The 141717-nt window shown below is 42.6% G+C and overlaps 9 protein-coding genes across 17 annotated transcripts in view; 4 read left to right on the top strand and 5 right to left on the bottom strand.

Moving 5' to 3' along the window:
- Positions 1 to 11128, top strand: part of fam222ba (family with sequence similarity 222 member Ba) — a 29652-nt gene extending 18524 nt beyond the window's left edge. For 2 of the 3 annotated variants that reach the window (XM_041951713.1, XM_041951712.1), the window contains exons 2-3: positions 1465 to 1592; positions 7272 to 11128. In XM_041951713.1, the coding sequence (XP_041807647.1) occupies positions 1511 to 1592; positions 7272 to 9055 (1866 nt within the window). In that variant the 5' untranslated portion in view covers positions 1465 to 1510 and the 3' untranslated portion in view covers positions 9056 to 11128. The remainder of the gene's footprint in view (positions 1 to 1464; positions 1593 to 7271) is intronic. The other variant, XM_041951714.1, reaches the window with a different exon arrangement.
- Positions 10798 to 26101, bottom strand: trpv1 (transient receptor potential cation channel, subfamily V, member 1). 2 transcript variants are annotated; one of them, XM_041951710.1, is made up of 17 exons: positions 25951 to 26101; positions 25442 to 25587; positions 23114 to 23344; positions 22777 to 22934; positions 22533 to 22685; positions 22288 to 22425; positions 17457 to 17755; positions 17118 to 17291; positions 16883 to 17038; positions 16693 to 16788; positions 16514 to 16584; positions 14726 to 14891; positions 14573 to 14639; positions 13983 to 14314; positions 13780 to 13901; positions 12249 to 12370; positions 10800 to 12133 (listed from the first exon to the last, which is right to left on the bottom strand). In XM_041951710.1, exons 3-17 carry the CDS (start codon positions 23320 to 23322, stop codon positions 12036 to 12038), a joined length of 2361 nt encoding a protein of 786 aa, XP_041807644.1. In that variant the 5' UTR covers positions 23323 to 23344; positions 25442 to 25587; positions 25951 to 26101; the 3' UTR covers positions 10800 to 12035. The 2 variants fall into 2 exon arrangements, with proteins under 2 accessions (XP_041807645.1, XP_041807644.1); XM_041951711.1 differs by lacking the exon at positions 25442 to 25587 and having other exon boundaries at positions 10798 to 12133.
- Positions 26102 to 26506: 405 nt separating this feature from the next.
- shpk (sedoheptulokinase) lies at positions 26507 to 32648 on the bottom strand. 2 transcript variants are annotated; one of them, XM_041952544.1, is made up of 8 exons: positions 32497 to 32648; positions 32263 to 32404; positions 30721 to 30895; positions 30477 to 30629; positions 30051 to 30226; positions 29527 to 29727; positions 27338 to 29352; positions 26507 to 27301 (listed from the first exon to the last, which is right to left on the bottom strand). In XM_041952544.1, exons 1-7 carry the CDS (start codon positions 32632 to 32634, stop codon positions 28958 to 28960), a joined length of 1380 nt encoding a protein of 459 aa, XP_041808478.1. In that variant the 5' UTR covers positions 32635 to 32648; the 3' UTR covers positions 26507 to 27301; positions 27338 to 28957. The 2 variants fall into 2 exon arrangements, with proteins under 2 accessions (XP_041808478.1, XP_041808479.1); XM_041952545.1 differs by having other exon boundaries at positions 27358 to 29352.
- A 568-nt stretch (positions 32649 to 33216) lies between these two features.
- emc6 (ER membrane protein complex subunit 6) lies at positions 33217 to 35146 on the top strand. 2 transcript variants are annotated; one of them, XM_041951896.1, is made up of 2 exons: positions 33217 to 33392; positions 34359 to 35146. In XM_041951896.1, exon 2 carries the CDS (start codon positions 34390 to 34392, stop codon positions 34720 to 34722), a length of 333 nt encoding a protein of 110 aa, XP_041807830.1. In that variant the 5' UTR covers positions 33217 to 33392; positions 34359 to 34389; the 3' UTR covers positions 34723 to 35146. The 2 variants fall into 2 exon arrangements, with proteins under 2 accessions (XP_041807830.1, XP_041807828.1); XM_041951894.1 differs by having other exon boundaries at positions 34356 to 35146.
- Positions 35147 to 35176: 30 nt separating this feature from the next.
- p2rx5 (purinergic receptor P2X, ligand-gated ion channel, 5) lies at positions 35177 to 42157 on the bottom strand. Its single transcript, XM_041951893.1, has 12 exons — positions 42027 to 42157; positions 40294 to 40438; positions 39945 to 40016; positions 39708 to 39783; positions 39298 to 39382; positions 39030 to 39110; positions 37934 to 38075; positions 37253 to 37386; positions 37030 to 37123; positions 36888 to 36953; positions 36640 to 36728; positions 35177 to 36538 (listed from the first exon to the last, which is right to left on the bottom strand). Exons 1-12 carry the CDS (start codon positions 42155 to 42157, stop codon positions 36268 to 36270), a joined length of 1386 nt encoding a protein of 461 aa, XP_041807827.1. The 3' UTR covers positions 35177 to 36267.
- A 16094-nt stretch (positions 42158 to 58251) lies between these two features.
- Positions 58252 to 65102, bottom strand: ubb (ubiquitin B). Its single transcript, XM_041952708.1, has 4 exons — positions 64957 to 65102; positions 62665 to 64270; positions 59749 to 59837; positions 58252 to 59010 (listed from the first exon to the last, which is right to left on the bottom strand). The coding sequence occupies exons 2-4, from the start codon at positions 64260 to 64262 to the stop codon at positions 58313 to 58315; spliced, it is 2385 nt and encodes a 794-aa protein (XP_041808642.1). The 5' UTR covers positions 64263 to 64270; positions 64957 to 65102; the 3' UTR covers positions 58252 to 58312.
- A 214-nt stretch (positions 65103 to 65316) lies between these two features.
- cenpv (centromere protein V) lies at positions 65317 to 68786 on the top strand. Its single transcript, XM_041952422.1, has 5 exons — positions 65317 to 65379; positions 67584 to 67676; positions 67922 to 67991; positions 68075 to 68189; positions 68496 to 68786. The coding sequence occupies exons 2-5, from the start codon at positions 67585 to 67587 to the stop codon at positions 68642 to 68644; spliced, it is 426 nt and encodes a 141-aa protein (XP_041808356.1). The 5' UTR covers positions 65317 to 65379; position 67584; the 3' UTR covers positions 68645 to 68786.
- pigl (phosphatidylinositol glycan anchor biosynthesis, class L) lies at positions 67466 to 81389 on the bottom strand. Its single transcript, XM_041952420.1, has 7 exons — positions 81122 to 81389; positions 80005 to 80104; positions 73145 to 73235; positions 71973 to 72040; positions 70929 to 70960; positions 69508 to 69641; positions 67466 to 69203 (listed from the first exon to the last, which is right to left on the bottom strand). The coding sequence occupies exons 1-7, from the start codon at positions 81378 to 81380 to the stop codon at positions 69075 to 69077; spliced, it is 813 nt and encodes a 270-aa protein (XP_041808354.1). The 5' UTR covers positions 81381 to 81389; the 3' UTR covers positions 67466 to 69074.
- Positions 81390 to 82002: 613 nt separating this feature from the next.
- On the top strand, positions 82003 to 137549 carry ncor1 (nuclear receptor corepressor 1). 4 transcript variants are annotated; one of them, XM_041951785.1, is made up of 46 exons: positions 82003 to 82123; positions 86641 to 86830; positions 88494 to 88588; positions 88957 to 89164; positions 89584 to 89766; positions 91218 to 91331; positions 92889 to 92945; positions 93096 to 93148; positions 94193 to 94259; positions 96297 to 96469; positions 97896 to 97986; positions 98235 to 98413; positions 98526 to 98580; positions 99081 to 99182; positions 104834 to 104964; positions 106010 to 106305; positions 109211 to 109276; positions 114923 to 115059; positions 115157 to 115253; positions 116721 to 117153; positions 117261 to 117384; positions 117812 to 117989; positions 118680 to 118847; positions 121336 to 121502; positions 122622 to 122736; positions 124201 to 124286; positions 125653 to 125818; positions 125910 to 126035; positions 126125 to 126208; positions 126302 to 126552; positions 126638 to 126947; positions 127253 to 127480; positions 127720 to 127920; positions 128358 to 128507; positions 129250 to 129450; positions 130361 to 130496; positions 130699 to 131183; positions 131326 to 131439; positions 131865 to 132013; positions 132127 to 132344; positions 132438 to 132581; positions 134043 to 134146; positions 134418 to 134471; positions 134556 to 134759; positions 134844 to 135020; positions 135130 to 137549. In XM_041951785.1, the coding sequence occupies exons 2-46, from the start codon at positions 86720 to 86722 to the stop codon at positions 135351 to 135353; spliced, it is 7212 nt and encodes a 2403-aa protein (XP_041807719.1). In that variant the 5' UTR covers positions 82003 to 82123; positions 86641 to 86719; the 3' UTR covers positions 135354 to 137549. The 4 variants fall into 4 exon arrangements, with proteins under 4 accessions (XP_041807719.1, XP_041807718.1, XP_041807721.1 ...); XM_041951784.1 differs by having other exon boundaries at positions 134043 to 134188; XM_041951787.1 differs by lacking the exon at positions 118680 to 118847 and having other exon boundaries at positions 134043 to 134188.
- Positions 137550 to 141717: the final 4168 nt, after the last annotated feature.

Below are 141717 nucleotides of genomic sequence, written 5' to 3'. Positions count from 1 at the left end.
GGAAATCTTGCCTGCTGACATCAAGGCGCTATGTACCTAAAATCCTTCCAAGGCAGAGGGAAAAGAATAACATATCAGGCCAATTAAAGTTAATGCATGGTGACACGCTGAATCGAGGGCAGGGATTGCTGCCATATGGCGGTCCAGGCTGTAAATCAGAAAGCAGGGGAATGGGAGGAGGATGAGAGGAGTGGGAGGCTGGGCAACAGAAAGGGTGACGCAGCACCAACACCCCCAAATCCTCAGATCTGTCTCAAGACTGCGGCTCTGCCACCCACCACTCTCCCCCTCTCCCCTTTTCTCCCCCCCGCCGCCCTGCCCCTGCAGCACCCCAAGGTGCAACGCTCTCAGGTATCTGTGTAGAACTTGGCAGCTTCATTAAGGCTTGTTTTTTCTCCTCTCGCTGGGAGGATTTAAATGAGCTGTCATCCTGACCTTTTTGAGCTCCTGCTTTTTAAAGCGAGTTCAGCCCCCCCACCACCCCAAGCCCGCCACCCGTCTTTCTCTCTTTCCACCTTTCTCTCTCGCTTTGTCACTCTTTCCTCCACTTGTCTCTTCTCCCTGCAGGGGGGAAGACACTTTTAAGCCATCACCCTGCGGCAGACAGGCATGCCAAGGTTGTTTTGTGGGTAATTGCCTCTCTCATAGACGCTGTTTGTCTGTGCACACTTGCCGCCCTCTTCTGATGCCACGCAGCAAAAGGGGAGGGCACGGACTCTGTAGACTTAATTTGCTCCCTGACTGTTCTTCAGTGCTGATTAAGCAAGCATCTGTGGTGTTTTGAATACAGCAGTAAGCCAAGTGGAGCATGGCTAACGTTTTCTCCCTCTCTATTACATCAGGTTATTGCACAAAGTGGCAGGCATTTATTGGAGCTGTAGCCCAGTTTATTCCTTTCTTTTCACCACAGCCTGAGCCAGCGCCATTGTTTAATGTCCCCAAAATAAAGGCCTCTTGGAGGTCCGGGGGACTGCAGTATTGATCAAAGACTCACTAACTTGTCAGCGCGAGGCCTCTTGAGTGTGTTCTTTTCGAGTCTACAGGAGTCATTAATTTCCTCCGCCATGGTCTAGTGGAGGCGGAGACGTAAAGCGCAGGTAGCAGGGTCCAACTAGCTGACTAACATGCAGGGCGAGGAGGAGGAGGGACTGAGTCGATTTAAAGCTGCCAGCCCCTCAGGCCCAGTCTGCCCGTTTTACTTCAGCTGTTTGATGTTTAATTGAAGTTGTTATTGGCATCAAATGTCACCTTACCTGATGCTCCAGGTGTGAATCAGTTTCTAATTGAAAGGTAACTATGTCTCCCTCAGCCCTGTGCCTCCGGGGATCGGCCACAGAGTTCTATTAGTCTGGACCCAGCCTCTGTATCACCACGCACCATGTGCTGCCTTGCAGTTATGTCTGACTGCTGACCTCTCCCCGTCTCACTCTCCAACTCTCTCTCTCTCTCTCTCTTTCTCTGCAGTGTGAGGAGAAGTGTGTGTCCCATGTTGCATTAGTGTCTGTGTGAAATGCTGGCCTGTCTGCCAGGGCCAGGTGACCTCCCCCTCCAGCTTCTCCCCCACACGCAGATGAACACTGGACTTCAGAAATGTAAGTGCTGATCTCGGACGCGCGCGCGCGCACACACACACACACACACACACACACACACACACACACACACACACACACACACACACACTATTAACTACCACCACCATCCCACACAACAAACCAAGCTGTTACAATCCTGCTGCCCGCCCCACGTCAGATGCCCATGCCAACCCTGGCCTCGTTCTTTTCTGCAGCTTTGTGTTAAAACCAGAAAGAATGAGAGAATATCTTCGTGCTCCAGGACCATAGATCTGCCTTCAAGGGAAATTAGGATGAACTGCGCCATTAATTTGCTGATGAGCAGTGAACTGCCCCCCTCCCTCCCTCCCTCCCTCCCTCCCTCCCTCATCGCTCCTGAAGATCTGTCTGCCACAGGAGTGCGGTCCTTTGTGCGTGCTACAGCGCTGTCACCACATTCATGCGTTAGATTTGACCATCTTGGCTACTTTTCACCATCAGGAAGAGTCGGTCACTGTCAGACTGGCAGACAGATTGTGGCTGAGTGGTTGTGCCCTGATGATCTTGTAATGTGAGCGAATTTAAGAAGCAATCTGCTGCCCCGGGTTTAATGGCAGTCTAGTCAGAGCTGGCCCACTTAATTCAATGTGTTTGAATTTCACAACTCAACTGCTGACAAACTTGGACTCTCACAGAGTGAGGGGAAGCAGCACAAATGGAGAGTCGAAGTCAGCAGTCAGCAGCGAGAGCTGAGGCAGGATCTGGATCTGGCCTGTGAGATTGGAGGAGATTAACGTAAGACTAATTGATGAATGGAAATGGAAACAGTAAGTCTTTCTGTTTTAGACACATTCAAATGTGCACATTCACATTTTGTAATGTGTCTTGATGATGCCTGCACACAGTCACACTTGCATATGCTGTACTTACATTCTCTTTGTCTGTGACACAGTGAGCCTTTTAGATATAGCCGAATGATCAATCACTTCCCCAGCATTGATTACAGGCCATCCAGTTGGTCAGCTTTATTTATTTGATCATAAAAAGTCTACGTCTCCTTTTCCCTCCTGCCGGTTTCTCTGAGTGGAAACTCAGCCCCAGCTTGACCCATTTCTGCAGCATTTTTTTTTTGTTGTAAAATGCTCCAGCTCATCAAGACTGTAATTTCAGAATCACAGTAATCAGCCAACCCCCAGGAGATCAGCGAGCGTGAGGGAGTCTGCTAAGTGCCAACGTCTGTTGCCTCACTCAGGCGGGTTTGTGACACGGTGCAGCCATCAGCTACACTGTTTCTCTGCTCTTCCTTTGTGTGACACACTAAGGCACATCAGAGCACGAGGCGCAACTGGAGTTCAGTTTGTTTTTCTGCCCAACGCTGCAATCCGTCTTGGTGATGCAGCGTGCTTCTCACAGCGCGGCCGGTCATAGACGTGTAATTTCAATCTATTTTTTTTCTCCTCGTCATTCTCTCATAATGCTTTTCCTTTTCATCTGCTCTTCAAAGTACCATTAACAGACACAGTGTTACATCAAAAGCTGCGGAGCTGTTTTTCATTCAGACAAAATCATTTTTATCAAAGTGCCATAGGAAAAAGTGAATTAGAACAAAATCTGTCCACTATCCAGCCCCGTAGATCAGCTTCTGCATATCTGCATTCTGTGCAGTTTCGAGTTTTCTGGCACACACAGCCAGAGCCAGCCCTCAGCCCTCAGTAACACTCTGCCGTCTCCCTCCTGGCTGTCCACAGGACTCGTTGTCTCTGCAGAGCCCCGTCGTTCACCCAGCAAGGAAGATCATTTGACAGCTTAACTCCATGAGAGGTGTACTTGACTTCTTTTAAGTGAAATTCATAGACTAGTTGTTGCAAAGGTGAAATCTTTATTTAGTACACCGACAAGTTCCCACAGAAAAAAAGCTCAGATGTAGAGTTAGCATAACTGTAGAGTTAGCATAACTCTACATCTGACATAATTAGCTCCAATTTGTATTCCTATTTGCATCTTTGTGCACTCTCCTTCTAGCTACTCAGTGCACTCTAATGCTGGTCTCTTGTTACAGAACCTTGTCTTTGACACTCTCCCCTCCCTCCATTTTCACAAAGAACTCTAGATCACCAGGCTCGCCGTGCTCTGCGACCTCTCCTGCGGGTGAATCTGTGCATAGGAGAGTCATTTAAAGTTATGAGCTCGCAGGTTGCTGTCAGAGGCAAGGCCAGAGCAGCTGCTCTATTTATCATCAGGGAGTGACTGTTAACAGATGATGGCTGTGAAATGTAAAGGCTGTCAGAGGAATAGATCAGGTACGCAAAGAGACAGTGGGTCACAAAGAAAACTGCTCATACTCCAAGCAGGATGACTCAAGTACCACGAAGTGGCCCTTGGTCTTCAGTTCTTTCAGGCAGAACAAACAGTGAGCACAGCTGGGCCACTTGGCCGATTTTCACATCTCAGTCCCTATTGAGATCAAAAGCAACCATCTTCTCATCCTCTCCTTATAATATTTTTCATTTTTCAAAGGTCATCAGCATGGGATGCTCCGCTCGAATGTCTGTAAAAATATAAGGAGGTGGCATCGTGTGGGAAACCAAATTCACGTCTAATTTGAATCTGAAGCTTCAGACCTAATTTCCTGCTCTTGTGTGAAAATTGCAATTTACAGCAGCATGAGCCCCTGCCCCCTGCTGCTTAAACCTTGTTCAATAAAAACACTAGTTTGAATAAAAGAAACCCTAATTAGTGCCTGCTGACTGTGCACTTGTGTTCCAGCTAGCTAGCTAGCAGCGGGGTAATTAACGCATGGCCCGACTGGCCTCTTTCCCCCGTTCCCTCCCTGGGAACGTGCTTAGCTGGAGATCTGAGAGATGCTATGCTCGCAGCCGCCTACAAACTTCACTCATATCCTCATTAACCCTCCCTTGATGCTTTAAGCTCTTCAGCTAATCCAGGTTTCAGGTTAAGGTTGAAATGCTAATAAGATGCACTTGCTTACTAGGACACATAATCAACATCTGCCAGAATCCTTAAACAGATGTAAACAGCAAGAGGTTGATTTTATCCACTATTAGGGGAACAGTAATTTACCAATTTTATTACACATTTTACAGCAGTTCTGTTAAACTCTCCATTATGATTTGCTTTTTTTTTACCCCAAAATGCCTGCCTAAGCTTTGTTAACAATGTATAATCCCTTTTCCAATTTAATGGATTGGTCAGTTTCCAGACGTTGACATTGCTTTCTTTGCTACTTGCCTGAGTCTTACAACTTAAGTATAAAACTCATTACACAAGTGCCAGTGGCAAGGAAATAACAGTGTACACGGTTACATGCTTGTTGCCGTTTTCCTTGCTATATTTCTTAATCTGAAAGGAAGTGAAAGCTGTATTTCCCTCTGTCTTTAAGATTGCACATGGTTAAGTTTTCCTAAATAACAATCACAACCTGCACACATATTTATATTACTTTATCGTTCCATTCAGGTATTATGTTAAATTTATACATCTCATTATGTAAAATTTCCACAGTTGTGTATTTTCTGTGAAAGAAAGCCTGGTCTATATTAAGACAAATTTTCAGATATTATGTCACCAGTTAATGACAATAGGGCTAAACTAAGCGTGTTTTGATCAATCAGTCTCTCATGCTTGTATTAATGACCCCCCACTTCACCCTTCCTTGTTGGCTCAGTATGTACGCTTCTTTCCCCACACAGCTCCTCTGTGCCTCTCTGAACACAGAGCAAGCCCGGAAAGATGATGTTGAATTTGAAGTAAAGGTGGTCTTTTTTACGCTGTCCACAATCCTGGTTTCATCCAGAAGATCTTATTCCCATGAAATGATGAACGATGTTTTATTCACTGCAACAGCTGATGGTACTCTCTTCCCACCTACTTACAACCCTTTCTACAGCTGCACTGACATGAGGTTGCAGACCAAGGAGGCTCTGCCAGAATCTCACAGCCTCTAAATATATCTTGAATACTTGACAGAAAACAAGTTGCATTTATCAAAGAGTAGTTTATTGTTTGAAATCTTGCATTTTGTGTAGTAAATGTAACCCGCTGATACCTTGAAAACTGGGTCTGTTAACACTTAGCAATCACACTGCTTTTGTATTTATGCAGTCTGGCTCTTTGTCATTATATGAAACATCATTGCCAACAAGGTCATTAATCACTACCTGTGTTTGACAGGTGAAGTCCATCCTTAGCATGTCTGTGAGCTGGTGTGTAAGTGTTCATTTATCTGTGTTTGCTTACCCTGGCATTTATTCAGCGACAGACATTAGGCCTCAGCGATGGCGGGTGTCGAGCTCCAGTTCCTTGGCCCAGACCCCTGCATTAATGAGGCTGCCATCAGCAGGCTGAACACTTAGTCACAGCAGCCCCCTGTGTGCTGCCCCATACCGGCCCTGCACATCGCTACCCATTGTTTCCTGTTCACAAATAAAGCGGGAATTAATTAGCCAGTTGGCACAACTGTTGGTGCCGCCGTGTCAGTGCTTGCAGTTCAGCTCTGTGCCTCATCCCTCAAGCCCAGCCTGTCTGCTGAGGGACTGAGCATAATGGCCACGGCCGCATGAAACCGCAGACCTCTGCCAGCAATTCAGACACTTCACATTACTGCTCACTCAACGACAGAGAGGAGTAGCCTGTGTGCTGCAATGACAGCATCTGTTTTACCTGAACTGAAGTCCCCTCCACAAAAAAAATGAAAGAGTAAATTAAATGTAGCTCAGTCACTAGTCGGACCAGTGATCCGTCCCACGGATCAGCTCCACTCATGTCCATCAGTCCGAAAGCTGCGGTGTAAGTAGGTCAGACTGGCGGGGCTGTGGTGATGGGGACAGTGAAACAGAGGAAAGCAGGGAGAAGAGCCTGTCATTCTCTGAAACGATTATCACTGACTGTTATTGTGTCTGTGAAGAAGAGTGGAAATGAAGCGCAGTGCGTTAAAATGAAACATGCAATCACATCCGCCGGCCTGAAAATGGGCACATTGTGAACAAGACGCTGCATGACACCTGCGTGATCCTGCCGCACATTTTGAACAGGCTCATAAATGAAACACACCCTCACGCTCACACATGCACAAACACATAATCATGTTCACATTGTCACTCCGGCATTGTTAAATTTAGCCACGGTGCTTAGCAGGTGTAACAAATGTCTGCGAGCTGAGGCCTGGGAGGTGTTCCCGCAGATCAGAGACGCCGCTGCTGTGTCTGATTACTTGTCTGCTGTCATGGAGCTCTGCTCTCTGCATCTATCTCCTTCTTCCCTTCCCCGTAAAGCAGCCACAGGGGACCATCACTGCCTTGCTTATTCTTTGTTTAGTTTGTGATTCAGTAGCAAGCAGCCCTGCACCCCCCCACCTCTGATGCATTCTTATTGTTTGCCCGGATGCTACGTCAATTAAGGCCACTAAAAGCTCCTGACCTCAAAGTCGCAGACCCCACCGCAAAATTGGATTTTAGACTGGGAATTTGTCGGCCTCAATAATTCAGCTGAGAATGAGATTGGAAATGTCTTTGTCCTCGGGAGATGGAAGCTGTGAGGGTTTTAGGAGAAAAACAGCAAGGTACGGAATATGAGACCCTTTCCAAGTCAGGCTCCTCTCAGCTCCTCAGATTACAACTGATGTGCTCTTTTGTGCCATACTCACTTCTTCCTGGCTTGAGTTTGTCTGTCTTATTGTGCCTCTCTCCCCGCTCTCTTCAGCCCCCCCAAATTCTGTCTCTTCTTGCTTTTTCTCTGTGTCACCTCTGACCTGTCCTGTCCTGTCCTCCACCCTAGGGGACACCACACAAAGGATGAGATCCGCTCCGTTTCCAACCCCTGCAGAATTGGATGCATATGCTAAGAAAGTTGCCAACAACCCCCTGACCATCAAGATCTTCCCCAACAGCGTCAAGGTCCCCCAGCGAAACCACGTGCGGCGTACAGTCAACGGGCTGGATACGTCAGGCCAGCGCTACAGCCCTTACCCTTCCTCTCAGGCCAGTGCCAAGACAGGCCTCCTCGCCATCGTCAAGGTGCCCACAGTCAAAGGCATCCTGAAAGATTTTGATGGCAGCCGGGCTCGCTTGCACCCTGAAGTCATCATGAACCCTCCCACCAGACCCTACCAAGTGGCTTCGACCAGCACTTTAAACCACCACCCACCTCTGCCGAACCTTCCCCGTCTCCAGCAGAGCTTACCCCTTCAACCACAGGACCCGCCTCAGACAATACAGATGCCCCTCCCTCAGCAGCAGGGTCACACCCAGAGCCTCAGACACCATCCCCCCATGGCCCAGCACCCTCAGGGCCCGCCCAGACTCCAGACTCTGTCTCAGCACCCAGCTCTTGGTCACCCACAGGGGCCCCCTACCGTCATGCTTCAGCAGCAGCACCTTCAGCAGCAGCCGCCACCTGGCCTGCAGGGGAGCAGAAAGCTGCCAGATGGCGACGCTCCGCCTAATGTTACCGTCTCTACCTCAACCATTCCCCTCTCCATGGCTGCCGGGCTGCACCACGGCCGCCAGGCCGACCTGAGCACCATTGTGCATCAGATCAACCAGTTCTGCCAAGCTCGGGCCCAAGGTGCAGGAGCCACCTCCATGTGCGAGGGCCAGATCGCTAACCCCAGCCCCATCAGTCGTAACCTGCTTATCAGCGCCTGCTCCAGGGTGTCCATGCACAGCAACCCTGCCACCCCTGGCTTCCCCCCACCCAACTGCATTATTGGCCCTCAAGAGAAAGCCACCACCCTGGTGGGAGCTCACCCACCATCAAGCGTGGCTGCTATGAACCACTTGCCTTCCAACCACACTGATCTCAAGCAGCAGCACCACCTGCAGCATCTGCATCCACAACAGAATCAGCAGCAACAACAGCTACAACATAACACACAGCATCAGAAGATGCGCTCCTGGAATCAACACCAGTTGGCTCATGTACCCCACATTCAGAACGGTGGGACCCACCTCTGCAAGCAGCCTTCCAGGGACCCCGCCTTCCATTTTAAGGGCATGGGCTACCCTGCAGAGGTGTGTGTGGGTCAGCCTTACACTCTGAAACCTCCTGTGGAGAGGCCCACCCCCTCTCCCCCTGTCAACAACAACGGCATGCCGGGTCCCATGGCCCACTACACTAATGGTCACTACTTCCAGTCCCACTTTTGGAACAGCAGCATCCTACCCACACCCAACAGTGACAGCTCCGGGTCTCAGGACATAGCCATGCCATTCCACGGTGCGGGCCCAGGGGGGTGCACCACGTTAGACTGTGGGCCCCCTGGGGCCCCCCATTATAGGCTAGGAACGAGCTCCTCCACCTCCTCCTCCTCCCAGACTAATCTGATGCAAACGGCAGATTACTTGGGTGGGGACTTCCAGACGCCCTATTTCCGTGATCAGAATCTAGGGTTGATGGGCAAGATGCACAGGCCTCCTCTGAGCAGGGTAGGTCCAGAGGTTGGGGATGGCAGAACCGCTCTCATCCAGCACCCAGGGTACAGATAAGCTATGGCCTTGTCTACACAACAGTTATCAAAACCCATTTGTTTAGTCTTAAGAGAGGAAACACATGAATAAAACTAAATTGAGAGCTTAAACAAATGATCGCTAATGTTAAAGAGGGTAAATTAATATATTTAATGAAGAACAGTAGTTTTTTTTTTGTTCTTTTTTGATAAATCTTGCAAGTGATCAATTGCTGCTTTTATTTTTTGTTAATGAGTGCTTTTACCTGGCACTTTAGGGAACTTTTTCATGTGTGTGTGTATACACATCTGTACTGTGTGTGTCATTCCCACCTTCCTCTATTGTACTATCTGTGTGCCTGGATCTTAACAGATCCTGTGTTATTTCTACTTCAGAACTATTGGTTAAGTTTTCTTATGCATGTAAAAAAGAAGAAAAACAGATCCTCACTGAAAATAGCAACATCTGCTGATGGATGTTTTTTTTTTACAGGGTCATGTCAGGAATTTTTCGGCTACGACTAGTTTCATTAGTTACCTAGTATTCATTTCGGTGTTAACGCTCAAATCTCATAGTAACTTCGAGATTAAACACAATCATTTGAGGACAGAAGAGAGAGTAACGATCTTGTGTCAGTGCACAGCCATCCGACACTGGAGACTACAAAGTACAGCTGGAAAAGCTTGCTGTATGCACATGTACACAGAGCTTTTATTCTTTTTAAATGTAAGTATTTATTTGTATAGTAGGAATATTCAAGATTGATTCCTCTCTGTCAGTTAAGGAAGCATGTAATCAGGTTGTTTGTACATAGTAAAGATCCAGCAGGGAACAAATAATGTTGAAAAGCCGATGCTCTGTCCTGCTGAAAATGCTGCAATGAATTCAGGTGTTAAAAAAAAAAACTTCTTATTAATGCCAGGAAGGTTTGGCAACAAGATTGTGAAATGTTTAGTGCAGAAAAAGTCACGAAAGACGATCTCTGATACCTTGAAATGGCCAAAGTCAGGTTAACAAGGACACACTGTTATGAGGATGTGCCATTTTATGTTTGTTTCCTTTTCAGATCGTTTTTGTAACTATGACAAATGTATTACTTGAATGTTGAGATTATTTGTTTTGCAGGTATTGAGGGGGATAGTTAGTCATGAGGACAAAACTCTGGAGTAGAAGAAATAATAGTGTTACTAATGTCATGTAGAACTGAACTACGAGCCTAACCAGAGTTTTGATCCTGACAGCAGGAACTTAATTGAATTAAGTTATGTGTAGTTGCTACTGATTCTGATGTGAAGTCTGCTTGAAAAGACCAAATTGATCACTTGCAAGATCACTTGGACGTAAACAAAACTGACCTTTAAGTTTAAAGTGAAACAGCAAATGCATTGTTTATTTTATTGTACACTGGCTTACCTACTAGACTACTGTAACTTTGAAGTTTAATGATTGTGTGTGAGTGTTGCCTGCTGATGTGAGTGGACTTAAGGGTGTGCGTGTGCGTGCGTGCGTGCATGTGTGTGTGCGCGCGTGCGTGTGTGTGTGTGTGTTGTGTATAAACACAATGACGCCCATGTTTTGTTCACCTAACTCCCTAACAGCCCTTAAAAAGCCTTAAGTGTTTGGTCCTTGGACTTCCCTTGAAAACGAGCATGGTTTTAATGAAAACCCCAAATAATACAGAGAAAGAAGACGGTGAGGATACAGAAACAGCAATTTTTGGCTTCTTTTTTTTCTGGTCTTTTTATTTTAATGAAGTTTTGTTGAATAGACAGAGCAATTCCTTAGAGGTTCTTTATTATGGAAAGCAAGAAAAGGAGTAATATTTTGTAATTATATATTTTAGCAATGTGTAGTTACTGAGCTGTAACATTTTTTTCCAAGTTTCAAAGCTTCAGTTTGCAGTTGTGACTATTTATAATACTTGATTTGCTTGTTATTTAAATTTTATTTTCTTCTTTGTTTCTTGTACTATTGCTGTGAAATGGAAGACGGTCCATAAGCCTTTCTTTTGTGTCATTCTGTACGACAGATAAGAGGCAAGAGCGTGAGAGTTGTGCTACTCTTTTTGTAATATTGTAATAATAAAATAAAGTTCTAATTTATGCTTTGAAATGAGTCTGAACTGTTGTTTGGATTATGTGCAACATTAATTTCAACTGACTGTGATAACAGGTGTGCAGTTTTCTCCTGCCCTCTTCATTCTGCACGAGCTCGGTCTTGGAGAGATACTCAACTGCTGTCATCCTGTCTGACAGCTCAGGTATGCTACTGATCACAGATTTGCTTCTTACATAATCAGCCTCACAAGTGGCTGACCATCTCAGAGGGCCCATCTAAACTACACGTAATTTGTAACTGCGACAGCTAGTGCTATAGGTGGTCATTGCTGCACCAATTTCTGAGCTTTCATGCCCTTTTTCATGCCTCCCTCTGCTAAATGCAAACAGGAAGTGGAGTAGACAAAGCCAGCTGTGAAATCCGCAGGACTATCTGGCTGCAGAAGATTTATCTTGTCTGGCTGTGATGAAAATGGGACTTGTATAAAGGGCACACAGCAGGGGGGCAGGATCAGCACCTTAGTGATCAGTATTACTCCATGAAGGATTCTGAGCGATGCCAGAGGTGCCAGCGGGTTATGGCCTTTGAGCAGAGAGGATGTGGATCCTGTTCAGGTGGTGGAAACAGAAACAGCATGTGCAGAAGCCTTTGGATTCATGTTTAATGTATTTCAAATGGATGATTTCATTGGCAGTTAAACAGCACAGTTAAATTTGACTTTTTAGATACCATTATGTCAGTCAGACAACCACATATCTACAATATGTAAATATATGAAATATTTCCTCAAAGACTATGTTTAAAATCCAGCTGACACTGGACTATCAGTCAGAGAGGCACTTCACACATTTGGCAGTTGAATTTCTAGGGGAACTGAAATTGAATACTGTCTTTAGGATTGAATGCCTCGTTGCTCAGGTCACTCAGGCTGAGCAGCCACAGTGAAGCTCTCTGTTGTCTTTTAGACTGGCGTGTTGCTCAGAGGATTCATCTCTGTGGACTGATATGTCTGCCACCCGCGCCTTCTGCTCTCTGTGAATAAGCCTCTCCAGCTCCTCCCTGTGGATAAAGAGGGAAAATGTTACTAGACACGGATTACTTCCCTGTCAGAGAGAAATGCCTAAAAAGCATTTTCTAACATAGAAACTTGGAGTGTGCATTCATGCTTCTGCACCTCTGTTCAGTCTGTTCGGCGTGGTTTCTGAGGCAGGCTGTTGGGCACGTTCCCAGCACCCGGGATCCTCATCGATTTTGCCCAGGTTGATGTTCCATTTGTTCCAGTTGACTTCCTCCACTCTGAGACAACAAGAGGACACATGCTCCAATTACTGTCTGCTGTGTGACGCATCAATCAGCTGTCAGAGAAGGCAAATTAGTGAAGAGCACAGTGCACTGCCCATCAATCGATCCCGCTCACACAGCTGCGTCTTTTGGTAAATCTTCAGGCCTAAAACCTTTGTTTCTGCTCTGTTAACATTATTTGCTAAACGTGGTCTATTTTGCTTCTCAGAGGATCGGCCTGTAGAGGTGGAACAGTTCGGGCACAAGGGATTTTTACTCCTCGATGTTAAAAATTGACACGTAAAAGAAAAAGGAAACTCTGTAACATAGCAAACCCTGTCTCACAGCCAAATCCAAGAACTGAAGATAGCAGTCAAAAAAAAAAAAGGTCAGATGATCTTCAGTTCTGTAGCTCTCACAGCATCTTTCCTATCACCAGGAAACCTGATACAAACCCACCAAGACTTACATTATGGACACACATGTATTATGTAGTGTCAGTCACAAAATATGCCTCTGCCGCTTACTAATAACTGCTGGGAACTTATTCAACCACCACAGGCATAGCAAACATGCTCTTTTCTACAGTTCTTATCTTGGGCTGGATTATTCTGTGAGGGCGCCCTGAGCACTGAGCATGTGTTGCATTGCCTTTAAGGACAGATCAGGCACAGTGCACATTCCAGCTTCACTATATTTTGCAAATGTAGCTGATCTGTGAGGCTACTCAAAGTTTTCCTGTAGAGGTTTTGACCTCTATAAGAGCTGCAGAGCTGCGTTACACAGCGCACACTCCTGCCAATGGTTTCACACTGTTCCACTGATCTACGTGTGGCGGTAACATGCCAGCATATCCTGCAGAGTGTCAGTAAAGACAGGGATGAAGACTGCTTCAAATAAACATGCATGCTGGATTTCAAATACATAAAAAAACAGTGTTGCAAATGTTTTGTGAGGAAGGAGGTGGTTATAACATATTTGTTTGACCTCTAGAATACACACAATGCTTTTTAGTGAGTTGGATGTAAACACAACTTTTGTTGTTTACAAGGAAATCCCACAGGACATCTTTAAACACAGTGGTTGTTACTGTAACAACCACTATGTATAAAGATGTCCTGTCCGGAGGGGAACATGAACCAAAATGGACCAAAATTCATGTAAATCCATCCTGTAGCTGAGACATTTCAGTTTGGACCACAGTGGTGGACTAGCAGACTAACACCGCCACCCCTACAGCTGTGGCTGATTGTGGCTAAAAATGCAGTTTATATGTTCTTTAGTGGAGCATATCACAAAAAAAACCCCAATCACAAATAATCACATTGCTCACTGACATACAGTGATGGGCTTTTGGGTCCTTATCTGCAGCTATTGATGGTGCCTTTCACAGCATGTCACACTGATTGAACTGAGAGGCAGACCTGAAACACCAGCGACGGCCATCCTCAGAAGCAGTGCCGAGGTTTTTCTCCACCCCACAGCGAAGCCTCGTCCTCAGACAGCATGGCAGCCTTTTCTCCATGTCCAGGATAGTGATAGCCCTCTGAAAACAGTCACAAGCATTTCGTCAAACCACGACCGGCTAGAACAGACACTCCCTGAACCACGGTGCCCTTCGCTTCACCTGGAGCTTCCAGATGCCGGTGCTCTCCGTGGCTGTCTTCTCCACGGTGCGGTTCATGAGGGCGATGAGCATGTTGAGAAGCAGGATGTAGGTGAGAATGATGTAGCCGATGAGGAGTATGTAGAAAACCTCCTTGTACTGGTAGTGCTCCGTGAATTCCATGTCGCCCATGCCGATGGTGAACTTGAAGAGCTGCAGCGTGGTGTAGGAGATGTTTCTGTACGTGGGTTTTACGCACTCCTCGCCGGGGGCCTGAGGAACAAAGAAGCGCCCCCTCTCCTGACTTGTAGAGGTGTTTCTCACAGGAGGCTCAATGAGCAGGGTGACCACCGCTGTGACAGGAGATAGGAAGCAGATTACAGACAGCACATCCTCCTTTTCATGGTATATTTACAGTATCAGTGTAACGTTTATATCTCAAAATGACCTTTATTTGTTAAGGCAAGTAGTAGATCTTAAATATATGGTCATGGTGCTACTTTTAAGATCAATAAAGGCTAAGCAGAAATCTTCACAATAATACCGTGTCTTTTTGAAGAGATGCAGATGTGTTTTTTGAATGGATCTTTCCATTTACAGAGGAGACATACCTGCTGAAAATCCAAAGAGGAAGACGACGTAGACAAAAAGAAAGCGCAGGATATCACTGAGGATCATCTACAAAGAAGAAAGACAACAGGATTCAGGGCTCAGCTTGTTCACTGTGATGCTGGCTGTGGTGTGGTGTGACCTGTGTGGAATACCTTTTGTATCATGACGCTGTAGATGCCCATGTGTATGTCGCCCCTGGAGAAGTAGAGCAGGTTCACCCAGCTGAGAGCGAGAGACAGCACCATGAAGCCCAGATACTCCTGCCGCCCGCTCAGATACAGCCCGGCAGAGACCAGGAAGAGGACTCCCTGGAATAAACTATCAACAGCAGAGGAACCACTGTGATCCTGCACAGCTTTATGATTGGAAATAGCAATGCAGGTGTGTCAGTAAAGCAGAAGGCTAGAGTGGGGTTTGACTGGTATTTTGCTATGTAGCATGTCTACAAAATCAAAATTACACAAGAAGAATTCATCCCCAGATCATCTGAAGCTGTTTCATGACTCCGGTCACTCCCAGGAGTTAATTAAGAGATCGACCACCAGAGAGTGTGTTTAAAAATCAGTTTTTTAAATTATGAACAGGAAATGGCCTTTTAATGCCAAAATGAAACGAGATCTCACCAAAGAGATCTAAATCAATTACAAGTACAAAGTACTTGCTTGTAGAAGTATTCACCCCTTTGACAGGACACATTTGAATTATCGCAGGTGCTTTTAGAAGTCACGACATGAGTTAAATGGAGATGCCGTGTGTGCAGTCATGGGGTTTCTGGTCACACTTTTGGTGAGTCAGTACTCTGTCAAAAGCTGCAGCAGAAAGACAAAGGAACACTCACAGCAAAACACTGCAAAACAGGACTGAAAAAAAAACAACAAAACAAAAGAGAAATAGTATATATATATCAGTTCAAATGAACAGCCTCTGCAGTATAAATGATCACTATCAATCAACTCAGAGGAGCTGTCAGTTAAAGATGCTTCCAATTTGCTCCCTTTGTAATCAACATACACTGGCACATCTATCAATGCGCTCTTTTTAGTGTCCCACTTTCATTATTTTTGCTGTCAAGTGACCAAAATACTATTAGATATTATAGGGCTTCACATACATGTCTTTCAAGCTGTGGAATGAGGGGTGACTCCCTCATCTGTCAAGATATCAAATAAAGGACATTTTCTCTGGCTCAGCTGCACCTAAAAAAAACTCTTTAATCAATTTAGTTAAATCATAGACTGTGACTGTTCAAGTTTTGATGAATAATAGGAAAAAGAAAAATAGGTGGAACTGGTTGGGCTTGTTTTCCTCTTTTTCAATCCCTGTTTTTTCCTTTTTCCCTCATTTTATTGCATTTCTTCTTATTTGGAGTTTGTATTGTATTAATCTTTATGTTGTTCTGTGACTGGCTGAATACTTTCTATAGACACTGTATGAAAACCTGACTTTTGATGTCACAAAACTTTTACCCAGTTTTTCAGATTAATGCAACTTCCCAGCGAGTGAGGAACATGTAAAGAAAGCTAAACTACCCACTGAACATTTCTGACCACACCCCTGTGAAACAGAGTCAACCCTTTAAATGAGAGGGCGCAGTGAAATGCTGCTTTTAGCTGGGGGTTCAGTTACTCGCTTTGCTAGTTGATGTTAGAACAGACAGCAGTTTAAGTCTAAGTTGCAGTACATATTCCTGCCACTGCTCCACTGATTGACGATAATAGTAATAATGTGCAAAGAATTACTACTAAGATGTTGACAAAGACAGAGAAGAGTGAACGTAGATTTAAACATGCATGACTTAAATAAAAAAAAAAAAATCATCAGCTTTGCAAATGTCACCAGCAAACAATGCATTTGGGTGAAAAACACTGGGTGTAAACATGTTTGTTTACAAGAAATCTCCACAGTGAACCTTTAATTTTGACAGAAGTATTACTACTTACAAAAGAATCTCATAATATCCATCAATCAGCAGCGTCTTCAGCTTCGGCCGTTTCCTCTTCATGTCGAGTATCTAGGCATTTAGATCAGGATTTAGATAAATTGCACTGAAACACAACTTCCACAAGGTGGTGATATGAACCGCTGGATTTTAATCAAAGACACAAGAGCACCTACATACCCCTATGAAAAAGAAATAGCAGTTTGCCAGCACAGTCAGAAGCTGGCCTGAAACATACAGGTAACCCATTGTGGTATGTTGGAGGGCAAACGGTGGCTGTGGGGCAGAGAAGAAGCATAAACAACATCAGCACGGGTCTATCTGGGACGGTTACACGGATCAGGGACACAGTTCGTAGCAGCCAGCTCACCTCTCCATCCTGCTTGTTGTAGGCTACAGCAGTGAACATGATCAGGTACAGGAGGTAGACCAGGAAGTTGAAAAAAAACATTCGACCTGCAAACGTCTTCCACTTGGAGTCCAGCAGCCGGCTCAGAGGCTCCGTGTGGAGCATCTCGTGGCGGTTCTGCGAGGAGAAGGCAGGAGACACATGTTGGAGTGCACAGTGACATAACTCTGAGTGGGCTTACAGTGCTGGGACTCACAGGTATGTCACTGCCGTAGACCAGGATCTCCAGCACCGAGTTGTCCTCGTAGGAGTCCACAGAGGCCAGGTCGTACAGGGAGCAGGTGATGGGTCCGTAAACCCACTCAGTGAATTTACGGGACAGTTTGGTGTGACTCTCTTGGAATTCCCGTTTCAGGATGTGTGAAAAAATCTGCAGACAGATGGAGGCAAAGTCAGAGCAAAATATGTCTGGTATCATCCAGGTAATACAGTGCAGGAACTCACAGGGCCCACCAAAATGCTACTGTGGTCAGGGGAGCTGGGGGCCCCCCTTAGTATCTCTGCAGTAATCTTTACATCAGCTTCTAGCATTCACCCCAATCTTGCCAGTCTTGGCAGCCATCTTGAGAGGCGTCAGCCGCTTGTTGTTCTCGATGTCCTCCAGCTTCAGCTTGGGGTGCAGTCGGGCGGCGGTCTTGAGGATGCGGTCGTACATGTTGGTGACAAACTCTGTGTTATGCGCGGAGTTGTCAGCCACCACCACCAGGGCGTGCAGCACCGTGTTGCCCTGAGAGTCCGTCAGCCTCGCGTCCACTCGTTGGTAGTCGTTCTCCATGAGGAAGTCCACAATGTCGGGCTGGTTGGTGCAGGCTGCCAGAGACAGAGGCAGCTCACCTGAGGACAACACACACACACACACACACAGAATTTACATTTACTTTTTTTTACTGTTTAACTGATTTAAATGCATCTCTGTCTTAATGTTTAACTTGTATCTGCATTCAGTCCATCAAAGTACAAACATGTCCTCTCACAGCAGAGCTTTAAGACTGAGAGCAGCAAATTCATACCTTTAAGGTCTTTGAAGTTTCACACCAGAAGATTGTTTCACTTTCATCTGTTTAAGGCTGACAGTTTCTCTTTTTGAAGTGAACATACAGCCATGCAGTTTAGCAGCTGTGCAAAAATAACTGGGGTGGGGAGGGGGCTGGACCTTAAGTTTCAGCCGCTGCGTGAAAGTTGGATTTATGTTTAGTGTAGGTAGAAGAAATTGGACCCAGATTATTTGAACATGGTCTAATTTGATGTAAGTTGAGATAAAGGTATTAAAATTTGTTCAGCGATTTTCTGGAGAACATTTAAACCTGAAAGTCAAACTTTTTAATTGATTCTTCGTTCTTTGTCGAAGTATTATACTTACACTCTGTGTGGTGTTTCTGCTTTTGCATCAAATACCCATTATATTCCTTTGGTAGAGCTACTCAGCCAGAAATCGGTCACAGCAGCACAACAATTAAGTTGACTATGTCAAAAATGGAAGATGACTTTTCTTATATTAATTGGGTTCAAGATGATTGTACTGAACACTATAATTAGATTAGATTAGATAAAACTTTATTAATCTCACAATGGAGAAATTCACTCTTACAGAAGCTCTTCAGAACACATGCTGTTTGCACCCCCCCCCCCAGCCCCCCCTTGTGGAAATGGAAATGGAGGTGCAAATAAGAACAACAGGAACAATGAGGGTGCAAATAAGAACAAACGGAGCAATAAATTACAACTGTACAACCGTGTATCATGTGTTGCAAAAGCAGGAAGCTCAATGGAAGGCATTTGGATTTGACTCCACTGTGTTACAAATTCCAGACCCATGTGGTTTCAGCAGTTAACGCATTCTGTAAGATCAGTTAGGAAATTGAAGTGTCCATGTGTACTGAGAGTTCCAGCACCGGAAACATGGCCCTCAATTTTAGACGTGGTACCACAACCACTGGCTACCATCCGCCAATATTATGCATTGTCATGGCTGTTGTGTCAGCAAAATTCAGCAAACGATAGGGTCATGGCTTTGTCATCGCATCTGTTTAAACCTAGGTTTGATTGTTCTTGGTTAATGGAGTTGCCGTATTTGAACCTACTCGATCAGCATGCAAATGTGATGACAGCAGTTCCAGATGCAATGGAGGTTAAACCTGTAAGGGCTGAGGATTGTTTTTGTTCAAGTCATACGCAAAATGGCCCGGGAATGTTTATGACATATCAGATTGTGATAGATAAAAAATGCATTTTGGTTAACGTAGTCATAGAGCAATTGATGATTTGTATACAGTAACTTTTCATGCTCCACATCATAAACAGAGCAGAACTTTGACTGTGTGAAATCAGACTTTGCAGGGTAATGTGACAATAGGAAATTTCCAAGATATTTGCTGGATTTGTAATAATAAGGCATACATATATTTACCAAATGGGTGGATAGGATGCTGTTATATGGCACAATTGAAACTCCCATATGCGGTTTTAGCTATTCAAAAGGGACATGGGCCTAAGGGGAATAAATCTAATGGTGCCCCTGGAAGTAGAAAGAAAGGAGAATTGGCTTCATAATCTGGAGGACTACCATTGGAGGATAAGTCTCGGAGAAAAAAGGGGAATTGGAACATTTCCATGTATGTAGTGACATTTTTGGCTGATCATATTGACAAGATTACCTACACACTACAAGGTTTTGTGAATGAGCCCATTAGAGGGTTTGAGCATTTGTCAGATACTCAATGGAGTCACAGACTGACATTGTTGAAGCATGACATGGTTCTTGATTATATTTTAGCCATACAAGGTGGTTTATGTGTGGCTTTAAATCTAACGGGAGATGCTTGTTATACTTTGATTCCCGACAGTTCTGATAACATGACTAGTGTAATAGATGCACTAGGACTCATAAGGGATGCATTCGGTTCGTCAGAAGGAGCTGGATGGTTAGCTATTTCTTTGTTGCAAGACAAATTAGGGCCAATGGGAGCTGTGTTAGTTCAAATTTTGGTGGCAGTTATTCTTTTGTTGTGTGTCATGTTCTGTTTTTGCTAACCTTTGCAAAAGCCATGATATTGAGATGGGTTGGAGTTTCGATGCCAGGAGAACAGGTTCAGATGCCTTTACTAAATAGAATGATTGAGAAGTATCTATTCTGGATGTCTAACTTCACCATGGTTTGATCATCTGTTTTGATGATGTTTTAATATTTTTATTGTCATTTCTTTATTGATTTGAATATTTTGTGTGCACTAGTTTATCTGATTTGGTTATATTGTAGCATATTTACTATGTAACTGTGTAACCACAGAGGGATGAGTGATTTCACACACACAGCAGTGTTGCCTGGAACAGAGGTGTTCAAAGTCTGATTGGGACCATGATGATAAAAGGAATTCTGATTCTGAGTGTCATTTGATAAGTTGTACATATAGTTGATTCTAGAGTTGGACTTTGGACATATCTGATCTATCACAGAATAACAGAAGATGTTTAGATACAGTGAATTGCATTGTATCTGATGTTTGTGCAAGATACTGGTTGGTGTTTTCTAACTGCCCAGGACAACATTATGGAGACCAAGCTGAGAGTGATTGGATGTTCAGGGACCCCTGTCTTCTAAATGGACTCTCACACAGGGATGGTGAAAATGGACGGTGAGGCCTGAACAAAAGGACATTGCAATAGTTGTATATCCTGTTTCAGGATATCATGGACAGTAAATTACACTAGGAGGCAATGCTGCTGAAGATTTTTTGGACATTTTGGATAACATTGTTAGATGCTGTGTTATGGTGGATGCACACAGTGGATTTATTTTGACATTTTCTATGTATTTATAACCTGTGAACATTTATGTTTTGGATATTTTGTAATCTTTTGTTATATGGGAAAGATAACACTCAAGTTTAGTTCTTTATCCCTGCATGAGTAATATGTAAGCGTATGATACTCTAATAGTGGACAGTAGTGAAGTTGAATGACCGATTGGCATAGGGTCATCAAATTAGTAAGTGTTTGGTAATTGTTAATTTTATTGGAGTTTCTTTGTCCTGATTGGCTTGAGGGTGAGGTTTCTGTTTTGGACTTAATAAGGCCTCCTGGTCTTTTTCCCACCTTTTAGGAGGGGTGGGTTTTCTGACTGGGAGGTAACAGGTTTCCTATATCCTTCCTTCCTTACTCCTGCAGAGTCATAAGTTGTTGAGTTCAGTGATTAAATCCATAGGATGACGTGTATTTTTCAGTGTTTTGCTGGAAGAGAGTGTGGCTGCAAGGAGATCTGCAGGTGAGGCTAAGAGTAGCTGAATCAGAACCTAATTAGTATAGGATTAGTTTATCTAGTCTAAAATAGTCTAAAACAACGTGCATTTAGGACTTAAAAGGAAAAGGAACTTAGTTATTAGTTGATCCCACAAATGAAGACTTTAAAATGGGATTTTGAAATAATATATATGATGGGTTAAAGAGGAAGCAAGTGTGTTTAACCAATAACAGAAACCATGTATTTGTCACTGTTTTTGTCGGGACTCTGAGACGTCCCAAAGGGGAGAACTGAGGTATATGATAAGATGAATCAAATATCAAATATATGTTAGAGTAAGCATGATCAGAGGTAAACTGAGGTCTAAAATGTTGACCACTCTTAGTTGTGGTATGTGAGGCCACGCAGGGTCAGATCAGTAAGAGGGAGGCCAGATGTGGTGGTAAAAACATAGGGACCTATCTGGACATCAACCCTCCCTGAGGATGGACATAGGTCAACACATATTATTGGTAACAGCAGAGGAAAACACCTCTCAGTTAGATAATTCTTAAAATATGATCTGGTTTTTGAGTTAGGAAAGGTATGGGTGGAGTAAGACATAGCATCATGCCATATATTGTGTTGTCTGTATGTTAAGGGCAGAGTCTTCTGATCTGACCCTGAAGCTCTCTCAGATGGCCGGCATCTGATCTGATACTGCTTGTTAATAAACGTCTCTTCAGCTCAAGCTTGTATCAGCAGAGTTCTTCCTACATCATCATCACACCACTGCCCGGCAGGACCTGGCTGATAAACATCACTCCCATTTTCTTTGGACCCTCTACTCGACTCTGGAAAAACTGCAAAACAGTCCAGCAAATGGCATAAGATCATGTTACCCTATATGAGTGTGATGTTTAAGAGGGATCATGTGTCAGGTAGTACACACAAATGTTCATTCACAGTAGCTTACTATTGTATGTACTGACTGAGCTTTTGCCACAACAAAACAAGTAAGGTGCTGTGAAAATGGAGGGAAGCCTCTCACTCAGTAATGAAGTGGTAAATGTGACTCATCTCGTGAGTCGGTGATCTGTGCGTGAGGCTCCAGAGGAGGGCGCTCCTCCCTGCAGCAGCGTGGACTCACCAAAGTAGAAATTGGGCCCGTCATGTGGCTGGAAGAATATTCCACAGGCTTTGGCGTGAACATCTGCTTCCTTACTGACCAGCAGCTTCACGTAGGGAAGACTCCTCCTCTCGATGGCTATATGGAGAGCCGTCTGGCCTGCCGGAGTCACACGTCAATATACATCAGACAAGCAGTCGGTCCATCATCTGTGTTTGATGAAAGAGGCTGTTGGAAGAGTTTATTCTGCCTCGTGCACAGTTTACCTTTGTAGTAGCTGTTAGTGTAGGCCGAATTCACAAACTCCTTAACGTCGCCCATCTTCTCCGAAATGTCGATTAATACTTCCACAGTGTCGTTCTTGCCGTCTTTGAGGTGCAGCAGAGCCTTCATCAGGGCGGTTTTACCATAGGACTTATCTGCGGGCGTGAACGCACATTCAGGGAACTAACACACAGGACAACAGCTTACTATTTGGTGCAGCTGTTGCATGTTGGGTGTCACACTCACACAAAGAGTCAGAGAGTTTCTTCATGTTCTGGTGCAGGTAATGATGCAGGCCGCTCAGCTTACTGACGTCCCCGCTGGCCACCGCTTCAAACAGCCTGTCGATGTGAAACGTCTTGCTGTCTCTCTTGCTGCTGTGCTCTGCCTCACCTCGAATCCCTCTGCAAACAGAAAAGATTTTACAGGTGACGGGTTACAAATTATTACGTGGGTCAAAAGGTCAAGCAGCTTCACTCTCCGGATTAATCAACAGTGTGGGGCTTGATGATTCACAGCACCTGTGGTATGATGAGGATTAAGAAAGGTAGAAATCATATTATCTGTGCACGGAGAGGCTCACTTGTCAAAGTTGAGATTGAATCTGATTTTAGGCTTGGCTTCCTCTATTTCCTCCTGGTAATCGGTGTCCATTGGAGCCGCGGGCGACTCCTTGCCCAAACCCAGGGCAGAAACCAGCCCTTCCTTCTTTGCAGCTTTCTGCCGCGATCTCTCCTCCTCCGTCCTGTCGTCTGTCTCCAGAGAGAAGCCAAACATGTCCGACTTCTTCATCCTCACCTCTTGCTCTAATGGTCTGCAGAGAAATACAGCACAAGTGTCTCAAGAGAGTGAGTAAAACATTTAAAGTGCAAAATTGCTGTCGAATACTTTGTAGTATATTTTCAGTAAGTGTGTTAAAACACTACTAGTACAATAGTGCACTTAAAATTAACTTCACTCAAAAGTACATACATTTCATGCTGTCATGAGATACTCAAAAGTGTATTTTTACTCGCCACTCTGTATTCTGTATCTGTTTGCCCTTCAGTGTAGCACATACAGATACACAAAAGCATGTCCATACAATGCCTGTCTCACACATAAACTGATTTCACACTCCTGTCACAACAACAGACAATGTTCCTAAGTGTCACATTTCAAAGCTTGTTTTATCATCATCTGAAGATCAAACATCCAGAATGCTGCATCACGCTGTCAATGACAGGAAAAAAACAGGAAGTGACCAAAATTTTCAAAGGATCAGAGAGTAAGAGGTGCCAGATACTTGAAGGCAGGCACGCATCGACGTGCATTGAATGAATAATATATCTGAGGACAATTATGTACAGCACATCCTGTTCATCCTTAGTTTTAAAGTACATTTAAAGTGTATGTAAAAATACATGAGTATCCCAGTGTAGATGTATTTATATTATTTATTAATGTTAGATTTAGTGTACACTCAAACTACAACTTACATTATAATATAAATGTATTTCAGTTGTACTTTAAATTGAAGAATAGCATGAACAAATATAAAGTCATTAGCATATTTGCAGTATATTAAGTATGCTTAAAATAGTCCCATTTTAGCACACTCAGGTATACTTAATACAACTTTATTTAGTAAGAACGAAATTAGTGTTGCAATGTATTTTTTTCACGAGGGGAACATCAATCAGATAACGACCAGTCAAGCGGTTTTCAGTTTAGGGGTTGGGAGCCATCCAATGGGTGTAAGGATTATTAAACGTGTAAGCAAGAGGAAAAAACACAGATTTCTGTGACACACACACACACACACACACACACACATTCCTTTGTTTTCATGGATCACAAGCCAGAAGTGGTCGAGGGCCACTGCTGGAGGCAATGTGGGACGACGTATTTAGTGCTTTAACATGAGCTACTATGTGTTTGTATGAGCTGGCTGTGAAACACGTCTACTACAGGGGATCACCTCACTGGCCTTTAACGGCACAGACATGTGATGTTTCACCCACAGAGACTAACAAAGGAGTGTATTTAGCAGAAGATTTCCATGACAGCAGTACACACAACACTCGATCTGCTGGCCATTTCTTTGCAGAATAATCAAATCATTTACAGCACGCTTTACACAGAGACAGAATCAGTGAGTAGATGAAAATATTCCTTCAGCTAATGAAAAAGAAGACATGTTAAGCTTAATGGGAAGCTACTCCTTGGTGGCCTGTTGTTCCTGTTTTCTGTCACACAATGGGGAATTAGTGACTCATAACTGTGTGAAACTCCGCGATCATCACAAGAGGAATGTTTAGCACTGCAGGACAGAAACCATGGAAAAACAGAGAAGTATGCATATCTCATTTTTAGAAAGGCACATTTCCCGTACAGTACATCCCAACGAAAAATGTACGCATTCTTCCTTATTTAGACGTATGTGAATGATGAATTAAACTTGATTAAACTCACTGACCACACTGGGAATCCAATATTTTAAAACCTTTTTGTTGTTCGGCCGTGTGTGCCGGGGCACTCTGTTCCCCACCATGTCATTATTTCCTGCTGTATTATTTATGGAAATGTTGACACATGACCTGTTTTTTAGTAGAATATTCAAGGTACAGATTTACAATTATTAATAAAAATTTAGTGACACAGTTGCTGTTAAATGCTGTTGCTGGAAATCTGCTCCCTCTTCCCATAACATTCTTTTCCACATCCTCATTAAATCTAATGAAAGAAGAAATAAATGTACTAAATACACGATAACAAATCACCAGAGGGTGTCATATTCACATTTTTTGTTTTTTTAAATTAACTGCAGAGAGGATTTTGCTCATGTTACTACTAGATGTGTGCAAATGTTCTGCAGGTCATGAAGCAGTCCATTGATTTAAACAACACCACAACGCGTTACATGACTCACCAGAGAGAAGTCTTCTTGTTCCAGATTGGCTTGTTAATTTAAAAAAAATCTGATCTTCAAGTCAGAAACAAAACAGCAGCACACAGCGAGGCGTCCTGCAGAGAATCCTTACTGTGCTGCGTCCTAGGGTGCACGCTCACTGAAGACTGGGGAGATTAGCATGAAGAAGCCAGAGGGAGATAATGTGACATGCTCAAGAGAATATCAGAGCACATTACTGGAGACTTGAGTGCTTAAAAGGATACTGTATTGATCATGTCTACTCAGCAGAAAATACCACAGAGGAATCCAGATGCATGCACTTTCAGTGTATTATCTGACATGGACACAGATAAGTTTAAGGAGAAAGGAGCCACAGAGCTGTTCAACTTGCTTGTCGAGGAACGTGGAAAAGAAAACTTAATTGATGTACGATTTTAAGTAGTCCAATTAAGAAAATACCAGTGCCACCTTCAAAATTCAGATTTCACAGCTCTCTGAAAATAACAGCTCATAAAGGAATAACTTACCCCTCTGAAATTCTTCTTAAAACTCAAGTGTTCCTGTCACTGGTTGGTAATATTCTTAAGCCCATAATGTTGCTGGTGTGCTTCCTGTCTGTCTTAACTGCCTCTTCGCAGTTTTGCTTAGACGCATGTGTGTGTGTGTGTGTTTTCAGTGCAGCTGTGGTCCTGTGACTGGGTGTGTGGGTGCAAAGCTAGAGTATGATCCGTTCATGAGATGTGACGATTTCCTATCTTAATATCACTTCCTCTTTTTTTTTTCTACGGTTAAACAGGGCATGCAGGCCTTCATGTGAGATGGTGTTAATATTAATGTAATAAGTTACCAAAATAGGCTCCAGACCAACTAAAATTTTATCTTTGATATTATACAGCCTGGTGCTTCATTCCCAATGTCTGTCTGGACTTTTCAATGTGTGCCTTTGTATGGACAGATAGTGTCTTCCATTCAAAACTGCCATCAAAGCATAATCCTGGTGACTCTGTTAAGAAGCAGACCAAGATAGTATTAAAACTCACTGACAGTCTTTCAGACACATTCAAGATTTGAGACAAGGTGAGTTGCTTTATTAGTACCATAATAACATTACATCAGGTGTGAACAACTGGTCCTCTGGAGAAAAATAAATGCACAGCTGTGGTCATTTCAATGAAATGTTCATCTATTACAATGAATGGCTGGCAATACTAATAACACTGATGTCACGTGTTTTCACAACTGTATTTACAAGGAGAATTATTACTGTATTTGCTCACCATTACAAAAAATGATGAAGCCATCACTGCTGCTAGAAATGTTCCATGTGAAATGCTGGTTTGCCATGATCGTCCAATCTTATCTGATAAATTTTCTCATAAATGCAACTTTTTTCTTTGTAAACATCAGCATTGACTTGCCCATCCAAAAAGTTCAGTTAAAATATGTGTCTCTTTATTTCATTATTACTTTGAGCTTCATGATTCTTACTAGGCTGGATCATGAAACAAGCATTCAGTAATGACAAACAGCATCAGCAGAGGCAACATAAATTCTTGACTGGCTAATAAAATTAAGATCACCCTCTTAAAAACAAAGCTGAGAAGTGCTTAAAGCAAAATGAACATTAAAAATTGACAACCATCAAGGACATCTAACCACTCCGAGCAGGAGACTTTCAAAGCTGAAGATGAAGACTGAAGCAAAGACAGAGCACTTATCATCCATCTAAATTACAGCTTGATGGAAAAAAAATCACTTGCATCACGACGATTATTGTATTAGCTGTCTTTGGGCTTATCTCCGGTCTTCTGGTGTCATGACGCTGGTTCACTTTAAAACAAGGCAGATCACCATGGTTACCTCGGCTGCACGGTTAACCTGCTCCGGAGCAGGTTAACCGTGCAGCCGGTTAACCTGCTCCGGAGCAGGTTAACCTCAGAAGATCAGATCAAAACAGCCAATCAGCTTCCTGGACAAATGCTGTCTAAATTCCTTCAGGATCCCCATGTGGACAAAAGCTTACAGTAAAGCAGTGATAAAGATTTTTGAGATATCAGTAGAATCACTTTGTTTTCCATATTCATGGTAGACACAGACATTTGTTTTACATTCACCGCAGGAGCCCTGACAGTGTCGACTTTTAAGTATTACATCTTTTTAGACTCAAGTAGATAGTGGAAATTAAGTGTTCTCATTGACTAATTTATCAGAAAACACACTGTTAATTAGCTCAGTGAATTATAAGTGCCTTTTTTTCCAGATACATCTCATCACACATTGATTTTCTTTCTTCAGGCCTTATTTTCTGCACAGACCAGCTATACTTTTAACTTAACCTATAATTCACTTATCATTATTGCTCTCCTTTTACTGTGTGGTTAATATTCCTACTGTGTCTGTAGCTTCTTCTTCTGTTCTACTTGCATGATTGTATTGTACATAATATGGTGGATATATAATAACCATATTCCCACTGGTGTCATTGTTACATTTCATCTCATATTAAATACTCGGGTCATGGCTCTCCTGATGCTGCATGTGATTGGCTTGTAATTAAAAACTCTGCTTGTTCACATGACTGACACATAGCTGAGGAGGAACAGGAGTTAACAGAGCCAGTTATCCAGGATCTCCGATGTTAGATGCAGTGAAGCCAGGTAACCCAAAGACAGCCAGACCACACACACACACACACACACACGATTCAACCCCTTCAGCAGCCACACACTGTAGAAGTGACATGAAGATGAGGGAGTTCAGATGGGAACCTCCCTGCATCCACTCGGATTTTTCTCCAAGTTAGCTTGTACAGCTAATAACCAGCCGTGATTGTTTTCACCTTGTGACTCTGTGTGTGTGTGTGTGTGTGTCATCATGGCAGACTGTGGTCCTGGAGGCAACTACAGTAGCAGGAACTGCCACAGAAGCGGTTTTCAGTTCTTGTTGACGTGAAATGTTGACTGTCGTCCTGTCTGGTCTCGAGTTTTTTTGCTGCACTGTATTGTGCTGGAGTGAGGTTGCTGGACAAACCAGCTCTTCATCATTTCTGATGAATGATGAGCACCTTTGCAAAAAAGGCAGCTGTTGAAAAAAAGCTCTCCACCGACACCAAAACCTACATTTATCTTTGATCACTTCAAACTGCTGAAATATTTCATGCTATAAACTCTACTGCGGCTTCATGTTGTCTGAAAAAATATGCAACTTAATGTTAAGATGGAGTCCAGCATATTCCTTATAGCTGTTCAGTCACAGAGAGGCAAAATGTTTGAAGAGGGATTCATAGTTTGAGTCTCTATGTTAATTATTAGGTAGCTTTGATCTTTTGGTCCAAAAAAATGTCAAAACCTCTCATAGTGAGGCACAGGATGCACAAGGTGTTTGATCCATGTCCTCACAAACACAGCTTTTGCTTTTAGTCCCACTGAGCAAAACAGTTATGTTACAGAATTCCAGTTTGCCTTATGGTTCTGTTTTTTGAACAAAGTGATACCATTCAGTAAATGGACCAGGGTCCCTTTGTGGATCACTCATTCAGTGTAGGTCACAGAGGACCATGGCCACGCCGACGGCAGAGTCTGCGTTTTGTCCATATACCACTGGCTGAGGAAACGCCTTCTCCACTTCCTGCCTTAGCACCTCATTGCGGGCGATAGCACTCCCACTGCCCACAATCCTGCAGACGCCCGCCTGCTGCAGACACTCTGCAGGCATCATGGAGGTGATGTTGTCCAGGACTCCGCGGCACAGCGCCCTGGTCAAATGACCCAGAGAGAGGTTGGTAGGGGAGATGTTGGTCACATGACCCAGGCAGAGAGGGTTGTGTCTCTCTCCCAGGATGGTAGGACTCACCCTGAGGTCGCTCGTTTCCTGATTCAGGGCGCAGTGAATCAGCTTCTCATACAAGCACGAATCACTCAGCTCTGCACCTGTGAGGGATGTGAAGGAGCAAACTGACATTTGGATGAAGCACATTTGATGGCAATAATCTGCGTCATTTTGACATCTGTCTACTGTGATCAATTAGCTGCACTCTTAACTCTCTGTGGTCAGTGCTGTTAAAAACTGACTCAAAGCCTACTAGCGTGTCTAAAAATACATACCAAGCTCTTTCATCCACGCAGTGAGCATCTCCACGAAAGTGGCCAACACATTCCCTCCGTTGAGTGAAGCAGCCACCGCCAAGTATGAGTCCTCAAAATAGGGGAAGTAGGAGATGGAGGAGGCAGGCTGAGGAGAAGCTGGAGGCTTGAAGTCAGCTGGCATGGCGAAGGTCAGCTGGGCCGAGGTGCTTATGTTAAGAACTGTGACATTAGGAGAAAGACACAAACTGACATCTAAAGCTTGTGAACCAACAGCACCAAACATGACATGCAAGAGACACTGATGGCAGGATGACACTTGATGTATAATTGGCTTGTTTTCTGTGTGCATTCAAACACAAATTAACTAAGGGGTATTTACTGCTGTATACTTTTTTTAAAATAGGATATTTTTTATGCAACATGCCATGGTACTGCCATAATGCATTCTTCAGTTTTAAGTGCATTGACTGTCAAAGAACAATGTATTCACTGCATCAAGTGTGATCCTGGTCTCAGAGAGATGACTGCACTTCCTGTTTCACCTGCATCTGTCCGTGCACTCATGCAGGAGTAGACAGAGCACTGGAAGTCTCCCAGGGCAGCTCCTACTGGCGTACCAGCAGGGATGCCATGCCAGTCAGAGCACGTCTGTCCCGCCAAGCCACCAGATGGCACACACTGAGGAAGCAGGTGCAAGGGGAAGCTGGCACCCTTCAGACTGGAGCATGCACACACAGAGTGGCTTGTTAGGAAATGCAGGTTACGCATAACAACTCAGACACCGTAAGTTTGCAGTAAACTGCAAAAAAGTGTTTAGTGATTGTAGTTAAACACCAATCATGCACAAGCCATACAACATTTTCATGCGTTTAGTACTTGAACTGCTGTCACTTATCAAGAAAATGTGCTAACAACTTCAGCACAGATGTGAGGTGTTATTATAACAGGAAGCTCTGTACTGAACATACATGTCTATATTCCACTGGTTGGAGGAAGTGTTGAAGAAGCCCCAGCTGGCTGCATTCTGAGGTGTCATCACACACCCATCCAAACCACACAGCATGGACACCACGTAGTCCTGGATGGTGCCCGCTACTGTGAAGTCCTCAAGGAACTCGGGCCTGCGGTGAAACCACACATCATTAGGATTCACTCAAAAAGCCGAATGATGCAGTGGGCTCTACGTGGGGTTCTTAAAATGTTCGTGCTGACCTGTGTCTCATGTACCAGAATATAGTGGCACAGCCGAATCCTGTGGCCACACTAAGGTGTGAGTCCGGCTTTGGAAGCGACGACAGGAAGTGACTGCTGCAGCGGCCATCCTGCCAGGTGATCAGCTGACTGGTGTCTCCGGCTGTGAAGAAGCCCCTGTTGGACCAATCACAACCTGCAAGAGACACAGAAAAATACAGCAGACCTTAACATCAGCCTTACCAAAACATGACAAAATAAATGGCATGTGATTGAATGGTTTTGGTTTTGCTTGGATACCAGTAGTGTAGATTTTCTGACTACAAACCTACTTTCAGATCAAGTTCTGAATGCAACCAGTAGAGGGCAACATAGTTATGAAAGAGGAACAATGGGCCAATCACGTTTCTGTGTAAAAGAGGAGTTATGAGCAGAAAACCTCTTATGTTCGCATACCTCTAACTGCCAAGCTCCTCCGTCCATTTTTAAAAAGCATCTTAAAGGTCATCATTAGTATTACAGACTGGATAATCAATGTAATTCAGCAGTCTGAACACACTGTGCTCTCTCTTTTTTGAGGGCTTCCTTACAAATCCCATCCCCACGGCCATTACTGGTGAATGTTTTTCTAAAGCCTGTGGTCTGGTTAAACATTATGAAAACTGTCGTCCAAATCAAACAGCAAATTATTTTTAGAGACTAGTTTCTGAAGACAGAAGGGATTGTTAACAGTCATATATGCGCGAGAGATTTTTCTCAACTTTATCCAGAAGAATCACAGTCATTACTAACTGATCTGTGATTATAAAAAGTACACACAGTAGGGAAGTGAGAATAACCTTTTGCTTCCATTAGAAGACAGTTCTTGGTATACACTCTTCCCTGATGCTGCTAATGTAAGTTCATACTGAGTCTCAAAAACACTGCTGTTGTCTGTCTGCGGTCCCCACCCTCTGCTGACAGGAGCAGATTAATTAAAGGAGCTCTTTGGAAATAGCTCAAGTTTCATCTGAGGATCTGCAATTATATTGTAAACAATTTAATCGCTTTATTCTCTAATTCATTCATAGCCATCATTAGTCAGCATAGCACACATGTTTAAATGTCAGTAATTCCCTAAGAATATTACTACTAATAATAATAATGATAGCAAAACCTGATATCTTCAAGTGTGATGAGGGCCTCCAATATTGGGACAATTGTAAGGATCATGAGATTAACCAGCCTGTCGGGTGTGAAAATGTAGGGGCCACACCATTAACAGACACCACAGTAGCTGCGGGGCCCAGACTCTTCTGACCTGGAACCTCTCTTTATTTCACGGTCATATTTCTTTGTTAGTTTGTGTTTGACTTCGCCAGCATAAACACACATTCTGACTGGAATTACTAGAGTTTTGCACGTGCATCCACATTTTGGGGATCCGAAAATAATCTCACCATCTCTTGCTGCTTCAGTTTCAGCTCAGACTACTGACGTATGACCAGCCGTTGTTACACAATTTACCACAAGTTGTGAAATGCCACATTGTGCACGCAGGCAGGCAGGTAGCGGCAGACTTACCACCCTTCCCTTTCCAGAATAAAACCCCGTGCATCTGTCCGGACAGCCCGATGCTGCTGACATGCTGCAGTTTGTCTCCGGGCAGCAGGCCGATGCACCGGTTCAAAGTGTCTATGATCTGGCCGGTGTGCTGCTCTTTCGCCTGCGTGGTGTAGGGACGCAGCCAGGTTACACACAGGACAAACACAGCAGCGTTAGTGTCACTGAAGTTGTGTGGCACGTGAATGCACTCACCTTTATCCCGCTATTGTCGATTATATCTGACGTAGTTGTCAAAGCGTGACTCGCAGCCACCGACCTGGAGCCAGTTTCTAATAAAACGGCTTTTACCGAAGTGGTGCCCACGTCTATACCCAGGATATAGGTAGACATTATTACTCATGACACTGTACTTTGCCACTCAGCTGTACGATATAATCATGACAAAGCGCAGCCAGAGCTGCTGCGTTCATGTTGACGTAGAAAATAGGAAGTTTTACATCAGTTTGAACGTAATCGCTCTCAATGTTAGGGGCCATATGCATTTTTATATTTCAGTATTTTTTTCGCATTCATGATCAATTTTAATGGATTTAAAACATTACAAACAGAAATATATAAAGTCAGCATCTATGTGTTTAGAGAAATTAAAAACTTAAAACAAATGAATTGCAATAATTTAATGATTACATTTGTCTTGATGTTTTTGTTTTAAAGAGGGAAAAATAATTTTCCTATAAATTCTACTAAATTAAGCTTTATTCTGTGGGTTGTTGTGAACCATTTTGTTGTTGCTGAAACTGGGCGTTAGAAGAGAATGAGTTTACCTATATGCTAAAATACAGTGCCTCGAGAAGGTCCTTTTGGTTGACATGTTCATCGAGAAGTTGTAAAGTGAAATTTCCTACTCTAGAGAACGCACCACGACGTCGCCTTCTTTTTTACGCTGTTCCCACAATGCATTGAAAAGAAGCATGGCCGACCCTTGTCTTGGAGTGTCATCCCAACAGGAATGAATGTGCCGTTTCAATGCCATATCAGCTGACATTCCATGAAAACAATCTAATATTCAAGTCTGTGAAGTTACTCTTACAGATTATGTTTTTGTAATCGCGCTGTGAGGAGCCGACGAGTCCCTGCCTTTATTTCCGGTGAGAATAATCCGTTACCGTCAGCAAGCGAGAGCTAGCTATTAATGCTACCCCGTTAGCCCCATTGGTGATAAGAATGTTAAAATAAAACAGGTTATTGTGCAGTCAAACTACCCAGGGTTGTGTAGTCTCGTCCCCTTTTGTGTCCTTTTTGGTGTTTTATGTGGTTGTATTTGTCTCCAAGGCTTTAAAATGTCGGTATTAGCGAACGTTGCTTTGTGATCAGCACAGCAGCTAAGCTAACATCGACCAAAGCTCATTGACAGCTTTTCTTTTTGGCTTTATCGCTCATATTAGGGGGGGATTCATGTATCTAGACCTCTGTCGATTTTTGTCTCTCTCTCTTTTTTTTGGTCAATCGATTGTCCAAATGATTGATTGAATCATGTTAACCGTAGGCCACCTAAAATTCGTACGGTCGGTAACAAATTAGTTTTTCAAATGTATATTAGATATGGACTTGCTAACTAATTGAAAAAAATCAGTCAGTATGAGAAATACTCCAAGTTCCCCTTAAACATATTACTGCAGTATAATACTAAAGTGTTATTTGCAAAATTTGTTTTTTAAAAGAGAAAGTAGTCATTGTGTAGCACAGTGGCCCTTGTCAGTCATGATCTGTCATTATATTTTTATTGTTGCTATTGCTTTTATTATGGACACAGTAGTGTGTAAGTAGCCTTTTTCATGTAGCTGGTCGAGGTGGAATTGATTTTAAGGTAATCAATTTCAATCTTGTTCAATCTGTAGCAGTCCTCTGCATTTTATCATCTCATAGGTTTTGTGCATAAAATCTTTAACTGCAAACTAACTAGTCTCCATACCTGTGAAATGAATGTCATGGTGTAAATACTTCAATGTCTGCCTCCTTACCGTAACATTGTGGTCTGTTTCAAATCTGTACATTTGTACATTATTAAATTAAATGTAGCTATTTTGTACTGTAAATCTCTCCTGAAACAGCAGAACCTTCCTGTGAAAGTTGACCAGAGCCAAGATGGCAGGAGTTGTAGCCAAACGAGAGGGACCACAGTTCATCAGTGAAGTAGCTGTGAGGGGCAACGCCGCCGTGCTGGACTACTGCCGCACCTCTGTATCCGCTCTATCCGGAGCAACAGCTGGCATCCTGGGGCTGACGGGACTCTATGGCTTTATTTTTTATTTCCTCTCCGCTTTTCTCCTGTCCCTGTTGCTCATTCTCAAGGCTGGACGGCGATGGAACAAGTTCTTTAAATCAAGGCGGCTGCTCTTCACCGGAGGTCTTGTTGGAGGCCTTTTCACTTACGTCCTGTTCTGGACTTTCCTCTATGGGATGGTGCATGTGTACTAAAATGATCTGCCACAAATTACCCCTTAATTAATCCTATCTAATGCTACGTAAACCAATAATATTGTCTGTCCTGCTGTTTGTAGATAAGCCATTAGTGAAAGACTTTGGATTTTTTCATTATGAACTGTTGATTAAAAAGAGGATCTGTCAATAATATTATGCAGAATGAAAGTCTTCTTATCCTTCCTGCTCCACACTAAGCAGCGACTATGACCTTATTTCACCTATAACTTCTGCTCTGTGCTTGGTATCATCTGTACCAGGATAAGAGCAGCTATGATAATGTAGGTTTTAGTGTAACATAGATCAAAACAGATAACATCTGCACAAGTTGTAAGCACTTGACATTACATTTCATGTACAATACTGTGGTTCAGTTATGACAAATCTGGTTACTGATTGAAATAAATACCTCTGTACAACATGTTTTGATACATTATTAATCAGTTTGTCTTTCAGGCAGAGTCATATGTTGACATCATGAAATCAACACAAGTACATTTGCTTTCAACAATAAAGACTATTCAATAAATAGAAACAGGAAGAACAAACAGGTGGGAGGAAATATCATGCACTTCAACATCTTGCGCCATTCATTATCAGCCAGTACATCACCAGTGAACTTGTCCATTCACAGTAAACTCATAGCACATCAGGACTGCGGTCCACAGCTTCACAAACACATTATGTTGTGAACAAGATTGTTTTGTAGCCATTGTGGCCAATATCAATGTTACAACCAGCAGAGCCAGCTCACCATACAGCAGTGTTAAACTACACGCAAATGCCCGTCAACACAGGTACATGATGCATCTGACTGAAATACCAACATTTAAGACCATTCATACATTTCTTGCATATTGTGTCCAAGGTTGTTTTTTTTTCTTTTAAACATTTTGTCTTTGTATTTTTACAAATTGAGATATTGAGAAATGATTTCCTTTTCTTTATTGGAATACTATGAAGGCTTGCAGTTTTCATTTTAAATTAATCTATCATGTCTAGAATTTTTGCTTTGATTTTCACAATTTATACCATAAAATGTCAAAAATAAAAACTGGGGCCAATCATATATTACTCGAACTGGAAATGATGCTTAATTAGTCTGATCAACAGCCAAAATGCCTGATAGATGCACAGATTTTATGACAATAATTGCAAACATTTGGTTATTCACTGAAAGTCTTAGATGAATCATTTTGTATCACCCTGCTAATTGCTTCAGCATTATCAGTACTTTAGTGTATCATTATTTATGGACCTGTTGTAATCTGACCACATCCCACCTTTGGATCCTGACCCAGCCACTGAAAACCACCTTTCTGTGTACTTGTACAGCAGTGTCTTGGCCCACTTGCACAGTGCGAAACATTAACATTTCTCTGAACCAACATATCTTGAATCAGGGCAAGAATCATTCAGGCTAGTGGCATGCCAGCAGTCGTGCCAGGAGGTGAGAGGTGAACATAAGTCTGGCTTTTGGTTCCACCTCTTGCAACATAACCTGGACCACTGCAGGTGATTTTTCTTGCTCTGCCCGCAAACTTAATTGTGTGAAGAGAAAGTGATATGATGCCTTGGCTCTGCACCCTGGGGAGAGATAAGGGCAGAGTATCGCTGTCCTGTGTTGCGTGGAATGGTGGGACCCCGACTGTCCACAGGCAGCTGGCTCTCTGCAGTGGCAGAAGATCCTGTGGTGGGTTTAGTTTCCTCTGCAGTTTTAGATGAGTTGGCGGCCCCTTTCTCTGCAGCCGGTTTCCTGGATCTCCTTTCCTTCTGCCCTGCCTTCATGTCCTTGGGTTTGGTCCGGTCCTTCCTGTTACATTAAGTGTGAGAGAGACAATAAATGTGATGGTGCAAAATGGTTGACTTAAAAAGCCCCATCTTAACAATTTGTGTAAATACAGTTAGTCATACTTGAAGTTGATGATTTCAAACTTCTTCTCTCGGTAGAAGGAGCTTGTGTTCATCATGTACAGTAGTATCATATCACATACAAAGGCTCCCTAAAAGACGGAAAATCATATAAGAAGTGAATTTTCACAAGCTGCAGGGAATTTTTTTTTTGTTCCTGGTGATCATCTGTCAGCCTCTAGTGGCATTGTAATATAACATTTTTCAAGGCATCTATTGACATAAACGTAATTTTTTAGTAAGTTACTCACTAAACCCAGCAGAGCAACACCAGAACCAATGGCAATTATTGTGGGAATAATATTGAATTTTCCAGCCTGCAGAACAAGAACACACAATTAATGCAAGTCTACTAGAATAGAATAGAAAAAAAACCTCCTATCACTGCTGTACCTGGCCATTGATCATTATATCGAAGCGAATCCCATACACTTTATACAAGGTGCGATAGGTTTCACCATTTTGATCCTTGTAATACCTGGTGTATCTGAAGGGGAAAAATCAGTTGATAAAAGGTGTAAAGGGCAAAAATAAAACAGGTGAGACACGAAACAGAGTGGAGGCAGTGGGTGGATTGACAGATCTATTTCCTATTCAAATGCCTGAGGGGACATACCTGAAGTTATATCCTGATGTGACCGAGTTGTTCAAGTTCATATCCAAACGGGTAAAGCTGTACTGTGGATTACACTGTGAAGAGTCCTTATCCAGGTCACAGTTCCACTCAATAAGAATACCAACAGACCCGCCCTGATGGACAAGAACAGCTTTTGGTTATATTCACACACATCATTAGATTCCAAACTCCAGTTCGTGTTCTCATCCTTTAAAGGCCTTGCACACCCAGCCAGGTGTTTTCAATTTTATTGGCTGATTGAAATATGTGATGTCACCAAACTATACCAGCTAATAACAACAGGCCCTTTTCACAGTAGTAGGAGAAGCATCCATCCATATTGGACAATGATTTCTCTTTTTAATTTAGCACTCCTGTGCTATAATCCATCTTTATGTTCAGTCCAAAGACTGTGGCTGCTTGTTGACACACAACTGTACTGTATTTTACCCTGACGCACAGGGAGTGTTTGTGCTCTGCATGGGTCAATTTGGATTAATTATAGATTTTCTCCCAAAACCATGGAAACACAGAAACAAATTGGGAGTAGAAGTGCAATCGTTAACAGCTAAAGTGGATTTCCATAATTAGAAGTGATGGTCAATTGTGGTTTATTATCAAATCACTGTGAGGAAGCCAGGAACTGAAATCACTCCCTTGGCACATTTTTACATTTTGTACCTTAACAGCCATGTCCTGGAAGTCATGTCCAGTCCAGCTAACCACCTCCCCGAGGCGGAAGATGGGGCAGTACGGATTGTTCTCTCGGTCGTAGGAGCATCTTTTCAGGTAGCTGTCGTCAGAGGTTTCAAGGACGTTGGACCTAAGAGGTCAATACAGTAGACATGAAACACACGCACCAAATGTCAGATTTTCAGGAACTCTGAACATCATGTATCGTTCGGTTTTTATCCAGGGAAAGGGGCAATTTTCCACTGAAGTTAAAGAGGAAAATCTCCAGCAGAAGTGCAGCAGAGGCAGAAAGACAGAAACTTGGTCCTGCCAACCAGTAGTGACTGAATCCTGCCACCTTCTCATATTGGCTTTGACCTTTCGATCTTTATCTTACTTCATGACTGCTTAACCATAGAAAGCTCTTACACTGTGTTTTACGATCTCTTAATACCATTATTTCTGACTGAACTATAAGCCTATATACGTAGCATGTGTCAAGATACAATGCACTTCATATCTAACTGTGACTGAATTTCAGTATTTGAGTAAAGGGTCTTCACTCTAAAGTTTTCCTCTATGCACAAACCAACAGTACACAGATTTAAAGTGTGTGTCTGTCAGTCAAGGCATTGCACCCTCTGGCTCCACGCACAGTGTAACTGGATGTGTCAGGTTGTAGGACGTGTAGTGTTGCCAGCCATTTCTATGACAACCATTAAGAGGGATTTCAAGAAAATCAAGATTAGTGAGGAAACACAGGAGAGTTGGCTGTGTAGTTAGAATAAGATCCTGATGAATTATTCGTGGCTTGCGGCATCTCTCTGCTTTCCTGCAGGACTTGAACAGACAAGGCAGCAGCTCTCTGGGCTAGCCCCATCTGATCTGACACCTGTCCGGGGCAAGGCCTGCCGTCAAGGACGTCTCAGATGACTGTTTCACTGCCTCACTGAGTGCAGTGCACAGGCTGGTATAAATAGAAAGCTCTCTGCACCCTAAAGTTATTTCAAGCAGCCACTGGAACACGTATATCCCTCATCTCGCTCTGTGATCTATGCCACGATGCCTTGGGACCATAGGCACACCAGCAATCAGCACCACTTACTTGGAGAACTCAAACTTTGGAAACCGGATGAAATTCTTGATGTAGATGGTGAAGTTTTCAGCTTCACTCAGTAAGGGCTCTCTGGAAATGAAAGAGACAGGCGGCTGGGTGAAAAAACAGAACAAAACATGTGGAGCTGACAGGCTGTATTAGTAATAAATAGAACCTGTGAAATATCTCGGCCCCTGTGAGGGATCAGACCGAGTGTCAGAGTAGTAGCACAAAATGGCAAATTTCCAAAGTTCTGCAAGAGAGAAAGAGGTCTCACGCGGGTCTCTTGCTGTATTCGACAGGACACCAGGCGTGAATCTCACAGGTCCCAGTGCTGTTTAAACACAAGCCAGTCTTGATTCCTGATGGAGAGAGCACAGAGTCCTGGCTGCTTTGAGTGTTTATTCCAAACTAAACAAATCGGATCAGGTTTGTTAATGTTTGCACCGTTGTGTGATGAAGCACGTGTAATGTCTATGTTTTAGAGAGCACAGTTGAAACCAGAAAATGATAAATGAGCCATTAAAATGTCATAACTTTGTTACAGCAGTTTAAAATAGAAGCCAAACCATGACACTTGTGAGTCATGTGATAAATATTGTTCACATTTGTCTAAGACAGACTAACAACTGGTCGGATTTTGAGTTGCAAAGTTTCCACAAGCCCAGTACAAAGAGCGATCCTCACCATGGCCAGCGATTACAGGCTCCCCCTCCATGCAGTCATCATCACTCTGACATCGTCCATTTGGCACCTTGAAACTCTGTGAGATCAAATAAATGCTGCTGGATATGAAAATGTAATGGTGTGGACATGGTTATCAGGCACAGTGTAACCCGGCATCACTTCAGATATTAAGATGAAAATAATATATATATAATAAAAAGTGCTAATAATGAGATTGCTCTTCCTCTGTATACTCACCTCAGCACAAAACCCGAGCCTCTGATTGGGGGTCTCTATGTAATTAGTTACTATGAAGAACACCTGCTCACCCTACAAAATAAAATTAGATCCAGTGAGGTAGAGAAGCAAAAGGTTAAACAAATTACACCTCTAAGAAGCTCAATATTCTTAAATCTGTGGAGACAGATGCTGAGGCTAATGATATCCACACTCAACAGCCTCGTAATCTGTCTTGACAGCAGCATAATTAGGGATGCTCTGACAGTAGTACTGGTGCTTTTATAGATAGATAGATAGATAGATAGATAGATAGATAGATAGATAGATAGATAGATAGATAGATAGATAGATAGATAGATGGACTCACGCTTGGGGGTATGACGTAATCCTCAGCGCTCCACAGGTGAAGGCCTGAGCTGTTGGTAAGTGTAACACCTTTAACCTTGGTGATGACTGAGGACTGGATGGCCTCTTCTCTCTCCTGATAACCTTTCTTCATCACAAACACCCACCTGAGACATTCATCCAAACGTCAGAGTGTGTTAAGTTTTCGAGCTTTCCCTCTGACTAGGTGCATCTCAGTATTATTAGTCCTTTTATTCTGGTGGTTCATGGTTGTGGTGCAACAGTGTGGAATTTGCAAGCCCTTGTTGAGTAGCCTGTTTGTGAATGTGTCGACCGGGCTGACAGCACGCATATTACTGTCATTAAATGTGTTCACTAGCATGTGGCAGATGAAAGGAGTAATGTTAATGTGCAAATGTATCCTTGACCAGTGGCCATGGAGCCAGCACTGGGTGGGGTGAGGGGGTGTGGGTGTGCGTGGGTGTGTATGTGTGTGTGTGTGTGTGTGTGTCTGTGTGTGTGGGACACCAGATCTGCCAAGGGATCCTGCCATCCTAAAATATTCAAGAAATCACTAATACATGGGATTATACTTCTATGTTTTACAAGTCTAATGTATGGAAGATATGCTAGTCGCTAACATTCTGACAAGAATTTAATGTAACTTTATGAGACGATAACCAGTAGGTGATTTGAGGGGGGTTGCCATCCCCCTTGTTAGCAGAATGACCAAAATGCATCCCCCTTGTTCCCCTTCCATCCCCCGACTCCATCCCCCAGCAGCAGAGAGTGCAGGGACAGAGTGGTGGTTTAGTTCAATATGTTGGTCTTGATCCTTTATCTGACTGAAGTTTGTGCACGTCAGGATCTAAACATCAGCAGCCTGACAGGTGCTGTCTGTGGTGCTGAAGTAGACGGATTTGTAATTGCGCCGTTTTCTCTTGGTTCCGCCCATCTGTCAGTGTCATCTTGACCTAGAATATTCTCTACTATACTTATTTATTGAATATACAGTACAAATTCTGTATCTATATCTACATTCATATATATATATATATATATATATATATATATATATATAAACACACACACACACACACACACACATATAAACAAATGGGGGGGCAGGGGGTTCCCCCTGCATATATATTAGAATTACGGCCCTGTTTCATCATTGAATATTTCATGCATCCTCACTGCGACTATATTCAACTATTTTGGATCTATGTATCTGGGGGTGACCACTCAGTCTGAGACATGTCATGGCAGTAAGATCAGCACATATGACCATGAGCAGCCCTCCTTAAGCCACCCTGCATGCCACAGAGCCACATCTGATTTTATAACCACACTGCAGCCACTAACTTTGTCATCTTCCAGTTCGAAATAACTTCCACAAACACTTGTAAAGGTCAAAGCAGATGCTATTAACCCTCACCATACTGTCCCTGTCAGCTGCTCAGCTTTCAGCATTTCTCTCCCATACAGCGTGACATCAGGCAGGGCTGGGGCAGGACAGCTTCCTGTCTATACAGCACTTTGACACATTAATGAATTCACCCACACAAACCCTTTCTGAGACCCAACCATGTGAAACAGACAAAACAGACTGTGGCGCTGCCGCTTTAACAACAGCAACAGCAACAAAGTCGACACTTTGACAAGCTCAACTATTTTTAACTTTGTGAATCACTTTCTGAAAGGTTACTCGATTCCACGCTTGGAAAAAGGGGGGGACCACGCACTGCAGCTCACCCGATTATGTATCCCAGCACGGCCAGCTGATAGAGTCGAAATAATATTCCGATCCTCCGGTTTTCGGCGATGACATATTTCTCTGTCTTGTAGTTGAGGAGAGAAAAGAAGAAGCCCCCCCAGCCTGCCATTCCTCCCGCACGGTGAGCCCGAGTGAGACGGCGGCTCGCTGCCTCCCAGCTGATATACAGAGCTGCTACACTTCTCGTGCAGCGGGCAAGCCCATTGAGAGAGGGGCTTCAGAGCTCCGTCCGCTCTCAAGCCCCTCTGCCACACATTGTGCTCGGTTTGAGTTCTCACTCCTTCTCAAAGTGGGAGGCTCACACAGTCTGCGGAGCAGCATGATAATCACTCCTGTGTGTATGTGTAAATTCACATTGAGGATTACTGTAAACACTTTACCAAATTTGCAGTAAAATTAAATAAATAGGATTAAGCTACTGCAATCATCTTTCATTTCATTTCAAACTTTGTATGTTTGTGGGCAACAAGCAGTGGCGGGCAAAGTGCAGTGGGGGGTTGGTGGGTGAGGATGGGCATGCTCTGCACATACAGACACCTATCAAAGTCATTTCATCACTTAAAATAGTCCAACTAAATAACAGGCTATTTCTGCCATTTCTGCAAAATTTACTCTGGTGTTCATGCTGCCTGACAGCTTTTATATAGAAATCATTATTATGTGAAATTGTGTCCTTTTGCACGCTCAGAGCAAAACTAACATGGATTTGTGGAGGTTCAGACATTAAAAACAAATGCATTCACAGGGAGAGGACAGGCAGCTGCTGATTGTGAGGACAGGCAGGAAAGCCATCCACAGTATCTGGAACATGTCGCATCAGTAGTACCATGTTGAATGTTGAATGCATCACACCTTACAAAGTAAGTTTTTTTTAAAAGCTACATGAGGTACCTTGATTGGTACTGTCATCACTGACTTTTATCAGTATCCAGAGGAAAGCTCTGACTTTAGCTCATCTTAGACCGTCAGTTTTTTGTAAAACAGCATTAAAAATGTGTCATTCTTTATCGGAGATACATCAATATCCTCTCACTTGCTCATTTTAGGTGCAAAATCATCATCAACCCAGCTCTGGAAATCTGCAAAGCAACTGCTTTGGACCATGACCAATATCCTATCAGATTGTAAAGAAAAATCTAATCACCTTTATAATCTACAAAACAACTTGTAAAGAGCTCACCTGGACAGGCATGCTCACTTTTAACAGATTTATACAGTGGGAAAGAAACTGTTCAATTAGAAATTGATAGATCCTTAGTTTGGGAGAACTAATGGTCAGCTTGTGACCTCTAGTGGTTTCATGTGAAAATTCACTCTTCACTGAAAGTCTGTGAACATAGTAATATTTGGAGTCCTCTAAGTGACTTGTTTAATTTCATTCTATTGAGCTTTTTCAACTGGGATTCAGAGTCCAGGGGCCTGTTGGACAAAAGTAGGATTCAGACATCCAGGATAACTTGTTGAGCCTGGCTCAACCAATCCAAAACAAAAGAGTTCAGGCTTAATTGGTTGCACAAACACCAAGCCAGGATAAGTAGACACGGATTCATCAAGCCAGGTGAAACCAATCCTGGATAAGTTGCAGCACACAGCTCCTCAAATAGGGCCCGCAATCAATCACAGATTCACTGATTCACCATGGCATCTCGTGCAGCGTACTTCTCCCCGTTGGAGCAGGAGATAATTATGGAGGCATATGAAGAGGTGAAAGACCAAATTAAAAAAAAAAGGAAACACCGCCACTGCCATAAAACAACGAGCAAAAGCGTGGCAAAGTATTGCAGATCGCCTGAAAGCGAAAGTATTGCACAAACACACACTCACTACTCCACTGAAACCATCATAATTACAATCCAAATAGTTTATTAACATCCCCAAAAACGTAGTTGTATTCTGATCATGAAACAGCTGGAACTGCCAGTGAAACTGACTGCAGATTTGAGTGAAATCATGTAAATGCAGCTCCGTATTTGCTCCTCATGCTCCTCTGTTGTTTCATTCATTATGTGAGTGTGTGTCCTTTGTTCATTTTTTAAATATTATGCATGCACATACTTTGTACCCAGAGGGTGCCTGCTCACATATTGTCTGTACTTATAGCAATTAAAAAAAAATCCACAAGCAAGGCATGGGTGGTGGGTCACTACTAGCTGACCTAACCCCTCAGGTGCCCATGAGGGAGATTTTGTGAACAGGAAATCCTTTCACAGCATTAATGTTCAGGTGAACATGACTTTATGACATTAATGAACACTGTACATTGCTTGTGATGTGCATTGATTGGTTTAATAGTCTACATCTTATAATTTCAGATGGTCTGCAATGCTGACTACCTGATGAGCAATGTTGTGGCAAAGCGGCCTGGCTCAGTCCATGATTCCCGAATCTTTCGGTCCTGTGCAGTCTATTGGCGCCTGTCACAAGGTGAGCCACATGACCTCGAGCCACTTTTAACATCAAGGTTGTGTCAAGAATGTCCCTCTATTGATGACATTTTGCATTCACGGGTGAATTCTCTGGTGTGCTGCTGGGGGACAGAGGGTATGCCTGTGAGCCTTTTTGCCACACACCTTACGCAGACCCTCAGGGAGCACAGCAGGCATATAACAATGCCCATGCCAGGACAAGGGCTCGGATCAAGATGACCTTTGGCCTCCTGTAGGCACGCTTCCAATGTCTGCACCATCTGAGGGTCAGTCCAGACAGAGCATGCAATATTACTGGGGCTTGTGCTGTCCTCCATAATGTGGCCTGTCTGAGGAAGGAGAGGGCCCCAGATGTGGACTGGGACAATCCAGCCATCTTCCTGGATGACGACAGTGGTCGGCTGATCAGAGACCAATATGTTTTAAATTATTTAAGTTAAAAGTGCATTCTCTACATTTAAGTTGAATATGGCCTGCAATAGCAGAGGAATTGTGTTTTCTATTCATTTGGCCTATTGTCCTGTGTGCTGTGTGTGTACAGGCCTGACATTTGTCTGTTCATTTGTTAAGTATGGATTTGTCCTGCATTTATTCCAGTGTGCAGACATGCAGGGTGTTTTATATGCAGACCTTTGAGAATTTGTATTTATTCTTGCGACAAATAATATGCTTTGATTCTGTGCTTTCTATCTTGTTGAGCACTGTGTGACGTCACTTTTGAAAGGAACTGATGGATTACTTGCTTTGATTTATCCTATTCAAGAAAGGAAAATCATGTCAACATGTTACTATATGATGTGTATTTTTATATTGATTCCTTTTTTTCCGAACATGTAATGAATAAGACAAAGCAAACAGACAAAAAGTGATAATAAAAATAAAGAAGAAAAAAAGTCATGGCAGCCGCCCTTTGATGTCTCGGTTGCCATGGCTTCTTTGAAAGACACGGCAACAGAGACACGTTGGTTGCAATGTCTCTCTGTTGAGAGGGGTGGCAGTGAGTGTAGAGGGTCTGTGAAGAGAGGACAGAAGACAAGTGGCAAGGAGAGGAGTGGAGTGGTGTGAAGGTCAGCAACTATTGCTCCAATCTTTATTCAAGATGTAGCATCTAGCCATCATTCTTGTTGTGAATGCCACATTGCATTGTGGGATATGTGTGCTGGCATAGTGTCCAGTGTTTGCGTACTGAAATATTCACTGGAAATAGTCTGCACCACACATACTGTTTACTTCTTCTTCTTACTTCTGTCTCTGTTGACATGCCAACCACCCTCTGATGTTACTGTTGCCATGGTAACCACACTTTGATGTGTTTGACGTCTCTGTTGCCATGGCAACCACCCTTTGATTTCCCAGATGAGCAACACACGAACAATTAAAGACACTGCCTTTGATGTCTCTGTTGCCATGGCAAGCACCCTCTGATGTCTCTGTTGCTGTGGCAACCACCGTTTGATGTCTCTGTTGCCTTGGCAACCACCCTTTGATGTCTCTGTTGCCATGGCAACCACCGTTTGATGCTCTATTACTATGTTAGGATGGAATTTTGGACGGGCCCTACATGCAATGTTACATCATAGCTCACGGGATAACTGTCCACCATCTTACCTGGGTATTGTTGACAATTTCCACCTATAGACAGAAATTATGATGGTCGGATGAGCAACACACGAACAACTTAAGACACCAGGGAGGCCGCACATCATTATAGAGTAGATAAGAGATTTCATTTGGCTGTAAAACTACAAACAATTAGTAAGCTGGGTAACCAATTATCACTCCTGTGCCTGAACCTTACCAACCCAACCAACAAAGGTACTAGCCAATCAGTGGCAGACTAGGGCCCTTCTCCATCGTGGGATTTGTTCCGCAATACGCAAGGCATGGACATTCAGTTTATACACTGTGATGTCCATCAGACCCTTTGATGTCTCTGTTGCCATGGCAACCACCCTTTGATGCCTCTTTTGCCTTGGCAACCGCCCTTTGATGTCTCTGTTGCCATGGTAACCACCCTTTGATGTCTCTATTACCATGGCAACCACCCTTTGATGTCTCTGTTGCCATGGCAACCACCCTATGGTGTGTTTGACGTCTCTGTTGCCATGGCAACCACCCTTTGATGTCTCTATTACCATGGCAACCACCCTTTGATGTCTCTGTTGCCATAGCAACCACCCTTTGATGTGTTTGATGTCTCGGTTGCCATGGCGACCACCCTTTGATGTCTTGGATGAGCAACACACAAACAACTAAAGACACCGCCTTTGATGTCTCTGTTGCCATGGCAACCACCCTTTAGTGTCTCTGTTGCCATGGAATCACCGTTTGATGTCTCTGTTGCCTTGACAACCACCCTTTGATGTCTCTGTTGCCATGGCAACCGCCCTTTAATGTCTCTATTGCCATGGTAACCACCCTTTGATGTCTCGGTTTCCATGGCTTCTTTGAAAGACCCGGCAACAGAGAGACGTTGGTTGCAATGTCTCTCTGTTGAGAGGGGTGGCAGTGAGTGTAGAGGGTCTGTGAAGAGAGGACAGAAGACAAGTGGCAAGGAGAGGAGTGGTGTAAAGGTCAGCAACTATTGCTCCAATCTTTTTTCAATTTGTAGCATCTAGCCATCATTCTTGTTGTGAATGCCACATTGCATTGTGGGATATGTGTGCTGGCATAGTGTCCAGTGTTTGCGTACTGAAATATTCACTGGAAATAGTCTGCACCACACATACTGTTTACTTCTTCTTCTGACTTCTGTCTCTGTTGACATGCCAACAACCCTTTGATGTCTCTGTGTCCATGGCAACCACTCTCTGATGTCTCTGTTGCCATGGCAACCACCCTTTGATGTCTCTGTTGACATGACAACCACCCTTTGATGTCTCTGTGTCCATGGCAACCATCGTTTGATGTCTCTGTTGCCTTGGCAACCACCCTTTGATGTCTCTGTGTCCATGGCAACTACCCTTTGATGTCTCTGTGTCCATGGCAACCACCGTTTGATGTCTCTGTTGCCTTGGCAACCACCCTTTGATGTCTCTGTGTCCATGGCAACTACCCTTTGATGTCTCTGTTGCCATGGCAACCACCCTTTGATGTCTCTGTTGCCATGGCAACCACCCTTTGATGTCTCTATTACCATGGCAACCACCCTTTGATGTCTCTGTTGCCATGGCAGCCACCCTTTGATGTGTTTGATGTCTCTGTTGACATGCCAACCACCGTTTGATGTCTCTGTTGCCTTGGCAACCACCCTTTGATGTCTCTGTTGCCATGGCAACCACCCTCTGACGCATCCCTTTGATGTCTCTGTTGCCATGGCAACTACCCGATGATGTGTTTGATGTCCCTGTTGCCATGGCAACCACCGTTTGATGTCTCTGTTGCCATGGTAACCACCCTTTGATGTGTCTGTTGCCATGGCAACCACCCTTTGATGTATCTGTTGCCATGGCAACCACCCTCTGATGTCTTTGTTGCCATGGTAACCACCCTTTGATGTATCGGTTGCCATGGCAACCACCCTCTGATGTGTCTTTAAACGAAGCCATGGCAACCGAGACATCAAAGGATGGTTGCCATGGCTTCTTTGAAAGACACGGCAACGGAGACACGTTGGTTGCCGTGTCTCTCTGTTGAGAGGGGTGGCAGTGAGTGTAGAGGATCTGTGAAGAGAGGAGAGAAGACAAGTGGCAAGGAGAGGAGTGGAGTGGTGTGTAGGTCAGCAACTAATTGCTTCAACCTTTTTTCAATTTGTAGCATCTAGCCCTCATTCTTGTCGTGAATGCCACATTGCACTGTGAGATGTGTGTGCTGGCATAGTGTCCAGTGTTTGCGTACTGAAATATTCACTGGAAATAGTCTGCACCACACATACTGTTTACTTCTTCTTCTTACTTCTGTCTCTTTTGAAATGCCAACCACCCTCTGATGTTACTGTTGCCATGGCAACCACACTTTGATGTGTTTGATGTCTCTGTTGCCATGGCAACCACCCTTTGATTTCCCGGATGAGCAACACACGAACAATTAAAGACACTGCCTTTGATGTCTCTGTTGCCATGGCAAGCACCCTCTGATGTCTCTGTTGCTGTGGCAACCACCGTTTGATGTCTCTGTTGCCTTGGCAACCACCCTTTGATGTCTCTGTTGCCATGGCAACCACCGTTTGATGCTCTATTACTATGTTAGGATGGAATTTTGGACGGGCCCTACATGCAATGTGACATCATAGCTCACGGGATAACTGTCCACCATCTTACCTGGATATTGTTGACAATTTCCACCTATAGACAGAAATTATGATGGTCGGATGAGCAACACATGAACAACTTAAGACACCAGGGAGGCCGCACATCATTATAGAGTAGATAAGAGATTTCATTTGGCTGTAAAACTACAAACAGTTAGTCAGCTGGGTAACCAATTATCACTCCTGTGCCTAAACCTTACCAACCCAACCAACAAAGGTACTAGCCAATCAGTGGCAGACTAGGGCCCTTCTCCATCGTGGGATTTGTAATCTGCAATCTCCAAATGGCAAGTTGCTGTGACACATCACATGTAGTGCTTTACATCTATGGCATAGTTCCGCAATACGCAAGGCATGGACATTCAGTTTATACACTCTGATGTCCATCAGACCCTTTGATGTCTCTGTTGCCATGGCAACCACCCTTTGACGCCTCTTTTGCCTTGGCAACCACCCTTTGATGTCTCTGTTGCCATGGTAGCCACTCTATGATGTGTTTGATGTCTCTGTTGCCATGGCAACCACCCTTTGATACCCTGTTTCCATGGTAACCACCCTTAGATGTCTCTATGTCTCTGTTGCCATGGCAACCACCCTTTGATGTCTCTGTTGCCATGGCAACCACCCTATGATGTCTCTGTTGCTGTCGTAGCCACCCTTTGATGTGTTTGATGTCTCTCCCTCTGATGTCTCGGTTTCCATGGCTTCTTTGAAAGACCCGGCAACAGAGACACGTTGGTTGCAATGTCTCTCTGTTGAGAGGGGTGGCAGTGAGTGTAGAGGGTCTGTGAAGAGAGGACAGAAGACAAGTGGCAAGGAGAGGAGTGTAGTGGTGTAAAGGTCAGCAACTATTGCTCCAATCTTTTTTCAAGATGTAGCATCTAGCCATCGTTCTTGTCGTGAATGCCACATTGCATTGTGGGATATGTGTGCTGGCATAGTGTCCAGTGTTTGCGTACTGAAATATTCACTGGAAATAGTCTGCACCGCACATACTGTTTACTTCTTCTTACTTCTGTCTCTGTTGACATGCCAACCACCCTTTGATGTTACTGTTGCCATGGCAACCACACTTTGATGTGTTTGATGTCTCTGTTGCCATGGCAACCACCCTTTGATTTCTCGGATGAGCAACACACGAACAACTAAAGACACCGCCTTTGATGTCTCTGTTGCCATTGCAACCACCCTTTGATGTGTTTGATGTCTCTGTTGCCATGGCAACCACCCTTTGATGTCTCTGTTGCCATGGCAACCACCCTTTGATGTATCTGTTGCCATGGTAACCACCCTTTGATGTATCTGTTGCCAATGGCAACCACCCTTTGATGTCTCTGTTGCCATGGCAACCACCCTATGATGTGTTTGATGTCTCTGTTGCCATGGCAACCACCCTTTGATTTCCCGGATGAGCAACACACGAACAATTAAAGACACTGCCTTTGATGTCTCTGTTGCCATTGCAACCACCCTTTGATGTGTTTGATGTCTCTGTTGCCATGGCAACCACCCTCTGATGTATCTGTTGCCATGGCAGCCACCCTCTGATTTCTCGGTTGCCATGGCTTCTTTGAAAGACACGGCAACGGAGACACGTTGGTTGCAGTGTCTCTCTGTTGAGAGGGTTGGCAGTGAGTGTAGAGGGTCTGTGAAGAGAGGACAGAAGACAAGTGGCAGAGGAGTGTAGTGGTGTAAAGGTCAGCAACTATTGCTCCAATCTTTTTTCAAGATGTAGCATCTAGCCATCATTCTTGTCGTGAATGCCACATTGCATTGTGGGATATGTGTGCTGGCATAGTGTCCAGTGTTTGCGTACTGAAATATTCACTGGAAATAGTTTGCACCGCACATACTCTTTACTTCTTCTTCTGTCTCTGTTGACATGCCAACCACCCTTTGATGTCTCTGTTGCCATGGCAACCACACTTTGATTTCTCGAATGAGCAACACACGAACAACTAAAGACACCGCCTTTGATGTCTCTTTTGCCATGGCAACCACCCTCTGATGTCTCTGTTGCCATGGCAACCACCCTTTGATGTGCTTGATGTCTCTGTTGACATGCCAACCACCCTTTGATGTCTCTGTTGCCATGGCAACCACCCATTGATGTCTCTGCTGCCATGGCAACCATCGTTTGATGTCTTTGTTGCCTTGGCAACCACCCTTTGATGTCTCTGTTGCCATGGTAACCACCCTTTGATGTCTCTAGTACCATGGCAACCACCCTTTGATGTCTCTGTTGCCATGGCCAACACCATATGATGTGTTTGATGTTACTGTTGCCATGGCAACCACACTTTGATGTGTTTGATGTCTCTGTTGCCATGGCAACCACCCTTTGATGTCTCTGTGTCCATGGCAACCACTCTCTGATGTCTCTGTTGCCATGGCAACCACCATTTGATGTCTCTGCTGCCATGGCAACCACCGTTTGATGTCTCTGTTGCCTTGGCAACCACGTTTTGATGTCTCTGTTGCCATGGTAACCACCCTTTGATGTCTCTAGTACCATGGCAACCACCCTTTGATGTCTCTGTTGCCATGGCCAACACCATATGATGTGTTTGATGTCTCTGTTGCCTTTGTTGTGCCTTCTTCACCAGGCGGGAGGTGTTCATGGGCCAGGAGAGGTCAGATGTGATGTGGAGGCCCAGGAACCTGATGTTTTCCACACGCTCCACCACTTCTCCGTTCATGAGGAGGGGGGCGTGATCCGTCTTCCTGGACCTCCTGAAGTCCACAATGACCTCCTTGGTCTTCCCTGTGTTCAGCACCAGGTTGTTGGCTGAACACCACTGGGTGAGCTGGCGTATCTCCTCTCTGTAGTGGGTCTCGTTGTTATCTGAGATGAGACCCACTACTGTAGTGAAGAGTGAAGAGGGCTGGGCTGATGCCTCTCCACATGTTCTGGGGGTTATTGTTGTTGAAGTGATCTTCAATTTTGTCTTTGTTCCGGAGCTTGGCCTGCTTAATTCCCTTCTTCAGCTCTGCTCGAGCCCTGCTATAAGCCAACCTGTCTCCAGATCTGTAGGCAGTATCCCGGGCTTTCAGCAGGGACCGCACTGTGCTGTCCAGCCATGGTTTCTGGTTGGGAAACACTGTGATGGTCTTGACTGGGAGGACAGCATCAGTGCAGAACTGAACATAGGACAATACTGATGATGTGTACTCCTCAAGGTCTGCCTCTTCTCTGAACACAGTCCAGTCTGTCAGCTCAAAGCAGTCCTGAAGTGCAGAGGAGTCCTCCTCAGTCCATATCTGTACTGTCCTGGTGGACGGCTTTGTTCTGCCTGCCAGAGGCTTGTAGGCAGGAATGAGTTTAACTGAGATGTGGTCTGACATGCCCAGGTGTGGAGCTGCTACAGCCTTGTAAGCAGCAGGGATGTTGCAGTAAACTTGATCCAAAATGTTACTGTCTCTGGTAGGAAACTTAATGTACTTGTGAAATTTGGGAAACACCGCCTTCAGTTCAACGTGATTAAAGTCCCCCGCCACAATCACGGCCGCCTCCGGGTTGTCGTTCATCTGCCCGCTGATTAGGCAGTATAGCTCCTCTAATGCTAACTTAGCATTAGCCCGCGGTGGGATGTAAGCGGCCACAATAACAATGGACGAGAGTTCTCTAACCAGCTTGAACGGTCGGCATTTCACCACCAGGTATTCCAAATCAGGAGAGCAGAACGTGCTGACGGTGCGTGTGGCTGTACACCAGGCATTGTGTACATACAGCGCCAAGCCTCCCCCTCTGCTCTTACCTGAAGCTGCAGTCCTGTCCGCCCGGAACAGAGAGCGCCCCCGCTATCTCCACCGCTGCGTGGTTGTCGTCCAACCAGGTCTCTGTGACAACAGTAACACAGCTGTCCATCCGGCGAGAGACTATCCTTAGACGGACCTCGTCGATTTTGTTGGTGAGAGACCTGGCGTTGGTGAGGAAGAGGCTGGGGAGAGCCGGTCTGTGAGGGTTAGCTTGTAGCCTAGCACGCACGCCGGCTCTCTTGCCACGCTTTTGTTTACAGTGCCTCCTCCGTCTCCTTGGCAGCAGTGGGGGGATGGTGGTGGGCTCTGGGGTCCGTAGCAGCTCCTGTGGAATAAAGTCCAGTTTAGGGCGTGTGTGAAGTCCGAACTGTACTCCAAAGTTCCACAGTTCAGACCTGCTGTACTGTGTCAGAGCGTCCAGAAGAGAAGTAAAAGTGTAAACGAGTAAAAACAAACAGACAAAAACGTAAACACGGGAGCTACGAGCCGCTGCGTCACCCTTTGATGTATCTGTTGCCATGGCAACCACCCTCTGATGTGTCTTTCAAAGAAGCCATGGCAACCAAGACATCAAAGGGTGGTTGCCATGGCTTCTTTGAAAGACACGGCAACGGAGACACGTTGGGTGCCGTGTGTCTCTGTTGAGAGGGGTGGCAGTGAGTGTAGAGGATCTGTGAAGAGAGGACAGAAGACAAGTGGCAAGGAGAGGAGTGGAGTGGTGTGTAGGTCAGCAACTAATTGCTTCAACCTTTTTTCAATTTGTAGCATCTAGCCATCATTCTTGTCGTGAATGCCACATTGCATTGTGAGATATGTGTGCTGGCATAGTGTCCAGTGTTTGCGTACTGAAATATTCACTGGAAATCCACCACCATACTGTTCACTTCTTATTATGCTTTGGGACACACTAAAAAATCTCCTACTACTTCAGCATGCTCTATTACTATGTTAGGATGGAATTGTGGACGGGCCCTACATGCAATGTTACATCATAGCTCAGGGGATAACTGTCCACCATCTTACCTGGGTGTTGTTGACAATTTCCACCTATAGACAGAAGTTATGATGGTCGGATGAGCAACACACGAACACACACAACACACATCATTATCGAGTAGATAAGAGATTTCATTTGGCTGTAAACATGTAACATGTTGTTATGTTCATATGCATAGCTGTTTTTCTATTCTTTATTCTGTATAGCATTTTTATTGACTATCTTTTATTGTTTGCTGTGTGTAACAATTGAATTTCCCCGGTGTGGGATTAATAAAGTGTTATCTTATCTTATTTGTCTTTTATGATGGGGTGTTCTTTCTATTGTTGGTGTTAGCATGTAGCTCAAAGCACTGCTGCGCTCCAGCCTCACAGAGCCACCAGCATGGCTGCATTAGCTGTAACATATATGATGAGGAGTCATTCACTCAAATGGCACCCGCCAATAAAAGAAGCAGTAGAAGAAGAAGGTGAGGGAGGGAGTATCTGCCAAAAAGGCTAAAATTCTGTGCAAGTATCTCACCAAATGGGGGAGGCTTGATGAAGAGCAACGCCTGTCAAAGTCATGCTTTTTGTAAAATATGCCACACAAATCTTAGTGTATCACACAGAGGGAAAAGCCAAACATCTCCTGAGCAGAAGTGCATTCAAAAGACACAGAAACATGCTCCATCAATTACTGTTTTTATATTATCTCTAACATGCATTTTCATAATCACCCTCTTCTACCAATTGTCTCACTTGTCAGTAGCCTCTCTCAAAATAACATCTGAAGCACAGTGTGTCAGTGATGTGTACAAATCCTTCAAATGATATATATTTACACTTTTTTATGACTCTGTGCTCTATGCTTGCATCTGCAGTTCCATAAACCCCATAACCCCCCATTGCTCTCAGAACTCATTGGCCATTACAGCAAAGAAAGAAGAATTACGACAACTTCAACTTGTAAAAATTGTGGAAACTCATTAAAAACCTGTAACAATCTGTTCAGGTAACTTCAGAAAATATGTTGTGAGCATTTCAAACAACGTGCATGCACCCGCAATGTGGCGTCACACGCTTTGCTGAACTGGCAATCTGAGATGACAGCAACGTTTTTTCCTACCTTAGAAAATATATCATTGATCATTATATTGAATAGCAATGGACTACATACACACCTTGTGGAGTACCATTCTCTACCTCATATATGCTGGAGTATATATGAGCACCTACTCCAACAGCCCTCCCACCAATTCCAAATGATCTGCTTGCACTGATCTTTTGGAAAGCATCCCAATTAGCATTTCCCAATTTCCATCCAGGAATTTTATTTTCCGTTTCAAAGCAACTTTTTGTGCCAACTGTAGTCTTCACAGGATAGTGATCGCTCCCCACTGTTGTGTTATTCACCACACTCCATGAGGACACACATCATCTCTTTCAGCTAGGACGAAATCAAGGGCCATTTTATTTTGTGACTTCACTTTTGAAAGGAACTGGTGGATTACTTGGTTTGATTTATCCTATTCAATAAAGGAACGTCATGTCAACATGTTACTATATGATGTGTATTTTTATAATGATTCCTTTTTTTCGAACATGTAATGAAAAAGACAAAGCAAACAGACAAAAAGTGATAATAAAAATAAAGGAGAAAAAAAGTCACCTTCTTCAATTGCATGCTGATCTCAGATTATATGAGCGAAAGGGAGTAGGAAAAAGTGTAAACTTATTAAACCCTACCCCTTAAGTACTATTACATTTTTATCAAAAAACTCATGACTGAAACATCCGGATTCATCCTCAACCTATACATGATCCATATATTCAGCAATTACCGATAAATAACGTGCACAGTGTGCCGACATTGACAGTTACATTATGTATAGAAGAAAGTGTTGTGATTCACAACACACACCCAAATACCTATTAGTCATTACTATATCTCGCAAGAATCAGTTCTTTATACCTTTTTTTAAACTGAATTAACTTAGATATTTGTTTTATCTCTACACATAATTTGTTCCATAGTTTTACTCCTCAGATCGTAACACAAAAACTTTTCAATGTAGTGCGCACTTTAAGAATCTTAAAATTTGACTCACCCCTTAATTTATAACATCCCTCTCTATCACAAACCGTTTCTGAACATTACCAGCCAGTAAGTTATTCTTTGCTTTATACATTATTTGCATAGTATTTTCATATATATATATGATTGCAATTAATGATCACTAATGTTTAAATAATGACAGTGGGTCTCATTGAATGTGATAAGAATGTGTCGTGGGAGGTGGAATAAATACTGGTTTTCATTTGTGCTGACTGAGATAAGGGATGAGATTAAATAGATCCTGGAACTCAGCTTGGTCTGGAGCAGGCTAGCTCCACAGAATAAATCTCCATGGTAACTTATGTCAAAACATATCCCACTTCCCCCTATCCTGCTTTTGTGCAACCAGATCAAGAATAAATTGATCCAGGATAACCAACATATTCCGGCTTAATCCCTTATCCTGGTTTTGTGCAACAGGCCCCTGGACACTGGGGTTATGGGGGTTGAACCTGGTATGTTTGCTAGGACACTGACCCTTGAATAACATGGTTTTCCTTCTCACAGGATACAATTTATGAGAGCATACTGGTCAACAGAAATACACTCTGGCGATGTTCTGAATAACTTTGCTGTGGAAAATCCACTATAAGACTTTTTACTTCAGCCCCTGCTACTGATTTGACAGGACAGGTTTTACTCAGCTAAACTATCCAGGTAACTCAAGAACCTACTTTTCTCAACCAATTTAGAAAGAAAAACAAGCACACCTAATCTTTACCCAATTATCTTCCAAGCATTTAAGGCACATATGATGCAGTCACATCAGCTGACCATTCATGCACAACCAAGCAGCAGCATTTTGTACATTTAAGCAGGGCTGTCAACAGACTTGCTGGGGCCCAGGGACAAGAGACCATCATAGGGCCCCCCCATCGGCTTGTCACGACAACATACGCAGTACTTTTAACACTTTGCAAGCAATGACAGTGTCGATTTTCAAATTATTTAATTGGAGATGGACAATTAACAGACAGTAATGTGATGTGACACAATATAAACAAACCATTTCCATCTATTGTCCCATGTAGGCTACAATACAATACAACTGAGAGTGCTATGCCTGCCTGCTAAGCAACAAAACAATATAACTAAACATCCTATGCCTGCCCCCTCCACATCCCTGGGGTTATGAAGCCCTCAAACAGTGATGCGCCTAGATTTTTTGACAGCAAAGTCATTTATAACATCAGTGAAATCCAGTTTTTGAGCAAGCTCACGCACAATGGAGAGCATGGCTAGGTTGTTAAGCCTGCCCTGTGACATGGTGGAGCGTAGGTAGTTTTTTATTATTTTCATTTTGCTGAAGGCTCGCTCTTCTCCAGCTACAGTCACTGGCAAAGACAAGAAAATGCATAGCATTGTGCAGAGATCAACATAAATACTTTGTAGACCCATACCATAGATGGCATTAAGCAGGTCTAGTGGTCCCAGGCCCTCCTCAAATGTTGCAGCATATATTTTTTTCAGGTGACAAACCTGGTCTTCAAGTGACTCTGAAAAGTCAGGAAAAGTATTTTTCTGACATTTTGTGCATGCTGATTTGATGCTTTCAGTGGTAAAAGATAGGTCTTCATTACTACTAATACAACAACAACATCAACAACCGCATTCATGATGAATGCAGACTCTGACTGACACACGCTCCCTGCTGATCTGTGGCTGCTGCGCTGGTTGGGACCCGGGACACGCCCCCTCCTCAGCTCTGACTGTGGGCTGCCTGACAGCTCCCTGTCTCTCCCTGACAGGCCCCTCTGCTGTTCCACTGCTGCTCGTTTGTGCTGTTTCGGTGATGGATTTGTATTAGCGTTTGCTATAATACACAGTGGGTTGTAAACCCAAGATAAATCCAGCCGCCGGACCCGAGTCTGTTCACCCTCGCGTACCTGCTCCCCACAGACTATCATTACCTCCCTGATCTCCCATCACCTCCTCTCTCCTCCGCTCAACGCGGGCAGCATGTCTTGTCATACCGCAGCTCATTAGGCGACAAGCGGCCGGTGACAGATTCGAATCGGGCTTTGGTCACGGTGATCGCGCAAATTTACGTGAATTTAATGACAGATTTACGTAAATTTCCCGCTTCAGGGCACGTATGAAGCGTAGCCTTAAGTGCGCCAGAGCGGGGTCAAACCATGCTCTGGTAAGACGGGGGGTAGGGGTGTTGTGCAAAAAAAGGAAAATATATATATTTGAAATATTTAATATGTTAAAGTTTTTAATTATATGATGATTAGAAAATAATACTTAATTCATTAGGCAATGATTTAATTAAGAATATGTAAATTTAAAATAAAATAAAATAAGGGTCATTCAGGGCCCCCTATGGTCCTGAGGCTTGGGACAACATACCCGGTTGCCCCCCCCCCTGTCGACGGGCTTGCATTTAAGAATCTTGTGTTGTTCGTCAATTGTGAAGGAAATTATGTGCATTAAAGCAGTCAGTCATGTAAAAGTGCATAACTTTCACCAAACTAATTCTGTAATTTTTTTCATTCTAAAAATGCATGAATCCCATCAAAATCACTTAATTACTTTAACAGGACCTTATCCATAGAAATAATATAATGTATATAATAACCGGAGTCTCAAAGGGCAATATTTGAAAACCCATCAGCCCTCACAGCATTCATTTTCTAGATAAACGTGAGAAAAAGGAAAAACACCATATAATCTAAGCTCTCATCTTTTATTGGGTTAGGTTGTCATGTAAATCAAGTAAAAACATGGAATCATTTATTGACCACCCCTCAGACGCAGGACAAGGTGGAGGGTGGACTCCTTCTGGATGTTGTAGTCAGAGAGGGTGCGGCCATCTTCCAGCTGCTTGCCAGCAAAGATCAGCCTCTGCTGGTCAGGGGGGATGCCCTCCTTGTCCTGGATCTTGGCCTTCACGTTCTCAATGGTGTCACTGGGCTCAACCTCCAGGGTGATGGTCTTGCCGGTGAGGGTCTTGACGAAGATCTGCATGCCGCCCCTCAGACGCAGGACAAGATGGAGGGTCGATTCTTTCTGGATGTTGTAGTCAGAGAGGGTGCGGCCATCTTCCAGCTGCTTTCCGGCAAAGATCAGCCTCTGCTGATCGGGGGGAATGCCTTCCTTGTCCTGGATCTTGGCCTTCACGTTCTCAATGGTGTCACTGGGCTCAACCTCCAGGGTGATGGTCTTGCCGGTGAGGGTCTTGACGAAGATCTGCATGCCACCCCTCAGACGCAGGACAAGATGGAGGGTGGACTCCTTCTGGATGTTGTAGTCAGAGAGGGTGCGGCCATCTTCCAGCTGCTTACCAGCAAAGATCAGCCTCTGCTGATCAGGGGGAATTCCCTCCTTGTCCTGGATCTTGGCCTTCACGTTCTCAATGGTGTCGCTGGGCTCAACCTCAAGGGTGATGGTTTTGCCAGTGAGTGTCTTCACAAAGATCTGCATGTTTGCACCTGTGATAAAACATTCCACGTTACTAATACACTTTACTGTATACTCTACAGTTCACAATGAAAGTGTCAAAATAAATTTGACCAGCCTATCATGAAATGCAGCTTACAACAACATGTTAATATATGGCCATTTAGATAGCTGATTACATCTTCCTGTCCCGAAGTATAACATTACGTCTCACAAGTCACTTTACATAGGCAACCACTGTTGGGGTAATTGTTTATCATTTTATATTTCCATGAGCGACAAAGGTGAGCTAGGCTTTAACTCACCTTTGTCACTGCATCATGTGAGAATACTGGCAGGAAGCCGGTGATTCGAGCACCAGCGCCATTTTAAAAAATAAGCTATTGTTGTTTGCCTTCGTTTTGTTCAGCGACGTCACCCACTCATAGACGACGCAGCTAGAAATGTACCATTGTTAACGGTAGAAAAATGTCATTCACCTAATCATTCATCCTAACAATTGCCAGGTTAAGTAAACGTAACACGTTATTCGTAAAGCAGATTAACTGGTAAAAGTTCCATTACTCATTTAAGAAACGTTATGCTGCGGTTGCTAGCTAGCGTTAGCTTTCATTATTAGCAGTTATTGTTTACGAAACGAAACCTACAAAAAGGGCGAAAAAGGCGACAGCAGTTAAAAACAAGTGAAGCTGGAAAGTGTTGGAGGAGCAAAATCGGATAACCTGAAATATTACGAGTAGCACTGACTATAAACAAAAGACTATACTTACAAATTGTTCCGATGGTTTGACCTGCTTTCCCTGGTTGGCACCTCCCTCTGACTGTCAGCGTAGTCGCGGTGGGGACAAGATAATTTATACTAGACACGTCATCGCCGGATATTCATCCGCAATTGAAAATAGTGCCCGTTTCTAGAGCATACTCGTTTAGACCGTCCGCGGTGTGGACGTTGAGTTTCGTTGATTTGATTTGTGTACATTTAAGTGTCGTATACACGCGAAACCACACGAACAATAAGATACATTTCTTACAAAATTTACGATAACTGTGGAATTAGTTGGCGGAAGAAAACCCCTTGTGTGACAGCTGCTGTTGGTAAAGGCAAACAATGGGAATTCAATGCAACTAAAAATAGTCTAAGGTGATATCTTACCTGGGAGAAGGACTGTGAAAAATATTTTTTTCTCCAGCTGTGGTAAACATTTTAGATCAAAACTAGATAGATTCGCTTCAATGATTTAACCATTCTGCAAGATTATTTTTGAATATAGCCCGAGGGATATAGAATATTTCTGATGCTGCTTCAAATACAATTATTCAGGATAATAAAGTGCACAGAGAAACGATTGTCTTAACTGCATGGCACATGACTGATGTGCAGTCATACCCCTCATGTAGTTAAGACAATCATGACAAAGGTGACATGTGGATGAGACATGCCTAAGACGTGTCTCCTTAAAAAAACAGGGATGTTTGTTTTGTAAAACAAACAAACAAAAAAAAGATTACATTAGAGAGTAACGGCTAAACTCTGGGCCTAACAGTCATCCAAATATTGTAGGCCTACTTAATGTGCTAGATTTTTCTTTGACATTTTGATCTATTTTCTCTTGGAATATAGCTGCTATGTCAAATATAATGTAAACAATGCAGGTTGTTGTCAAAATGTAATAAGGCATGTGTTTCATGAATTCTTTGTCATACATTCTCTTGATCTTGATGCACAAGCTGAAAGCAGTGTCAAGTCAGCAGTGCAATGAGATAAATGCCTTTGGCAGGATAAACAGCTGACACCTGATTATCCACATGCCTTGTGTCGAGCCAGTTTAGTTTTGGATTAGATGGTAAATACCACAGCATGTGCTGTCCATAATCCACACTGCTTTCCTCACTGGAGACTATCGTGTCATCCATAAACTTACTCTTTCTCGTGGGCTCTAATGTAAGTCACACTCTTAACACTGGAGGGCCTAGGTTTTATCAGAGTTGTCACTGTATGCACAGAGGTCATCACACATTCAGCTCATTCACAGGCACCACAGTGGAAAAACAAGCACTCTATGGATGAATTTCCTGCCACTGGCTCTTGCTGATGTCTTGATGTTTTCCTCACCTTCAACATATGTGTTTTTCTGCCTGTGCTAAGTAGCTAGCCTCGGCATGGTGACAGACACTGGGCTCCTTCCTGTCTCTAACACACAGGACATAAAACAATCTACAATCTACAGTATTGTTTGTGATAAAATCTGATATGAACATGCTGTACATTTTATCCCAAAGTAATACAAAAATGCCATCCTTTTTCTGTCTTGGAACACTCAAACAAACACAATCAGCTGTTCCAGGTCACAACAAAAAAACTGCAACCTTAATCACATTTTCCTGTTTCCTTATGCTGGAATCAATTTCAGTCTTAGTAAAGCCGTGTATTTGTTCTGTCCAATTTTCATGTGCCCAAAGAAAATCTTTGCTATTGTTACCAATTAGTGCTGTCTCTCTCCTATCTATTGAAGTCATTATTTTCCCGTTGTGTGCCATCGCTCCTGTACCAGCACCACACCTTTTCTCTTTTCTTGTTTTTTACCACATTGCCTCCTCCAGTGTTGGTCACTGAGCGCCATTTTAGACTTGCAGGCTAAGATCACCTCTCACCATATCTTTTCTGTGTAACATGTCAGCCTCTTGCTTGACAATAGATGGCGCCAGACACTGACTAATAGAAATTCCCTCTACCTTTTCAAGTCTTTTGCAGACTAGAATGACCTCCAACCGTCTACAGACTCTGTATGAATGTTGCAGTTCATGCACTAATAGGAACATTACCCATTATTTATGGCCATATCTATAGAATCAAGGCCTTTATACATGCTACTGCTTTGACCAGTATATCACTATATAGCTGGGTTGTTATCATCTGAAGATACTGTGTTTAACATGAAGACCTCTTGATAAAATGCTCATTATGGATTCAGATATTTAATGTTTATATGCTGGTTTGATTACCTTTCTACACAGTATGCTTCTCACATACAGCATATAACTAAAGGCACGTTTTGAGCAGAATATTCAAGTGGGGTGGGTTGAAGGCTGGCTGTCTTACATCCAGTCTACAAACACTATGGACAGAATTTTAAGTTCTGCTAATTCTAATGGCTCCCATTTTATTTTCTCAAGTTAATTGAGCCATAACATGTTTTTGCCTCATCTATAATGCAATAGTTGCCTTATATAGATATACTTTATTTATACCAAGCTGGGAAATTGCAGTCTGAACCATGTGTATAGTAAATATATACAAATCCAACTACATTAGAATTACTGACCACACTAGTTTGACAGATTACCAGGAAATCACAAGACCAAAAACAGGTTTAGCTGGGCCTCTGCTACATCCAAACTACAAAAATTTGTTAAAGCTTTTATTAGTGCCATTTCTCCTTATTACTATGTGTGGATGTAAGTATTTTACCTGATTTGCTTCTGTACTGTAATTGCACCATGAATGAAAAGCACCATATAGTTCAGTTTAAATCTTTATTAAGTGTTGCGCAACAAACTTTTGGTCATAAGGTAAACACCATAGTAATTTGTAACTACTTTATAATATGGCATGTATAGCATGTCATACATAGCATGTTAACTTGAAGGAAATAAGATTAAGAACATGGAATAATGAACCACTTTACTGCCCACCCCTCAGACGCAGGACAAGATGGAGGGTGGATTCTTTCTGGATGTTGTAGTCAGAGAGGGTGCGGCCATCTTCCAGCTGCTTGCCAGCAAAGATCAGCCTCTGCTGGTCAGGGGGGATGCCTTCCTTGTCCTGGATCTTGGCCTTCACATTCTCAATGGTGTCGCTGGGCTCAACCTCCAGGGTGATGGTTTTGCCGGTGAGGGTCTTGACGAAGATCTGCATGCCGCCCCTCAGACGCAGGACAAGATGGAGGGTGGATTCTTTCTGGATGTTGTAGTCAGAGAGGGTGCGGCCATCTTCCAGCTGCTTGCCAGCAAAGATCAGCCTCTGCTGATCGGGGGGAATGCCTTCCTTGTCCTGGATCTTGGCCTTCACATTCTCAATGGTGTCGCTGGGCTCAACCTCCAGGGTGATGGTTTTGCCGGTGAGGGTCTTGACGAAGATCTGCATGCCGCCCCTCAGACGCAGGACAAGATGGAGGGTGGATTCTTTCTGGATGTTGTAGTCAGAGAGGGTGCGGCCATCTTCCAGCTGCTTGCCAGCAAAGATCAGCCTCTGCTGATCGGGGGGAATGCCTTCCTTGTCCTGGATCTTGGCCTTCACGTTCTCAATGGTGTCACTGGGCTCAACCTCCAGGGTGATGGTTTTGCCGGTGAGGGTCTTGACGAAGATCTGCATGCCGCCCCTCAGACGCAGGACAAGATGGAGGGTGGATTCTTTCTGGATGTTGTAGTCAGAGAGGGTGCGGCCATCTTCCAGCTGCTTGCCAGCAAAGATCAGCCTCTGCTGATCGGGGGGAATTCCCTCCTTGTCCTGGATCTTGGCCTTCACGTTCTCAATGGTGTCACTGGGCTCAACCTCCAGGGTGATGGTTTTGCCGGTGAGGGTCTTGACGAAGATCTGCATGCCGCCCCTCAGACGCAGGACAAGATGGAGGGTGGATTCTTTCTGGATGTTGTAGTCAGAGAGGGTGCGGCCATCTTCCAGCTGCTTGCCAGCAAAGATCAGCCTCTGCTGATCAGGGGGAATTCCCTCCTTGTCCTGGATCTTGGCCTTCACGTTCTCAATGGTGTCACTGGGCTCAACCTCCAGGGTGATGGTTTTGCCGGTGAGGGTCTTGACGAAGATCTGCATGCCGCCCCTCAGACGCAGGACAAGATGGAGGGTGGATTCTTTCTGGATGTTGTAGTCAGAGAGGGTGCGGCCATCTTCCAGCTGCTTGCCAGCAAAGATCAGCCTCTGCTGATCAGGGGGAATTCCCTCCTTGTCCTGGATCTTGGCCTTCACGTTCTCAATGGTGTCACTGGGCTCAACCTCCAGGGTGATGGTTTTGCCGGTGAGGGTCTTGACGAAGATCTGCATGCCGCCCCTCAGACGCAGGACAAGATGGAGGGTGGATTCTTTCTGGATGTTGTAGTCAGAGAGGGTGCGGCCATCTTCCAGCTGCTTGCCAGCAAAGATCAGCCTCTGCTGATCAGGGGGAATGCCTTCCTTGTCCTGGATCTTGGCCTTCACATTCTCAATGGTGTCGCTGGGCTCGACCTCAAGGGTGATGGTTTTGCCAGTGAGGGTCTTCACAAAGATCTGCATGTTTGCACCTGTGTAGAATTAAGACACATCAAATCAGGACTTTATAAATGTAGTTCGACAGCTCGTAGTAAATATCTGGGCACACAGTCATACAGTTAATGTAAATGAGTATGTTGTCAACAACTCTAATTATTCCAAATTATTTTGTTAGTCATGGCACTGTCATTTCGTTGAAATTCTGTTTAGGTGCCCCTGAAATTTACAGCAGTTAAGGTAAAAACTGCTAACATATATAAAATATTTAAAAAAACAGGACATAAACGTAACGCTCTCAACTGTCGGTAGCTCGGCAACCATTCCAGTCCGAGCGCCATTTTGAGATCATATTGACCTTCCTTTTGTTCCGCTAGCGTTACCCGCTAATGGACGATACTGGAAATGTTGAGTCATTGCTATAGCTAACATTAGCTAAGGAAACGGACTCGTCGAAATTGACGACGACATAATTGACGTGGACACCCGCAAGAAACCTGCGGAAAGCTAAAACACATAATATAGCTAAATACTTCACATTCCTTAAGTTTAATGTCAATTTGAGACAGATAGCACTGTTAACGTATGCTACAGTTCTCAGGGTAACGCTGTGCTGTAAAACCCTGACACTGGTCACCAAACAAACTATTCGGGACACCCACTATACAAGTGTATATAATACCATCATAATGTAGCTTGAAACAGGAGGAAAATTACTTACTTTGAAGAGACGCAGTAAAAATTTCGTATATTTCTTGCGTGTAGCTTCTTCCAGTTTTCCTCGGAGAAATAGTACTGCAGTGCAGACAAACACTGTATTATATAGCGGAGTTTGCATACGTCACCCGTCAATATCCGTCCGCATTTGAAAGTAGTTCCCACTGATCCGAAGCGCACTGTTTGTCACCATTCACTATTTGTTTTCACAATTTTATTCGATAATGATACATTTACTCAAAAACTTAAATGGTTAGTTCAACATAAAATGTGTAACAAAGATAATATGACATATCCTGCGCGGCGCAATAATATCTCACCACACTGTCTCTAGAATTTGCTCGAAACAGCACAGCAACAGGGACCGTCCCCGAGTTTCTGATTGGATTGTACGCTTGTTTGACCAGCGATTGGTTGCCTTGTTACAGTAGGTAGTGTTTGATGACTACGTCTATGACAATAGGATAATAACACAGACCTATTCAAGAGTTCGACAAGACCTAATTAGACCAAATCTTGTGTAATTTTAGGCTATGATAGCGTAGCTTCCGTATTATACATTCATAATCTTTTCTCCATTGTCCATCTTTCTACAATATAGAATATCATACCGTTTGTTATATCAGGAACAGATCATGTCTGAATGATTGTGCATTTATGTGACACGCAACGGTGACATGTGCAGACTTGAATTCCTTCGATCTCCACCAAACGTGCCCGTGAACAGATGGAAACGTGCTTGGCAAACATGTGCTGCCGGCTGTTGTGACAGCAGGGTGGAGTATTTCGGTCAAAGAGGAAGCTAATACTGCTAAGTGACCTTATTCACCCACCTTATTTTCATTCACTCGCAATCCATATCCACACCAGGATTCTTATGACACAGAAAGCCTAAATAAAGAATACATCCTTGATTTATAGCCTACCCGGAAAATATGTAATTTGATAAGCAAAATTTGCTGACGCTGCTGACTTGGCAGACACACAATGTAGTCATGCGCACAGGCTGTATGGTCCTGACCCTAATACTGAATCAAGTGATGTTTGAGACCCAGAGAGACGACGAAACGTTATACTTGTATTTTTTGGTTAAGTTTGCTCTCATCTAGGTGTCTTCACTGAAAGTACATTTGTTGAAATGACAGTGCGGTTAATGGACATACTGCGCTGAGAGCAGATTGTCAAGTCACCAGTCCTGTGAGGAACATTTGTATGGCAGGAGTGAAAAAAACAAAACAAAACAAACAACAACAACAACAACAACGACAAAAACGATCACCAGCAGATCATATACAGTGTTAACAGAATTCTTACACACTCCTAAAGCCTCTCAACATTATCAGTTTCCTTACAAGACATTATTGTAGTTTTCATGGCTCATGTTGAGTAACTATTCATAGGATGAAATATAATGTTAGTTTAATTTCTTTTCTATCTTCCTTGTTATTTCCCTGTGAGATTTATCTTGAGCCATAATGGTAAGTTATGATTTAGTGCAAGTCACAAGAAAGGGCTTGATCTTGCTCCATAAGTCTTCTAACTATGCCTGGCATGATGTCAACGCCCAGGTGATATTGTTAAATTCTCTTTCACAAGTTAAACTTGATTAAAAGAGTGATTGTGTGGAGGGTGGAGCTTATCCTCAAAGTCAGTCAGACAAGGATTTTCCTTTGGTATAGTGAGTTTTTGTGATATGCTCCTGGAGGAAGTGACCCAGCTGATTACTGAGCATCAGATCTAGGACAGTGGTCACCAAAGTTGGTTGTGGGAACAAACCCGGGACCCTGGCAAGATGGTAAAGAATATACAGATTTCTGTATGATTTCATTACTGGTACTTAACTTCAAGTACAGGCCAGTCTGTTATTACAGACAACTGTAAACTAAATTAAATCAAACAGTATAAGCTCAGATGAGGGCCTGTAACCTACTGGGCTTCTATTTTTGGGTCATGGATATGATACAGCTAGGATAGTCCTAATTTATGTATTTGGGTCACAGCATGCCCGTTCCCAACCCCTCCAGCAGTAATATGACACTCAACCCGTGATGACGCACCATGCCAGTGCTTTCCAACACAGAGCAGTGTGTCTGGCTGAAGTAGTTCAACCTCTGAGGAATGTGTTTGTGCAGTCTGCTGTACTTTGCCCTGCCCCTTACTTGGAATACTTACTGACTGCCTCACAGAGTTCCAGGAAAAACAATCTAACAAGCAGGATGTAGACTTGGCTGAGCACTGATGAAGCCGACGCCATTATCACATGAAATCAAAGCGTCCGTGGCTTTTCTTACAGGTACTTAATCATTGAATTGATTGACACATTCAATTACTACCTAAATGGCAGTGAATGGGGAGAGGCTTTTAAATTAAGTGAGACTCTTATCAGTGATGGACTTCGCCCAGGGCCATTTTGATGTCCTGCTTATGATGGGACGTTCAGTTCCACGTCAACAGGTTTTGCAACAAACAGGTCACACCAGTTTGATCAGAATGCCTTGAAAGATTTGGTTTACTTCTCCCGTTGTTCCACTTGTAGACCTCAAAGTGACTGAAGTAAGGCTTCACGTCCCAGAATAATCAAATGTGAACATATGTATTCATTATGACTGTTTATTTTCTCTTAACCTACAGAATGGATCTCGTCAAACATACAGGGGGATGCCACTGTGGGGCTGTTAGATTTGAAGTTTGGAGTTCCCCTGACCTTCACGTTTTCCAATGCAAGTACGGATATTAAATTCAATAATATCTCACTTGATTAATCATGGTTGTCCAAGACTTGTTATTTTAGATATAAAATAAATTGGTAGTCTCCTGCCAGATAATGTCATTCTGACACTGAAGCCACATTTTTAAGTTTGGGTAGAAAAAATATTTATCCTGAAACTATCATCCTCATCAAATCATGTTATGCTTGTACACTTTTAGTAAATGAATATGAACTGATGTGTGTCTTTGTGTCTCTCCAGCTGTAGCATCTGCACAAAGAAACAAAACCATCACTTTATTGTTCCACAAAATCTCTTCAAACTCCTACAGGTAATAAGAAAAGACTTGGATTCAATTTAACTTACAAATCAGTAGAGCATTGTTAATGACTAAGGATTATGTTTTCTTCCCAGGGATCAGAAAATCTGACCACATACACGTTTAACACTCACGTTGCTAAACACACCTTCTGTAAAACCTGCGGAGTTCAAAGTTTCTACACTCCTCGCTCCAACCCTGATGGATACGGTATGACCTCTAACTGCTGACACAAGACAGTCACACCACTCTCATGTGGTGTAAACTTATTTCATCATCCTGCTGTGTTTACCCCAAACTAACCAACCTGGTCTGCCCTTTAATGCCCTGGATTTATGGTATTTGTAGAAAACAGAAATGTTCACAAGGAGAGATAAATGGTGTATGTTGGATTACAGTGATGTCAGGAAACCACTCTTGAAAAGTAACTAACCAACAATTTGTCAGTGAAATATGCTGGAGACAGTGAGCTGTATTGGTCAGGGGTTAATCAACGAGCTGTCCTTTTCATCCCAGGTGTCGCTCCACACTGTCTGGACCCAGGCACTGTCCGCAGTGTCACGGTGGAGAAGTTTTGTGGGGAGAAGTGGGAAGACAGCATGCAAGCTCACAAGACCATCAGAGACATGTCTAAACCTGCAGCAGACACAGCTGAGAGAAGCTAAATAACACCACTGTGATACATGAATCAAAGTTCTTTTTAAATCAGCTCTATACCAGAAAAAAAATGGACAGTATCTTTGAAATTGTGCGATGAAAAATAAAGCTCATTTACAGATTCACACAACAGTGTTGTTTTTATACAGTGTAATGACTCAAAACAATCAAACCAAGATGTTTCTGTAGAAAAAAAAGGCATAAAAAGTTTCTGTTACTCTTATTTCACAGTTATTGTCGTTTCATTTATGCCAAGTGCTTATGAAAAAATATTCAGGCTGCTTTAGCCGACAAAGTGTTGAAGAAATCTCTGTTCACTGTGAGCAAAGCAGCTTATCGGATTTGTAAACAGCTACTAAATTCACTCCCATCACAGTATTCAAATAGTAGGCAGCGCAATACCAAGAGTAACAATCAGTGCAACTGGATGAGACTAACTTAATAGATCTTCAGGTTCTTTGGTCCTTGTGGGATGATTCGGAATGTGTTTACGAACATGTACCGAGAGAAGACGATGTAGAGGTAACGAAACCACAGGAGTTGGGTGCGATGGCAAAACATGGCATCCTGAAAAGAAAAGGGACTTGTGTGAGACGTTATATAACCCATACCGTGACAGTATGAGATCTCATTTAACTGCCAGTGGTGCTCAAAGTCCGGTGCTCAGTGTCAATGTAATTTCTTTATATAATATTAGCTTGATGAGGCAAAATTTCAATCCTCAACTCCTCACGTTTCTTTTTCCGAACTTTATCTCCACTTTTACCTCTTCAGCACATATACTGTATATACCCTTGATACATTGTGCTAAAAACAAGTGACAAGTAGACCATGACACGTCTTTGCCAACAAAGTCTATTTGGAGGATTACTTTGGCTCGCCCGTAGCCCCATGGGCCTATAAAGCAGCAGAGACGTGAGGGCAGCAGCCAGCTGAGGGGAAGCTCCAGGAAGGAGATGTACTTCCTGAAGAGGCCAACAGTCATCAGGGAGAGCAAACAGCAGTCTGGGAGAACAGACAGAGACCCAGTTAGCTGTTAATATGTTAAACATTCACTACAGCAGCAGACAGTAAACCAGGCCGTTCACTGTTCTATTTCTAATGTTGTTATTGTGAAGAAACATCATGTCACCGAAATATGAACATGTACGTCTTTAATACACTTAGGCTGTTGTAACAAAGTCAAAGAAAGACTGGCTAACCTGATCAGCCAGGTGAGGAGGCTTACTACAGTCACGTTGGGCCTAATTCTCTGCCACCTCCCCCAGAGGCTACAGTAAGACCAGTCAAACGGGTGAGGTGCAAACGGCTGGCAATATACAACCAAAGAGTATGAATAATGAGGCGCCTGCTGTTTTTGCACACAAAGGAGGGCGAGGCAGACTGAGGTCATTTTGTTCGAGAAATAGTGTGTGTTTGCTGCGGCCTGAGACGATAATGTCTTCCTGCCATTCAATCGCATAGTGCAACCGTTGAGATCTCTTATATGATTAACTACGAGGGCCTGCTCTGGTTGTTTCTTATCATGCTGTACACTCACTACACGACCACATTAATGTGGGTGTGCTGTGTGGGCCTTGTTTACCAAACTAGCACAATAATGAGCTCTCAGCCTGTTGCAACATGTTGCCTCCTCTCTGTCCTACTTTGCCTTTCACATTCTGTTAAGAAATTACCCCCCAATCATATGACCTTTCAGAAGGAACCAAATGTAAAAATGTGGTCTATCTGGGTTGAAATTAAAAGAGAAACTGACATACATTGAGTGTGCCTGGAAAGTATTGATGTAATGACACAGATTTTAAAATCTGCAAACAATGCAGAGTTAGAAACGTCATGTGTAGTTTCAGGGCACACAGTTGAAAAACAGAAAGGCTGATGTTTTTTGATGTCCAGATGGCCTAATGCTGCCACCAGCAGATCGAAATGTATTGAGGAGACGCCCGACTCCTGCTCACCCTTTAGACAGAAGAGGGCGCTGTACAATTACAAAACACCCAGTCTGAGTCAATGCTTACAGGACTTTCCAGGCTTCCCAATGTGCACAATCCAGACTGATGAGTTGGTTCTTCTTATGTTAGGACATCATTTCTGTTTTGTCTGAATGTGAGGGAGCCTGTATCTTTAGTTTAAGGTGCTACTCAGGGCTTAATGATTAATATAACTTTTGTTTGGGCACGTGTACCCAGTGTCATCGTACTTCACATATCTAGTGGAAATAGTCATTTTTCACTTTTTTAAGACTGACTCTAAATCTTAAAATAGATTGAAAGTTTTCTGTGCCAAACCTACCATTTGGTACTTGTCCAGTGGAAGCGAGATGGCTGCAAGTGGAGAGAAGAACAATGTTACCACTAAAAATGTCAAGGATGTTAATATTGTTGTCAAAGAGATGATGCAACTTACTGATGGGGTTTGTGTTGGCTTTACCTTTACATAAAAAGGGCATAGTGTGATGATTCCACTTGCCAATATGTAACCAAGATTATAGTTTTGGTTACACTTGTTACAACACAGCCCACAGAAAAGGCCATGGAGTGCTAAAGCCAAGCTACTGCTACATATCTGCCATTCTGTGTGTTTCAGGTCATGTCTTATTGAGTGTTGGAGGAACTTTTCCTGCGTGGCAAAAACACAGTCAAGTTTTCTTTTCATTTGGCATTTCCATGTGCATGCTAGCAGCTACTCTGCTAGCATGATGACAAAAACAAAACCCCCGACAACAAACCATTGAGCTTTAGATCACTGTGAAACTCGCGCACAGCCCCTCTGGCTTCCAGCCTAATGGGAATCATGAGTGATTTAGAGAGCTCACGTCAACAGATGAGGCCCACAGATTGACAGAGAGCCATATCGCAGGCTCAGTGAGGGAAAAGACCATGACTAACATGGCAGAATATTAAGGCAGCAGTGCAATATGGGGACAGCAACATACACTTCACAGTGCAAAACACATTTTTTTAAACCAATAGTCTGATGCAACTTGCTTGGTTGGCCTCTCCAAACCATAGCTGCCCTCCCACCACACCACTTCAGGGACAGGATTTACTGCTGCTCTCTGGGAGCAAAGCCGAGCGCCTCCGAGGACTCTGTTTGGATGACCTCTCAGCTATGTAACAGACCAATTCTGAAAAACATGGTGTGTGCGCGCGCCTTTGTGGGGAAACATTTGGAAAGATGGATGTTGATGTGAGGCTAAATCATAAAACACTGTCCAGTGTTTAAATCATAAAAGACTGTCCAGTGTTTTGTGGAGTGGGCGGGTTCCTGTGTGCATGTGTAAGCTGCATAATATCCCTTTGGATGGCATCCTCAGACTGAAAGTTCAGTCAGTACCTGACAGCTTTATGGATGGCTATGTGATTGGCATGGCCACTCACTCCTCTTCCATCGAAGGTCAGCACCTGAAACAACAAAATATCTCATTGTGTGGGTGAAAAGCCAGAGTCTGGGTATCTAAAAGTGAACTCAAACAAATGGAGGCGAAAACAGAGGGAGAGATTTTTCTTGGATTAGTGGAAGAGTTTCTGTGTCTGACTGTGGAGCTGCTTGGCAGCTGACAACTGATATTTAAAAACCTTTTTCTGTTTGCATGCTTGCACACCAGAGGAATCAATGAAAAAAAAAAAAATCAGGTCAAAGGGAAAGAAAAAGATCTTGACTAAAGACTTGGCTTTTGCCTTGCTCATACATATTCTACTGTGACTGTTTCTTTGCAATCAAGCATAAGCGCCCAACCACCACATATTATAAGTAACTTGTAAACTTCAAACCTCTTCATTCTTGGTGGCTTGCATGTGTAAAAGCGAGGGATTGGCATGGTGTCAGGCCAAGGAAACAATATTGTTCAGTTTAAGGGCAGGGAATGTGATCTGTAATATAGAAGATGTAGGGGCTGACATGCTTCTCCAGCCTAGTTTTTGGTCTAAGCATTTTCCACAGCTGAACCTGACAGGATGGGAGGAGACAGCATGTTTGTTTGTCTTTGATAACAAAAAGAGCCCAGCAACTACAGGACAGAGGAACCCAGCTGTGTGTAATCATCTTCCTTACAGGACTCTGTTTTTTGCCTTTGCTGCAAACATTAGACTATTTTTTTTGTCCTCATTGAGGGAGACCGGATGAAAATTCTTTGATTCTAAATTTGCCACATTCCCATTAGTTAATAGTGCAGAACTGCACTGAGGGAGATAAGGATCTCTGGGTAAATAAAGAAATTGAATGCAAACTTTCTACTGCAGCAGAGGCCATTTCCCCTCATTTTAGGGAGGTTCAAAGTACAGTCTGAGTGGGACAAAAAGAGACGGCAGCTGACGGGATTATTACACAGACCGCAGTGAAACTGAGATAATGAGCTAGAAAGCTGTGGTGCCAAAACATATAGTAAAACCAAACCAAAACAATACGTGGGTTTTATACACAGAATGGCAGGGAAACCTTTTGTTAACATCAAACAGGAAATGACAGAAAAGCCACTTTATCAGTTAGAAGTGCAGAGCTGAGCATACCATGTTGAAGGAGTGAGCTCTTATGTGCTTCACAATTACAGAAGAGACCAATGAGACCCTCCATTCGGCTTTGGGGTTGTCTGGAAGATCTCTGGGGGGCAAAGAAAGGGACTCTGGTTATCCACCAAGTTACAGTAATATTACAACAGTGTTTTACTGAGATACAGGAGTGCATAGTTTCTCTATTGCAATCTCACAGCAAATGAAAGTCAAGAACATTCGACACAACAAAAGCATGCTGGGTGTTTCTTAGCCTGAGCAGTCTTATTCCTTTCCGAGCGCCAGATTTTGAGAAAAGGCTGTTGCGGAATGCAAACATGAGCGAGTGCTGGGAAGTCTGGGGGTTAAGGGTCGAAGGCCGTTAGCATCGTGTTCATCTGAAACCACAGCCTGGAGACAGCACGGAGCATACATCGAACATTACACTTGGCCGGCCCGAGCTCTTCGCCTACGACACATGCATAAACTCCCTTTCTGGCAGAAATAATCGCTGATTTTTTTCCCCTCTCTGTTTAGAAAATAAAAGCATTGCTTTCTATGTTCCCCTTGAACTCGAGAGGAACCAGGCACAAAAAACAGAGGAAGAAAAGATCTCTGAAATCTACTCAGGCAGACTCCAATATGAGTTGGGTCTGCACAGTTCACATTAAAAACTAAGTCCTGAGGGTTGCACTTGGAGTGCAGTGGATCCAGTCTGTTCACCCGTTATCACCTCTCGGCTTTATGTTGATCAGAAACACAACTACTAAAATACAGTCACATGATATGACAGATAATCAGAGAGATCAATGACGTGACATGTTGTTGTTCTCTTGGGGTAGCACATGAGTGGTGCCAGTGACAGCGCGTGCATGCATGTGTATGTATATATAAGTGCATAAAGTGGGGGTAGGCGTCGGGGTGTGTCAACAGTTGTTGCCCTCCCCCTCGCTACTAACAATGACCCAGGACAGTTGAGCTCGAAGAGGGAAGTGATGGATTAGGCCACAGATCTATTGGCTTCCAGTCATGTGAGGGTCAGGCTTTGGAGTAAGGGGTGGTGCGGTGTGGTGGGGGTCGGCCATGTCACGAGGGGTGTGTGTGTGTCAGGAGTTCAGACATAGTTTAAAACTGAAAGAAAATTGTGGAGTGAATGCGCAACTGTGACACTTTGATACCAGTAAAATATCATCAGGGCTCTGTGCTTGCGTGTGTGTGTGTGTGTGTGTGTGTGTGTGTGTGTGTGTGTGTGTGTGTATTTGGAGTAGGATGGTGCTGTGAAATGGAATCTTATTTAAACCACACACACAAACACAGAAGCCTAATGTCCTCATTTCTGATGTCTGCTTTATACTGAAAGCTCATAAAAACAAGTAGAGGATTTTGTAAGAATTTGGCCACATAGCATGAATGTTAAGTATTGAAATATCTTACCAAGCTCACAGCTTGGCTACACTCTAGCCCTATTTGTGTTTTTAATGTGCATTGTTTTCCCCTCTGCTGCATTTATTCATTTATTATTATAGACATTTTGCCTTAACAGCCTGACAACCACAGCTAAGCACAAGCCTGAAAGGAGGGGGTGAATAAAAAGAAAAATGAACAAAAGATATAAGACACCTGACCTTTCTCAAGCAGGATGTAGGCTGAGTGTCAGCTTCACCATGGCAACAGTGCAAAATGTCCTAAAGTAACCTCCACAGCTCCCCCTTTGTAGCTTGTGCATGTGGACGTCTAATTGCTTGCAGGCATCTGTATGCAGTTGTTGAACTTTGGCCCAGTGAGGGGATTCTGTGTGTGTGTGTGTGTGTGTGTGTGTGTGTGTGTGTGTGTGCGCGTGTGTGTGCGTGTGTGTGTGTCAGAGAGGGCTTGTTTAGTCTGGTCACATGGACCACAGGCCTGTGAAGCTGCCAAACTTCTGTCCACACAGTCAGATTATATGTCCTGCTGGGAACGGTTGAGATGCCACTACAAACTGACTGTACGCCTACAATATCCCACCGTAATAAAGCAGTTACAACTATAGTTACAACACCAATAGACACATTTTTCACATAGATTTAGAGACATTTGTGGTTGCAGGTTATGCCAATATTCACTAATGCTGAGGTAATTAACAGTCATGAAAACAACCATGGAAACAATGCTGTTAACCATGGCACTAATGCTATTTGTGTTGTTTTGAAAGTAAGTTGTGCAGAAAAAGAGCAATCTAAAGTGACAGTTTATTGTTGGCTGCAGGACTCAGTAAATGGGAAAAGCAATTGTTTGATTATGCAGAGGCCAGTGTGTGCCGGTGACAAATGCATCTGGGATAAAGGCACAGCCAGAGGTCAGTGGCAAGGCTGGAACATCTCACCACTATTTACTGCGCACTGCCATGTGCTTATAAAACAGCTAGCGCTATTTTTACGGCTGATCAATGTATATTTAAACCATGTGTGGGGACAGCGTGTTACTGCAGCGAAAACGGCTTTCCTTTCCAGAAGAAAAGAGCTGAGCTCTTTGTTTACATGTAGACAGAGAATTACATTAATCCAATAAAAAACAAAAGCTTTCAGTTTGTGATTTACTTCTGAGTAAAGATTTATTTCACTAAACTATATCTGAAGTATGTTATCATGGGCAGATTAAAGCTAGAAAGGAATGAGGTGTGTGAGATAGAGCGTCTTCAGTTCAGTCCGCTGGATAATGTAATGAAGAAGTGGGATGGTTGGGTTTGTGCAGTGAGCAGCTATAATCGAGTCCAGGGAGCAGACAGAGGTCAAGCCAGTGCAAGTGCAGAGGCAGCAGAGCGTGCACCGATCGAGCTTGATCACAAAGGCCCCAACATGCACTGGGGCCCCAGATACTGTCAACACAGCTGTCCTATTCAGTGAGCATTAAAGGGAAAATCCTATTTTAAAACAGAATTCATGTGTTATTCCTGCTATTCCATAGGCTATGGTTGTTAGTAAGTAAGTCTCATCCAGATCTGTCCTCATGACACACAACCCACACTGTGCGCCACGCTTTTGTTGTGAAATTGAGACTTTAGCCTGAAAATGAAAGTCCAGTGGATCGAGTGTATCACACTACCCTGATGAATGAGATGACAGTTCATAGTCAGCCCATACTGCAAAAATACATCTGAACATTCATCATCATTCAACATTTTACCAAGTTTGACAAGATCTTGATGTCACACACGACAATGTCAATCAAAGGTGTTCTGTGGGGTTTTCTTGTAAAAAACAAAAGTCATGCTTATATTCAGCTTCACTGACCACCATTGTGCATATCCTCGAGATCATAAATCATTCACAATTTTTGAAGCATTTTAAATTCAGCATTGTTTACGTCTATGGTAGCTAGTTTGCACTCTTCTTCTACACTGCCTTTTCTGGAAAATTTGAGCAAATCTTTGGTGTGTTACCGCTGCCTGTGAATCAGTGTAATAATGTGAAACCATTGGCAGGACTGTGCATCGTGTCACCTGCCTGCACAACACCTCATGTGCCTGCATGACATGAACAAAACAGAACAACGGCTCCACAACACTGCTAGGTCAAAAGCTCCTCTGGGAAACTTAGATTCAGAAATAAGATATAGCTTGTTTAAATACTGTGCCAGGAAGACATTAACTGAAGTGTCATTACATGACCAAATGACACTTTTTCCACATTTTTTTTTTTTTTTTTTGGCAACTGAACAAGTGTCATGGCTGACTTTCTGAAGCACAGCTCACTTCGTGGTTTGTGTCTGCATTGGCATACAAATCTCAGTTCTTGAGCCACGGTACTCATTTTCACAGATCTTATGCTTGTTTTAGACTTGGCATAACCGTTCATGACTTCATTGAAAGCCTTCTAAATGCGAGAGATTTGTCTGGAGATCAGTGCAGAAACTACTGCATATGAGCTGCCCTCACCTCCAGTCATCCTTGTCTTACCCATTATCCATCTAAACTCTACATGAGTTTGTATGAAAACCACACAAACACTGGTTTAGTCTCTGCAGTTCTATAACACAGACGATTCCCAAACTACTGAGGTGACACGAACATCCAAAATCGAATGTTTTTCTCCATTTCCTGTACAGCTTCCTCACTGACAGCAGCTTGGGAGGTTAATGCAATGAAAGCAGTTTTCAATGACAAAATATTGGAAATAATAAAGAATGAAATTGAACTTTGCAATGATTTTCCTACAAAACACTTGATGTACAAGCTATTTGAGATGGTCAATGAGCCTTAAATTATTTATCTAGAGGTCCTCTCTATACAACCACACAACAGTGCATGCTTACAACTGTCCTGTTAAGATCAATATTTTGGAGAAGACTGACATAGAGTTGTGTGCTTATATAAAATGACTGTGTTTAGTCGTCCTGTAAATTCATTTTTTCAGCTGTTTCTTGGACATGTACGCACATATTAAGCAGCAACCTCCTGGGCTGGAAATTTAAGCCAATGTGAAAGCGCCAAAAACTGCAGTTCCTCAAATGGCCACTTGAGGCTGCCTTCAAAAGCGAGTCAATTCCCATGTCAACATGTTAACATGCCCAACTTTACAGCAGAATAACATGTTCAGAGCCTGAAACAAAGCAATGATTTGGTCTCGAATATCTTGCCGCTGCCTCAAATAGTCATTAGAGGACGTGCGGTTTTTGGCACTTACACATTAGATTTTTCAGCCCTGCACGTTGCCGTTTTGGATAAAAAGAAACACCTCATAGGGCTTTTGTTTCTATTCAAATTTTCTAGTTTCTATTGTCTGCCAACTTTTGCAGTGCATCTTTTTCTTTCCTTGTGCACAATAAAATGACCAGTAAGGAAAAACGGGAGAGGTCAAGTCAAGGATGTACATCTACACATACTTGGGCACAGAAGGTTAAGAGCAAAGCCAAAGTGTGGCTAGCCATGAACAGACACACAAAGAGAAAAACTGTTTGGAATGACCCACATTAGCAGTGCTCAGAGCTTTGCAAAAACGTATCCCACAGCCATTGGCAGTTGGCTTCGGCAGACATGGACAAGAGGAAGAGGAGGAGGGGTGGAGCAAGAGGAAGAGAGCGAGAGAGAGACTCTCAAAGTGCTGATTAGGTGTGTGTTTTGGGCAAACAACAGAATACACAGAAAGGGAAAACGGGCTACACTCCAGTTCAGCAGAAGTGCAGACAGTACTAAGATCAAAGTTCAGTTGTATTCTGTGTGCACAAGATGATAAAACTGTGAAGTCTGTGCATTTGTGTATAAACACACACACACACACACACACACACACACACACACACACACACACACACACACACACACAGATCTCTGGGGCAGACAACCTGGGCAGGCTGCCAGCTTATTACTGTGAGTTCCAGGTTAGTGCTAGAGTTCATGCAGCTCTCCCGGTGAGCCAACATGTAGAGACTCACATGTAGGCAGCCCTGCACTTCTTGGAAACTCAAAACATTTACAAGGGAAGCTGCAGGATTGATCCATAGGAAAAAAAAAATAAAAAATCACCTTTCACCACTACTTTCTCTGTAACTTGACCTTGCCAATAGCCACAGCCTGGGACTGAAAGTCGTACAGCTGCATCAACAACAAAATATAGGAGAAAACAGAAGAGCGAGCTCCACAAGAATTTGGACAACAAAATCTCCGAAGTTTTGGCTCCCAGTTCTGCTCACAGCTCTGAATGTGAAACGACAATGGCTATGAGTGAAGTCTGTTTTAATTTGAAGGCAGTTACAGCCACATTGAAAGAGTTACAGCTGTTACGATACATCATTTACAGCATTCCATGGTTACAAATATTTACTCCGCAGAGTGAAACACTTTCATTAGCTGTCAAGCATTGAGAATTATGTATTTGCGTTCATAGTACTCTGAGATGCTAATTTCCTTCCAGAGCTCCACAAGAGAACTGTTGGGGAACTGAGAAGAGAGCGCACCCTTCATTTCACCCTCTACCTCTGAGAAGCACATATGCTCAAAGGTTTTAGAACACTAATCAAAGCTGAACTGGTAAAAAATACCACGCAAGTCAGTAGTTTAATTTAGTCAAGAAGAGAAAAGTAATGCCATTTGCGTAAGAGGCAAATCCCTACAATGAATAATGTTAATCAGCCCTATGGACGTCCACATGCACCCAATTTCCCCTTAGGGATCACGGACATTGACTTATCCATTGTGACTGCTCAAACGGGTTGATAGACTGCTCAGGACATACAAACAATACAGGCATAATCAAAAACTATAGTTGGACAGCTTTTTAAAATTTCATGTTAGTAAACAAAAACATTGTCCAAGTTTGCTGAAATTACAATTTCAAAAGTTGATTGACTATACTAGTTAGAGATGTATATATAAATAGATACTGCGTGTAGATATACACTATACTGTAGACAGATCTATAGATATATTGATGTCAGTTGGGACTTTTAAAACTGTTTAGTGGGCTCCATGTCACACAGGGAGGACCTATCACTGCCTCTGTGACCTATTCTGTGACACAGAGCTAATACATCAGGCCAGGCTAGATCAGGTCTGTTGTAGTGAGAATGGATAAGTGTGATTTGTAGTCAACTCTGTATTTGTTCTGATAAACACTGGCTGGTAGGCGGGGGAGGGGACTGATGGGCTCCACAGGCAGTCTGACTCCTGAACTGAAGGGAGCAGAAGTATATTGTGTATATAAGTGTGATTTTTTTTTTTTAGTGAACAATCAGCCTCAGTTTTAAATCAGATTCAGAGTCAACCATGGACAAGAATAGTACAAACATCATCAATACACAAATCTATTCAACAGTGCAAAATTCTCAAAGTCAGCGCTTTCAACATTAAAGGCACACAATTGAAATGTTGTAATGTGCATGTTGTGTGTTTGGTGCAGATGGCTGCTTACTTATGGTCTAATATGGTGATTCTGGAGTCTGGTATCCCCAACACGGCACAGCTGTTGAGAAGTTCTTGTTTACGCTGAGCTCCTTGATTGTAGTAGTTTCCTGTATAATATTCGGAAGACACATTAAGCTATTGATGTACCGCAATGAGAGGAAAATCTATATACAAGTCTAAATTCTGTGAGATTCTGTCTAAGTGCAATTTGAAACATTCTTAATAATTCTGAAATATCATATTTTCTGAAACTGTGTAGTAATGGCCCTCTAACCTCAGCTAAGTTGGACCTAAATGCAAAAGTGTTGCACGGATGTGAAACATGTTTAATTCATGTTTTTAATGGCATTACAAGCAATGCCACCTTTTGGAAATCGGGTGGGTTGGTTGACAAGGGTTGATGCCTTGACTTTATTACCCAGAAAGGGTGAGTGTGGATGAACGTTGAAAACCCTCAAATTTGTGTGATTTTCATATATTGTATTTTGTACATTGACGACCTTTACCCGGCTTCCTTTGATATTCATGTATTACCTAAAATTCAACAGCTCTTGGCCTTATAAAATCTTTTCAAAACTTAACTGGAAAAAGCCCGGTCGTCTTTTTTAACTCTTTCAATAGCTGACACTGGAGGGTGATTTGGTCTCTAATATATCACAAGTAACAAGTAACACCGGCAAACAACTTTCTGAATCCTGATTCCAAGATATTTTATTATGCAGACACAGCAGAAATGGTTTTCAGCTTGATCTATTTTCAGTAGCCTTGGTCGTGTGCTGGCAACAATATTTTTCATATGAAAAATGAACAAAGGGCTTAATCTATCAGCATAATGCTGTCAGTTATTTAATCAGACAGTCACCATATATACGGTATGTATGTTTTGTTGTGATTAGTGGTTGACCAAGGGACGCCACTGTTTTGGGAGAGCTGCTGTTTCATTCAAAGGCAATCTAACTTTTAGGTTTTGTTAACGGTTTTCGGTTAACTCTCATGGGTCAACCATATAGCTAAAACTAGCTAACGTTAGTTAGGAGCAAGCCCATTAATCAAGAATTATTTCAGTCTCTTTACATTGACTTCTTAATGTCGTTTATGCAAACAATAGTGTGCTATCACCGTACCTTCAGACAAACACAGCAAATGCACGCTGGCATTTAATTCAACGAGTCGTAGGATCGCTGGCGCGAAGAACATACATTCATCATCCGGATGCGCAGTTACAAACAGAGCTTTGACATCAGCGCCTTTTGTTTCTCTGCTCGGTGAAACGTTCATTAAATGTGCCAACGTCTTCACCAAAGTTCGCCGATGTCGACAGTACATGCATTTTATCCAAACCAAATAGGATAAAACTATGAAGATAGCCAGGTAAACACTCATTATTTTGACCGCTACCGTAAACAATCCGTGTAAAGACAAGAGTCTGACAAGTCGATGGTTCCACATAAAAAAACATACATGCAGTCTGTCTGACATAGCAAACGTCACCCATTTTTTAGAAAATGCATTAAGTATCATAAGTAGGTCCAACAAAGCAATTGCTGCCCACTTTAAGTCTCTTAGTAGTGTGTTTTATTTACTTGGAGACATTGTCGATTTCTCAGCTCGTTTGGTTTTTATTGACTTATTAAGAAATTAATAAGATACAGAACAATTGGCTTCTTCGAGTAAAGGGGACATGGAAAATCCAAAAGAAAAATATACAAATCAAGCCAAATTTGTGTTTCTGAAAAGTGAAAATTGCAAACACCAGGAACATTACCCTGTTGGAGGGAACTATTTCGCTGTCACACTGCATTGTCCTTGCAGGTGTATAAAAATCCAAATTTTAAAATGTAAGTATTTATGAAATGAGAGAGATAACAGTCCTCTTACTTTGTAAAACTACAAATTATAATTTTTGGTACATACACATAAGTTGAGGACTGCCAGTACCCCGCGGACTTAACCGTGTAAGGACAATTTATTTTGTCCCGTCAGGACATCGACCGACAAATGCGGCGCAGCCTTCAGTCTGCCTAGTCGTCCACAGCTCGCAACCCGCGGATTTACAATCAACAATTGAGTCACAATTCTGCTCAGGGATATCTTTCTCTCCCATCGGTATATTTCCTAAATATGAGGTGAGTACAAATCGCTCATATGCAGTAGAACAACATGTCTAATTAGCACGCTATTTAAGCGCCCCGGTCTACGCTGAAAATCTGCCTTGCAAGATGGCGACGTGGTTGAGAATTCAAAGGTGAAATACGGGCTAAGTTAGCTAGCTAGCGACAACAACATCATCTCAAACGTCGTGTTGTCACACAGAAGTGTAAAACTAGCTTATGCTTTCAAGGTGACGTTATCACAGTTGTGCATGTTTTTGGTGCATTTCCGGAAAAGCTCTGTTGTGGAAATAAACCCATCCCCCAAGATAAGCTACAAATCCAATTCCGTTTATATGACAGTATGGTGTTAAACGACAACAATAACAACACACAACAACAGCATTTCTTCTTTACAGGCTGTGTATGAGGCTATGAAGTTCACCATAACTACAGGTTTTGCACAGAAATCTTCAGAGGGACCATTGAAAGCGATATGTACAGTGAACTTTACAAAGCAGTTTACCGTGAAACGACGAAAACTGACCAAAAGTAATGTAATTTCTATGACCTGCATGAAACTGCATCCCTTAAACCACGCCGGAAAATACAATTAAAGGCTGCTGAAATGGAAACGACAGAGGCAGGGGAACACCCAGGAGCGAACGCAACGTTACTGTAGCCAGTTTCTTTCATCTGCATCAATGTTCCATGCGAAAAGAGGTGAGAGAGATATAACTTTGACTGCACTTTGAAAAGGTCCACGAAAAATATTTATCATGGATTTAGTTAGTTATTATGAAGTTAGTTGTTATGGATAATCTGGTCCCTGACCAGGGCTGCAACAACTGGCTCTGATGGTAAGCATGTTAGTGTTATCCTGCTTTCTCAATTACTTTGAATAATGGAAAGATGTCGTGCTAAACGGGGAGGATGCCGTGGCACGGCCTTGAATACAGGAGGTATGTTTTTTACCCCCTTCTGTCTTCATTGTGAGCACAGAGGAACAAATAATGTGTTTGTGATACTTGGAGCTATACTGTCAAGAACTGTTGTTTGCGAAGGAGCAAAACCTCACTTGAAAGACAAAATCCCTCCTGGCAGCATCGGTGCAACAGTTTTTGTTTCCTGTTTCATTGATTGTCAGGCATACTGGTAAATAACAGCTCGTCACCTCAGGTACAGATCGAGTCCCTAATTTATAAGCCAGAATTTTATTCCATTCAGCAATGCTCTGAATTTAAGTAGACTGGCCAATTATTTTTTGACGTATCAATTCAGCTGAGGTGTCAGAACACTGTAGGATCAAACTAAATCAAAGTTGGATACATAGTATAGTAAAGCATAAAAGGTAGTTGCTGGTTGTAACATTTTGAGGCAGCAGAAGTGTTTTCTTGTTGACACTTTGCTTGAACTGATTTGATTTTCCTTAAGGTGTGCCTCAAAGGTGCTGCTGAAAATCCTGCTTAGCCTCATATAGATTTAAGAACCAGATTCAGAACCCACCTGGCCTTTGGTGTTGTGTAGAAGGCGTGGGACAAGACGTTTATTACTGCTTTTATGGGTTACAGTGTTATAATTCAAAGCCATGTCCTTTTAAATAGGAATGGTAAATATAATAACAGCTCTTTACGTCATTGTTAAAAAAAACAGAACAAAAAGCAAACATCTGCAGTGGCTGTGGCGTCGTTTCATCAAGACACTGATGATATTTTTAGTATCATTTCTTAAAACGTGAAAGTGGATTACGGATTCTGGGACCCACTAAACTCTGCGGCCTGCGGATTGAAAAAAATGAAATAACAGCTTCCCACCTTGGTTATGGTGGCAGTGGTTGTAGCTGTTCCAACCCTGAAGTTACCATCACAAAGTGTTGGCATGGCGGTCAAGCTATAAATCTTACGGACGTAGAAAAAATGTTAGAGCCCGCAGAACACAGAGTCATGCAGTGGATCCCTTTGAAGAATGACAAAGAGCCCAAAAACATCAACATGCAGAAACCTCTCCTGTGTGTATGTTTGGTAGCACATTTTTGATACCTGTAAATATATCAGACCAAATACGAAATCTGTGTGTTCAGTTGCAAAATACTGATATATCAGGTGTCTGAGTTTTTCTATTTAGAAAACAGACATTCGTCATGAAGTGTTTTGATGCTTCCTGGCTCTGTGATGGGACCTGTTTTTCATACATTGCTTAACTGATTGAGGCTAACATATTAAACAGCTAAAATAAACTTGGTCATTTGCATTTAAACATTCATGTTGGTTGGATTGCTCTGTTAATCTTGGATAAAATTCAGATTAGATAACAATGGGGTGTCATTCTAAAGTAATGGCAACATGAGTGGAACGTCAAAAATGTCATCACTGCTCATATGATTGGTTGGCATGACATGTAAGGTTAGAGACGGCACCTTTTTATCTCAGCTATGTAGCAGACGTTAATTAAAGACTGGAATTTTTCCAGTGAAAACAATATTCCACCTGTAAAATGACACCCTGTCAGTAACTTTAATAAACTACAGACTGATTGTCAGAAATGGATATTCAGACTAATAATTTGCTGTCATGTTTCATGTGCAAAATATGTTTTTGAATAAAATTGGATTATTGGTAGTTTTCAGATAGCCCACTAGACTCTCATAGTGGTTTAAACCACCTATTGATTTTAGCATTGAATTACAGATGCCATTTGGATTTGTTATTTTTTTATTGTATCAGTTCGATTGGATTGGATTGTATTTTCAGACCACATATAGAAAATAAATTATGTCTATTATGTAACTAAAGAACATCTTTTAACTATGAATAGCTGGTGATTCCATTAATAATTGACTTAACAGCTGAAGTACATTTTATGTTTTGAACATCATCTTGTTTCATGAATTGCATTCATGCAAATGTTTTCCATAGTGCATAATGATGTCTAAATTGTTTGTTATTGACCTAAAATGAGTACGTGCAAAATCCTTGCTAGCAAAGTTTTTGAGGATATGTTTTAGTGGTGGACCGATAAGGGTTTTTCACTGGCCGATGCCAATATTTGGAGAGCAGGGGCTGATGGCTGCATCTGATATAATTCAACAAAACAAATGAGACACAATTGCTTAATTTAAATGAGCTTTTATTCAACAATAATGTATTATTCACGGATTTGAATTAAGTAAATTTAAATATTTGAAAATAAAAAATATGCATTGGCTCTGACATTACTGACAGACATTTTTTGTTTAATTGGCTTCATGAGTGCGGGTGCCGATTATTTCAAAATGCCAGATAATGGCATGATTAACCGGTCTAGTACTAATGCTTATATTCAATGTGTCTGCAAAATGTTCGTTGTCAACTAGTTTTTTCCAACAATACCCACCTTTGGAAGGAGATGATCTAAATGTTTGACAGATGGAGCAAATTTAATAAAAAGGTTCAGATAATGTAGCCATATTGGACTAAGCCTATATTTTTCCAGATTGTAACTTTTAACATGACAGCAGCTACACATACATCATAAACATCTTTTTAAAAAATCCAGGCTAGATATCAATAATAATATATATAACAAATGATCAACAGTCAAATCAGGTTAGTCAGTCGACTGTTCTTGTAGAACAGGCCCCTGTTCTTTCCACCCACATGAAGCTGTTTTGGTGTTCCCAGAGCTGTGGCTGCATATTCTAAAGTTGTTTTTATGTACCAGTTGTTCCAAGATCATCCTTGCACTTCTTGTTTAAAAACCTTGACTTATATTAATGCCCATGCAAGGTAAAAGAGACCATGGAGTAGTGTGTTTTGGATTTCATTGTAACTTTATTACCTACCCTGGCAACACAGGTGATGTCAGCAGGGAGGTGCTTTAGGCCTATACTCACCTGCATGGAAATGGTAAATAAACTGCATTTATATCGCACATTTCTAATGTTATCCACCACTCAGAGCCCTTTATAACACAAGCCTTCACCCATGCACACCCACACACATTCATACACTGGTTGCAGAGGTGATCATTCAAGGTGCCACGTGCTCATCAGGAGTCGCAACTATTCATTTGCACATTCACACAATGGCACAATTAGGGGTTCAGTATTGTGGCCAAGGACACTTTGACATGCAGGCAACAGGGCCAAAGACGAACCACTGACCTCCTGGGCCACAGCTGCTGGAAATGTGGAAATATTTGAGAAAAATGATAAAAGGCGATGGACTGCATTGGCTTTCATGGTCATATAAGATCAGTGTTTTAACCAATAAACTATCAGCAAGATTTGTGGCGCTCCCTGTGGTGTCTAGTGTCTACACTATAGGCTCAGTAGACTGCACAGGATAGCCCATCTCCACTTATACACTGCAGCAGCAGGTCTGTCAAAATGGCATATTTTTTGACAATACAGTCCAATATTTTCAGTGTAACTTAGGATTCATCTTAGTTGGCTGATTGTCTGCCTCTTAAATTATTTCTCATGCAGAAAGATATTGAAGAGCCTTTGATATATTCATCTTAATGTCTATAAAGTGACTGTTAAAAAAATCTATTTTATGTCTCTCTCTGTGCAGGTGGTTTGTGTCTCTGAAAATGGTCTAGCTAAAATCTCTGATTCGTGAAGCAGCAGCAGCCTGTTAGCACTGAGCAAGGATGTCCAGTAGCTCGGGCTACCCCCCCAGCCAGGGCAGCTTCAGCAGCGAGCAGAGCCGATACCCACCACATTCTGTCCAGTACACCTTCACCGGCACGCGCCACCAACAGGTAGGATCTTCCCTCTGCATTGTTGTATTTGAGCTCACAGGTTGTGTTTGTCTTTGTCATAATTGTGCCAGAACTCTCCATGCTGTTGGCTTTCAGACGCTGACTTTCCTCTGAGGCATTGAAGGTTAATATTTAAATACTTTTCTATGAGTAATAATAATAATAATGACCAGTAAAACTTAATGAGTGGAGCACTTCTCCTACAGCCTGATTTTTCTAATAAAAGAATTGGGCTTGCGTTGGACTCACATATCTTGGCTGGTTTAATTTGAGGCTTTTTAAGTTATTAAACTTGAGGCATACGTTTTATTTTTGACAGTAGCCCATTGCTTTATATGTTTCATTTACAACCAGAACTGCATGCTGTTATAGTCCTTTTAGTTTCACTTTCATACACTGTCTGAGAAGCCACTCAGCAGTTCCATGTGTGATAAGCAAGAGGCAGGCTAGCATTGAAAACAGGACGGATCATTGCTTGTCTTCCCTTAATTGTGTCTGAGATAAAAAAAGAAAGGTGAAGTTAGGTTCTGGCTCAGTTATGAGCTTGGTACGTTCAGACAAAATTAAGTTCGCGCAGATCAAGACTGATGATTAATTGGAGGTAAGGTTTGTTGCAGTGAAAATTTGAAGCCAAGGAGCTAACACTACTTTATTTGTATTAAATCTCTGTAAATGTTGTGGGGCCATATCGACAGAATAGAGACATTTGCTCAAAAGACTTTGGGCTGCACCCTAAACCTGTATTAAAATAGTTAATCTGAATAGTTAATGTGCATCGGCTGATGCGACTGACTTGCAGCTTTACACAGAAAAGGAGTTGGAGGTGGTGTCGCTGCAATGTTTGATGTGGCTTCAGCCCAAGGGCTTTCTATCGCCCAAACCCAGCTGCAGCTGCAACAGCAGTAGACGACCTGCAGGTGAAATGTAACTGACTGTGTTGTCAAATTAAAACGTAATCAAGGTGAATTAATAATTCTGTTAGTCATGGTCTCAATACTGAACAAATTTTCTGATATTCAATTCAGTTATTATTATGCAGCTCTGTGCAATTTCTGTCAATTTCATTCGGCTATTGTGAATATTGGATAACGTTTCTGAGCTATTTTGGATGACATACTTCGTAGAAGTTTACTTTCACAGAAAACTGTCAGCAGTACTTTTCTGGGCATTTTGATTGTTTGCTTAAATCTGGGAAAAAACTGGAGTTTTCCTGTAACTGCATTTGCTAGTTCAGGTTTGTTTGGAGGTCACACTGTGCTGATAAGATTTATGTGTTCTTTACCCAGTAGATTTTTTGATAAAAGCTTTGGAGTATTGAAAAGTTTTAATCAATTTTATTGACCTCCAAAATCTATTTTAGTTTTCAAGACAGGAGCAGCGATACTGATTTGGTTATGTCATTGTGAGCTGTTTGAAAGAGGGGCTAAAGCGTGTCCCACTTCCGGGCCAACCCCTGTTCCACAGTGTACTAGTACTTTTTTTGTCTTTTATCTGTCTGTTAAGTTTAGACTGTTCTTATTCTGAGCTACTGGGGCATCTCCCCCTGTACTTGCTGATAAATGTGTGAGTATGTGAACCTTGTTATTTTAACAGAGGGGGATACTTACCCCGCCACCTACTTTTCATTATAAAGCTGTTTGTGGTGTGTACCTCTCGCCTTCAGGATTTCACCGTCCCAGACTATAGGACTCATATGCAAGATCCACAGGGTCGGAGAAGACCATCTTTACTGTCTGAATTCCACCCTGGAGCTGAAAGGTAAAGGCATCGCTTCACATATACGGCATTCTGCCTAAATATCTAACTGATATAACTGCGTCCTCATACGCGCCTTCAGCTTCAAGCCGTGGGGCGGGGTGGCAGTAAATATTGGGAAATTTTGGCCAGCCCACTGTAGTTTTCAGTTTTTGTTTTTTTTTTTTTTTCTTAGAGCTTTTAATTTATTGATTACTGTAGAGATTTAAGGAGAAATTCTACAAGTAGGACAGAAAATGCCACTAGAATACATTACCTACTGTAGCTTTACTAAGTGCGGTCTGTATTGTAGAGTTGTTATTCCTTTTGCTCTCCCTCAGGGATGCTAGTTTCGGACACGTCTGAATTTCTTGTTTACTTCTGTTCTTCAGGCCTCCAGAGAGACGCCATGGTTACGAACAGCAGTTTCACTCCATCACAGCCCAGTCTGAACATGAGGCCTTGGAGGCGAAACGCCCTCGCATGGAGACTGTTGCTGAGGCCCACATTGCCCGCACCCCTCCCACAGCTGGGGGTATTGTCATGCCCATAACCCATACGGTGCAGGACAGTCTAAGAGCCACTGTGGAGGTCAAAAAGGTGGGCGCTGTTCTTCTTCACTTACTTTTGCAAACTAAAATGTCTAATTTGGTTCAGTTGTGTGATGGCTTACTTTCTTGTCCTTTAAGAGACAAACTTAGTAAGGTGACACTGTCCTGTAGTGATGCACTGTTGAAATAGGCCATGGTTTTCTGGCACTTTCATAGCCCTCTCCTCATAATGAGAGAGAACTTTGAACTTCTCTCTGAGATTTTGTGTTGTCAGTATGTGTTTGTCGATAATATTTTGAAATAGTCCCCGTCCTCACCAAGAGGTAGGACCTTTCTGACACCACCGTGTCAGCAGAATAGTAACCAGTAACCAGAATCATTGTGGGCACTGGATGGAATATTTAGGTTTTGTACAGATGTTGTGTTCTACTTTTTTACAAGCTCAATGAAGTGTTTTGTTTTTACCAGGAGTCTCAGTTCACTGTCAAAGTGGAGTCTCAGTCCCCAGGAGGACCTACGCTACATATGGGGGAGGAGCAGGATACGTCGCCCTCCAAACTGTCCAAGGAGGAGCTGATCCAGAGCATGGACCGTGTGGACAGAGAGATAGCTAAAGTGGAGCAGCAGATTTTCAAGCTGAAGAAAAAGCAGGTTGGTTATCGAGTAAAACCACCTCTCTGAACATGCATTAAACACAATGGATGTGGTGTAAAAAAAAATTTGGCAGAAGTAACAAGTTCACTTGCTATTATAATTAAGCATAAGCCCACGTGAGACTGAAGTTGTGGTAATTTTAGAACAGTTGTTAAACCTCACAAACAAATTGTTTATTGCTTTAATGAAATTATGTCGAATTGTAAACTCCTGTAGTAAAGTTGTAAGTATTGTAGTTGTTTTATGTTTCATGTAATAATTTTGAAAGAACAGGTGTGACAGTGGCTGTACCTGAAAAGGATTTTCCTTACCCTGACATGAATGTGTCCAAGTATCTGCCGTGATTTGAATAGTTTATTCAGTGACAGTTTAACCCAGCTGCCATCTAAATAGAAATATTGTTAAGAGAATAAAATACCTCGGACACTCAGCACTGAATTGTCCGGTTAAAGTGACAAATGTAACAAGTTGTTTTCATCTCACTCAGCTTAATTTGCAGCAGTGGCAAAATCTAGCTTTGATAGTTTTCCAGCAGTACTTGTACCTCCTTGAGAAACTTGGTGTTCACTCTCTCTGGTGTTAATGTTAACAGGCCCTGCAGGCTAGCTCGTACTCTCACTGAGGAGTTTTAATCAGCACAGAGCTCTAGGCGGCACTTTCTCTACATCAGTGGTGTTTCACCTGCATTATAAGATGCTTCTGTGGCTCAACAAGATGGGGTTCATTATCTACTGAATGGCTATGTTCCAGTAGCTAGCTCTCAAAAACTAAATTACTAGAGCTGCAGGCTTATTTTTTCACCAGCTCATCTTCTCATCTTGATTAGCTTGTTCTTAATCTAGTTTGTGGCGGCTTTTCTCCAGCTATCTTTTTTGGAATTCTGTCTCATTAGACAGGAATGTAAGCTGAGCTTTACTGGGAGAGAACATTCACAGTTTTTCAGTTTGTGTTTTCACAAGAGTTTCAGGGATTTATGTGTTTATTTGAGGTATTTCAGGAATTTATAATCTCGTCCCTGTAACCTGTTAGTTTACATAACCTTTAACTTGTAAACATGAACCTATCAGACACTCTCCAGTTCTGCTTGTCTGTCACCATTAGCTTTGGCATCAATGGCAGAAGCCTTCAGTTCTGTTAAGAAATGTTGGACTTGAACAAGCTTGTAGGGAATGATCTGATAATGCCTGCATGGGCCTCAGATATCAGAAGCTGCGATCAGATCACAACAGTGTAGATGCTTCTGTGTTTTCCACCATTTTTTTTTTCATATGAAAACAAATGGAGACCCCCCCCCTCACACACACACACACACACACACACACACACACACACACACACACACACACACACACACACACACACACACACATTGTCCTGTATGTATTTTGTGTTTTTTTTTTTCTTGTCTGCTATTGATCAAAATGTTTTGTGTTGGTATTGACTTTTAGCAACAACTGGAGGAGGAAGCAGCAAAGCCAGTGGAGCCAGAAAAGCCAGTGACCCCTCCACCAGTGGAGCACAAGCACCGCAGCATAGTCCAGATCATCTACGATGAGAACAGGGTTAGTCATATGCTGCAAATCATCATCTCATATCCTCAGCTCTCATTTTGTTTGCCTTCTAAGCAGCCATTCAGCCATTATTTTAGCTGTCATCTCTGTGCATCCTCAAAGTAGGAAGACATTACTTTTGTCTTTCATCACCCTGGGTTACCTTGCTAAAATTGTACATAGCCTTGCCAAGCTGAGAACTCATGCATTTCCGCTGGGTCCTCACAGCAGGGGATAACCATGGCAACCACTGCTAACCAGTAGTGTTATCCCATCTCAAACCAAGCAATTTAACACTAAACTGATGGATGAACACATGCTCTCAGTGCTTTTGTATCTTCTAAAGGAATCTTTGTGGTTTGGAGTTTAGTTTCACTGCTATGTGCCTGTTCCAGCTTTCAAATGTCATCCTTATTTTACTGCCTACTGATAGCTTTTAGCCATATCTTAGCTGTTATGTCTGATGCTGATTTTGGCTGATGCAAACAGAACATTTCCGGTTGCTGCTGCTACTGTTAAGTTGTCTGCAGGCTAGCCAGTGGGAGGGTTTAATGGTAGAGGAGAAATAGGAAATGGTACTGTTTTTGTCACAGTTAGTGGAACGTCTTTATTCGTGATATTCCTCAGTTAAAAACAAGTGGTGTGCAAGATATGACTTCAATATTCATGGTTGTTCACAGCTCAGCTCTGCTCAAGTATTAATTTTCAGTAGTAATATTCATGCAGTGGGGAATATGTTTTGTTCTTTTTCCATATTTTGTACACAGTTGTGTTGGAAATGCAATGTTTTTACTGCAGTGTTGTTTTGTCCTATTTCCTTATGTGTTTTTAGCTTTTTTCAAATCAATTAAGAATACAGTGCATAAACCAAAAGTCAATGACAAGGCAGGCCTCATTATCTGTAATTCAGATGAACAATAGGGGAGCGAGTGTGTGTTTATGGAGGTCACTGTAGTTCATGTCTGTCAGACAATGTTGTGGTAGGAGAGTGCAGAGACACGCCCTCCTTCTCAGTCAGCCATTAACCCTTTAGGCTGTAAGGCTGCACAGCATTGTGGCAGCTGTGGTTGTTCGTCTCAGTCTGTAAATGTAGGCTTATGAAAAGGGGAAAGTCAAGAGTTATTCAGTGTCATTCTGGTGATCTTGAATTAGCTGACAGTCTACATTGATCCAGGAAAACTGTTGTTGCCATCCCTGTTAATTATGCTGCAGAGGGAACATTCTCTCTCCCATTTTTATTATTATTCTTTCCTTTTATCATGTATTGCTCCTTTCAGGCTGGTATGGCAGCTCACATTTCAAATGTCTGAATTTTTGTGCTTGTATATGTTACACATCACACCCTTGATCAGTAACTTTAAATTTAAACTGCTGCTTCATGTCCATTCTTAGCTTACATGCAATAGCCGCTAAAAAGTCTCATGAATATTAGATTTCCATGAGTACAAACCATAAATAGTTTTTCCAGGTTAAAATGTTTTGTTTTCTCAATATTCTCAACTTGCCGTTTCTCTTTACTTGTTGACCTTGTAGTTATAATATAACGTGAACTCTTGTTCTTTTTTCTAGAAAAAAGCTGAAGAGGCCCATAAAATACTGGAAGGTCTTGGTCCTAAGGTTGAGCTGGTGTGTGACTTAATGTTAATATTTTTTACCTTTGCGTGAGCTTTGAGAAGGAAGTAACGCTTAGCTCAGTAAGAAGTTAGATATTACTGCTTGCCTAATAGCTAATAATTAATCCACTACCTGTTCCTGGTCTGCTTTTTCTCTTCTTAGCCCCTGTACAATCAGCCATCAGACACAAAGGTGTACCATGACAACATCAAGACGTGAGTATCTGCATTTGTTCAATAGATTATTTCTTGAGCATTTGCTGGCCTTGCAAAGTACAGCGCTGCAGACAACACTAACAGGATAGGAACCATCTTAACTGAGGAAAGAGTTCAATTGGGGAAGGTAATGCTGACCTCAGTGAGATTTGTCCACCTGATCATTCTGTCTAATCTAATTGCTGAGTCACTAGATTGGGTTGCCCTACTGACACCAAGAAGAGTGATTGAGAAAGGAAGTGAAAGACCATACTTGTGTCTGCGTTAGGTGTGTTTAAAGTCGGGTTGTGTCGAAGGTTGAAGGCCAGGCTGTCTAGGATCACACTCTTATCAGTATGTACCATGAGAGCAGCCCAGCTGGCTCAGTCTTTTATCAGACCACCTCTGTGCGAATCTGCTGTACAGCCCACACTCTCAGGGTCAGCTCTCTCACTATTCTCTCCCCACAGCCACCATCATGTGTAAACAGAAGGGTTCCCAGTATTTTGTACCCGCCACAGTAAAAATAAACAATGACATGTCCATGATGGTTTTCGGTGGGGGCGTTGTAAAAGAAATCAAGCTGTTTAAGAATTTACACATTTACAAAGATACACTTGTACAACCCTGATTCCAAAAAAGTTGGGAAGCTGTGTAAAACAAACGAAACAGAATGTCATAATTTGCCAATCCTTTTTGACATCTACAGTTGAACCTCGAAAGGCTCAGTCATTCACAAACAAGGATGGAGCGAGGTTCACCACATTGTGAAACACATGATTGTATAAAGGTTATTACAACATGGGCTCAGGAACACTCCGTAAAAGCATTGTCGGTAAACACAGTTTGTTTGCAAATGATTGCGTTCTGTTTTTATTTATGTTTTACACTCAGCTTTCTTCTTTGTGCTGACTGCATCTTCTCTGCTGAAATAATAGGTTTCTCGTAGTGATTTTTTTATGTCATGCAACTTTCTATGCTCTCTTGTAAGTACCACAATAATTTTGCTAATAAACATTGTAATATCTTCATTTCACTGCATTGAATTTTGTTGTTCTTTTTTAGAAACCAAGTCATGAGGAAGAAGCTGATTTTGTTTTTTAAGAGGAGGAATCACGCTCGTAAACAAAGGGTAAGTGTCCCTGCTGTTAGGAAAGCACGGTGGAAGTTCCAGGTATTTGTGTCAGTGCTCTGGACACCACATTAGCGGCACCACCCAGTCCCATGGTCAGTCACATCAGACCTGACTTTTCACATACACATGACCTTAACTGACCGGGGGAAATGCTATTTTGATTATTAAAGCTTTTGATACATGCTATCTTCCTTGGTTACTGAAAGCTACAGAAAATTCTCACACTCTGGGTGCTTTGCAGAACTTCAACAAACATTCAGTTCAAAAACATTTGCATTTTTGCACGTTTAAAATGGAAAAGGCAGACATTGGACAATGCATTGCTCAGTCTTACACACTTGAAGAGTTCTAGAAAACATATCTGTAGTTGTTTGAATGCCCGTGCTGTTGGACAGAATGTTAAATAGAGGAGCTCACTGAATATTTAATGCACATTTTATATGATTCCTAAAATGAAACACATCTAATTCTTGGTCTTTATACATGAAGTATAGAAATGTGATGAGTACAGCCACGGCTGATGTGATTGTCATTAGTTTTGCAGGCATTTTGTCAGGAACCAAAGTATTAGACAAATTGAAATTTTGAACAAAAAGTTAAAGGATCACCGAAGTTATTACAATTCATCCGGCGAGAACATGAATCTGAATCAAAGTTCTTTACAGTCCATCCAATAGCTCACTCAAACCACAAAATGTCAATTTCATGCTGGCGCCACAGGAAAAGTCAGGAAATCACCACATCCAGTAGGCTAATCTCTGTGACCATGAATGTCTACAAAATTTCATGCCAATCCATCCAGTAGTTGTTGTTTTAGTTGTATTTCAGTCTCAACCAAAGCGGTGGACCAAGTGACCGACACTGCCATCCCTCGAGCTGTGCTGCTACCATGGCTAGTAAAAATAATGCAGTGATGTATTTACAGCAGAGGAAATGCCTTGGTTTCCCCTGTTTGTTGAAAGTTATTGTGTGGGCCAAGGACTGCCTTTATATGCAGTATAATAATAAATATTGTCACATCAAAGAACATATCTGAGCAATACGCTGGCTAAACGACTGTCTGTCTTTCTTATCAGTAACCAGTCTTTTAGATTTTTCAGAGTCATTTCCAATGAAACACTTGGTTCTTCTTTGTATTGCAGTGGCTTAGTGAGTCCCACCTTTCACTGGCTGTTCCATGTCAGGGTCAGACAGACCGTTTGAACAATGGCAGAGTGCACATGGCCTCATGCCAAGAGGAAGGTGAATTGTTTGCCCCTCGCTTCTGAGTGGAAATGAGGCTGTATTGTCCTCTAAATACTCTCCATAGCTTCACTAAACATTTTAACTCTTGCACCTCTGGAAATTGGTTTGATTTTTAGTTAGTGGTACAGTGGAGAAAGCATTGTTTTTGCCCTTTTTTTTGTAGAAATCTAATGTACCAGACCAATTATAAGCTTTTGAAAGCTATTTGTAAATAGAGAAGTTGCATTAGAACAAACTGTACCAGTCCTGAGTCAGGACACTGAATTAGGCAATGTGAAAGATGGTCATAAACCCACAACACAGCCAGTTCCTATGCAGCATGCACTCTCTGAACTCTGCTCTCACTTCAAGTTTCTGCAGCCTGTCTGAAATTGTGTTTACATTTGTTTTCATGTTGTCATTTTTTTGTTTCACACACTGCAAAAATGAAACATGCACTGATTCGGACCCACAGACTAGAAATTAGAGACATCACAGTCATGGCAGTTAGGTAGTCTGATGGTTAGGTTTTAATAATCGTGTTTGCATTATTTGCATATGCATTCTTATTCCGCTCCATGACCTCCCAATGTATTACATGTACCATACCTCCTGCAAACTGAGCTTGATCCATTGCTTCATTGGAGAATTTCTTCACCATTGTACTTGGTGCATCTGAATATTGCTCATTTGGGATTAGTTGTACTTTATCAGGACACTGTTTCTGAGAGTTTTTTCTCAAATCAGCCTTTTACAGTCCTATTACAGTCAGCCACTCCTGATGTAGCATTTTCCATGCTTTGTATACAGGAGCAGAAGATCTGCCAGCGCTATGACCAGCTGATGGAAGCGTGGGAGAAGAAGGTGGAGCGAATGGAGAACAACCCCAGACGCAAAGCCAAGGAGAGCAGGACACGGGAGTACTATGAAAGGCAATTCCCTGAGATACGCAAGCAGAGAGAGCAGCAGGAGCGCTTCCAGAGGTAATTAATTACCTGTGACTGGCCAACATCTTGACATTATACCATTATTGTGCTGCAATATATGTTTGCCTGTTCTTGGTCCAAAAGCACACTGATACAAATCGTGGCTTCCTCTATTTCAGAGTACTTATTGTTGTACACTGGAAAGGGTGGACTTTGTTTTCATATAGACTAAGACTGAAACTAAGGATTATTTTCATTATCTATTAATCTGATGGTTATTTTCTCAATGGAGTGATTCACATTGTGAAAAATGCTGATCATTACTTCAGTGAGCCTGAGCCTGCATATTTAAACCACCCAGTTTTATTTAACCACATTCCAAAGCCCAAAGATAATCAGTTTATTATCATAAGAGTCTGAGAAAAAACGGCAAATGCTCACATTTTAGGACCTGGGAACTGTGACATTTATTTATTTATGTGCATTTTTGGAAATCAATCAGTTGTTAAAGTTATCAGTCACAGTCACATTACTCAAGTAATTTAGAGTAGATTAGAGTAATAATAGTAGAGTAATTGTTATGACTGTAATACAGACGAGCATAATTGGTCGGTGGAAGGAGATGACTGTGTTCCTGTCTATTACCGTTTTCTTGCCCATCAGTTTTTGTTAAAAACTGGTAACAGATCAGATTTTTCTGCCTGGGAGGAGACTGCCTCATTGGACAAAGAGGGTGCCTATGCTAGCACTAGATTGGTCACATCATTTGAAATTGCACAGGACTGAAGTAAATACATTCTTTTTAAAGCCGGGAGGGATTTGCTGTATGTGAGGAGGTGATCAAAGATGAAGGAACTAGAGTGAAATGATATTCACTCCAGCAACATTTTATTGCACTGATAATGATGACAAGAACTCCCAGGCATTAAAATCGTCTCTTCCATTTGTAAGATGTCTGTTCAGCTATCACTTAAATTGAGGACGCTAGGTGGTGTGTGGTGGCCTACTTTGGGCGGAGACACATGCTGTCTGGTTGCCTCTGAGAAGGGAGGCGACCAGACAGCAGTCAGGGTCATGGTCCAGCGTCTGGTTGTTCCTGGCGCTTATGCTTGGTGTTTTCATTGAAATCTCCAAGTAAGAGTCAACGCTGTTTATGAAGACTGCTAGACCGTGAAAGAGGAAGCATGTAATAACTGGTCTGAGAGACTGTTTTACCATTAATAATGGGTGCAATGATTCAGTTTGTTAACAGAGCTTTGAAAGGAGCAAACTCTTCCTGTTGCTTAAATGAACAACTTGACTCACACTGGTTTTTATTGGAAAAGAAACAACTCAAAGTAATGAAAGATGGAAATTTGTTTTCCTCTGAAAATAATTGAACCTAACTGATTTTGCCTTTGCACAGTATACAAATTGAATGTGATATTCAAAATTGTGTGTGCACAATTGTAACATTTGTACCACTGTGTCCATCTTTCCACAGGGTTGGACAAAGAGGAACAGGCCTGTCTGCAACAATTGCAAGAAGCGAGCATGAGATTTCTGAAATTATAGATGGCCTTTCTGAGCAGGAGGTTGGTTCTATCTGGAGTGTCTTTTAAATATATTGAAGTGTAGATGTGAAACCACAAACAGAAGTTTTTTGTTTTCTTAGATGGAAAAATCTCTGTGACATTTCACTTACTGTGCCATCCTGAATACATGTAACCTAAGTCACAAAGGCAGGGAGCAGATCTCCATGTGCAGAAAGATGGTTCATAGAACAAGATAGAGTTTTTTAATTGCACTGATTGTGGCCGCTGTCCCTGTCCATGTTCCACAGAACAACGAGAAACAGATGAGACAGCTGTCAGTCATCCCTCCCATGATGTACGACTCTGAGCAGAGGCGAGTGAAGTTTATCAACATGAATGGCCTGATGGATGACCCAATGAAGGTGTACAAAGCCCGGCAGTTCATGAATGTTTGGACCGAACACGAAAAGGAGATCTTTAAGGAGAAGTGAGTTGAAGTCTCTTCCTCAGACGTGGCTATAGAGCTGACTGCCACCTTGGACTTACACTGATATATTTTTGTTTTTGGCACATGAATAATGATTGGCATCTCTTTCCAGGTTTGTCCAACACCCCAAGAACTTCGGCCTGATTGCCTCCTATCTGGAGAGAAAGGTAAACTTGTGGATATATTTTTGCTGTAAAAGACGAACTCTCCCGAAGTCTGAACTGTATTGGGATTCAAGAGCTTAAAGCTTGTACAAATATGATAATTTTTTCATAGAAAAATCTAAACTATAAACTAGTTGTCCTACAGGCTGTAATAAAACTTTCAGCAGTGATTATTTGATTTATTATAAGACCTTTTTGAAAAGCTTATTCTGGCCTATTGTGTACTAGATAGTGAAGTGGGAACAACACTGTTTCCAAAATAGTTGGGATGCTGTGTAAAACGTAAATAAAAAGAGAATGTGATGATTTTGCAATATGCTGAAGCCGCATATTTAATTGAAAATAGCACAAAGACGACATACCAAATGTTGAAACTGAGAAATTCTTTGTTCAAAATTATATCCTCATTTAGAATTTGATGCCTACAGACCATGTGAAAAAGCAGACATTGCCTCCACTTTCAGTGTCCTGTGTTGATAATAATATGCCATGTCTTGTTTCAGTGCGTTGCTGACTGTGTCCTTTACTACTACTTGACCAAGAAGAACCATAATTACAAGACGCTGGTGAGGCGAAACTATGGAAGACGGAGAGGAAGGAACCAGGTAAACCAGAGGCTTTATTAATGAAATGTTAAAAGTTTGCCCCTTCTGTGGTTGATGCGGGTCATTTCTTCTTTATCTTCCAAGTGTCAACAGCATTGATTTTACTTCTCAGTTATGGAGATTTGCTGCCTTGCTTTGAGATTTAGCAAATCACCTTTACTTTTTTGACGCTTCATAGACAAAACAATTATTTAAAGAAATTATTTCAGAAAATAGTCAGCAGATTAATCAGTGTTGACAATAATCATTAGATATAGCCCTGTTTCATTATTTCATTCTTTACACTCACATTATTATGATTTACTGTGTGCTGTCACTGAACAGTTGCACAAAAATCAAAAGCCCCCATAATACAGAGAAGTCAAATAAATCCCTATTTTACAATAATGTAGAGGAAGCTGGATTCATTTTGAGACCCAACTGTCTGTTTGATCCTATTGCTACCTCTGCTCCATGTGGCCACAAAGGTTTACTTGTCACAGTATCAAGCACAGAGACGAGCTGGAGGTGCCTCTGTGAACTCTCAGTGTGCAATCACTGTCAAAGCTGGAATGTGAACTTGATGCCAAAATGAAAGCTATAATTGGGTAAATATGGAGATATGTTGTTGTACACACTTTGTCGTTCAGGACTTTATAGAGTAGTTGTTGATTCGCCCCTAAATCCAGTACAAAAAGATGCACCATCTCATAAACTGCGTGGGTGGCATTAAATATTAATTTCACTCATCCTGATGGATGTTGTCTCCTTACTGGGCGTTTTCCTACGTCATTGATGCCACAGTCCTTGTACAGGACATTCTGTGTCTGTCGAGTACATCTGCTGTGTAACGCAGTGGGTTGACTGTAGGCTGATTCCTTACATATGAGGAGTTGAAGAGCACGATAGTTCATGATTACATCTGGAAAGATGCTTCTTCTTGCTTTCCTAAGCGACTGGTACAATTCCTTTTATAGGTGTTTCATCACCACTTAGCCTTTTAATATTGTAGTATGGATACATCAGGAGTTGAGAGAGGACTTGTCCATCACACAGAGAGAGAAACATTCAATTGAACAGCTTGTGGGTTTATAGTAGCTGATTTAGGACATGCTTCCTCTGTGTTCCTACAATAAATAGTGGTGTTGGAACACATAAAAATGTAGGTTTTCCATGGGTTGTCACTTTAATGTAAAAAAGTTTGGAGGTTTTTCCAAACCGCGGTTGTTGAGAGTGTGGTGCCAGTAATGCACATCAGGATGTAGTGGATTTCCAAGATACTGGTGTGACTTAACTGCAGTTCCAGTGAGTAGAGTGAGTCATTTGAGAGGGAAGGAAGAGGACAGAGTGAGCAAAAGCAAGAGCAGTGGAATGTAGGGCGAATGAGTGAAACAGTGAAAAAACCCTCAGCGAGACGGAGTCAGCGCTGGCAGCTTAACTGCTGAGTGTGTGCTGTTGTTTTCTTTTTTCATTTTCCATTTCCTCTTTCTTCTGTTCCTCTGAGAGAGTGTGTGTGTGTGAGAGAGAGAGAAATTCACCCCTGTCTGAAACAGCCGAGTTGGTACAGTCCAGCCATCTGACAGGCCCAAAAACTCACTGTGCTGCTGTGAGTGCCAATCAAAGAGGAGTGCTCGGCAGGGATTACCTTGAGTGACCCTGCATAGATTAGTGCGTGCATGTGAGATGGACAATTCTTTGGGCGGCTTAAGCGGCCTGATGACACGCTTTCCTGGAATATGTGCGGCGGTGCCGTGGCCCGGCAGCCCTTCTAAGGAGCTCTGCTATGGTGCTGTCCTGCCCCTCTACAGCTACCGTTTCCACCGCTATGGAAGTACTGGAGGCTAAACTCACATTTGCAACACCATTAAGCTGTGGCTCACAACAGAGCAAAGAGATTTTATGACCAGCAAATGAGCTTGCAGGTACGTCACTAGCTTTGAAACCACAGGTTCTGCTTTTGGGTTGATTCTTCCTTGTCTTGTATCTTCTTGTTTTTTTCCTGTGTCGTATTTTGTATTGCTCTGTTGCTTTGGCAGTTCGCTTCTTAGCCTAGATATTTACTTGAGGCTCGTAAGCACTCAGACTCAGCTTTTTTAGGGTAGATTTCTAGGGCATGTGCAGACATGGTTTTAATTTATCCGTCAAGCCAAGGCTGTGTGGAATGCAGATACATGCGTATTTATGCTATGGGATAAGGAATTTTGCCAACTTAAAATGTTGAAATATTTTTAGTGGTTCTCACAGCAGGCACTTTTTTGGAAGCCTGCCCAGGCCACACCTCCACTGTGACTCCATTGGTCTCAAAAGTAGAACTTGTGCCTTGACAACGTTGTTGTGTCTGAGTGTCTTCTTCCTCATATTGCACTACTCTGACAGAAACATCCATATATTTCTGTCAGCTTGCAGCTCCACCAATAAAAAGCAAAAGTTTCAACTGTACAATAAGTTTTCCATAGTAAAGGAACATTTTCAACAAATCATTTGCTTCTTTATGCCATTCTCTTGCTATGCTGTTGCTAGTGTTTATACTAGACTGTTCATCTGCAGTTCCATTTAGGATGAGCTACAATCCAGTGAGCCATTTTGTGATCCTCTGTATTTGAAATTGAATGAACTGATATTGAACACTTGTTTTATTATTGTGTAATATTTATCTACATTAGAACTGAGTGATGCAGCCACTGATTATGTTCTACAAAGTTCATGCTGTAACTTTCACATTTGGTTCAGTGAGTTTTCAGTGCTTCACTATGGGGAAAAAAGTATTTTCTTAATCCAGTTTGTTTGGCAGTTCACATAGCAATATTGTTGTGTTAATGTGGTAGTTGTCTTTGAGCACTGGTTCACCAGCACGCTCGTTTAATCTTAATTTAGAGATGTGGCTATTATTACTTATCAGAATTGTCCATTTTTACAATTGGATATCTTTATAAATTAGACAAATTGCTGATCTCTAAAATATACATCATATATCCAGACCAATAAACCAATAAATAAATGTGCCTCTGTTCATGAGCCATGTCAGGACACCCACAGACAAATGTGAAACAAAAAGTGTGTACGGTGAATTGAGGCCAGGGCCCGAATTATTCCAATGCTGCAAAAATCCAATTTTACAGTAGATATCCCCTAAATTTGATGTCATCTGATATACAAAAACAACTGAGCTTCAGTCCATGTTTTATTGCTCAGCTTTCTAACACAACACATTCGTCAGAAGAGCAAAACACTGACAGAAGACAGAACATGTTTTTGTGGAATAATGCCAGAATGGAAGATAAACAAAATATCAGCATTTGGAAAGAAAAGTGTGTGTAATGTGCAGTTGTCTGTGCCACTTGTACTGGTTGAAATAAATGACATGAAGCAAAAAGCTGGTCATTTACAGTTGCAAAGATGTGTCATCTACGAAAGTGTTACTGAGATAATGTTCCTGTTCTGGTAGGCAAAGTAAATCTTGGAGAGTAAACGGATTCAAGTAAGCTCTGTGGTAGGAAAGGCAAGATTGACTTGTGGCTCTGTCATTTCCTAAATCAAACAGCACTTGTGAATCAGCAAAAGAGGGGAGAAATTAAAACTCTCAAAATATTCAAACCAGGTCAGGAAAGAGCTTCATTTAAAAACACTGAAGAACCACAGAACCGCAGGGCCTCATTGACTTTTGGAGAACATCTGTGTAGAGGCTCTTTACGCAGTGTGGGAGGAGAGGCAGGAATGCCACGGCTCTCTGACCACCTCCAAAGCAAACACGAGCGCTCCCTGAGCCAACCAGAACAGCATCTCACTGAAGGGCATGTATGGGGAGAATAACTCTGGCCTAAAACAGCCTGGTCTCCTCTACAAAAAGGTCTCTGAATTGTTAAGTGCCAAAAACATGCTTTGCAGACTACTGCAGGAAGGAAATGAGTCAAGTCCCAATCCCAGTTTGACGTGGTCCTCTCTGCATACGTCAAGCTGCAGTCTCAGCTCTGAATCTGCAGGGCTTTCCTTAAAGACTTGAACTGTGCAGCTGCATCATCATCATACTCGACTGTAGAACCATCATACCATTTCCAAAATGTGGTACCAAGAATATCCCCTTGCTATTTTAGTATTCAGTATTATAAAAATGAGTTAACACACTTAACTCATTAACACAGTAGCTGGCACGATCATATCTAAAAATTCTGGCGATGCCTCTTATGTGCAGCAAAAAGTAAATGCAGAAGTACCTTGTAAGCAATGGTCTTCACATCAGCCATGAATCAGACTCTTCCATTTGTCTCCAGTTGATTTAAAGAACATAAATGGAAGGCTGTGGACTTAACAGTGTTGGGTAAACTTGAGATAGCATCACAGGCAGTTTTCCTTTAAATACTGCAGGTTTCATTTAGCTAGTCATGCAGCTCCACTCCTAGAAGGTCTCTGATTATTGGCCGTCTCTGGTTAAAGCTGGCTAGAACAGCCACTAATTCTAATTGCTTTTTGCCTCTTTTTGTGGAGTCGTCAAGCACTTCTGTGTCAGATTTAACTGTATGGCAGCCAGACTCCTCGTGTGCAGAATTATGTTGTAAAATAGACAGACGGACACAGTTGTTTTTGTTTCCCTGTCTTCCCTCTCTTTGCATCAGTCCATATCTTTTGCCTTTACCATTGCGTGAAGCACATTCCTCGGCTCTGTCTGGTACCAGCATGGGATGTTTGGCTTGGCAAAGCCAGACTTGTTCCAGCACAGCGCTTTCATGGAGCAGGCAGGAGGAAGCATTCTGTGGTTACTGCGCCAGTAGTGATGATAAAGAATGTAGCTCTGTCCTCAGTCACTCTGTTGGACCTGTTTTAAAAAATCCCTTTGAATGATGTTTTCGCTCTACTCTCATAGGCACTGCCTATCTCTACCCTTTTTCATTTAAACTTTTGAAGTGTCCTCTTTTCTACATGACTCCATTTTTACATGTTACAGTGTGTCTTTGAGGGATTTATTTAGATAAATGCGGCATTAGAAATGGCCGCCCTCCAGAATTCTTCATTTTGTGATAAAGGAAGTCTACAGTGTGGTTTTTCTGTCTTTTATGTTCCTGCAGATGTTGGACAATGTGATGATCATCAAACTATGACACAGCCTTAAACCTATCTGTGCAGGGTGTACGGCACGGCTTTTCATCTTTGAATTACAGGCTTTTTAAATTACCTTTAGTCTTCATATTTGTTGTATTGTTGGTTGGTGCAGCTTGAATGACCAGTCAGCAGCATTCATTTCTGTCATTCACCGGACTTTGTCTGTCTGCTGTCAAACTGAATTTTTAAGCACACTATTCAAGCTCATCTTCTGTTGTACAATTTTAAATGGTCCTCTGGGCTCACAGGGCCAATGCAGGCACTGCTATACCATCAAAACATGTCTGTTGCTTAATTGTATGCAGGAAACCTAGAGCAGGAAATGCGTAAAAACTTCAGGAGAGGTGTAGGTAAGGGTATGAGGCATGTATAAAGCTTGGACATAAGGATGTGGTGTTTTCTGTATCATGGTCAAGTACTAGTCAGACAGGAAGATCTGAATTAAAACATTGATATCACTAAGTACTGAAAAGTATTTACACTTCTGGCAAACTACTTAACTTTTGCCAACGTGAACACTTTTTCTTGATGTTTCAAGGAGAAACAGCTAAATATTTTTCCTTGTGTTTTGTCTTCAGCAAATAACACGTCCCTCACAAGAAGACAAGTCAGACGACAAAAACGAAGAGGACAAATCCGAGAAGTCCGAGAAAAAAGAGGACGAAGAAAAGAAGGACGAGGAAGAGAAAGATGAAAAGGAGGATTCTAGGTGAGTTGTCCTGGTGTCACTCTGGTTAATTAGGCCCTGTAGGTAAAGCTCCCTTTTTCTTGTCAGTTTTGGGTCCATACACCCTGATCATTCAGAGAAAGCTTTGTTTCTTAAATGTATGAGTTAATTGGATGGAATTATGAAAGCCAAATAGTAAATAGTTTTGGCCAGAGCTGACAGACCTACATAGCACACATTTTTTCCAAAATGTGATCTCTGTGCAGTTAGCTTGTTAGTTGAATTCTATATTTTTGAATTTTCGGATGAGTTTGGTAAACTGGTTGGTAAGGATCATGATCAGGATGAAGTTGAGGTTTGTTGTATAAAATTAAGGAGGAGAGAAGGTGGGTGTTTTCTCTCTCTTATGTGAAATTGAAAATGCCTAGCAGGAGTTATTTGATTTTATTCTTGTAGATTGCTAAATCAAGTACTTTACTTCATGTATTCCATTATTAGACAGGGCGACAGGTATTACAGGTGAGACAGGAGAGAGGTAGAGGAGAAGTACAGGAGAGAGGAGGAGAGACAAGACCAACCCCAGGCTGTCTGGGTGGATCTTGAAGCATTTTATTAAGCATAATTCAGCATCCACAAATGTGTACAAATATGTGCCTAAAGCCCTTCATGTGTCAGCAGACGTGCTAAATATCTTCTGCTGGCACAAAATAAAACACACTCCACCACCGCTGCTTGAAAAAATCCTCAGGGAATCACTGTAAACATCAGACAAGGTGTGATGATGGGAAGATTTCACATCCCCAGTCCTTTGGTGGAGTGATGCATGTTCATGGTCTACAGAGGACTTGGATGGGGGATTGCAGTGTTGGTTTTGGCACGTGACTAACAGACAAGAAACCTTGCTAACTTGTTAACAAGTCTGTCCAGCTTGAGTGTAGACAATTTTGATATTCTTTGCTCTCTTCTGTTCTGTCTTGGAGGAAGAGAACAGATTTAAAAATGGCCTGTTATTGTTGACTCAAATGGCAATGGATATTTGCTGTACCAATGGTCTCTAAATCTGTGTTTTCCCCCTCCAAAACCACAGGGACATTGGCAAGGACAAAGACAAGTGTGACGGTGGGGAGGACGAGGACGGAAAGGAGCAAAACACGCCGCGTGGCAGGAAGACTGCCAACAGCCAGGGCCGCCGTAAGGGAAGGATCACAACACGCTCCATGGCCAATGAGGCTGCATCTGTGGCGGCTGAGGAGGCACCTCCCCCTGCCACTGAGTCTGCCTTGCCAGATCCTCCACAGCTCCCTAAACCTGATCCAGCGCAGAAGGCTATAAAGGAGCCTGCAAAACCCCAGACTCCAGTCGCTTCCATGGATGCTAATAAAGGTAAATTCTCCTGGTGATGCTCTCTGGAGATGTTCAAAACCTATACATTACAAGACAGGAACACAATGACTGACACAGAAGCACCACGGAAATTGAGTTCACAAATAATAAAACCTTACAATATTTCATCACAAAATATGTGATGAGTATCCAGAGCTCATTCTAGCTGCACTCGCAGTAATGCTGTTATTATATTTTTTGGCTAGGCACTGAACATTACACATTTTCAAGATGATTGTGTCACTTCTTCAAATTATTTTGAAGTCACATTTTGGTGGAATCACTTAGCAGTTCATGCAAACAACATTAGCAAGGTAATTCTCTTACTGCTCATATTTAGTTTACATAAATGATAACAGTGCCAGATTTACCATAGAAATGAACAACAGTTTTTGAAACACCAGGTCTTCTCTTCCTTATAGAAATAAACATTTCTCATTTCTAGCTGAGGACTGTGGATTTCGTTAGCTAAAATGATGACTCAGATGACGCAGATTTATAAGTGTAGCTAGCTAATGTAAGCTAATGCTAATGCTTGAATGAGTCAGCTCGGAGTTCCATTACCAGCTGACTTTTCCATGTGACACATTTTGAGACGGCAACCCTGTAAAATGGTCTTAAATATGTCCTTGATGGCTGTGCATGTGATAAAGTGCTTAAAGACTGAGGCTAAAGCTAGCATAACATCAGCATCCTGACCAGTTGTTGAGTCAACGTATACAAGAGAGAAGCATTGTTTTTGTATTTCAGTGTAGAGCTAGTTCTCTCCATGCATTCTCTTGCATGCTTACTATAGAAGAAAAATGTAGTTGGACAAGAATCACAGTGGTTAGATTTAGGCTATGCTTTATTGTTCATATTTTCAAACAGTGCAATTCAATTAGTTCTTCATGGAGCCTCATGCGTATCAACATGTGGAGAAATGTAAAGCGTGACAACCCTGCCAGTGCTTAGTTAAAGTTAATAAACTATGATTGGACAGTGGCTGTTCGGAGGAGGGATTTAGCAAAAGCTCACCACGGTGTTCATTCTCTGACATTGCATTTATCTCCTAAATGTTATAGTAGGCTAAAATATGTTTCTCTCTCATGAATAATCAGGTGTTGGCACTGAATGGCCTAATGAATGGGACAGTGTTCATGCTGTTAGCTTTTTGTGTTATGAGCTGGGAAAATTAAATAGCAAGGTTTAGAGACATGTCAGCTCCGCTGGCTTTCTCCCTCTTAAGATGTGCAGATTCATAGATTCATGCTTATAGCCTCAAAGTGGACAGTTAGTTCAGTCAGGCGCTCACTGCCAAGTGTCAGACAGACTCTGTCCTGCGTTGCATTCCACTCAGGAAGCTGTATGAAGTCCGTCCATCACCATGGCAATATGCTGCTCTGTTAGAGCTGTTGTCATGGCACTCAGTCACTCACTTGTGCTCCTTCACCCTTTGAAATTTCTCACTCCTACAACAGTAGTTCAGGCAAGTATCTAATCACTGTGTGTTAAACTCGTGGCGTTAATCTGCATCGTTAATTCACTGTTTTGTAAGTATGCTGTGCTTTTCTGCCACCTGGTCCCTCTGCTGCCTGTTGAGCTCTACCTCTCTCCACAGTCTTAGTTATGCAAGGTCTGCCCATAATGTGATTAACTAGCGGTCTGCAGTGTGTCCTTCTATCCTCTCAACCTGCTGACCTCTCTGGCCCTGCTCTGGGTGTATCACGGTTTACGTAGGACTGTGTCAACTGTAATCTCCCTTAGTGACTACATCCACTAGACCACGTCTGTTTGCTTGCTCTGTTGTAACCCCTGCAGTTATGGTGCTTCTTAGAAGTAAGTGGGCTAGGTGCTAAAGGGTAGCTATCTGTCAGTCTTGCCCAGTTGAAATGGTGCCAGGTAAGTTGAGGAAACTGCTGATTCAGGGGGGCGGGGGGTGATCTTATTTGACTGTTTGTGTGTGCATGTGTGTAGCTCATTAGATGAGGTACTATAGTGAAGGCAGACACCACGACTGTTTCACAGCCCCGAGCTTAATGCCCACCCTTGAGGGGCCTAAACTGTCACAGGGAGAACATGTGAGTTTTGCCACGAGAAAAAGAAAGCCTAGTCCAGTAGACATTTGTTTAACTAAGTGCAACAGACTGTGTGGCTGGGGGACCTTTGATAGGAGCCGTCTAAACAGTGAGAATTGATTTCCTCATCTTCGAGGTTGGTCGGGGGTGGGGGGGGGGGGGGGCGGCAAGCCTCCTGTTAATGTCAAGGGTACATCTGCTGCTATATTAGTCCAAATGTTTACAGAGTCTCAGTGGGTGCCATGGAGGAGAGTGGGCTAAAGGTCACCCGGCCCCCTCCAGACTAACCATGCACTTCTGTGAATTTTGTGGGGGGTGTGGAGCTGTGTAGCCAAGCCGCGGCAAGAAAGAGGTGTGTGTGCGTGTGTGTGTGTGTGTGAGAGAGAGAGAGATTCGCAGTGTCACAGTAGAAGGGGTGGGAGGGTTTTGGGCTGGCTGTTCTATCTATTTGTCTCCATCCAAGGCCATTTCCCAAAGAGGGAGGCAGGGCTCTCCACTCCTCCACTGTCTGGCGCTACATCAGCTGACCAAGGCCCTCCCCTTGTGGATTAGAGTGGAGGAGGGCTTGTTCTGGTCTGTGGGGAAGGGGAGAGAAAGAGAGATAGGGAGGATAGAGTGAGCCTGAGTAGTGTGAGAGAAGGAGAGTGAGCTAGAGCGGGAGTGTAAGTGAGGGAGCAGATCTCAGCAGCCCCTGAATGTAAACAGATTATTAGATTTGTGGCCATGAGAAGGAGACGGCTGAAGATAGGACTGTCACTCTCTGTCTGTGTCCCTCCCTCCGTCTCTCTCTCTATCTCTCTCTCTTTCTGTCAGTGCTGATGGGGCTGTGTCTTTTCTTTGTGATCTAGCTGGTGCTGGTGAAACCGGAGAAACTTCTCGCTGGACCGAGGAGGAGATGGAAGTCGCCAAAAAAGGTAGTGTTTCGTTTCTTTTCTTTCTTGCTTTATCTCTCTGTCCGTCCTTTCTTTCTCAGCATTGCTATTGCTGCTTTGCTTTTTATGATCCATTCTCGTTTTCTCCCTCCACTCTGTTTCTCTTTTCCTTCTCTGGTTATCTGATGTTGCTTCACCCTGCTGCTTTCTTTCACGCACACAGGAATGAATGTGCACTTGCATTTACACAAATACATAAATGTGCTGCTGCTTTACTGGAAGCTGTCACATACCATTAAAGGGATTTTTTTCTTTTAGCTGCACTGCTCGACTGGTTTCTTAGAAGTGATCTATTAAGGCCATCCATAAAGCGCTGCGTGACAGTTCTGACTTACTTTAAAGATCTCTATTTTTCTGTTATTCGCACTCATTAACTTTTGCCCAAAAATTATAATTTTTGTTTGTTTTTTTCTTTTAAGTTACACTTGTCTTGTTAATTCGTTAAAATATCTTTTGCATGTTGTGCCTGGTGTCAGACTGCACCGCCACAGTCATTAGCCAGGTCATATGCCATTCAGTGTGCCCCCTCTCCCCCTTTTTGTCGGTATATGCTCTTATGTAGGGTTCCCTGAGTGCCAAGACCGTAGACTTGGGGAGTAAATAGAGGGATTAATGTGGATTAATTAAGACTCTCTTGGGTGGATATATGGGATTTACTCCCCTCTCAACAAAAATACATTGCCGCTATGATCTCCTGAGGCATTTAGACCTGTATGCTAGATATGTCTGTGGATTAGTGTACCAAAAAGAGACCTGCACGGCCCTTTCAAGTCATATGACAAATCAGGTTCGGAAGTCACCTTTATGCTATGCTGCCACACATGGCTGGTCATGCAAGCCCATTGAACACAATTTCAAATTGCCATTGAAATTGATCAACTCCTTTCTTACACCTTCAACAAAAATTCAACATGATAATGTCAGACGTGGCCTTTTATTTCAAGGCTGTTACATGGCATTATCTTGAGAGTTATTTCTCATGACATTTGCAATAATTATATTTTTCATCAAAGTGTCTAACAAAAATAAGATGATAGCATCTTCTTAGCTCTGTCAAGGATGTTTGCACAATATGAAAAGGTAGATTATTGCCATGGTCATGCTACAATACTATTTATTTAATTCTGCTTCTAAGTTTTAAGATGTTCCCGAATGAAAAAACAGCAGTCAGCTGCATCAGCATTAAAGAAGTAAAGTCTTTCATATTTCACTTGATTATTTCTCTCTCATTCTGCTTACTGTCATTTGACATGTGACAAATGAATGTGTTGTGTGCAGTGTTCAGCTATGCTATGAAACATTTGGGAACACAGTTGAATAGTGTAGGTTCTACATGGTTCTTCCTGCTGACAGTGATTGTTATGTACAAGAGTGTATTGTGCATATTTTTATGGCTGCCAAAAGAAGTTGCCATAGTTGTCAAAACATGGGAGATCTAGCCGAGTAAGTGGCTAAATTTGTGTATGGGCCTAATTAGTATGTGCTCTTTCTAGGTGTTTACTGTATGTCACAAAATACATCAATACATCAAATTCTCGACTGACATTTTTTGATTGTCTGCATGTTTAAGTAGCTCTAAGTAAGATATGAGTCCTTCTGAACTAACTATGACAACTCTACATATTTGACTTTACTGAAACTTCAGTTTCTTGCAAAGTTCTCCTGATCCTTTTTGACTGCCAACATAGAGGTTAGACTCTTCTCTCCCATCAGTATGATTAGGTGTCTGCTTTTATTGCTTTGTCTGGAAGGTCTTCCATTGAGGAATTGCTGTTCACTGCCAGTTTCAGGGAGCTGTCTTTTTCCCAAGTGCTGAAACCTCAAGGTTGAGTCTTCTGATGTCAGTTTTCTGCTAAGTTAAAGTACAGGGTCTATGGTGGGGTCTACAGGAATGGGCTGCAGATTCTGTATGTGCATACCTTGTTGCACCTATCGCATCCTTCAATGAGTGGACCTCCATTCCATTGTAGCTGAAGCTGTTGTGTCCTTCACAACAGCCTTGAATAGCAGCTTTGAAATGAAGGACGACTGTGGTGGAGAACGTTTCTGAATCACTCCAAATTAAAGCATCCACATGACAAGCGAAAGTTCTATCTGGATTGGAGAGATCCAGCCAGTAGAATTCTGCTGGATCGACTTTTGATGCAGTTGAAAAGCTGATCAGCTGATGCATAGTGTCTCTCACTCCGTTTTACCAATACAGTGAAGCATCTGCTTGGCTTGTTACTCAAAGGTCTGAATCTAATTTTTATTCAAGCTCACATGTTTGGAACGGATGGTGATTAAAAAAGAAAAAAATGATAAATTAATTAGCATCACATATATTGTGATTGGGCCAGGGCAGGAAACCAAGGCAGACAGGGCTCAAACTGACATTCAACATCACTAACAATTTATTGATCAACAGACAATTATTTCAAAATCAAAAACATTTCACTTTATAAAGTATTGTAGCCCAGCACAAGGTATGGCAGTGGTTACTCAACCACATTTGTCCAAGGGCCAGAAGCAGACACCACAGGATCAAAATATTGTTCCATGGCTAGATGGGGAACTTTGGCATGATGGATTTGGCCCATGGACCACCAGTTGACTATCACTGATGGGCAAGGTCCGCATTGACTTGCAAAGTCCAGACCTTCAGACCTTTGGACTGAGGTCTGGACTAAACACATTTTTTTCAACTTCCCTAGAGGTCCTTTGCTCTGAGCCTCTTGGGAAGGACAGATGTAGACATTTCAGGTTAACTCATGTAAAAGCTTCTTTAATGTTTGTGGAGTTTAGCCTGCATTTTTTTTTTTTTACATATAACAGCCATAATACATTTTTGAGACTCTCAGGCACATGTAACAGACTTTTTTGGGAGCTCCAGCGTATTAATTTCTCCAAAGCCTCTGGCAGCTAATCTATCTTGAGGTACAAAGCCATCAGATGTCTCCATGAGTGTGCACACCATTTCTGTCATCTTGCACCTCTTCAAACACATAATTCCTTTTCCAGTTGCAGTTCAGCATGTGTGGCTAGCATAAAGCATCATCATTCAAAGTAAGTAAGTAAGTCATCTAATGGCAAGTACTGATTGAGTGTGCCAGTGATACTTGAGATTGGCCCTGATTACACCCTCCAGGCTGTGTGGTGCGTGAGGGGGCCACTATTATCCTTTGGATTAAGAAATTCACCATTTGTAGCTGTTGCTTCCTCACTTTCATCTCCAGTGTGGCAGTTATTTTCACTGATCCAAAATTCTGGTAACATGGGTATGATTTTCAGTCCTCCCCAACTGATTGTCCAATTCTTCCAGCACTTCCATGGCTCACAAATATCACCACATTTTATTGGCTGATGATCACACTTGGACCTTTCTGCTCTATACAATCCATGACTTGTAGTAGATTCTGTGCCCTTTACGAAGGGCCCTTCAAATCCTCTTGGAGCAGTCAGCCTCTGTAAATGATCTCCTTGCAGTATGGATTGCATTGTTGTGCAGGGTTATCCACATATTCACGCTAATACCCTCTAGAATTGGTGGCTTATCATCGAGAACTGAAGGCAGGCTTGGGTTGTACCTGAAAACCATCTGGTGATGTCTGTAGAGTTCTTTGCCAGTAGGGCCTAGTTTAGGATCTTAGTTTTCCAGTCACATTTGTTGTCTCTCTTCACTTTCGTCAGGTCTTCAGTGAGGTTTTGATTACGCCTTTCCAAAAGGCCATCGCTCCTTGGGCTATAAGATGCAGTTGTCTTACTTCAGCCGTGTCCTTCATTTCTTAGTTTCTGAATTCATCAGCATTGTCACTGAACACTTGGCGTGGGGGACCATGAACACTTATCCGGCATTGAATAAAGTGCTTCATAGTCTCCCTGGATTCCAGCGTGAAGATTTGCTTAAAAGCAATAGGATATGACGAGGTTAATAGGATATATTAAATTTTTCATTTGGTCTGTCCTATCATGGCAGAAATACTCACTTTCTTTGTAGAATGAATAACCCTCCCATTGCCAAACTTGATAATGACACGCAGGTTTTGTGCACGCTGTGTCAATTGCAGCCGATCCTAAAGACTCCACCATGTAGATCTCTTTGTCAGTGATTCTTGTGAAATCAAACTAATGTTGCATTTTTAACATCTGTCGGTCTCTCTTCTTATATCAGTCTTATATGTTCATTTCTGTGTCAACAATGTTATGCCCAGTGACATGCTGAGGTAGTGCAATATGTTAAAATTTTCCAACTAGCCACCTTCAGCCCAACAACCGGCCATTGCTGATATATTCACGCAGGTTTTTTTTGTGGCCCCCCCCGTGGTTTCAGATGAGAGATGTGTTCAGCCAGTGAGTTTACATTCATGTTCTAAGTCTAATGAACGAACAAAATAAGATCACAAAATGGCAAGACAGGAAATATTTCTTTACCTATTGTGAGCTATTTTGTTGAGTTAGCTGTTTTCTGAGTGAATTTCGCCTCCCACTGGTATTTACACTGTATATATCTCTTTGGCTTTTATTGTGAAAGACAGAAAAAACATAAGAGTGAATCTGAAATGTGCTTGGCAATGTTGGAAGCTACAGAGTTATGCCGCCTAGGTTCAATCAGAGAACTATAACCATACACCTTGTGACTTCAAGTTTCTCTCTTTCACATAGCCAAGACAAGCTTCAGTCCCTTGTTAACTCTTTGAAAACACATTTTGTTCAAACTAAACAAAGACAAAATAAAACTCAACAAAGTAGTTAGTCTTTCCACTCTTTTGTCATCGACTCTGGTTTGATTAAATTTATTGTCAGAGGTAGATGTAAAAATATTCTGGTTCAAGACACTGTTTTTCCTGCTGCCTCGCTGTGTGTTTGCTAGCCTTTTTGTGATACTGGGTTAGCTTGCTGAACAGAGTCTGTCGCTCACTCATTCTTCAGGTTAGACCATTATATTGAAAATTAAAGCAACATAAAATCACAGAAATAGCACTTAACATCAACACTCCCGATCCCCTCATTCCCTAAGTAGTAAAATGACTTTGTGTTTAGCTCTATGGTGATTTTGTCAAGCTACCTGTATCCCTCATCTTAGAAGGGCTGGGAGGGAGGGGAGGTCACAGGGGTTACAGAATTTAGACAAAGGACACCCTAATGTCAAAGGGCAGTCTTCCAGGTCATTGCAGCTTGGCATAGTAGTTTCAAAGCTTAGTGAGACCGTCAAAGCTGATCAACTCAGTGTTGATCAGGATCGACCAACAGCAAACCATAGTAACATGGACCCCATCTAGTCTATTATGATTTTGTGGTAATACCAACAGTTCACCATCAACTATAATAACAACTGCAGCAGCCTTTTATTCTAAAGAGAGACTGTAAAGAATTAATTAAGATCATCTTCTGGAATCATTGTTATGGCAGTGATACAGCATGAAGCAGTCATTGGACTTTTTGCAGTATATACTATGTCTGTGTCAAATCAGGCTTTGCTGTAGCTTTACAGTGCTTCATGCATGTTTTATTCTTGCAATTGCTCTAATATAGCATGAGCTTGTGTTATCGTTCATGACAAATGATTTCAACCTTGTTAATTTATATTCTATCTGGCATTTAAAGGATGCAAGTCTTTAATGTTGAATTGTCTCTTTGTCTTCGCACCAGGGCTGGTTGAGCATGGGCGAAACTGGACGGCAATTGCCAAAATGGTTGGCACCAAAAGCGAAGCACAGTGCAAGAACTTCTATTTCAACTACAAGAGACGTCACAACCTGGACAACCTGCTACAGCAGCATAAGCAGGTAAGCTTGTTTCCTTGCTGCTCTCTGTGATGGTCTGTCATTGAACTGTTGTAACTTTACAAATGCAAATGTTTCCTTCCGTCTTTCTGTTTCCCAGGACACACGGCGGGCTCGTGCTGATAGGTCTCAAGGTGAAGGTCTAGCCACAGCATCACCCGATGATGATGATGAGGACAACCCCGATGACAGTGAAGGTCAGAGAGATGGATGATAGGAAGCATGTGGTCATCATGAAACACACATACAAACACATGCCCTAACACATGTTGTTTTGGAATGTTTTTCCTGTTTATCTGAGGTCAGGGCGAGTCCTAGGGCAGCCTGTGTGAAGGATGCACAGCAGACTGATTTGTGGAGCTTCATGCTTGATGTTAAGTAAAGAGGGTATGGAGAGAAAGAATTCAGTGATGAGCACAGTGCAAAGCCGGGAACCCTGATCCAAAATGCCCTCTGAGTGTCATCTAAGGATTTCATTTGAGTTGATGGCAATGTGCTTGCTCTCCTGACTGTAGTTTTAATGAGACGCAGGAAAAAGGATCAAATGAAAAAAGCAAAGGGGGGAGAGGTGGAGATAAAAGATATGAACTAATTCTGACTACATGGGCGCCTGTTGCATAACAGTTCTTGGCTTTGAAGACTCAACAAAGCCTGCTCTTTGAACACAAAGTGCTGGTCCACTTGTTTGATCCGGCAAGTCTGCCTGTCTACCCGCCTCCCTCCTCTGCAGAAGTCGTTATCTCTGCTGGCATTACATGGTGACGACAGCCCACTATGAAAAAGATACTATGCTATGTAAAGAAATAGGTGATTAGCACCGAAAAGTGCCGGTTTGTAAAATCAATGTTGTTTTGTTGTTGTTGTTTTTATACAGAAAAGGGACACATTATGTCCTTTTTTGTTGAAAAATTGTCAGACTTGCATATAATTTAAGCAGCCTTCTGATTACAAGATAGCAGTGGCGACAGTGGGAGGTCACAAGGTTTTCCCTCATGTTTTGTTGACTTTGTGTCTGTCCCATGGAAACCCAAACTGATTTTTCAAGGTCTTGGTGATCTGCAGTCTGTCCATCTCCCTTTATACATATCAGACAGAAGAGCACCAGAAGAGCGCAGAGAAAGCATTACTACAGCTAAAGTATTCTTATAAACAGTGTAGTGTTTGTCATGTGGATGCTTGTAATGTTTATTCTCTGATTTTAGTTTGACACATATAATGCATCTGCAAATTGTTTTTGCATAGACATACCATCTGGACTAACCATGGCAACAACTGCAGCGGTAGACAATATGCAAACCAACCGGTCAGGCAGTGTTGTTTAAATACGCAGTTTCTATCTGAAGGATATCTTTTCATATTTGAATTGATGTATTTAGTATTTAAAAACTGCAGTTTGTTCAGTGTGTGTTTGACATATTGTCTCTGTCTCTGTGCACAGGTGGCATTTCAGATACTGTAAAGCATGAAAGGAACAAATGATTAGCTTATGTTCTGAATGTTTTTTTTTATTGTATTTATTGTATATATGTTGTGACAGGTCTACATTTATTTACTTATCTACCACCTTGGTTTAAAAGTCTGTGAGTTTCAGAGAGTTTCATGCATTGTTTAATATGCACTAATTCACTGTTACTAATTAATTAATACCTGTCATGCTTCCTCAGGCGGTGACAACAGCTCTGATACAGAAAGTGCCCCCTCCCCTTCTCAGGCTGACTCCTCAAAGTCTGGTGACTCCAAGAGGGCAGACAGCACTGCGGGTGATGCTCAGTGCTCTGACCAGGACAAAGGTCAGGCCAGCAATGGAAAGGCCCTGGAGCCCTCATATGGGGAACTCTGTGTCAAGGAAGAGAAAAGCCCAGAGAGCGAGACTGGCTCTCAGGACGCCAGGGTGGCCGCATATGCAGGCTCGGTGCATCCCAAAACTGAACCTCAGGATGTGGACATGAAGACTGGAGAGGTTCAGGTCAAGATGGAGCCTGAGATCAAGGAGAGAGGAGAAAAGGGAGATCATGGTGGAAGAGAGCTTCATTCAGATAATGACTCCAGTGCCACCTGCAGTGCTGATGAGGATGTGGACGCAGAGCCTGAAAGAAGGTGTGTATTCATAATCACTGTCTTATCATGTTCTCATGTTGTGTGTGCATAATTGTGGTTTACAAGAGCAGGTTTTGAGTGTGACATTTTGCTTTGTGCCCCTGCAGAATGTTCTCCATGGAAAAGCCTTCATTGCTTAGCCCCCCAGGTTCGGTGCTGGTGTCCTCGCCCAAGCAAACCCAACTTAACATCCAGCAGCTGCAGCAGCGGGCAGCTGCCATCCCACCTATGGTTAGTCACAGTTTCAGATTGATCCATTTAGACTTGCACAGAGGCAGGTGGCAGGTTGACAGCATGCCCACACATTTCCACCGTCACTCATCATAAGGAGTGTGATAAGATGAGAAACTGGTAGCCATTTAATTTTTATGTTGTACATACTCAACTGTTACATTATGTGCTAACATTGTCCACTGTTCTCTGCTCTATAAATCTGGATCATTTATCTACCATGGTCTTGATTTAAGTCTAAGATGTATAGAGTCTTACTTTAATGTTCACCAAATGAGTCTCATATCCTTTGTAAGCAAAAGTTTGAAGATATGCAGGGAAGCATTTTTTTAATTTTAATTTGGTCAGTGGTATACGTTCCCTACATCAGTACTCCAATCAGTATCTCAAGTAGTGTATGACTGGCATTCATCTGGACCTTTTCTAGGTACCTGGTCCTTTTGGCCCCGGTGGTGTGCCCATTAGTGGATTTGCCATGTTGCAACACCAGATCAAAGCAGCGCATGAATCGGCACACCAAGAGGAGAAGCAGAGGCAGGATCAGGGAGACCTGGAGCGCAGACCCCCCTTCAACACACGCAGCCCCACCATAATAGACCGAGATGGTAAGAGAACAAAAACTATCCTCATTCTGTCTTCATCTCTCCTCCTTCCTGTTCATCGCTCTGTCAGCCTTGTTCCCTGTCGCTACCAGCAGTGGGCTATTTTTAACCGATGCATTTTTTAGGCCCCCTTCATTTTTGTGCACTTTCAAAAAAGGAACTGTTTGAGGTTGATCTGGACTGTCGTAACCTGGTTCAGTCAGAGTCAACACAAAAAAGTTAGTTGACCCTGTTTTACATTTGCTGCAAAGTTGGAGCTGAAATCTGCGTTGATGCTCCTCTTGAAATGCCTTTGGATGAAGAAAGGCACAGTGGTGTTTGTTTGTTTGTTTTCTATTTTTTATGGAAGTTGAATGACTGGAGCTTGTCAGAGTCAGACACTTGCTGCTTCTGGGCAGTCAGACATAGTTCAACCACTTAGTTTCAGGAGGGAGGGCAGCAAAGTCACTAGGCAGCCTGCATTACGGCTTGATTTTAGCGCCTTTTAGTCGGGAGTGCTGTTGAAGAGTAGAGCAGCTGTCAGTAAGCTGCTGAGCTTTGACACCAAGATATTTATTACATAGGTTTTAGCGGGTGTGTGTCCGGGTGGCGGCTTGAGTTGTACAGGTCTGTTCATTCTAGGTCAGCTCAATGCTCACTGGCATTGAGTTCTTGTTTTTTTCTTCCCTTTGTCCTTATGCCTGTGTACTGCAGGTAAGCCCTTACCCTACATGCCTTATGACATGAAGCTGGCTCTGGACCAGGAGGCCCACTCTGGTCGGCCAGGCTCTCCCTACAGACTCTCCCCCAGGGAGCTGAGCAAGGCCTCACCCCAGCCTGACCCCAACGCCCCCAGTGTCTCCCGCTACAGTGTGCCACCAGGTAAAAGCACACATCTTCACCTCCTCCCCCCTCCCTTCTTGCCTCCTCCCTTCCCTCGCTGACACAAACTAGCCTTGCCTGACTCTTATTGAGTCTTATGGGTTTGACAGTAGAGGCGCTTTTATTGACTCTGTTGGCAATAGCACGTTATATAGCTTGGATTGAGAAGCAGTATAGTTAGTGTTTGAGCAACTCTGTATTTCAGTTTAACATGTTTTGATATGTATGTTTTATTCTTGCACGGGCTGGTTTGATGGCCTTTTTTTTACATCTGAATGTACAATTGTTTGATTGTGGTTATTTGAAGTTAAAGGACTGATGTGGACCTTTTAATCCCGTTGTAAGTCTGGGTTTGGCAGTGTTAAGAGCACTTGTGCATTAGATAAGTAAGATTGAATTTCCTCATTGCGGTTACAGTATACTGTGTACTGGATGTATTTACTCAATGTTTGAGAAATGCTTTTTGAAACCTATGCCAGTGCCAAGGTTATTAATGTTTTTCTAATTATTTTATTCTACAAATGTTCTGTTTTCTGTATAGTCTTCTTGTTTAAAGGTAAAGTTTATGTCATGATTAGGTCCTCAGGTGAAGCACATTAATAAGAGCCAAGCTCCTTATGTGTTGTGGGTCTTTCTTTAGTTTGTTTAGGAATAACACTACATAATATGCAGCATTATGGATATGTACTCTTGAAGCCATGCAGCAGTTGGATCCCTACATTAGGGAAAATGCACTGGGCACTTGTGCATGTGTACAGGAGAGGTCAAACAAACATGAGCCAGCTGTTTCTGGTATAATCACATTCTAGATTGTAGTATTTTTTTCATATTTATTAATATTGATATTTATGTCAATATTTAATGTGACTGTGCTGCCAGTTTCAACAGTGTCATTATCATCAGTCATTACTTAAACTTTACAATAGTTTAGAATGGTAATTTATTGTAAACTATACTAAAGACACAGTGTTGTTGTAATGAACAGAGAAATCATTAAAAAATAAAGAATAGTAATAAATACATTTTTGTGCAGCTCACATGATGTGTGATGCGATTTTTATTGTGTAGAAGGAACAATAGTCACACTATTGTACCCTGAGCTGTAATGAGACCCTTCTCATCAAATAAGATTTCTAAATTTGCATGTATTTGACATTGTTGCAAGGGCACACTGGTAAACTGTATTGAGTTTCAAGTTCAGATATCCTCTGAAAATGGTAATAATAAATTATTGTAATAATTATTTATCTTGGAACCATAAAAATAGATGTAACTTATTTTAATGATCAAGGCTTAGTTTTATCACCAGAGTGCATCTAGCATTACCTTCTGCATTTTCACTTTCATTCATTGTATGGTTATGATAGTTTTGAATTATACATCAGTTGAATCCCACAATGAACAGGATCTGTTATTGCTGTTGTGACACTGAATCAAAGCTACCGAAGCAAACCTAAGATTTTGTGTAGGCAGGGTAATTTTCAGATATTTAGGAGAATCTTGTAGTGATACCTGAGCAAAGTAAAATATGAGGGGGCATGACTAAGATCAAAACTATAAACAAACAAATTTTATGTTGATCCTGTCTGCAAACTTTAGTTTCTCATTATTTCATTAACCTACATCCATTTACTATATTTACAGCATTATGGTTGGAGGATAACAGTGAAGGAAGGCAAGGGAGTGCAGTCCACAAAATTAGGGCGTACGGCAAACATTTCCCACCGTTGTTAAGTTGTGACTATATTTTGACATGACTTTTTTTTTCGTACTCATTTGGGAGCAAACATATTTCTCATGTCCTGACAAATTAGGTTGTTGTACCTGTCAGTGCAGTGATGGCAGCATTAATGTTAATGTTTGACACACAGTCTCCCTGCAACAGGGATTTATAAATTCGTCATAGAGTGGCTTGTTTTCTCATCTGTCCCTGTATGAGCCAGCACAGTTATGACGTGCATGCCTGTTGGACGAACTCTAACACAGCCAATTTCCATTTTTGATTTTGTGGAGTGCAGAACATGAGGTGCACTCCCTGCATGGAGGTTATTCCCGGTCTTGTGTGAGTGCATTTGTGTGGTTTGATCCATTTTGTCTACCCGCCTCCCAGGGGACAGCAGACATGGGCCAAGGTTACCTCTAGCTGAGGACAGGCTATTAAGGTCATTGAGGCCATCAGTACTTACTTCACCACACACTGGATTCTCTCAGAATGAACTGGAAATTTTATCATGCAGTCTTTGATGGGAAATGAAGCTTAATGCAATCCTTGTACTGGATGGATTGAGTTCAGGTGTCTTGGGGGCAGAAGACATTGAGAGGACAGGTCTACGTTACTGTGTGAGCTGATATTAGTTGTCCTGTGGTTTTTGTGTGAAGAAAGTTTTTAACCCATTGCTGTTTACGTAGTTATTTTATTTATTTTCATATGGTTCAGTTCTGGTAATCAGTTGTCTCTTTTTTTTTTGTTCTCCCATATTCTCGCCAGTCCTCCACCCTGCCCCCAACCAGCTAGTCCAGAGTATGCCAGATGGAGTCCGTGTGACGTTCAGCAGACCCAGTCGACCTCCCAACATTCCCTCTCCTCCTCCACTCATTCCAACCACCAAGCCCACGGACAAGCCCTCCTTCATCCAAGGCGGCTCCATCTCCCAGGTAAGGCTACCCCCACTGGCATTTACATTTGAGCAAAGATTAAAGCATAAGGGTTCCCTGTGGACCTGTGGAGTTTCGGGGACCTGTAAAAGCGCTGTGGAAGCTGTTTTTGTACATGTGGGTGATGCGTTACACATTCCTTCCAATGGTTTCACACTATTCCACAGATCCATAGGTAGTGATTACATGCCAAGACATATGCAGATGAAGACTGCAAGCTAGTAAACATGCAGGATTTGAAATACTTGAAAAGATTGTTTGAAGAATGTTTCATGAGGAAGTAATTGCACTCAACATGTTTCTTAGAGTTCAAAGACACACACAATGCATTTTGGTGAGTCAGACTGAATGTAAACACAGCTTTTGTTTACTGTTGCTTACAAGACAACTCCACAGGGCCCGTCTAATCGTCAGTTTCATGTGAGCTGTCACTTAGAATGAACTCATCTGGGTTTCATGATGAAATGTTTTCCAGAACAGACACCATAACACACCAAACAGCAATTTACTACTTACCCTTTACTCAAAAGAAAACTGTATGCAATTTTGTGTGTGTCAGGTTATATCATCCTAATAGAATGCATTTTCTTCTCAGTTATTATTTCCCAAAAAATGGCCCAAGGATTTGCTGTAGCATTATGAGGGTTAGTCTTTCTACTGAAATAAAACAGTGGAGCGGAATATTACTCAAACCTTTACTCTGAACCTTAATCTGAACATTTTGTTGGGTTGGCTCTGTTAGCTTGCTGCTGCGTCCATATCACTAGCAGTTTGGTTGATTTTTGGATATTCTATTTCAGAAGCTTTGACTCAGGTTTTAGGAAATTTTCCATTAGATTTGGCTCATTTATGTTAAATGTGAAAAGAACCAGGACATTTTCATTAGAATTATTGTAGATTGGGGACATAGTGCTTACAGTGTGATCTTTTGGTAACAGTCAACAGAGATGTATCCCGAGTAACTAGGACATTGTAAAAGATGTGTTAGTCAGGAAAGTTATTAATTGATGATTTATTAGCAGTTTATCATACACCACAGTTTAACACATTAAAGATTATCAACATCACTTTGTACCACTGTCCTGACCTTGAAATGTGTTCTTTGTTCCTGCTTTGCAGGGAACTCCTGGCACATACCTGCCGTCCCATGCCGTTTATGGGCCAGAAGGGACTAAGAGCACTGTGGGCTCCATCTCTCTGGGTCTGCCTCGACAGCAAGATCCTAACAAGCCTGGTAGGACCCCAGGCTGTCACATTATGTTCATTGTGCATGTTTCTTCTCAAATCAGATCAAACATGACATAAACACAAGAGTCGGCTTGTGCGCTGCCTTAGACAGGCATTAAGTACCAACCTCACCTGGATTAATGACACCTCTGAGGGATTCCTATATTTTGAGGGCCAAAAAATTTTATCTCTCCACACAGAAACATTTTGCTAATACTAGCTTTTATTGTTTAAAGGATTTTTTTGCAAGTCCAACCAAGTTTCAAACATATTAAAAATAGATGGTTCACTAATGGTACACTTAAAATCTTTTTGCCAGTTGTTGTAATGACTTTAAAGGAAAGATGTGAAAATTCACCCATTCACCCATGAAGAGAAACAAATCATGGCAATCACACGAATATAGTTAAGTATCCACTTTGTATGAATCCGTGTCTTCAATGTTGTTGAGTCTGAACTGCTGCAGTTACTGTTCCAACCTTGAGGCTGTAACCGTTGCATTAAAGCAGAGAACCTATTCCGATCCTTCATGCCCACACTCTTTTTGCAACTTGCTGCTTTACATTCATCGTCAGTCACAATAGAGCGGTGTCTCATATCCACTCTCTTAAGAGGAGCACATGTAACTCACAAACAGAAGCCAAATGTATCATGCAGGAAGCTTATTACTGATAAATGAATACATTGCCATAACATTTATACATATGTTGTTTCAGTTTCAAATATTGAAAAGCTCACAATTAATAGCTCCATGTAGGCCTGTGTGGATCAGGTTCATATTGTCCACACTGATGTTCAGTCCTGCTCATTTGCATTGGCACCAAATGGTGACTGAGCCACACTGCATGATACATTAACACTTCAAATATGATTGTTCAGGACAGTTAAGGGCATGTTTCCCATGAAGACAGATTGATGTTTACTTTGGCCCTTTGGAGCACAGCTCTGTTGTGTTACTCGAGAATTTAAAAAAAGTGAAGTGGAAGTCCATTACAAAAGCCATTTCTCCTCAGTATTCTTGAGATTTCCTCACAGATCCAGGCCTTGAACATCAACATTAGTACCATTGTTCAATACACCGACTCCTGAAGTCAGTGTATTGAATTGTTGTTAAAGTTTAATGATAAAATAAAGTGTATGAATATAAAAGGGAAGCTTAAAAAAAGGTCTCCGATCAGAAGTGTTCTTACGATAACATACCACACCAGTAGAAACGACTGTCCTGTATAGTACAGGTCCTGTAAGTCAGGCACTGATGTACCTTGATTTGAGGTATGGTTATATATGAGTTTTATTGAAGTTAATCTCTATTGTGCATAGATTAATTTTCTATGTTATTTTACCTGTTTTACTAGTAATTCAAGCACTGAAGCACTATGTGACAACAAAATCACCTGTCCGCTTGTGTGGTCACTAGATGACACCATCCAAACAACTTGATTATCTGTTGTTTCTCTCTGTAACTCTCCAGGAGCTGTAGTTCCATCTATGCAGGATGGCAGAGGCAACCCAGCAAAGGTGGGCGAGGGTCTGGCCTTCAGAGGATCAATCACTCAGGTAATAAATGAAGTGCTTTTGTTTACATCGTGTGATAGAAGCTGTGAATGGATGGTGACAGATAAGAGTTTTTCATTGATCATATACTATATATGTATGTGTGTGTGTGTGTTTGTTTGTTTTTTGTTTTGCATTATACATGCCTGTCAACACTGGGAATTGAAAATAAGGGAAATTTCAGGCGACCTGCCCTGGGCCGTCCCACCACCCTTACCACTGTCCGCATAGCCCTTACATTTAGACAAGGCTACACACAGTCAATCCTAAAATCACCACAAGACACCCACTTGCTTTGAAATATCAGAGCAACGAGGACTGGCTTAACTTGTTCCCACAACCCTGTTTTTTAAAAGTTGGGACGCTGTGTTAATGAAGGAAATTAAAGAATGCGATGATTTGCAAATTTTGGTGGAACATCTCACAATTAATTAGGTTAACTGGCAGTAGGATAGTAGCATGATTTGGTATGCCTATAACAGACTGTGCTGGCAACTATTGGAATTTTTGGTGCATTACAAAACGTAAAATACGATAAAGGGGATGCCGAACTGTTGAGCAGCTGAAATCGTACATCAAGCATGAATGGGAAAACATTCCACTTGCAGAATGACAGAAGTTTGTCTCCTCAGTATCCAAATGATTACAGAGTGTTGTTAAAAGAAGAGGTGATGCAACAGAGTGATAAACATGACCCCACCCCAGCTTTTTTAAAATGTGTTACTGGCAACAAATTCTGGATGAGGATTTTATTTTTCAAAAACAATGAAATCAGATACCTGCTTGAAAGTGAAATGCTCTGAACATCTCTGCATTATATAAATAAAAACAAAAAAGAGCATATAAATTCAGCACTTAGTTTATTTATGTATTACTTGAAGATCTGTACACATAATTTACACATTATGCTTCAGTTGTGATTCTGAGAGAGGCTGCTGGGACTGAGAGACAGTTGGTAGCAGAGGGTGATTATGAAAATGGATGGTAGAGGTAATATAAATACTGTCATTGGTGAAGCATGTTTCTGTGCCTCTGCGCGCCCTTATTAGACTTGTCATGCTGGTTGATGTCGGTTTTCCCTTCATGTGATACCCTAACATAAGTGTGGAATATTTTTTGGCAGGTACTTCATCATCCCTCTCACTTTGATTCTTCTGGTTCTAGTTCTTCTTGTTTTATTGGCGGGTGCCGTTTGAGTGAATAACTCCCCTCACTATTTGTTACTGCAAATGTTCAACATACTGCCACCTGCTGTACCGCAGGGGGATGGAGCACACACATCAAATAGGCAGTTATGCCTCCAGACAACGTTACAGCCAAGCTTCTTGGTTGACAGGTCTGATTATATCTTTGCTCTTTTTTGAAATAGGGCACCCCAGCCCTGCCCCAGTCTAGCATTGCTGCAGACCTCCTGAAGGGCACAATCACAAAGCTGGCCACAGAGGACCTAAGCAGCTCAGACAAGGCAAGGGGAGAACTGGCTAAAGGTCACGTCATCTATGAAGGCAAGAGTGGTCACATCCTCTCCTATGATGGTAAGTGATTTGATTATTGACATACCAAATAACACCTGAGTATTTCTTTACCAAGCACACAAACTTTATTGTGATGTTCCCTGTCCAAAAGCTATCAAGAACCCCAGGGAAAACACCCGCAGCCCCAGAACAGGCCATGAGCTGAAACGCACTTACGACATGATGGAAGGACCCATGGGCAGGGGGCATCCTGGCAGGGAAGGCGCTCCATTCGAAGGTATTGCTTGTGTGTTATTGAGCATATACTATGTGTCTTTATTTGTTTGTCCTCTATCAGGAAAGTGATAGTGCTTAATTGTTTTTCAGGGTTGATTAGCAGAGCCTTGCCCAGAGATGGTCTACATGCAGATTCTAAGGACAGACCATTGATCACTGGATCCATCATGCAAGGTAGCTAACTGTATTGCTCACCACACTCCAATTAGTCACTCACTGTCAGTCAAATAATTAGAAAAGGCTGAAATACTTTTCAAATCTTTCCAGGAACACCTAGAACAGCTGCAGAGACCTATGAAGAGGCCATGAAATATGGAAAACAGATAAAGCGAGAGAGCCCGCCGATCCGCTCCTTCGAAGGGGGTATTGGCAAGGGCAAGCCCTATGAAGGAGTCAATACTATCAAAGAGATGGGACGCTCCATTCACGAAATCCCCAGACAAGATCAGTCTGGTCAGGACATCTGCAAGACCCCTGACCTGTCGGACAGGAGGGTTATGGATGGCTCCATATCTCAGGTAAAATATTTAGATTTTTTTTTGTTTTAGAAATGCTCATGGTGTGTATAATGATGACTGACCTGTTGTTCCTCTCATTTACCAGATTCACCCTCTCAACCAGCCTACTATCAAGCACAATGTCAAGTCCTTAATCACCAGTCCTTCTAAGCTTCCCCACAGCATGCCTCAGCTCGAAGCCATGGAACGAGTCAAATACGAGGAGAGCAAGGCAGTACGCCACACTTCTGTGGTCAACTCTACCACCTCTGTCCTGCGCTCCACACACCAGGAGGCCAGCAAATCCCAGCTTAGCCCGGGCATGTATGAGGACGCCAATGCTCGCAGGACCCCTGTTAACTACAGCACCAATCCCGTGTCCAGAGGCTCACCCATGCTGGGACGTGCTCCAGAGGGTATATTCCATAATAATTTTATTTACAAACTGGAAAATGAGGTTCTCAGCCATTCATTATAAGTGTAACACTGTAAATACAGCAGTTCTAGTGTTAGACAAGATTCAGTTAGACTTTTATCTTGTTAAACCAGGTCATCTTATTTACTAGAATGAGAACATCAGGAGTACTATGCCATGTGCCCCCAGTGCTGAGATCATGTTGTTTTCCATGACAGATGTACTGTCATGAGATGATATTAAGTTGTTGTTTGACTAAGCATTAACTGATTAGGTGAGTCATGTGTATTCCTCTCTCCTACAAAGGTGGTATGAGCTCTACAAAATCTGCTCCACATGAAAGAAAGAGTACCATGACCCCAACACAGAGGGACAGTGTCCCAGCCAAGTCCCCAGTGTCGGGTGGTGACCCTGTAGCCTCTCACAGCCCCTTTGACCCCCACCACCGGCCAGTTGTTCCTGGGGAAGTGTATCGAGCCCACCTGCCTCCGCATCTCGATCCCGCACTGGCTTTCCACAGAGTGCTGGATCCTGGTACAGTGTTTAAATCTTCTCCCCTGTTTCCAACCTACTTGCAAAAACAACAACAATAATGGGCTTAATTCTACATTAATTCTGAAATTGACGAAAGAAACTCAGGCCGTCTAATTCATAAGCACTATACTCCCAGGATCTTTTTCAGCTATTGACGTCAGCAGTTGTGATCAGTATCTGTGAGCCTTCTGTTCATATGTTTTGTTTTTTCCCTTTTTTTCTCCTGTCCTGTGCTACAGCCTTCATGTTCCCTAGGCAGCCGTCCCCGACAGGCTACCACAACACCTACCAGCTGTACACCATGGAGAACACGCGGCAGACCATCTTTAACGATTATATCACGTCCCAGCAGATGCAAGTCATCCCTAGGCCTGACATGGCCCGAGGCTTGTCACCACGGGAACAGCCCGTCACTATTCCTTACGCAGCCGGAACTCGAGGTACGGCCCACCACCAGCTGACCCTCTATCACCTGCCACAAGAGGCAGGGGAGAGGCCGTGGGTGGGAGGGGCTGTAGTATGCAGACTGTGTGCTTGTGAAGTAGTGGCTACCTTTTCCAGACGCCCAGAAGCAAATGACCTAGTCACATTTTGCTGATTTGCTCTTTATACTGGGACTGCAACTGATTCGGCTACTACTCAATTTATCAATTGGGTATGGTCATCCAAATCTCCATTTGCTGAGTGGTTGCCTATTACAAGTTGACCACTATTCCACTCCCTTTGCAGCCCTGTTGCTTACTTATCAATCTGTATTTGGGCACTAACAGATATAGGTGATGGGTTACAGTTAAGTGTATACGGTGTTCATACATTCAGAAATTGATGAATCGGTTGTTGTTGTTCACCGTTGGCCCTTTGCTTCTGTCTGTAAAAGGGATTATTGATCTAGCCCAGATGCCTCCAACTATCCTGTTGCCTCACCCTGGGGGAACAGGTACTCCCACTTTGGAACGCATCGCCTACCTCCCTGGAGCTCAGCCCCCTTTCCCTCCTAGGGCTTTCAACCCAACCTCCATATCGCCAGGTGAGGACCCCTCCCTTCCCCATCCCTACTCCCGTGTTCCCTTATCTTCCCTGCCACGGCCTCCGTGCTCCCTCGCACCTCTATACGAGTGCAGCCCTGCACTGGCCTGAGGTGTCAAAGGTCAGTTCTGCCTGTCCAGTCACAGATCGGGTTGAGTCTTCTGACATCACACTGGGAGGGATTTCTCACAGAACTGTGACTGTTGCACGACAGCAGGGTGATTTCTTGTTTACCTAAAGAAACTGTGCACTTTAATACATCATTTTTATGCGCACAAATAAAATCTTGTTTTAAAATGTGACATGTATTCTTTTATACCCTGCCTATCTTTGAATGCTCAATTACATGCCTGCAGTTGAAACTCTATTGTTGTGTAATTCTTAGACATTTGACATGGCATTTGATCTGACATCTTGTAATATGGAGACTCAAATTCTCTAAAGTAAGCCTTAAATATAATTTGGAATGCAAAGTCCTTTTTAAGTGTATATGCAGCTAAAGCAGCAGCACTGTAATGAACCCTGTGTGGTCTGTTGCACTCATGGTTTTGTCTGAAATAATGAATGTTGTAATATTCCTGGGACAGAATATTACTATGATTATGCCACAATAGATTCAGGACTTGTCCACAAGGCTGTATGGTTCAGATTTCTAAAGGAAGCCTGATCCGTCCTGCTGAGACCCTGTCAGTTAATGCTTGTGTAAGTCGTGTGTGTGTGATGTGTGTCGTTGTTGTCCTCAGGCCACCCAGCCCACCTTGCTGCTGCTGCTGCCAGTGTGGAGAGGGAACGGGAGAGAGAGCGTGACCGGGAGCAACAGGAGAAAGAGAGAGAAAAGGAAAGAGAAAGGGAGCAGCGGGAGAGGGAGCGGGAGCGAGAGCGAGAACGTGAGAGGGAGCGGGAAATACGAGAGCGAGAGCGAACCAATGAATACATCCGTGGAGGTGAGTTGTTAAGTTGCTGTTTTAAGCAGCAGAGTTGTGAAAATTTCAATTTAGATTGATTAGATGTGTGTCCATTTGATATAGGAAGTCTGTGTTCATCCACTTAACTGAGCAAACGTTTATTAATTCATATGACACTGCTGTGATTCGTCATCACTGTTCCATGCAAATCAGCGCTAAGACCAAATTACATAACACACAATAAGCACCTACTGACACAGTCTCACTTATGCTTTCTGTTTTTAGCTCACCCTCTTTTAACCCTCGTATTGTCTTACCATCTACTATATGATATGCAAACACTTGAAAACGGGTCAAAATTGACCCGAAGACAGTAGGAGGACTAGTAGGGTAGGGTAGGATGCGTAAATAAAATCACAACATCAATGATATTAAACACATTTTGTATTTGAGGTGGAATGAGTATGGGAGTGTCAGATCCATTTCTCATTCTAGGCCAGCAGAGGGTTTATGAAGCCAGGTCAAACAATGTGTGCTGAGATGTTCAAATGGACCAGAGGGTGTGAGAGATCACTGATACAAAGTTACATTTGTTGAGCATTATCTTGCTTTTATGTTTCACTGATATAATTTTGTTGAATATAACACATCCTGTATATTCACTTACTCTACGCTGCAGATTTGTTGTCTTCTTAAGGTTCTGGTCTTTAGGAATGTTTTGATCACTAAATCATATAGTTATTTACATATCACCGCAATATGGACACAACAGTAAAATAAATATATTTTAAAACCTGTTGTTGTATATGCTACACAGTGCTGTATATAATGTACACAGAGTAGCTTATTATTGTCATGACATGGGTTATTTTGAAACCCAATGATTGTACACTGTAACTGTACAGTGTTTGTATGTATGTACACATGTGTATGTATGTGTGTGTATCAGGTGGACCAGAGCAGCCAGGCCGGCCGGTGAGTCGAGGTTATCTGCACTCCCCTTCTCCCTCCCTCAGGACGCAGGATGTAGTGGTTCAGCAACGGCCAAGCATCTTCCAGGGCAAGAGTGTCATCACCTCGCTAATGTAAGTCAGAACCATTCATCTCACTTACACTCTTTGTGTGTGTCTTTTCTTGTATTTGTGGGGAGATGTCCTCAATTAACATACAGGTTTACAGTTTGGACAGTAGACTTCAGATGCATTTGTTGGACTTGTGGTTGTCTTTTAACTGAACCCATCCTTCAGGAAATATGATTGATGCCTCCATCTCTTATTTCCTCCTCAGGCCCCATTCAGCAGCAGTGACAGCAGCAGCCCAGAGTAGCTCTCGCTACAGTACTGCAGCCGATGCTCTGGCCGCTCTGGTGGACGCTGCAGCCTCTGCCCCGCAGATGGAAGTGGCAAAGGTGAAGGAGAGCAAACATGAACGGGATGACGACATGTCTGCTCGGCGAGCAGCCAGCCTGTCCGAACAGCAACAGCAGCAGCAGCAGCAGCAGGAGGCAGATCGAAGATCCATGCAGTCACCATATGGTGCAATGTCTCTACCAGGGGGTAAGCCACATTCAGCTTACTCTGAGGGCCCTGGAGTCGGTGTTAAGGATAAGGGCCCTCAAACCTCGAAGTCCCGCATTGAAGAGGAGCTTCGGACTCGTGGCAAGACAACTATCACAGCTGCTAACTTCATTGATGTAATCATCACACGGCAGATTGCCTCGGACAAAGACTCACGAGAGCGAGGCTCTCAGAGCTCTGACTCTTCCAGCAGCTGTGAGTATGCTGGATACCTGTGACATTGTCAGTTAGCCCGTTGGACAAGTACACACTTCTTAGAGTAGACTATGGCCAAACCTTAATATTGTGTTGTTTACTTCGCATAAATAGAAACTCTTTGTTCATAATTGTCCTGCAGTGTCATCAAGTCGATACGATAACACCAGTGGAGGAGCCATTGAGGTGATCAGCCCTGCTAGTTCCCCAGTCCAGTCCCAACAGGACAAACCAGAAGAAGTACAACAGGCAGCAGGTAAGAACACACCAACTCAGTTTGAGCATACATTTTTTAGAACAAGTAATAGAACTGAATAATGTTCCAATTCATTCAAAGATTGTTTCAAAGAGTTAGTGGTTCAGGTCAAAGATGATGTGTAACAGATTTGGCTGTAAAGGCTAAATTTAGCGCTGGTCAAGTGGGGTGAACATACCATAGCTTGACTGACTGAACTCACTGACCTTGTCATTTGAGACCTCATTCCTCTGCATCAGTCTCATCATTAGACTCCAACTGAAGTTATTCCTGTCACCTGCATACAGAGTAGATCAGTTGCTGTTGGTATACAGTGTATTAGCTCCCCCGTTTTATCTCTTCTCACTCACTCTTTTTTTTTTTTTTTTTATCACTTTTTCACTTTTGTCCAAAACAACTCTGTGTTCTTGGTCAACCTTCACCAGCTGGCATGCGGGCCTATGACATGAGTCGTTACCGGTCATCAGGGGAGCCACCACAACCCAGTCCCCAGCAGCCCCCGTCCTCCCAGGCTGATAGCTACTCCCAGATCCCCAAGACTCACAGAGTAATGACCTTGGCAGACCATATTTCGGTAAGTAATAATGAAGAATCTGAAAAAGTGATGCAGCACATTCCAGATTGACCATGTACCTCAACCCATCATACCTAACTATCCTGTTTTTGTGGTCACTCCTTGTCATGCAGCATATCATAACCCAAGACTTCGCCCGGAATCAGGACCCTCCTCCAGTCTCCTCTTCAGCCTCGGCCACATTCCAGAGCGTGGTTCCACCTGTGTCCTCTTCAGGTCGAGCTAAGGTGCCCAGCCGCTACAGTCCGGAGAATCAGGTCCAGGCCCCGCACCACCAGAGACCCTCCAGCAGAGTGTCCCCAGAGAATGCCCCTGACAAGCCCAGAGCCAGGTCAGTGGACCAGCTGGTTAACTCTGAAATAATCAGAGTGAGTTACTCATCATCGTCTTTCTTACCATTTATCTCTCTCTGCTCCCTGTCCAGGCCTGGCAAATCTCCAGAGCGAGGCGGCAGGCAAATGGAAAACTATGAACCCATCTCTCCACCACAGAGCTACCAAGGCATGGACAAACAGGACGCTGGTGGGCCTCCACAACAGAGGAGAGATGCTGACAACTCAGAGATCAGGTATGGGATCCCCACAGTTTGGATGCATGATAAACAAAAGTAGTAGAGAGCAAAGAGAGGATTTTTCTTTGCAATGTGTATATGTGTGTTGAGATATACACTCACCAGCCACATTATTAGATACACCTGTTCAGCTGCTCGTTAACACAAATGTTTAATAAACCAATCACATGGCAGCAACTCAATTAACTCAGGTATGTAGACATGGTGAAGGCGATCTGCTGAACACAAGCATCAGAATGGGGGAAAAAAGGTGTTTTAAGTGACTTTGAACATGGCATGCTTGTTTGAGTGCTTCAAAAATTGCTGATCTGCTGGGATCTCCCATCTCTAGGGTTTACAGAGAATGATCAAAAAAGAGAAAATATCCAGTGAGCGGCCATTCTCTGGGTGAAAATGCCCTGTTGATGGCAGAGGTCAGAGGAGAAGGGCTGATGGAAAGGCAACAGTTACTCAAATAACTAGTTGTTACATAGGCAGTTTGTGGAAGAGCATCTGTGATCATACAACACGCCAATCCTTGAAGCAGATGGGCTACAGCAACAGATGACCACACTGGATGCCACTGATGGTGGCTAAGAACATGCAACTGAGGCTTCAGTTGCCACAGGTTGTTTTGTCTGATGAGTCCCGAGTTCTGCTGTAGTATTCAGATGGTACGGTCAAATTTCGGCATATACAACAAAGCATGCATCCATCCTCAGGCTGCTTCTTTGCACACTTTGGCCCCCTTAGTACTATGTGAGCATTGTTCAAATGCCACAGCCTACTTGAGTATTGTTGCTGACGTCGTGATGTCCATCCCCTTATAACCACAGTGTGCCCGTCATCTAATGACTGCCTCCAGCAGGACAATGCGCCATGTCAATAAACTCAAATCATCTCAAACTGGTTTATTGAAAATGACAATAAGTTCACGGTACTTAAATTGCCTCAATGGCCACCAGATCTCAATACAATAGAGCACTTTGGGATGTGGTGGAAATAGGAGCCTTGCAGCCTGACAAATCTGCAGCAACTGTGTGATGTTTGCATGTCAATATGGACCAAAATGTCTGAGGAATGTTTCCAGCACCTTGTTGAAGCTATGCTGCAAAGAATTGAGGCAGTTCTGAAGGCTGACGAGGGTCCAACCCAGTACTAGCAAGATGTACCTAATAAAGTGGCCAGTGAGTGTGAAAGTGTACAGTAAATATCTCATCACCTGTAATAATGTTGTGAACACTATAGAACCAGAATTTCTACATGTCAGCTACACATTGCTTACATTGGTGTCCTGTTAACAACCTGACATTTGATGCCTGACTGTTTTAGACTGTAAATGAATGTCCTGTATGGATGCCAGCAGGCAGAGTGTTTTCCCCTCCCAGCAGTCGTTTGATCCCAGTGGAGTTGCATGTTGTGCCAAAGGCTCGTTGCTGTTACCCCTCTTGCTGATTGACTCTTTTGCCCTTTGTCAAGGAGTGACTCACGATCCCCGGGGAGTGTCAGCTATCTTCCGTCCTTCTTCACCAAGCTGGAGAACACCTCGCCAATGGTGAAATCCAAGAAGCAGGAGATCTTTCGTAAGTTGAACTCCACCTCTGGTGTCGGTGATTCTGATGTTGGTAAGTGGGTCTTCTCTTTTCCCCTTCCTTTGAACTAACATGCATGCATGAGATGAGGGAACAAACTCTGTTAATATGTGTGCATGCAAGACACTTGTGTTTAGTTATTTCCCTCTAATGTTTCAAGCTCATTAAGCATGTGATGACACTGAAACAACCTGACCCGACACTGTATTTTTTTAACTGTCAGATGTTTAGTTTTTTTCAACAGCCAATAATTGTCTTGCAGGAAACGCTCAACCAGGCACAGAGATTTTCAACTTGCCTGCTGTTACCAGCTCCAGTAAGTAGCAGTGAGACTCGCACAGACACTTCAGTCTAGTTGACGTCTCCTCATTGTATGTTTTGTTTTGTTGTTGATTTGTAGGCAGTATCAACCCCAGGAATCACTCCTTTAGTGACCCAGCCAGTAACCTGGGCTTGGAGGACATCATCCGCAAAGCCTTGATGGGCAACTTAGAGGAGAGACAGGAGGAGCACCAGGGAGGAGTAGTGGCTCAGTGTGCCATGAATAACACAACTGGCACAGGCAGTGACGCCCGCCAAGAGGCCAACCCATCACCTAGCATGGGTAGGCACAGATTTCATTCCAAAAATGATGCATGTTCAGAAGGGATCTTATGTTTAACATATTGCTGCCTGTTTGAATACACAGGGAAGCAGAAGCAGGGCAAAGCCAACAGTCGAAAATCCAAGTCACCTAACCTGGGTCAGGCCTACACTGGAGGGGAACGTCCCTCTTCAGTGTCCTCCGTCCACTCCGAGGGAGATTATCACAGACAAGCCCAAGCCCAACCCCAGTGGAGCTGGGACGACCGACCGTCATCTGCAGGTAAGCTGTCCAGTCTCTGCTGTCTCAAAAATCCCTTAGAAAAGCCAGAAATACCTGTAGCCTATTTATTTACACCTTTTTTTACTTACTCTTCTTCTCCTCTGCCCAGGATCCATGCAGTTCCCTTACAACCCACTGACCATGCGCATACTGAGCAGCACGCCACCCACTTCCATAGCTTCCCCCGCCATACAGAGCCAGCAGCAGCAACAGCAACAGCAACAGCAGCAGCAGCAGCAGCCACCTCCAGCTGGAGCCCCGGTGGCCCAGCAGCGTGTGTGGCAGTCTCTGCTGTCAGAGCAATATGAGACCCTGTCTGACAGCGATGACTGAGCCCTGCTCGCTACGGCCCCAATAACCAGAAGAGAGGCCTGTGCTGAGGCTTGTCTGTTCAACCCCTCCTGTCCTAGAACTAACCTCGCTCACTGGCGAGTGTGACAAGTACATGGGGTGGTGTCCTTTTTATTTTTGGTGCTATTGCGCCCCCTGGCTGTTAGCTAAGAGTACAAGCAGCGGCCTGTGACAGGCAGGGCTCTCCAGAACAAGGCTAGCTTTTGGTCCGGAAGCACTCACCCAACCTGTCGGGGAAATAAACAGAACTCGACTGAGGGGACATCATGAGCTATAGTGAAGATGAAGAACTTACTATGTAAAAAGAAACAGCATAAGAGACTATTTCTGAATTTTGTTTGATTTCTGTAAAGATATACCTTGTCTTTAAGAAAATCATTGTATGTAAATATAGTAACCTTTTGCAGTGTTTTTCTTAACTTGATTATTTCTTATTTTAATGTCGCTTTTAAATCGATCCACTTTAAATGGGAAGAGTAAGGATGTAATCTTTAATATCACAGTTGGTCTCTCCCAGTTCACCGCCACCCCACATCACCTGACACCCACTCTAATATTTTTACCATAGCGACGCTAAGAGAGACCGGACCTTTGGTTTGTACTTGACCATGAGTGGAGCACAGAGATTGTGCCACCCTGCGCGCCATCCACCAAGCACCACCAGAGCCTGAACACCGTGGACATTCGAGGATGAAACAGAGTAACATTTCAAACAGTATTGATATTTGATGCCTGTCTTCACCACATAGTGGAGATGATGCATGGATTGTAACTATCAGATAGTAGAGGTAACTTCTCATCCCATTCGAGACAGAGAAATGTTGAGTTGAGAACACTGGTGTCATAGCAGAAAGGTGAAAAGTCTGATATAAGCTTAATTTTGGAAAAGAGAACCTTATGACTACTCCTGGACCCCGTCTGAATAATGAGAGTGAGCCAATGTTTTTTTTTGTTTGTTTGTTATTTGTTTTTTTTTCTCAATAGAGCCATGGTGTGTCACTTGTAGCTGTCTCTCTCTGCAGTTTCCAACCTGTCCAGAATGATCTGCTCCGCAACGTTGTCATGGTAAAAAAACAAAAACAAAAAAAAGTATGTCAGGTTTTGCCATGCCTTGTGACTTGAGAAAGAAGGCAGCTTTAACTAATTTTCTCAGAGATATACGTTGGTGTTTGATGTTTGTATTTGTTTCTGTAGTCCCTCTTTTTTTTTCCCTTCTTTTTTTTGATACTGTCCTGACAGAAATCTGAACTCTGTAAATTGTCTTTCCATTACATAAAAGGCAAAACTAACCAAACATAAAGAATGGTCTGCACCATTGTTGCACTTTTTTGCTTTGTAGCTTTTGACAAAAAAAAGCATACTACCTGCTGTGTAACTTATTCAATCTCCAGCACAGGAGTATACTAAGATGTGCTTTAAGTTTTTCCCACCACTCACACAGTTCTGGATGTTTTGACTTTCTGTCTTTTCTTGTAGCTGGTACATGATTTCGTAGTGTGACACTCACCATTACAGTTTTAAGTGTATGGTACAGTTAAATGTTTAGGATTTTGCTGTCATGGTGATTCAAAATCATGACCACTTAATCTGTGCTTTCATTGTGTCAGTCAACCGGCATAAAGCTTTGAATATGAATTATATTAGGTCAACTTCATAAATGGCAGTAATGTTCCTTTGAAAGTCTTTTTTTTTTTTTTTTTAAAGATATGTGAAAGAATACCATGTTTTGGCTTTTTCAGCTTTCACTTTGCTCAGTTAACAAATCCATTCTGCTCTAAACTTGATATTTCCTTTGTTCCTCTCATTTTGACTTTGAATCATTTGTCATAGCACATGTTCAGATTTTTATTTTCTGTCATTTTCAACATCTTTGTTATTCATCCTGTTTAGACGGGATGTTATGTGTTTACAAAGGCAATGACAAAAAAAAGTTTACAAACTTGAATCTTAAAGAAATCCGACATGAAGCCGAAAAAGAATTGGAGCATCTTTTCAGCTCTCTAACACACAGTGGTGACTTTTTTCTTTTTTTTTTTTTTTTGTCTTTTTGAAATTGAGACTTGAAAACCCGTGTATCCTATGATGTTGAAATGCAATGTTTGTATCGCACAATGTCTCTTAGTAGGCTATTACAAGAGTTCAGACCAATCAAATAAAGTGGTTCAGTTCTCCACCACTGAAAAATGTGTGTGTGTTCCGATCAAGTGTGCCATTTATTTATTGACCCTCTTGCTGTACACCTCCCCCTTGTGGCAAATGTTGGTAATGACACTTAGTTGACTTTCCTCTCAATGAATGTGCTATGCCTGCGTGCAAGATATGCAAAAAGCAATATATGAATTATTCCTCAAGAGTTTCTCTGAGTAATACAAATGTCAATCTGTCCTATTTACATCCTAACTCTACAAAATCATGTCTCCATTTATCTGCTATCTAGGTTGCTGGCAGTCTTAAGCTGTGATGCCAAGCATGAGGTCAATGGGGAGCCTGGGGTGGCGACCAAACAAGGGGCAAAAAGGTGCATCACCACATTTTTGAGATGACATGTTTCAGCACTTCTCCAGTCACAGGCTAATCTCTCGGCCTCTCCCAGAGACATTTTGGGGATTTCGGCCACTGACATCATCACTATATCATGTGTCTCAGTTATGATCATGTTGATGGTCAATGGCATGCACGAGAGACCAGCAGCATCTCTATCAGCTTTACCTGGACGATACTTGATGGAAAACAGGAAGTCAGCTACTTTCACCTAAAAGTGGTTGCATTCAGTTTGGCCGTGGTGAGTCCATATGTGAGAGCGTTATGGTCAGTATAGACTATGAAGGGTGGAGAGAAATAGAGATATTCATTTGTCCCACTTCAGAGCCAGGAACTCCAACTCACCTGAGTGAAGGAGGTAGGTTCTTCTCTGGGGCAGTTAAGAGTCCTGCCTCTGATGAAGCACTGCTCTGAGCACCTCCTGTGAGACATTGCAATGTAGGATGAATAGCTGCTCAAAGTCAAGTGGCTGAGACCTGTTGATGTTCAGGTGACCACCTGATTGGGTGACATGATGGCAGCAGGCCTCTGCTGTTTTGCTTTCTCCTGACGTGCTTTACTTGTATGTAATTTCCCCTTACAGCTTTGTCTGAGGAGAGAAGGTCATAAGAGGTTTTGCTATACAGGAAAAGTTTGGGATATGATTGCAATAGTATGAGATGAATTCCAATCATTTCCTCAATCTCCTATGGTGGTGGGTGTCCTCTATCTCAGAGCCTGCACAGGAGCAGTGTCTGCAGGATCAGTAGTGTAGTCATCCTTTGTGACAAGCCTCGTCAGAATTCTCAACTGATTTTTGAAGATTTCACATTTCCTTGGTGTCAACTTGACTGTATGTCTCTGGTAACATCACAAGACACTCCCCAGATGGTGGAGATGGTCCCCAAATGTCTTACAGAGAACCAGGTTGCCATCTCATCCATCCTTTAGGCACTCTTTACCTCTTCGTAAAGCAGTGGGTGTGGGGTTACTCGGACGAATCATGAGCTGTAGCGAGAGTATGGTGCCTACGTCATATTCATCCTGAGCAAAAGCTGTTTGACTTGTTGTTGCTGTGCTGGGGGAAGAAAGAAACAAGGGAAACTGTGGGTTCCCAGCTATTATCTTCATCATTCTTTGCTTTGGTTTCTTGTTTTCTTACTGGTGGACCTGCTTCATCCATCCTTGGGACTATTGTCTCTGTCTGATTCATTTCCACTGGTTCTGTCCAGTGGATATATGGTATTCACATTTTGCGTTTGCTCAAGGATGGGTTTTGGGGGGTATACCTATGTCATGAGCAGTACTATTTATGATGGGGTTGGTGAAGAGGGACCAGTGACCTTTCTGCAAGTACACTAGGCCATGCTCCACGTTCAACCCCTGTGTCAGCTGTGGATGCGCACACAGCTCAAAAAGGACACCCTGTTGGCCTGGGAATGACCTTCTGCTGCACTTTCAGCTGCACAATTAGGTAAAGTAACCCTTGTCTTTGGTTTGGGGAGCGGAGGTCGACACAGACTGCTTGACTTGCCTGTACTGCTGCATCGAGTGCCCTATCTGCTTTTTTTGTCACTAAGTATTGGGTGCTGTCAGTGATTAGCTTGTAAACATCACTCTGATTGTTCTTTTCTACAGGTGATACTGGTTCAAATGTTACAGTGCTAGCTGACATATCTACCTGTCCCGACTTATCTGAGGGGCTCTTTCTGTTGCTACATCCCCGGGATCGATGACCACTGTGTCCACTTTTGAAGTAATGGTAACGCTCCTCTCCTCTTTTGCTGTCCTGGCAAATTTTGGGAGCCACATTTTTGGCTTGCCTGTTGCTGAGCAGGAGGCCTATAAAGAGACTCATAAATGAACTTCTTGATCTCTTCCATCTCTCCTTTCAGCTGTCTGATTGCATCCAGAATTGCAGCATCCAGTTCTTGCTCCCCCACTGCTCCCACTGGAACTGGTGAAACTGTGTTAAAGTTTAACACAGTTAAGTTCTTTACTGTTCTGAATTTCTGCCGCCTCTCCCACTCAGTGCTGGCTGCTTCATTTGTCTTAGCTATCAGAACAACAGCAGTGACTGCTGGATCATCCAGGTAATTCTTGAGCTGGTTTCTTGCATTGTCAAAATTCACTGTGAAACATGACTTGGCCCCTGGTTACGTTGTTTGCTAGCATTATCAATTCCCCCTCAGTTTTCTTTGTAGAAGTTTGGAAAGTTAGTTGTAATTCTGTGTATTGCTCCTGCAAGCTGGCCACTGCAGCAGCATCATTACTGGCATTATCCAAAATCCCTGTATTTTGGTCATTGCATTCTTTCTCCTCCTTAGCACTTGCTATTAAGTGGACCAGGACCTCTCAGGCCACCTCCTTGTCTTCATTTTCAGTAGCTGTCTCAGCTGCTTCACTCATTAGTCTAATCAGCTTGTGCTTTCTGGTCTGTTGGTCAGTGGAGATTTTAGCTTGCAAACACTTTTTAGCCATTAGATGTCACAATGACAGTGCGCTATTGTCTACAGATACACACTGGATATATGAGCCTGGTCAGCACACACACACACACACACACACAAAACAATGAATGAACACATGTTGCTAAAAATGGCTGATAAAATCACAGTCAAAACATACATACAAGTGACAGCATGACTTTATCAATATAATATGAGCTCATCTCTTTAAAAAATTGCTCATTCTTAGTTGCAGGATTGCTATTATACGCTCCATTATGTAAACCTGTTTAAGTCCCTGCCACCATTGGTTTGTGGTTGGTGGGTGTTCCTTCCCCAGTTGTAGCATTTTCATGGTGATCAGCAGGAGTATGTGTAATACATATCTTTAGGTATGCTTCTTAGTAAAAACAACACTGGTTCTTGTGGATAGGCATTTCCCACCATTTTATCAATTTCCTCCTTAATGTTTTGCCAAAACCCTTGTAGTTTTGGGCAGTCCCAAAATACATTTGAATGCTCACCTGTCATTCCATATTTCCTTTAACACAATTTCGACTGAGATGCCCTTCAGAGAAGACAGCATAAGTGGAATATATTAAAAAAAATAAATTTACAGTCAGATTCTTTCCATAATTGACTGACTCCTTTGTGACAACTTGCACATAAATCGTATCCTTGATGATAATCGTTAATTCCAATTCCCATTTTTCTTAAATGTTTGTTGTATTTTCTACCACATCGGCTAACATCCTAATTTTAACTGTGAGAAACATGATGTTTGGTTGGTAAATGTTGTTCCACAACACTAATAAAATGTTGCTGAATGTTGGTTGGATTCTTACGAACCAGTTCCCACTCCTTATGGCTCGTGGTATAATGTCTTGTTTGTAAGTATCTAAAAATCATTTTGAGGAAGCCCAAACTCATTTTGGAGCTGGGAGAAAGACTTAACCTCTGTTTAATCAAATCACTGATTTATTATTTTCAGTCCTTTTCTGGCCAACTTCTAAACCTATTGTCCCACATAGATAAAAGAAAGTCAACATTACCAACGACTGACATAGCCCAAGTGAAAGAAAGCCACGTCATTCAGTCCAGAGGATCAACTTCCATATATCATCATTGCCTCTGATTTTACTTTATTAATTTTGTAATCTAAAACTAAGCCATACACATCCAGACAGGGCTTTTTTCTGGAAGATCCGCTTTCCATCAGCTAGTCTCTGTATATGTGGGTTTTGCCTTATGGCCTCTGCTGAGGGTTCAATGCTGAGTGCAAAACAAAAGTGGTGAAAGAGGATCACACTGTCTCGCCCCCATACACCTTAAATTCTGAGCATTGACTCTGACCTTTGAGCTGGGATATTTGTAAAATA

The sequence above is a fragment of the Chelmon rostratus genome, chromosome 14, assembly GCF_017976325.1.
Source record: "Chelmon rostratus isolate fCheRos1 chromosome 14, fCheRos1.pri, whole genome shotgun sequence".
NCBI lineage: Eukaryota > Metazoa > Chordata > Actinopteri > Chaetodontiformes > Chaetodontidae > Chelmon > Chelmon rostratus.
Note: the sequence above shows the minus strand (reverse complement) of the source record. Positions and strands in the feature narration are given on the sequence as shown.

Excerpts from the sequence above, each read along its gene's own strand:
- p2rx5 (XM_041951893.1), bottom strand. The coding sequence starts at position 42,157 with ATGGCAGGCTGGGGGGGCTTCTTCTTTTCTCTCCTCAACTACAAGACA. Across the intron at positions 40,017-40,293 it reads ATTACGTCATACCCCCAAGC|GGTGAGCAGGTGTTCTTCAT; the intron begins GTGAGTCCATCT and ends TTTATTTTGTAG. Across the intron at positions 39,383-39,707 it reads GCCTGTAATCGCTGGCCATG|GAATCAAGACTGGCTTGTGT; the intron begins GTGAGGATCGCT and ends TCTCTCCATCAG.
- emc6 (XM_041951896.1), top strand. The coding sequence starts at position 34,390 with ATGGCAGGAGTTGTAGCCAAACGAGAGGGACCACAGTTCATCAGTGAA.
- trpv1 (XM_041951711.1), bottom strand. The coding sequence starts at position 23,322 with ATGAAGAAGTCGGACATGTTTGGCTTCTCTCTGGAGACAGACGACAGG. Across the intron at positions 22,935-23,113 it reads TTCAATCTCAACTTTGACAA|AGGGATTCGAGGTGAGGCAG; the intron begins GTGAGCCTCTCC and ends TTCTGTTTGCAG. Across the intron at positions 16,585-16,692 it reads GCTATTTCTTTTTCATAGGG|ATACTCGACATGAAGAGGAA; the intron begins GTATGTAGGTGC and ends CTAAATGCCTAG.
- shpk (XM_041952544.1), bottom strand. The coding sequence starts at position 32,634 with ATGTCTACCTATATCCTGGGTATAGACGTGGGCACCACTTCGGTAAAA. Across the intron at positions 30,227-30,476 it reads AACCAGTGGAATATAGACAT|TCTGAAGGGTGCCAGCTTCC; the intron begins GTATGTTCAGTA and ends TGCATGCTCCAG. Across the intron at positions 29,728-30,050 it reads GAGTGCACGGACAGATGCAG|TTCTTAACATAAGCACCTCG; the intron begins GTGAAACAGGAA and ends CTAATGTCACAG.
- cenpv (XM_041952422.1), top strand. The coding sequence starts at position 67,585 with ATGGATCTCGTCAAACATACAGGGGGATGCCACTGTGGGGCTGTTAGA. Across the intron at positions 67,677-67,921 it reads CTTCACGTTTTCCAATGCAA|CTGTAGCATCTGCACAAAGA; the intron begins GTACGGATATTA and ends GTGTCTCTCCAG. Across the intron at positions 68,190-68,495 it reads CTCCAACCCTGATGGATACG|GTGTCGCTCCACACTGTCTG; the intron begins GTATGACCTCTA and ends TTTTCATCCCAG.
- ubb (XM_041952708.1), bottom strand. The coding sequence starts at position 64,262 with ATGCAGATCTTTGTGAAGACCCTCACTGGCAAAACCATCACCCTTGAG. Across the intron at positions 59,838-62,664 it reads CTGCGTCTGAGGGGTGGGCA|TATAAATTATCTTGTCCCCA; the intron begins GTAAAGTGGTTC and ends TGACGTGTCTAG. Across the intron at positions 59,011-59,748 it reads TCAAACCATCGGAACAATTT|GTGCAAACATGCAGATCTTT; the intron begins GTAAGTATAGTC and ends GTTTTATCACAG.
- ncor1 (XM_041951784.1), top strand. The coding sequence starts at position 86,720 with ATGTCCAGTAGCTCGGGCTACCCCCCCAGCCAGGGCAGCTTCAGCAGC. Across the intron at positions 127,481-127,719 it reads CCACAGAGTGCTGGATCCTG|CCTTCATGTTCCCTAGGCAG; the intron begins GTACAGTGTTTA and ends CCTGTGCTACAG. Across the intron at positions 135,021-135,129 it reads CGACCGACCGTCATCTGCAG|GATCCATGCAGTTCCCTTAC; the intron begins GTAAGCTGTCCA and ends TCCTCTGCCCAG.
- pigl (XM_041952420.1), bottom strand. The coding sequence starts at position 81,380 with ATGAGTGTTTACCTGGCTATCTTCATAGTTTTATCCTATTTGGTTTGG. Across the intron at positions 80,105-81,121 it reads TTTGCTGTGTTTGTCTGAAG|GAAACTACTACAATCAAGGA; the intron begins GTACGGTGATAG and ends AATATTATACAG. Across the intron at positions 69,204-69,507 it reads GGGGCTACGGGCGAGCCAAA|GATGCCATGTTTTGCCATCG; the intron begins GTAATCCTCCAA and ends TTTTCTTTTCAG.